Raw genomic sequence first — 144,179 nt, 5'->3', positions numbered from 1 at the left:
ACAAAGTATGTCAGCCGTCACAAAGACATTTTATGTTCTCAGGGAAATATGGTCTCCATCTGCACATTAAGCCTGCTCACTGAGGCTTTTTACTGTAATAAGAGCTTAATGGCTGCTTTACGAGGAATCTCCTGGGTCATTAAGCTTCTTTTTTTTTTTTTTTTTCTACATGGAAGACAAAGGTAACTGTAGGATTCCAGGGAGACTAATTAGCTTGTGTTTTACCTTTGCCAAGATCGCAGCAGACAGACTGAAACCCCCTTTATGGCCCAGGAGGCGATCGTAGCCGTTTTAGAGGAACGAGTGAGTGACTGCCCTGAAGAAATCCTGTCTGAGTTGGCAGAGCAGTTAGTCAGGTAACAGACACATCTCTTTCTGAAGTTCCCTTTTCTCAGAGCTGCCAACAATCCCTTCATTCACCTTCTGTTAATGTCCCTGCAGGCCTCTGACTAAAGCCTACCAGGAGGTGCTGCGGACAGTGTTCATGTCCTCCACCAGCTCTCCATCAGGGGCCAACAAGAAGAAGAGCATGAAGGATCTGCAGGAAGAGATCACCAACCTGTACAACAATATCCGACTATTTGAAAAAGGCACCAAGTTCTTCTCAGGTAAGTCATGTTCCATGTATTGGAAATCAGAAGCAGGACCATCTTCATCTCTCGCATCCTGACAGGAGACGAGAGAGGAGGCGGGGTTCACAAGGTCCAGATTTTACCCTTACTGTTTGGCAGATCACTGTATTTGTAATAGATCTGTTACACTGGATTAACTGATCATGTCAGGGTTCATGTTCTGATATTTGTTCTTTTGTATGAATCAAATGTTTACCCGTGAAAGACAAGTCATACTCGGGAAAGCTAGCATCCTTTGCTTTATTTTCGTATATATGTCGAGGGAAACGAGCATTAGGCTTCAGAGCGTACCCAATGCTCAGAGACAGTTTTTGTACTCCTGGCTCTGTGATGCCAAAGAAAGTGATGATGTGAAAGTCTCAGGAGCACAGCTCTGACTGTGAGCACAGAAGCTCCACCCACCTGGAGGGCAGTCATTCAGAAGAAGGAGCTCGTTGCTGCATCAACAGCTAAGCTGTCAAAAAGCTTTTAAGAGAAAAATTGTAATGGCTAAGTTACAACACAAACAATATCTTCTAGTTTCTCAAAGTCAGTTTATATAGTGTGTGGCTAAAAGCACCAGCCCTAAACCCACAACAGACCACAGATGGGCTAGTGGATGTTAAAGTTTAGAAGAGAGTGAAGTCAAAAGCGGCACCGAGGCCCAATGTAAGATACATAAGGATTATTTTGAAAAAAATATCTGGCATTGTAGTATTAAACCCTGTAACTAATACCAGATATTACCTCCTCTTTGAACATCACACATATTGGGTTGAATTTCCACTTTTGGATTAAACAGTGACAAATGAGCAAATGTTGTTTTTTAGTAAAGCTCTGATAAAAACCTCATAGTGAGACACAATATTGTGATATTAACAGATGAAAAACAAGAACAAACATCCAAAACTAAGTGGCAGCCACAACATCGGGGTAATTTAATTAGAATGTGAAAACGTGATGACACACTCATCTGTTACTTCAAAATAGAGCCAATACATTTAAGTATGTAAGGGAACTTCAATCCAAAACTGTCCAAATCTCCAGGATTTCTAGAGGAACATAAAAGAAATATAACAGGTTTTGTGTATTGACCTTGCTTTACACCCAGCAAGAGTAGTGAGTTATTTATTGAGAATTGTGCACTTAAATGCAAAGAAAATAGAAGCAGCTGAACAACTGCTAAAGTTGGAGCTCTCCGACATAATTCACTGGAGAGATTAGGCTATAAAACGTGTGTATCATGGTGAAAATGACTGTAAAAATGGTGAGGGCTGAGTAGAATCATCCAAAATTTCAAAGGCTTTACATGCAATATTTGTATGTTTGTTTTTTATGCATGCAGATGATACCCAGGCCCACATCGCTAAGCACATCCTGAAGACCGTGTGCACTGATGTCAGTAACATCCTGGTTAACTTCCTGGCTGCTGACCTGATGATGTCCGTGGAGAATCCCAGCACCATCACCAACGAGGTCTGTGTCTGTCGCTCCTCTCGGCAACCTGAAACTCAAACTGTGTTACGATTATCTGTGGAGCTGAATTCAACGGTTCACACTGAATATGCGATTTGGTACTGCAGGTCAGACTAAAGATTTTAGGCAAACTGTCAGAGGAGACCAAAGGGCCTCTTTTGAAGCTGCACAACTCCCTGAACGGCAAAGTAAGTAGTATGCCTGTCTAAAATAGTGTTGCACTGTGGGTGACTGCAAAATGACAGCTAATACCTTGAAATTTAAAAATCGCTAATCTGGGGAAAGGTTGAGGGATAACATTTTAAGTAAGGTGGATTTGTTTTCTGTGTTTACAGTCCATTGAAGACTTTGTGACTAACTTGGATACCTGTGCTGAGGTTTGTGGATTCATGCTAAAGAAAGGAGACAAGAAAAAAGAGAGGTAGTGGAAGCACATTCGAGCCACAAAACTCTTCACCCTGATCCACTTATGGAGTCTAGAAGTGTGTGAATGCGTGTCTTGCAGACAAGCCCTGTTCCTGCACCGCCAGGCCCTGACTGAGCAGCTGAAGGACACCGAGGATCCCGCTCTGGTCCTCCACCTGACCAGCGTGCTGCTGTTTCAGGCCAGCACGCACTATATGCTGCACGCCCCGGGCCGCTGTGTGCCTCAGATCATCAGCACACTCACGGGGAGAATATCTGCAGTATGTACAGCTGATTGAACGTGATTTGAATGGGAAGGAAAAGTGTTGCATCACAATCCATCAATTTTAAAAAATGATAAACTGGATCATCAGATATACCAGTCTGCTCACTCCTTCATCACGTCTGTGTAGGGTAGAGGTCGGCAACCTGCGGCTCTTTAGTCCTTATAGTGCGGCTCCGTGCGGTTTGAGAAAATAAATTAGAAGCATTTAGCTGAAGTGTATTTTATTTATGTTAGTTCTTTTTTAACTTGTAGTTCTAAATTGGAAGATTATTGTAATATTGAAATATAAAAATAAAATTATAGTCTATTTTTTTTCATTGATCAAAATAAGCGTCACACTCACAGAAGTCGGTGTACCCGCCGAAACGCTGTGCATTTATCGAGACTTTCAACCCCAGGTAGGCCAGTTATGGATCTTCGGATCCACATTATGTCAGCAGCTATTCTCAACCGTGAACTATGTTAAAAACAAACACCGCTCGCGCCTCACAGATGACAGCTTACAGTCCTGCGTAAAGATGAAAGTGACTTCGTACAGCCCCGAGTTGCAGACGCTGTGCGCAGAGGCTTAGGAGCAGAAGTCCCATTGTAAACATATCACGGCAGACCCAACGATGTTTCCATGAACATGCTTTTCAGCATCTCTTTATTGACCACTTTTCACACACGGTTGCTGTACGTATACAGCCGGCTGTAGCTTTTCAGCTCACAGCCCGACACATACCAACAACAGCATAGATGGCACAGACGTTAAGGCGGCAAGGCGTGATTGCGGGTGCCACTCAGGTGCGTCCGCCTCCCCTGCAGCGGCGCTGCAGACGACGCCCCGCCACACACATTAACCTGGTAAAATACATATTTAGGCAGAATTTTGTAAATATCTATTTTTCAGCAGCATAGTGCTTTTTTCCAATTATTTTTTTTAAAAGTCAGGTCAAGGCTCCAAAAGCCCAAAGGCGATATAAGAGTGGCGGCTCACAACAGTTTCTGTTTGCTACATGGATCACTTTAGTTCAGGTTGGTGTCTGTCCTTTTGTTATGTTTCTTTAAGAGTTCAAAATGTGTTAATTACATAAATAAAATGTAATTTTCTCTGTAGCACTTTATGGATTTCATAACCAACACACCTTAGTTGTTCACACAAAGCATCAAGGTAAAAAACAATATATACAGTGTTATCTTCATTTTAGATGTCAAAAAGTATTTGCGGCTCCCAGTGTTTTCTTTTGCGTGGAAACCAGGTCCAAATGGCTCTTTGGGTGTTAAAGGTTGCTGACCCCTGGTGTAGGGGAAACACAGTCCAGTTATATTATGTTACACAGCCATCCCTCCCGGAGTTGATATGATTCTCATTGGATATAGAAACAGGTGCATAATCCATTAACACTGTAAATGTTTAGCTTTACGATGCCCGTCGTGTGATTGTGCTGTCTGAAAGCTTCATCTCAGGATCGCTTGAAGTAGTGTTGAGGCGAAGCAGCTGTCGGTGGTCTCCATCTGCTGCAAGGAGAGTGAAGCAGCTGAAATGTGTGCATTTTGTTGCAGGAGCAGCAGCAGCTGCTGTCTACCTACCAGAGCCTGGTGGTGAAGCAGCTGGTGAGCCAGAGCAAGAAGCAGGAGGATGACGAGGAGCAGGACGAGGAGGCGAGGAGCGCACGTGCTCAGGTCCAGACCCTTACACCTCAGGTGAAGGACCTGGTGCTGTCTCAGAGGAAGACGTCTGTTAATGAGGACTGACTGAACAGTTGAATAAAGAGGAAGGAATGTCACAGGGTTAAAGACCTGTGCTGCTTCTAGATCAGCTGGTGGTCCTGTATTTTTCTATGATTTCTCTATGTGGGCATCATTTTAAATTATTGAAGGAATTGTCCTCAGTGAGGTTCTGATTAACCTGCGTATTAAATGCTCTCCTCCTCCTCAAGTGAGTTGCTTCTTCTGTGATCAGCACAAATGCAGAACATTCGGCTTCACACTTTATTACTGACCTTTTTTAACATCAGATAATACAGTGGTGTAAATGAACTAAATGCTTGTACTCGTGTACTGCAAATTCCTGGTTCTCATTCTTCATGCTTCATAAATGTAACATAACTGAGCTTTGAACTGCTTAAATTACATGTGGGCATAACTGGCCAATGAAGACAGTACCACGTCTGCATGATGAGTCTGAGAGTGATGCATTAGGTGTGTTTGTCTCTGTCTTGTGACCATTATGTGAACTTACACTAAAGTGCATGATACTGCGTTTCAACACTTGGGGGCACCAACAGCAAACAGTCGTTTGAGTGATATTGATGCAGTTATAAAAGAAAGGAAGAGCACTGCAGGAACCAAACTGAGTACACTACACACACAGATGTCACAGTCTCCATCCCAGTGGTTTCAAGCTTAACCCCAGGATTTTAAATCTGCTTGCTGGCATTTGCTTCTTATATTCTACTTCATCTCAGAGGTGTTAAGGTCAGAGCTCTCTGCAGGCCAAACACCTAAAGCAGTTTCCTGGAGCTCCCTTTGTACTTGAGGTTGAACAAATCTGCTCTTCTTTTTTTTTCAGTGTAAAAAAATCAGCATATACATGTTTTTTTTTTCCCTTCATCCCACCTTGAGGTGACAGGTGGTTTGATTTGGCACCATTGAAATAAAACTGAAGTGAAATTTATTAGAACCATTACTAATCCAGGCCATAAAAAAGCTGAACATATGTGTTCACACCACTCCACATCCTTCACCCAATTATCAAAAGAGCTTTCCTTAAATGTTAAGGCTATGTTGACTATAAGACTATAAGGAGTTATTCTCTTTTTGGTCACTATACAACAGAGCATGCTTCATAAATCTGCTTCTAAATCAGAGTCTGTACTGGATAGCATTGTATTACGCCAGGGCTGACTTCTGTCACTAATTTGTGAATTTTTATATCATTATTAGTGTAGCCAGGCAAGAGGTTTCTGATTCAGTGATCTTGTGATCATGCATGCATCTAGGGGTGACTTTTGAGTCACACTGCAGCAGTTTGCACCCAGTTGCAAAGCAGAAGGGATAAAAAAAATAGTGCCTCCAAGTCTAAGATTAAGGTGAGCTCTCCGCTCTCTTCTCTTTCCCCTCACCACCAACTAGTTGTGGTGAACAGCTACACCTCCCTAAGCCTGATTCTGCCTGATTTTCAGTCCAGCCAGAGATCCAAATCCCCTTCTGGATTACATCAAGAAAGGCATCTAGTGTCTGCCTGTTGTATATGATGAGCATTTCTTTTTCTTTCAATCTAGTTTATGTAAAAAAACGTTCCTCTCTATTTAAAGACAATATGGAGGTTGGGATGATGCTTATCCTCATAAAGGTGGAGCTGTTGACTTTCTCATGTTTGCAACACCACAGAAAAAGTGGAAGCCTGGCATGTGGCTGCACCATCTGTAGTTTGTGGAGGCAGACACACCGTTTTGCCAGAAGAAGAGTTTGCTGAGCAGGACATGGATGTGTGAGCTCATCATACACACAAGCACATGCTCCACATTGCCATGGAAACACATCTTCTGAGAAAGGAGGCCTCTGGGCTTGGCAAGGGAGAGATGTCAAGTGAGGAATTTTATTCTAAAATAAGAGAATCCCACGCTATCCAACCCCTTTCTAAGATGGCTTAATAGGTGGATGGATTGTGTATTCATGCTTAATTAGCCAATTAAATAGAAAAATAATCAGGTGTTTATGTTTCATTGGAGGGAAAGACATCTTTTCCATTTCATGCTTTCCTTACTATACTTTTAATGTAAACAAATGTTACTAAATGACCAAATAGACAATGAATGGATCCCATTAACAATTAGTGGCTGCATATAACTGTTAAAATTCAGTCACCACAGATACTAAGAAAAGGTGAGCTTTAATGAAGACTGATATGAGCCAAACAATTCAATTCAATATATAGCACAAAATCAAAGCAACATTTTATATTGGAAGGTAAAGACAAAATAATAACAGAGAGAAACCCCCAACCATCAGGCGAACACCTATGAGCAAAGAGTCAGTGACAATGGGAGGGAAAAACTCCCTTTAACAGTTAGAAACAAGTTAGTTAGTTAGAAACAAGACAAAATACAAACTGTGGAAGAGAGCCAGAGATTAATAGTAAGAGTTGTGTATAAACTCATTGGAAGTGAAAAGAGGTTAATTCAATTCAATTTTTTTTTTAGTTTTATCTATATAGCACCAAATCACATTAACAACTGCCTCAAGGCGCTTCATAGCGAAGCCAAGTCAAGCCACTCCTGCAACCCTAGTTGGATAATTGGTTGAGAATGTGAATGAATGAGTTGCTCACACTTCATACTTGGCATTATATTTAGCATATCTCCTGCCACATTCCTTACATATGAGCTGTATGACACTTTGGTGCTATATAAATAAAATTACATTGAACTGAAAAAGAACTGAATTTAAAAATGTGCTCCTCTCTGGAGCCTTGCCCCAGTAACCCCAATCTTGGCAAGATGGCATCAGTAGTTCTATGATACGGGTCTTCCCAGTTGCAGTTAATCTGGCCCATCAACTAGGACAACCTTGCTTTGGGAGATCCTGTCATGGGCAAAAACCTAAACAACAAAACTTCTCCACAATAAGACAGTGATTCATGGAGGTGATTCGTGTAAATGCAAAATTCAATATTTTTTAAAATAACATAATGCATCAATTTTAATCACATTTGGCCCCAGTGGGACTGCCTCAAATGACAGCAGTTAGTCCCACACAGTTTCATAGGGTAAATTGCTTGTAGTGTCCATGTAATCCATGTTTATCTTGTCAATAAAATCAATGTTGTTGTTTACATAAAGCCCTAAAAGCCTCTCTCAAATACACCTTTGTACATCGTGTGCTGATGATTATAACACTAGGCAGCTCTGACAGTGCATAGCAACAACTGTTTGCTAAAGCAATGCACAAGCAAATATCTAACCGACCAATCTCAGTGAACATATTGATTCATGAGCTGACAGATCACTGCTTAAGCAGTTCAGGCTTTTATTTTTATAAACTTTCAGCTCTGCCTTTGCAGGATGATTTGGATGCTGCATGACTGTCACCAAGGGCAACAAGAGAAGGACTTGAGCCTTCCAACGCTGAATTTTTAATTTAAGGTGTCAGTGTTTCAAAGAGGATATAGCATGCAAAGGATTCCCAGAAGATAATCTCAGGGCGTTTTCCCAATAGGATTCATAGGACACTAGTGGGTGTGAGCAACAGCCATTAGCAGCTTTACCTTATGTTAAAGTATTTACATTGGCTGTGAGAAAGGAGCTTGGGTCACTTTCAAATTCCCTTTCCAATTCAATCAATAGCCTTTATGTAAACACACAAAATGAAGAAATGCAACATTTCAACTATTAATAAACTTGTGATTGTTAAAAAAAAAAATCATAGACTGTATATAAAAAATTGAACATCAGTCATTCCAGCTGTTTTTGGACCACATTTTAATGCCTCATTATATGCACTTTGACCCCTGAAAAGATAATATCATAAGAGCTAACGCCTGCAAATTTGATTAGCAGGTTGCTGACACAGTTTTAGAAAAAAAGAAACAAAAGAAAGAATGAAATGTGTAAAAATAATAATAATAACTATTAATATACAACAACCTAGTAGCTGTGCCACCAGATAAATGCTGTAAAATAATAGAATACATCACATAAAAATACAGAATTTCTCCATAATTAAAATATAGTTTTGTAACTTTAATTCACCTGAGATTTCATACATTTTTACAGATTCTTTATGCTAAATGAAAAGTTAGGTAGCATAAGTACATGTGTAAAAACAACTTGATGTGATTTTTCTAATATTTAATATGATTAAATACCAGCCATTTAAGAAAGTCAAAATCTTGTTGTACAACTAGTAACAGACTTTATAATTACAACAAAATCCTAATTTTTGATTATAGTAATTGTAATATGGGTTTTACCATGTAATTTTAAAAAAATCTTGTATTGTACTGTTGAAGTGCACCATGGCATATAAACATTATCAAGAAAACATAACATAACAGTTTCAGAATGTTCTTGCATCCGCATTGCTTATCTTATAAATTGTCCATTTTCCTTCCCTAAATTTTTCTTATGGAGCTAGCTGCTTGATAAAAGTCTTTGGTGTTGAAAGTTCCACACTGCTCCCTTAATAGTATCTAGACTCCACAATGGCCTCTCCATCTACAGTCTGTTTTCTTCCTACATCCTTGCAGATTTGAAAGCTAGCCTAGCTGTGGTTGATGTTGCACTGCAAACACAGCAGATGTTTACTGATATCTACGGAATTACTGATAAGTTTCATTTTTTTTAATTGCAACAGTTTTTAAATATGCATTTGCTATGTAAAACTCGAATTTAATAGCATTGCATATTTGTCAAATTATATTCAAGTTGTGTCAATTTGAGCCATTTTCTCTAGAAAAAAACATTACAATTTTATCATTATTCGCAGCTTGTTTTCCTGATATATATGCATATCATGTATAGATACCATAGAGATGCTTTTTAATGCTGTTTCAATGAACCTGCGAGTCCCTGAGGACTTAATATGCCTCATGTGTATTTTAGAGGAACTGCAGCTTTATTCTTTACAGTCACAGTTCTTGAGGTTGCCAGATGGAAATAAGCAGAAGACTGCACTCTGGCATTCCCCTTTGTTTGGAAATAGGATTTTATTTAATGATTAACAAACAATTTATTCAATTTTATTTATAAAGTGCCAAATCACAATGACAGTTGCCTCAATGCAAAAAAACACACAACTTAACTGGAGTCTGTTTAGTTCGTCAACAGAGTGACACTCAGCTGAAATAATGCCAGAGCAGTACACACAGAAGGATATTCACAAGTGGCCCCTTGACTTCTCATCTGCTTAGGTGAACAGCCCCGTCTACATCCATCCGCTGTCACCATGCCTCCTCATGAGACATCTGCAGGTTCCTGTTGCTTAGTAATAGTCTTCAGTGCTATGATTAAAGTGAGCTTCAAAGCTCTGGACACACTCATTACTCACAGCAGCCTGCATAATGAATCCCTGGGAGGAAGATGATTAAGAACAGCATCCTTTGTAATCAAGAGTGTGGTGGGGATCAAATTTGTCTTAGTGTTCGGTCTATCTGTGCCTCATCCATCCTTAGCAGGTCAATGAGGTCACTAGAGAAATGGCCAGTCAGCAATCTAAGAAAAACAACCTGCTGACCTTTTTGTGGATGGTTGGTGTTCTCTGCATGATGCTACAAGCAGCCAGGATCTCATTTGCCTGGCTTTCATGTCTCACAGTCTGCACAGATACATTTGTCTTTGATATGTACTTTGGGCTGACATTAAAGGCGGACTGTTCTGAAAAAAAATTCAGATTACTAACATCCATATGTAGTTCATACTCACTGTGATATGGGACGTTATCAGACAGCAGGTGTCATTTATTTTTATTTTACAGTCACAGGATACACACACACACACACACACACACACACACACACACACACACACACACACACACACAACCAAAGGATGACTTTCCACAACATCATAACAACCTTTGAAAATCCTTCACTTTTAGCCCTCTTCACTGTATTGTATATGAACTCCCTTAGTTACAGTCATTCACCCTGCAGAGAACCCAAACAGCATGATGCTACCACCACTATGCTTCAGTCTCAGGATGAAAGCATCAGGCGTAGAGCAGTCAACCAACACATTCTCATCCTGGGGCTGTCTGTCAAGTCTTCTCTGTAGCCAGTCCCAGGCCTACAACTTCCACATCTGGAGTTTAGAGCGGTGGTGGCAATAGCTACAGGTTTAACAGCCAGGAGGCTGGCATGTGTCTCGTGCCGACTTACTCAGTGATTCTTTTGATGTTTCTTTCATATTTATTATTTCACTCACTGGTCCAGTTTTGGGGTTAGGGTTTTGCCCAAATTCAAGGTAGGGTTAAACTTCATGTTGATGATTCTCACAGAAAAAGATTGATATTACACATGTAGCGGTAGCAGGAAAAATAAAGTTAAAACACTTGACAGAAGTGATCACATTTGCCGTTTTAACCTTGTGATACTTGCTAATGAAGATGCTCTTCACAGTTATTAAAAGTAGATTGTGATGTCATTTTTGCAAAGGGCATATGGGGGTGGTAGTTACTCAGTTAGCTTTCTGAGTAATTATACAAGGTAAACAAGAATATATCGAAGAGTCAAACTCAATGAACTGAACAGTCACTAAAGCAGAGTTCCTGGTTCAGACGTGAACCTGGTGAAAAGGAGTAGACTATATCTCATCAATGCATGAATTATGCACAGAGCTGACACACACAGCAACAAGGACACCATTTCAGGAAAGAGATGTTGGTGTTGGTGAATTTGACCATGATGTAGGACTTGGTATATCAGAAAACGTTACTGAGAAAATGATGCATACTTTTATCTAAATGGGCCACATATGAGGAGTATATGAGGAGTACTGGATGAATAAGCACTCAGTGGAGATGATGACAGGAAGTGGAGTCCCTGGGTGGAAAGAGAAGACACAGATGACGCATCGGAAGGAGGGTAATGAAGGCAGAGTTTGCAAACAGGCATCGTCACATAAACACATGGTTCCCATATGTGATGCCTTAAACATACAGCGTTCGAAAGAGAAAGATGAATAAAAGAATTAATAATACAGCTGCATTTTCAGTATCAAACGGTATCAGCAGCCACACACTCATGTGTGTGTGTAAGCTTCACAGAGATGACGTGTAATTACATTTCTAGGGAGGTGCGCGTCAGGTCACAGAGTAGGCTATGTGATACATTACTCCACATAAAGTTATCCTGAAAGGTGAATTGGTTATAGAGACCAAAACCATATTCAGTTATTTTATGAGGCTGTAAACAAGGTGCTTTATATTGTAAGGTAGACCCTACAATAACACATACAGAGAAAAACCCAACAATCATGTGACCCCCTATGAGCACTTTGGCGACAGTGGGAAGGAAAAACTCCCTTTAAGCAGAAAGAAACCTGCAGCAGAACCAGGCTAATGGAGGGGCAGCCATCTGCGGCGACCGGTGGGGGTGAGAGGTGGAAGACATTTTAACGTGCAAGCTAGCCTCAAGTGGCAATTAGAGGGACTGCAGTCTTATATGTTGGGTCCCTGGTTTCTCACCTCTGTGGCAAAGAAGCTTGTTGGCTACATCCTGCCACTCTACCATCATGGGTCCAAAACGACGCTTTAAATTAAAACTCCACTTAAGACAGTTTACCAAGGTAAGAAATGTCTATTTCTTTATTACATTCAACAGTACAGTACACTGAAATTGCACATTTTCACCAGATATAGCAGCATTCTGACTGGCAAATGGACTAATTATTAGGCACAATCAAGACATTTAAATACAAATACACACGTTCAAATGTGTCATGGCCATTTTCTGACCACACACAGATTCCACTTAGCTGTTAATGTACATGCCTGGTAAAACAAATTCTATACAGCTAAACACACTGTCTTCTACCTGCAACTCCAGTGGCAACAAAACATGTAAGGTCAGGCCAAGCCCAGATTATCTTCTCAAAATAACACAAAAGAAACAACAACAAAAAATCTTTTCTCTTGCACAACATGTGCCAATCAGTGCATTTCAGGAGTTATAAAGCCTTTTCGTGTATTTTTATGGTTTCCTTCAGACAACTTCTTCACTTAAGATAATGTCTTTAAAAGAAAAATTAATTAATTTAAAAAAACCTGAATGACACTGTCTCACCTTTGGAGGAATGGGTGATTGTGGGCTCAGTAAATGCAGCAGTGATGGCTTTTGAGCAGGTTTATCTAATGCTGCGGTTTTGGATGAGCTGGTCTCTGAAGTACGGCGAGGTTTATATGATATTACTTCTTGATTTCAGGTGATATTTTTGCCAAATGTAGGCTGATTTTAAGCACAAAAAAAGACAAAAAAAAAAAAACAGAGAACTTTGGCACTAAAAAGTGAGGTGAAATCCCAGCTGTAAACTGCCTGAGCTGACCTAGAACTAGCTTAGACTCTGAAGCTGCTGCAGGTGGAGATCAGTGTCTTCACCTGTAATGTGCAGCCACTTGTCAAAAACAAATGTACCTTTTTTTGGTCTCTTATCTTATTATTTTTGACAAAACAAAACTTTTTGCATTTCACTTGTTATTTCCTGAATGGTCGAGACTCACAGCACAGGTGTCGGAACTCCAGGCCTTGAGGGCTGCTGTCCTGTTTGTTTTCCAACTAACCTGCCCTTGTGCCTTCTTGGATGATCTGATATCGTGTCGGTGTTGTTCCCACATCATCATAATAAATGTTGTTCCAGGTTCAACATTGCAAGTGAGCAATCACATTGTTGTGACGTCATACTTTTGCAAGCCAAGCCATTCATTCATTTATGAAATTCGAATGTTGCAAGGACAATATGTATAGTGCTTACCGTTTATTAAAGAACAGTATCCTGAAATGCAACAAATTCAAATTGCTAGATTGGCGGACAGAGGCGGTTTCTCGCAAGTTAAGTAGATTTTTTTAAGGCGTTTTTTTCCAAAGTTGCAAAAGTATGACATCACACCAATGTGATTGGTCACTTGCAATGTTGAACCTGGAACAACATTTATTATGATGATGTGGGAACAACACCAACACGAGGATATCAGATCGTGCGTAGCTTCTTATTGGCAAAGCACACCTGATCCAGGTAATCAGCAGCAGGTAGGGCAGGGATACCTCAAAAACAAGCAAGATACTGGCCCTCGAGGACTGAAGTTTGACACCCCTGCTCTACAGGCTCAAATGCCAAATGGACTTCCAGTGTGTTTCAAAAGATGTGCTCAAGATTCAAATTTGTCAGATACAGCAGATATAGATTTGAATATAAAGATATATATATTGTATATAAAGATGAACACAGAACCTAAAGATTCCCATTACCTGTTGTATAGGTCAAATTGTAGGGTTTGGTATGGTAGTCCAGTTGCCATCGACCTGTTGGAAGCCTCACAACTTTCTGAGAACCTTCATACACTCCCTGACCATTTAAAGTCAGACTGACATTAACACTGCATTGAACCACTGTGGGGGTTTGAGGCTGATACTGCAAACACATCCAGTTGATCCAACCCAACATTTGCCAACAATAGAACATCATATCCCAACACACTGGACAGACTGAGCAGGTAGACTGCACGCACACCGGTAGGTCATTCTTGACTATCAGCAACAGAATCGTGCTTATTTAAAATGTTTGTTCTGGGTTGTTGGGTACAGGGTCTCAGTCGAGCCTGTTATATTCCACCAACTACTACTACTGATACTTGAACTATCAAGTATCAGAAGCTGATATTGAATCTACTGAGTCTTGTAAAATTTTTAATCTTTGGACCACAAATTTGTCATCAAATATTTTGAGCGTATCCTAAAGTGCAAACAAATAAAACAATTTTACAGCGGCTACAGTTGTAGCCACAGCTGCCCTGGGGCAGACTGACAGAAGCGAGGCTGCCATATTGCGCCATCGGCCCCTCTGGCCAATACCAGTAGGTGGCAGGTGAAGTGTCTTGCCCAAGGACACAACGACCAGGACAGAGAGCCCGGGGATCGAACCGGTGACCTTCCGGTTACAGATGCACTTCCCAACCTCCTGTTCTACGGTCGCCATCATATAGACAGCACGTCAAATGACAGGTCCTGAGCTTAGATCACCCAATAATCCCTGAACTCTACCCAGTTTAGTTAAAAGCCCCCCAGGTATTTATTATTTGCTTTTAGATGAAATTTCTTTCTTTTCTAATGTAAAAGCAAACAGATGGAATGAATTGTGGGCTCACTGTTGGTCAATCTTTGATTTGATCCTTACATCAAGTCTCTTTTTCTTGTTTTTTGTTTTTAAGTGGTTTGAGTCTTAGGAATGACAAAGAAGCCCATTAAGTAGCATTGTGTTTAATACTAGACTACATTAACCAGAAAAACTACCACAACAATCCTTAAGTGTATGCATATGCACAAAGCAAGCTGCTGTGAAGCCAGCAATGATTCTAAAGGTATGTCTACTAACTGTTGCCACAAGAGGTCATCCTGAATGGCTATTTATGTTTACTTAAGCCACGGGCATCCAACTCCAGGCCTTGAGGGCAGGTGTCCTGCAGGTTTTAGATATCAGCCTGGGCCAACACACCCGAATCAAATGATTAGTTTATTACCAGCCAGGCCTCTGGATATCTTCAAGACATGCTGAGGAGGTAATTTAGCCATTTAAATCTACTGTGTTGGATCAAGGACACATCTAAAACCTGCAGGACACCAGCCGAGTTGGACACCCCTGACTTAAGCCATGGTGCACAAATGACCTTTTTGCCTTTCAAAAGGATCACCTCACTCTGAATTTCCTGCCCAACATGCGTAACTTCTAACCACTAAATGCAAATGCCATTCTGTCTGTTCATGACTGACTGTTGCTACTTCTTGTGGAAACTAAAGCTCAACCAAATCTTTGTTGATGAAGAATCCTCACATTCACATATGATGTTTTAAAAATAAAACTTATAAAGTACAGTTTCAGTACTGACAGTCAGGTCTTATATTGGAAATTTTGCGATTTCTCACCTGACAACCTTTAAATCTCTGGCATGTTGGACTCACCGTGTACCTCCCGGATTGGATCTTCAGTCTGGCTACTGTAGCAATAACCCATTCCACCTCAGCCCCCTTATATTTTTAATGCAGTGCTAACCTCAGTCTTATAGCCTGCTAAGAGAAGTAAACCATGAGAAAACCCTAGTGAGATAAGATGCATTTTAACAGTGTTTCAGAGAGGAGTTATGCCTTATACCACAGAGCGATGCTCTCCACATATATACACAGCGCTCGGCTGTATGCGCCTCTTTGTGTTGCCTGGCAGCTGAGGAAGAAACTTGAAATATTTGGGCATCAGATCGAGGCAGGCGTCGCGGAACTTCTTGATCCGCCAGTAGTAAATAAGAGGGTTGAGGGCTGACTTGAGGTAGCACAACCACAAGACCCATGTGCTGATTTGAAAAAAGCTGTCTTTGCGGTAGAACCTGTCACTGAAGGTAGTTACCAAGCTGAAGGCAGTGAAGGGTGCCCAGCAAGCTGTAAACACGGAGAAGAGGATGAGGATGGTGGTGAAGGCACGGGTCTTGAAGCTCATGTCTATGTTCATCTTGAAGGGCTTCTGAAGGCTGAGGAGGCCCAGTTTGCTGGCCTGGCTCAGACAGACGCTGTCTGTGTGGCTACGGATGCGAATGGCATTGTGGCGGATGGTGTTGAGGATGCCCATGAATGTGTATAGCATGACTGTGAAAGGCAAGAAGAAAAAAACTAGTGTTAATATCAACACATAGGCGTGGTAACCAGGATCACTGCTGTAGCCAAATATACACTGAGGAGCTCTGGGTGGGATCTGTAAGGGAGGTGAGCCAACAGCTAGAGGGAAAGTGAAAATGAACGAGAGTCCCCATGTGACCACTATGAGCAGCTTGGCTCTCTGTGGGCTCAGCTTATCTTGCTTCTGGACAATAATAAGAAAACGATCAATGCTTATTATAAGCAGTACAGCTGCTCCTTCCATAACAAAAAACCAAAAGAGCATGGCGGAAACGCGACAGAAAACATCTCCAAAAATCCAGTTGGTGGTCACCACAGTAACCAGAGCAAAGGGCATGTTCAAGATGGCCAGCATCATGTCCGCAAATGCCAGACTAGCCAGCAGAATGTTGATGGCTGAACGCATGGCAGATCTCTGGTACACCATCAGGCACACCACTATGTTTCCTGACAGCGCCACTAAAAGGATGGCTGCCATGACAAAGCAGAAGAAGATCTGCAGAGGTAGGCCAATGCCTTGCTGGATTTCCAGAGCATTTGCTGTTGGGGTGACCGGCTCCAAGGGAGACCCGGAGCCCAGGGAAATGTTTGCCACAGAGAGGTCTTCCATTGGTAGCCTCTCAGAAAGGTTCAGCAACCTCGTAACGACGCAGCAGAAACGGCTGTTAATGTCCCCTGTATCCAGGAGGGGAACAGTAGTGGAGAGAACCATGCTTCTCCAGGGTGAGCAGGCATCATTGCAGGAGAGTTCACATAAAATCTGATGGCAGACATGTGGATATCATCTCCCCAAGGCCACACAGCACCATCTTCATGGTAGCAAGACCCTAAGACAAAAATAAAAATATGTTAGAATTCCATTATGTATTATTGTAGGGTCTACCTTACAATCAGTTTGTGTAGAGCAGATTTCCGTGTTTAAGGATAACAATTTGAGTTGTCACTACCAGACTAAACACAACTTGACCGATGCAGAGGGTCAATGGTTTAGAGAACACCAATTTTCCTATTTGCATATTACACCATACAGCTACAGGATATAACTATTCTGTCTTAGCACGAGACGCCTATTCATTTTCTATTTAAAAACACACTTAACAACACTTCCGTCAATGTATGATGTGTCAGAAAGGACGCTGAAACAGAAACAAGGTTGCCATGTTTGGTACGATAATGATCCTTCACGACTGGAAAACTACAATCAACTGAGGCGTGGGGTGGACAAATGCATTGATTTCCAGCAACAAATAATTAAAAAGTTGAGCAGGACTCGTGGGTATAAGTGTGTATGAGTTACACACTTATACAAGTTTAAGGAAGTGGACAAAATTTGGCTGTAAAAAATTAATGGCAAGTGCTCCCACATAGTTTGAACAAGCTGAAAAATCCAAAAGTATTTTGAAATAATATGAAAAATTTGAACAAAGCTCCAAGAACACAGAGTCCCGAAAGATTTCATGATACTGTAAATTGGGGTAATAAAATAGGATGTTTCTGCCAAAAGATTGGTGCCTGAATAAAATATGACTCATTTCAGTTTTTTTAAGCAATCAAAAACACAGAGCCTTACTGTTTTAGAACAACAGACCAACACCATGACGGAAATCTTTACAAAACAGAGGATGAATTTCTCACAAAGACCTTTTTACAAAACTGAAACTAAAATGTCAAAGTTTACTAGACAAAAATAAAATTCAATGAGCAACTGTTTTCTTTTTCATCATTTTGTTAAGTGTCTCTGATTGTATCTTGCCCCCAACCATATACCTATTAAACTAATTACATCTTTGAAATAAATAGCATAAAGTTTATTTTTCAGTATACAGAATTAAGCCACATTTAAAAGTGGAATACAGAAAGACAAATCTGTCTCCAAACAGAAACACATTGTCTGGTGTGTTTGGCTAAGCTGTGATAAGAAATCCTATTCGAATTTTTTTTTTTACCCCTGAGAGTGACAGAAAGCTAGTGCTCAACCGGACACAAGGCAAATACTGCAATAAAAACCCTTATCACTAGTATAAACACTGGAGGCATTGCAGGCAGGCCAGCTGGTATTATTACAATAGGCAGCAAATTTCAGATATAATAAATGGGCAGCACCAGAGAGTCCATTTTTTAATAGGATAACTTTCCACACAAATTAAGCTTTTTAGTATTTTAGTCCTGTGTGGGTGTAAAAAAGTAAATAAATATCAAACCAGTGTAATTATGAGCAATTACTGTGACAACACTGCATTTAAGCCTGTTAGAGGGATCTGTACTTTAGCTGTGCTGCTGTGATACTAGGATATGCAGCCATTTGACAGATAGCGCCATCTCTTCAGCACACTGGAGGGGACAAAAACCTACAATGCAAAAATAAACGGCAGTGAAATCGGGCAGAGTTTGCTTTGTTCATATGCTGATGACAAGCTTATTGTCTACCACAATTTCCACAAGGAGAGCAAGGAGCAGCCGGTTTAGTCTTCTTGGCCCAGTTCCCACTTCATTAACTCTGCATTCAGTGAGGTAGCCTGCAGCATGTCGGCCTCAACAGGTAGGGTAGTGTTCGCTGCTTTTGGGTGCAATGACCTACAATGTTAAAAGAGCCACTCCAGTCTCCCAGCAGTCAAGTGATCCTGCATAGGAAATGAATGATCAGGTACTTGGTGTTCTGAACGACAGGGAAATGTTTAAATAACTGCAGAGGCCCTGCAATTATGTAATGAGAATATGCTTACAGCTTTTCACACATCTTGTAACCTTGAATCGCTCAGAGGGAAAAAGATTTGTTGGGAAGCTGCCCAGTGAGCTCACGATGGTGCTCGTGATGTTACTGGGAGGTGCCAGTTTTAACGCAATAATAGCTAGTTCAAATACCGTGTTTATTTCAAATATACTGTTAAACACTGGTGTGTCTGTGAGAGAAATACCAGTGTTTCCCCTCACATAGCATTATTTGGACAGGCTGCTGAGTTATACGATCACCCACCCGTGTATGTTTGAAGAGTTACTTAAAAATTCTAATCTAGAGATAATGCAACGTGTGCTGGATTAAGTAGAGGACAATCCCTTGCTATTATTTCAAAGTTCAGTTGCTGCTTGCCAGTTAGCTCCTGCCCTTCCCTGTGTCATGCTTCCCTCCTGCCTGTACTCTAACAGTTGGTAATCTCTGCAGTCTTATAAATGTTGCTCCGATGTCCTTGAAATGAAGCAGCTACAGAGAGGAGGGTAGACAGAAACCTGCGACCCAGGGCTCTCGTGTATAACCTTGTTTTTAGGTACCTTTGAACATTTCACACTGATTTTTTCCCAGTGATATCATGCCTTGATACAAATGACTCATGGCTTTAATTTCCCATACCATCTACCTTTGCTTATTTGTAACTAAGCATAGACTTTGCAGCAGATTGTACACAACGGTGTGAAACGGTTACAGGGAGCACTTTAAAGTAGTCGTATGAGATATTACTTTTAAAATAAAAACTACAGACTGTGGAGAGCAGGGACTCTAACTTAAAGAGCTCTTGCACAGTAGTGAAAGCACAAGTGGAAGGAATGTTACCACAGATCCATTTAGTACATTAGTTTTCCGAGGATCTAGCAGAGATGTTGTGATTCACAAGATATCAATGTTGTCAATAGTCAATACTTGAAATGTGCAATTCACTTGTATTTTTATTCCTATTTATTCTATTTATCCCCTTCGTATATTTTATTTATATATGTCTCTGTATTTATTTGTGTGTGTGTGTGTGTGTGTGTGTGTGTGTGTGTGTGTGTGTATATAATATTCTGTAACTCTAACTTCTGTCGGTGCTGTGCTTTTGGAAACCGAATTTCCCAGAGGAACCCACCTGAGGGATTAATAAAGTTTTATCTTATCTTATCTTATCCGAGTGTCCTTATTGTCTGCATTCAAATGTTCTGGAAGAATAAAGATTTGGTTGGTTTTGCTCGTGTTTATTTAGCATTAGTTAGCAATGCTAATACCGATTTCTGGCGATCTAAAAAATGGGATGTTCTGATATATCGGTGAAAAAACACATTTCCCTATGATTTACTATGTGTAGTTATTTTAATTACACATTTATGCACTGCCTGACTATACCTAGAGCAGCCGTTTATTGTTTCTGGTTTTCTTAAAAAAATGCATTTGGAACACCAGCAACAAGGCTGAATGGTGTTGAAGGTTGTTCCAATCTCTTCTTTACTTTTTAAAATGTTCATTTATCTGATATAAAAAAAGATGAGTTTCGTTCATCCATCCAGATTCAAGTCTAAGCAAAGATGCCCAGATTTACATCTACCCAGCTGCTTCTTCCATTCAGTTTATTCTGGGAGACTTTAACGCATTCCCAAGCCAGCCAAGAGATATAATCTCTCTAGTGTGTCTTGGATCTTCACCAGGTAGTCCTACTGGTGGGACATGAAACACCCTATATAGGTGGTGTCTGGGAGGTATCCTTGTCAAATGTTCAAACCACATCAACAGGCTCCTTTTGATGTAGATGAAGAGTAACAGCTCTACTTCAAGCTCTTTCCAAATAATCGCGCTCCTCACCTTATCTTTAAGGGTGAAGAAAGATTATCCACAACCTCAATCTTGTTGTCACTACACAGAGTTTGTGGGTCTATGATCTCAGATTTGGAGGTGCCAATTCGCTTTACACTCAGCAGCCCTACTGCAAGCTGGGGGTCAAGAAGTCAAATGAATCCTATGCCAATACAGTTTCAGTTAGACGTTAGCATCCACTTATTTTATTGAGCTGTTCTTTTCCCAGGGTGGAATCATTGTGCATACATCTTTAATGACTTATTAAAGAAAACAAAAAGAAAATTCACATTTGTTTTGGATTTTCTTTCATCCACACAGCGCTAAAAGTATAAATATACGATATAAGATTTGGTTGAATGTCCCTTTGGATGTTACAAATTGACTGGACACTTCTGGTAGCCATAAAGAAAAGTCTGACATAATTCTGGATGGATATTTGACCACTTTTCTTGGCAGAATATTAAGCGTTAAATTTAATTGATTGGCATGGGGTTTTTAAAACTATTCCACAGATTTTTAACAGGTCTGGGGTTGGATTGTTAGGAAAGCTATTCCAAAGGTTTTATCAATTCCAACACCAGTTTTGATGTGTACATGGGATGATGTTCCTATTAAGAATTATTAACTTGTATAAATTCACAATTCTCCTTAGAACTTCACTAAGTTTACTTGATTTTCCCATTATTCTGAGTGTGGGTCACTGCAATGAATGCTGTCACAGAGAAATTATGAAAGAGTAGTCAATCATGATCGCTAATCAACAACAGACCGTGTCAAGTTAAAACATACTGCACCATCTATTAAAAGATTATGTTTGACACTGTATGTATACTTTTTAACCTGTGAGGATTACATGAAATCCCCCCAAAAATACATGATGAGTGAATGTAAACTTCTGACCACAACTGAAGTCAGTAATATTCAATTCAATTCAATTCAATTTTATTTTATTTATACAGCGCCAAATCACAACAACAATAGCCTCAAGATGCAAGCACTTTGGCGACAGTGGGAAGGAAAAACTCCCTTTAAACAGGAAGAAACTTCCAGCAGAACCGGGGTGGCCATCTGCCATAACTGGAGACCATAATACTGGCCTAACAATAATAGGTTTTACCTGCCTCTTGTCAACTGATTGAGTTAATCCTTTCTCTTCCAGACATTTTGAAAAATAGCAGCCGCAGAAAACGTAGCAAAATATAGACATGGAAGAAATGAACACCACTGAACAGCCTATCACAACCGCTGCAGACCGCATCATCCATCATGTAGTTACATTTTGGGGGCAGTGCATGTTAGGCTACAGCATCAGTTACAGCAAAGGGGTTCAGAAGGGTTTGTGGCTACGCTGTACCTATAACCTAGTTTTAACAAAGTATAATTTCACTGTCAGACTGAGTGGAAGAAGTGCAACTGTAAATGACAGCAGTATACTGTTGCGTTATATTTGCCTCACAAGTCAGATGTTGCAGCAAGTTTAACAGTTTTACTGCTTTTTCGTGCATTACAGCCAGATTATCAAGTCAGGGTTGGTGAGGGTTGCTCCAACTTTACTAACTGGTTCAACCACTTTATGCTTAACCATACAACCCTCACACCAAGCTGAAATTACACTGAATATTAGAGGTGGGAATCACGATACATCCCACGATACGATATTATCACAATACTTAACGCACGATACGATATTATTGCGATTTTTTAAAAATATTTTGCGATATTCAGATTCTGTACATAAAGGTAAACTTTATCAATATTCATTTTATCTAATATCAAAGTCTTGCACTCAGTCTTTCTCTCATTTCAGTCAGTTTTATTGTTGACAAACTGAACGGTTTGTATTACAGTCTAGTCCAACTTAACTGAATGCAACCATCTGGTACAATTATAGCTATTCTGAACTATGCAATTTATGAAAACTATGCAGCTCATTCAGCAACTGAAGAATTTGAAAGTTAATTAAAACAAAATATAATTTTACATTAAATAAAAAAGTTTTAAACTTAATTAAAATAAAACATGTCTTAAATTAAAATACGTAAACTGTCATGTTTATTGCTACCAAAAAAAAAAGTTAAACACATTTGGACAGTGAAGGAATGTCAGGATTCTTGCTCAGAAAAAGGAGCTGATCAACATGCTCTGAAGTCAGAGTTCCAGTCCACAAAAACGTTTTTTGTAACAAAATATCGATTTCTGCTGTCCCTGTTATCGATACATTATTAGCAAACAAAATATCACGATACTACACAGTATCGATTTTTTCCACCACCCCTACTGAATACCTACTTTAATTTGTTTCACTGTTAGCCTTTTGTAAAATAAAATGTATTAATTAAAAAAAAAACTGTAAAATTAGATTGCTGTATGCATTTACTTGCTACATTTATTTTATAAACTCAGAAAAAGAATGTTTCAGTGAAGGCTGATGTTCCCTGGATGGCTTCCAGTCTCTTCCACGCACTGACTGGAGCTTATTGAACACTGGTACTGGATTGGTACTTGGCACCGGTAGATACCCCTCAAAGACAGATGAACAACGACCTTAATGGAATATTAGTGCCTAGTACAGACCAGGCCTTCCCTTCATCCACCCCAACTCACAGCTATTTACGCCAGGCCGAAGCAGCTCGCCGAACGCCGTTTCACAGAGCATGAAACCGCTTGTTTCGACAGGATTCGGTGATTTGGAGCCATCCACTCAAGCTCAGAGACCGAGAAAATAAACAGACACTTCACATTACTGTAAGCGACAAGAACAGTGGGTGTTCTGAACAAACGGCCTAATTCATGTTTTAACACAAAACATGAATGTCATTATTACACCGCCGCTGGTCGGGTTTAAAGTATACTCGCTAATATTATTACCTGCTTCATTCTCCCATGCTAGAGCTCAGGAGCAGCTCAAGTACAGAAGCTCAGTCCGGAAAATGGAGCATCTCACCTCCAAAAATCTTCATGGTCGTCGGTGTAGAGAAAGACACATAACTGCTGATGTGCCCGAGAAAAACCCTGTTTTAGCTTCTTTTTTTTTTTTTTTAAATATATATATATATATTGGCAACAGCGCGACGGCCGGTGATGCCACCACCTCCACAAATGAAGCCTCAGAAGAAAAAAAAAGTGAAATCTGTGTTTGGTCAGAACGGCTTTGTTTCCAGCAACAGCTGCTTATCCGCGGCGGGAAAACGGAAGGTTTCCTGCTCGAATCTTTGTTTTCCTTCGTCCATATGTGAGGTGTGAACGGCCCATCCTCCACTGACAAATGTACCAGTGTCACTGTATGTGAGCGTCTACTGTACGGAGCCCAGATTTTCCTCATACGGTTCTAAACTACTCTCACTGGCTGCTGCCTGCGGGAAGGCGCAGACACCCACTACTTCCTATATTGCCTTTCAAAATAAAGAACTAGTTGTGTTTTTTTAAATAGTGTTTTTGAGTGGATGTAAAGTTGATTTGGTTGTTTTCATGTGGTTTATGTTATAAACAGTACAAAAAGCTCTTAAATGCTGTTGCAGTTGTCCCACCTCAACCTTCCGCATGGTATAAACAGTTTGCTGCCTCGCCCTGAAAATCATCTGATGAGGATTTTTCAAAAACAAGTTTTTCTTGTAAAAGTCCCACTTTATTTGTAATTGCAAATTTTGTCACATATCTTTAAAAAAATTAAATGTTTATGAATAGGGTTTTTTTTAAAGATTGTGTTGAAAAATAAATAGCTAAGCTTTAACTCAAAAATAAATTTCATGGCGTATGGCTAAATTGTTGTTTCTGCATTTTTGATTTATAAATCAATTATCTGCATTATTTTGAAGATAAGGCTACACAGTTTCCGGTAAGGTTTGCGTTCCTTGATAACTGACATACACAGAATGTCATGGGCAAAAGTGGATATTCCTAAAAGATAGACTGTGCAAGTGGGGCGTGGCTTGTTTTAGCGGAAGTGCTTTTTGGGGCATGTGCGGATGCATGCAGTGGGTGGTAAAGATAACAAAGACAGTACATTAGCTCTAAAGTAATCACTGTGTTTTCAGGATATTGTGCAGTGTGGCTGGACGGTACAAGAAATTCAATTATTTGAAGATTTTTTTTTCCTTTTATTTGAAAAATTGTGCGTATATGCAGCAGATGGTATAAATGGCACGGGATTGTTTTCACTCATAAATATACTCCATGATGTGGCTCCATGAATTCTACATTAAAATGCATTAAAAACAGCCCCATCCATGGAACTTTGGACCCACGTGTTAGACAACACTCATCTCCTTTGTCAGCAAAACAACATTTCTGAGCATCACTGTCTTACCTGGAATGCTGAGTAATCCAGATCTGTGACAGTGGTGGATGGGGTGGATGGAGTCAAAAAAAAAGTCAACAGAACAAATGTCAGTGAGTTCATATGTAGTAATAAACAGCTACGTTTTAGACACGACACTGTCTGACATCTTTAAAAGAACATTTCAGCAAGTTAGAAACAGACTGCTGCTGTTTGTTGTCTTTTGTGTGTGGTTTGTACAGTGGAATTACTCTCATCATACAAGCCTGTATACAAGCACAGTATCAGCAAACAGGTCTTTAACTACTACAAGTGACAGTATTAGAGGAACTGCACTTTCATTCCAAGGTTATAGCTTTCATTATTGGATAATAACTCTGAAACAGGACAAACTAGAGCTACATTTGACTCCTTATGTGAACTCAAGTCAAAAGTTAAACAGTAGAATCTTAAAGTGGTCTAAAATAGAAATATGTATTTATTACCACAGATAGTGAATTGTATGCAGAGGTATAGAGGTGGAGTTAGCCATTAGCTTAAAACAATAATAACACTAAATTTGCACCGTTTTATCATGTGATCTGCATTGTTGAAAAATAAAACCTGACCTATGATCTTTTGTATTTTCATCTACTACTGACCTGCGTTTAGATATGCGATTTAGTTCAATGCCTCCACAGACTATATATAAAAGATGGAAGCTGAAGTCAAAAATAAATTCTGTATCTGATTAGCAAAATATGAGATAAAAGACTTTTTAGCTCCCTTGACCTATTTCCTCATAAATTATGGTTACTTTTTTACTAAGAACATCAGACTTTAGTTCATGTTTGACTCACATACAAATCCACCCCTCACTCAATATGTATTTGACAACATCAAGATGGTGTTTGCTAAAATATTCAAGGGTTCAAAACATGACTTTACTATCAACTGGCAACATCACAGTTGGCTACACCCAGTTTTGTTAACGAGGTCTGTTAAGGCTAACGTCTGTTTTCAATGACGCTCAGTATTGATGTTAAAAATGTCACAGAATTACTAATTTTCTATAAAAGTGACATGTGTTTTCTACCCAGGAGAGGAGTTCTATATACCTTAACAAGTTCAGCTGTGCACCAGAAGCAGGTAACTGTAAAACTGTAATCACATGAACTTCAATACTGACTGATGATGACACAAGGACAAAAAAAACAAAACATAAAACTGGATTAACAAAGAAAGCTGATAACCACACACAAAACAGCATTTATCCCTGAAGTTCTTGGTTTTGCCAAGGCTTTTGTCAGGCAAGCTTGGTTACGTCAAGCTGGGCTTTTGGTGCACCCCCCAGGTCACAGGAAGAGATGCTAATTAGAGAAGTTCCTCCTGCTAATTGTATCTTTGGATCAGGTTTCCTGACTGAGATGCCCAGGGGACTTATAGTTATGCAAGTTATGGGAATCCCAGCGCTAACTGTGCTAGCCTTTTCCATTTGCTTACTGTCTTTATGCTAAACTAGGCTAATCACATCCTGACTCTCATATAACTCAAATATGAGCCTGTCCATCTGAATGTCACTCTATGAAGAAAATCTAGTAAATATACTTTCCAAACTGAATGAGCTGAATGACTCCTTTTGATGTATCCACCTGCATAATGACATCACCCAGTTTTAGATTGTTTTATTTTCATCAGATAACTAACCAATAGGATTGCAAAGAAGATTAAATATCTACAATTATTCTCATGTTTATTGTAGGGGTGTTTTGTATCTCGCAGTATGTCCCATGAAATTTCCTATGATCTCATCTCCATGTCAGCAATATGTAATGTCCAAGCTTTCAATCAGCTCATTCTTGCAGTGACAAACACTGAAAAGCATAAATAAATTAAATACGCTGTCATTTTCCACAGAGATGTCAGAGACTCTAGTCCTACGAAGCCTTTATCTGCTTGGTCTTTTTAGTCTTGGGTGGTATGATCTCAACCTTGAAGGGGACAAAGAAATCTAAAAGAGCTTTTGTTTCTTTCAAGTCCAGAGAATACTCTTGTGCGATCTTTTCGGGACTCCACGTCTGAGGCTGATGCTGGTGGCTGCCCACAGCCTTCAGAGCTTCGGCAATGGTCAGTTTACCAATGGGAACATCTGTGAGCTCCACCAGGCCCAACGGAGATGCTGGGACACTGAACTTAAGAAGTCGTCGCTGTTCTCTCCCCGCCGTCACGTCCTTCGATACCTGAGGGAAGAACAAGCAGAAGAATAACTATTATGAATAACAAAAATCAACATTTAAAAACTTTTGGCCAGTGCACATGCAAATCCCACACAGGAAAGTCAGGTTTGAAGTTAGGAAATTAGCCAATCTGTCATTCACAAGTTCAAAAAGTCCCCTATCGCAACACAGCAAGGACGTCCACCTTACCTTTATGATAATTTGTGGCATAAAGGTAACCTAATTACATTTGCAAGCATAAATGTAACAAATAATGCTAACAGATTTTTTAAATTATTAATCTAACAGATACTGAGTCCATCATTTATACTCTTAGATGCATGCATTAGTTAGATTTTATTTTACAGAGTCAGGAAAGAATATGTACTCTCTGATGCTATCTTAAATATGAAAAAAATGACTTCCAGTCTCAGCGTCAGCAATATTAAGCTTATTATTTTAACACTCTTATTGGAACTTTAACATAACTGGACAAAACTGGATTAGTGCATGCCTAACATGAATCTACATATTCAGTTGTTCCCTTTGAAATGTCTTGTCCTCTGGACCACATATGGATGAGATATGAACAGCTATGAACAAATAAAAGGTCAAATTCAAGTAATGTGGATGCACATGAATATTTGACTATTCTGATTAAGAAATAGAAGCACAGTCACAGCTGTCCTCCTGCCATCATCCAGCTATGGACAGCCATGGTGGTATAAATTGGTCTGGCAGAGCTACAGAGGATTCAACTCTTCTTTTTCAAATTAAAAATTAAAAACTGAGAATAAAACTGATTCATTACAACACAGCCAAGCCTAGAATCATGGGAGCAGCAGGTGATTTATCACTGGTGGCTCACTACCATCAACATGGTTTGTTTGATGAGTGTTGATTAGGTTTTTAAATTTCTGTCACCTGATTACAAAGACTTTGATGGATAATTCTAAAACAATTTAAAAAAATTTTTTTTTTTTTACTTGTGAGCACAAAAGCTCGACCTATTGTTTACGAGGACCAGCCAATTAGAAGAAAACAGTCTTAAAGGGAGCAGCAGGAGATTAGGCAGCTTGTTTCCAGACAGCAGCTGAACAGAGCAAAGACTATTTTTGAACTGTGTTCATGCAAAGCAGAGTCCAAGCATGAAACATATGTAGCTGGCGATGATAATGATAGTTCCCTTTTAACAGCCAGTGTTAATCAATAATGTCTTTCTTTATTCTTCATAACATAGAATACATGAATGTCTCAACTTTGCAAAGATTCGACCTGTAAACGTCTGAATGACCCAAACTGAGAGCAAAAACACTGACAAACAATGAATGATTGAGCAGAGCTGATGTAACAGCATTCAAACACTCAGGCAGTGTCAGTCTGACCTCTGCTGCAGCCGGTGCTGGATCTCTGGACTCCACGTACACGGACCTGAGGTGGTCCAGCAGCGGCGCGTTATTCTGGTTCAACGAATCCACTTCTGAAAAACACAAACCGACGTGAGAATCGTCCCCGAGCTTTCTGAGGACACACGGATGAACGGTGAGCCTACCATGACCCCGGGTTAACTGTTACACAAGCCAGCTAGCACTCACTCACTTACCCTGCGGGCTGGAGGCTGTCGGTGGAAGCTTAACCGAGTGCCGGGGCGCCGCTCGCGGCTTGTCCTTGGAAAGTTCTCGGTGCACTCGGTTTTCCAAGTTGTAATTCCTGAACACACGCGTAACCCGTGCACCCATGTTTAACAAATTGTCAAAGCCCGCTATGAATAAAGTTGATTCAAACTGCCGACGGCGAGCGAGAAGGTTCTTTTTACAGGCGGAAATGTGAAAAGCGCAGAGGAAGCAGCAGCGACACCGTGTGGTTGGATGAGTTTATTGTTCCCCGTGTCTTTTTTTCAATTGCCAAACGTAAGGATGCTGGATACAGGTCTTAGTTAACTCAATAAATTAAGAAATAAATAATTAGTCTCATAATTTAATTGAGTGTTTTTAATAAAACATATCTTTTTGTTTTGTTGTAAAAACCTGACTGCCAGTTTTAACAAGAAGAATCGTGATCTGAATGCACTGTTGTGTCAAACACACTTGCTTTGCCACGTGATAAACTCTTTATAGGCTCCTTTTAAGAGTTATTGTATTATTTAAAAAAAGAATTGTTCACATTACCATTTGTGCTGTTTAACAGTCAGTGTAAAACAGAAGAAAGGAGAGTGACAGAGAGAAGAAAGAAGAGAGAAAGAAAAATAAATAGGAGAAAATCTAAATACAAAGGACACAGCGTAAGTGTATGTGTATGTTTGTTTGTTACAAAACATACTTAACAATTAGGGTGAGAAGCCAACTATGTCTCCAAGGAGCCCTACTGAAGATGCAAGGCCATATTCAATTCAATTCCATTTTATTTATATAGCGCCAAATCACAACATAAGTCGCCTCAAGGCGCTTCATAGATACAGAGAAAAACCCAACAATCATATGACCCCCTATGAGCAAGCACTTTGGCAACAGTGGGAAGGAAAAACTCCCTTTTAACAGGAAGAAACCTCCGGCAGAACCAGGCTCAGGGAGGAGCGGCCATCTGCTGCGACCAGTTGGGGTGTCCTAAACTTTGTTTTATCCAATAAGATAAACTTATCTCACTTTGTACTCATTAAAATTCAAAACAATAAACTCACTAGGACAGTGTTTATTGAGGTCGAGATCCAAGGGTGGTTTTCCATATGGCCATGAAAGAATCTTCTGTTTCCAGACACTTTTCTTTTCCACTATTTAATTCCCAAAACTATCCATCTTTATATACACAGCAGAGTAAACCCAAGAAAGGATCTAGGAGATTTAGTAAGAAAAAAGCTTCAGACAGCCTGAGCTTATGGTGTCATTGATCACTTTGTATAGATCAGTTATAACCCTAAAATGTCCAGCAGAGGGCAGCATTTAATACTCTATCACATTCTAAGTGGGGTTATATGGCTGGCCTCTTTTTGAGGTTCAAGCTCATCAGACATGTTTTTCAAACATGAACTGAACTGACCCGTCAGGCCTGGCACAGGGAGGCTTTATTTGTTATTGAAGTAAAGGAAATAAATAAGCATTTAAACAGGTCAACAGAAGCCGGTCTTCATGTAAGGCAAGATGCTGGGAACACATCTGGAGGTAATTATCTACTCAATCATAAAGAAACAGCTCACAGTATTTTTGTGAGGAGTGGAGGAATCAGCTCCCAAACTGGGAGCTGATGGAAGTCAATAAAAGGCCAGCCAGTGATATTTCAGTTACATCAGCTACTGTCTTGAGGTAGGTTTTATTCCAAAACAACAACAAAACAGTGCAGCTGGAATATGAGAGCTGCTGAAGACTGCTTATCATTGTTGTCCGTGTGGACTCAGCAGATAATGTGACAACTCCAAATATTTCCTCCTCCACCACTTTCTGCTACAGTGTTTAGAGACAAGCTGCGCTCATGATGTGTGCAATGGAATGGCATTGTGGAGACTACGAATGAGGCAGAACAGGCATATTTCAGGGGGTGCCGGGGTCATTCCACATGTGTTCATCTGGAGCTGAACAATAACGCAAACAAGGTGCCAAAAAACAGCAGTTCCTCTAATGTCCAAAAAAGAAAGTCAACCACCCATTTTTAAACACACAAACATTTCACAGCCTGATAGAAAACATCAGTTTTGGCCTTTGTGGTTAATTTCTCCTTTCATAGCAACTGTATATTTTCAGGAAAGGCTCAAGGTTAGGGGTGTGGCTGCTTTATTGACATGTTAGTCCACACCTCTACTAACTAGCATCCCTGAATTAGACCACACAGACTGTTTGTACTTTTAGTATCTTTTGGAAAATAAACTTTTAATAGGACTATCTGACAAATAATATTGTGCATTGTGTGCTAGAGATGGTCCAAGAAGTCTGTTACCTAACAATAATTATCAGATGAATGTGTCTGTGCATTACATCTGTATAGTTTATAAATACAGCTTTGCTAGCTAAGCTATGATGTGTTAGTTGAGAACTTAGCACTGTGTATGGTCACTTCACTGGGCCAAACTCTAATGTTACACCAAATTACAACCCTGTCAGCCAACAGTACATGAAAAAATAAGTGATGTAACACACTGAAGTGTTGATCAGCATTTGATTCCACAGCTGTAATGGCGCAGTGGCCATAGTACTGCTCATACTGTAACACGCTTACAGGACACAACACACAGCGAATTGAAACTTCTGCATGTTCTAACTTTATTTACAAATGGTAAAAAAAAAGAGAGACCAAAAAATATATTTTCGCTTTAACATAAAATATATACATTTACAAGTGTTGCTATCAATTCTGTAGAGCAAGACAAATCTCAAGTACAAATGTGGAGATGGCATTGTAGTTGAGAACACCTTCACACAGATCTCTAAAGCTCCACAGAAGCTTATTACATTAGAGGTGGTCTCCTCTTATCTTGGCAATTCAAACATTCCTACTTGGAATCACTGCTTTTCCTAAACAGACACTCATTACATCCCACAGAATTAAAGCCACTGTTAGAAACAGCCAGAGACTTCAAGAATACCCACATGGAAAAGACAAAACTCTTACAGTAAATGTTTATGTATACTGCATGTCTCATACTATGATTTTTCTGTGAGATGACAAAAAAAGACTACTGTTTTTTCCCATAAGTGTACACTCATTACCAGAATGCAGTCCTGATCTATAGATCAGTAATCAATAAGTAGCCCTGAGGTAAGTGTGTGATTTTGGGCAGTACAGAACTTTAAAATTTATATCACAATATTAAAGTCAACATTCCAAGATTGTTTTGTACACAAAAAAGTTCAAATAAAAATCTTCAAATGCTAAAAAGTTGTTTTTATTCAAATAAAACAAATTATTAGAAGTATATGTGGGTGGGGGCGGGGTTTAAAGTTTCTGCCAGTGTTTCACAAAGCTGACTCTCTGCCAATCCTGAGTCAGGGAATGTTTCTCAGACAAAAGCAACAAACATTAAATTAGCTCATGCAAATTAATTATCTAACATTACCATTTACTGTTTTTTATACATATAACAATTAGAAAATAAGAGTAAAATCTGGTATAAATTCTGTGCCTAATCAAAACATGGATCCATCCACTGCGGAAATAAGGGAGGAGCTGAAAGTACACCGTGGATACCTTTAGTGCCCTCCCACTGGCACATATATGCTGCTTCCTCTTTGTGCTTGAAATGAAAAATAAACACACCACAAACAAACTCTCTATTATTCTGATTCTGTATTTCAAGTTCATTATTTACCTGAGCAGTCTGACATCATTACAGCTTTCATCAGCCTAGCACTCTTTAACTTGGCGTTTACAGCTCCATGTGGGTATCGCAGTACGAGAAGATGTTATGGTCAATGTTTGTACCATGATTTCATTCTTGGCTTTGGAATTATTACACACCCGTGAGAATAAAAGCAAAAGTTGTGATATTACAACAATACAGGTGATAATAAGATGCGCTACAAATCATGAGATTAGGAGCAAAACTTGCCTGACTGATACCATCTGTAATGTTACAAGATGCTCATACTATGTGATGGAAGCTGGATTTGTGATTTAACTTTGTCTCACACCATCAACACTTTTCTTGTAAAATTAATCTTTGAACCTTCCACCTTTTTCCCATTTTTTTCTTGAAATCTCAGTTCTGTTTTATGGAACAGTGGCCTTACTATCCTGTCATAAGACCTGGCTCAGAGTGAGGTGTGAGGTCATTCAAACTGCACACGGATCAGCTGGCGTGCTCAGTACACTCGTGATGTCAGCACTGCGTGTGAGAGCAGGAGGAGTACAGGTACAGCAGGATGAAGCAGTCGATCAGAAGGATGCTGTAGAAACATCTCTGTGTGTACAGACTCCGACCCCTCTTAAAGCGAGTCAGCAGTACAGCCAGCAGTGAAAAGAAGGTGGCCATGTTCAGGAGGAGGAACAGGCGTATGTAGGAAGCCGTGCTGGGTAAACTGTCGCTTCCTGCTGTGGCGACCATGTGAACTTCCTTGAATTTGCGACCCTTGAAAAAGCCCCCCTTTCTGTTCTTGCGGCTGTCTGCGTAATCCACAAAGGCCCGCGTATCTGCATCGCCCTCTTCTGGACTGTCATCATATGTGCGCTTTGAAGTTCTCTGTCTCTCTTTCTTTTCGTTCACCTCAATCTGTGCAAAAATGTCAGGTAGAGTCTCTGAGAGCTTATCTCCGAGGTTCACTCTCTTCCCCCCCTTACCTTTGCTCTGTTTTCTGGACATAGCGAACATCTTCTCAATGGCTTCCTCCGTCTTCTTCTTGTCAGTGAACTGGAGGAGGCGCTCTGCTGTCTTTCGGAAGCTGACGGTGTTGAGGACCCGTCCAAGGATGTGCCTCTCCATCTGCTGGAAGACGGGCTTGACGTGTTGGAGGTTGTCCTCCATTAGGCTGACATATTCCTCCACTTCCTCCGGAAAGCTGCTAACCTCAGCTGCTTCCTTCTCAAATACGATCTTCTTGTTGTCCAATAGCACCATGGCAAAAAGTGCCTTGCTGGTGACCTCTGCAGTCAACAGGTAAATTGTGTAGATGTGTTTCTTGGTGGCCAGGTAGATATCGACCCTCTCATTATCCCCACGCAGGCTAAAGCTCTGCACATCCACACCTGGTCCAAAGAAAATGTAGGCCATCCTAGTGTGAGGGTACCTCAATGGCATTGTGACATTCACATAGTTGGAGCCATTATAAGGGTATCCTCGAGGGTAATTCCAGTAGCCTACCACCCCTTTGTTACTGTAGTTTGTGTCATCCATCCAGAACATCTTATATTTATCCTCCCCGTGTGATATAAACGCTCCATGAACACCATCTACCTTTGTACCTTGGAATGGCAGCTCTGTGTTGTGAAAGAAGGCACTCATGGCACGGACAGGGCTGTCAGGATCCAGATGGATGTGGTCGACAACAAGCAGGAGCTGTGGATGAAGAAGGAGCAGGTTCCTCTGGACATTCCTGATCTTCAGTTCTGGATTGTAAGCAGAACGTCCTTCTCCTCGGATAAAGATCATGCCCTTCCTCTCTATAGCAGCTTCCACTCTCCCCTGAGCATCAGCAGCTGGCCCCACCTTGTACTTTAACCACTTGGAATCACAGGCTTCTGTAACCTGTCCAGCCCATGGCTTAAAGCAACTCCCTGAGAAGGCTGAGCTAAACAAAACCGCATTGTTCAACAAGGTATACTTTGGTCCATAGAGTGCCTCAGTGACGAACGGGACACCGTTGGGCGCAAACGTGAAAGAGTTCTGATCAGGGTGTTCGTGGCCGGCATTAAAGTTCCTCCACCCTTTAATCCACTCTTTGTACTTGTTCTTATGAACAATGTCGAAGATGGCACGTCCCCCCAGCTTCCCTGACTTGAAGGACAGAAAAGAGCTGTTGGCTTTGACGGGTAAAGCGCTTCCATATGTTACCACGCCCCAGTCCTCAAAGTAGTGGAGCTTGGGTGTTCCAAAATCTGATGGGGGTTTGGGGACCAGGCCTGGGTCATACCTGCAGAACCAGAGGACAGATATTATTGACCCCAAATCCAAAACGTTGGGATGCTATCTAAAATGTAAATAAATGTACCAATTCAGGAAAAATATTTCCTGAAATCAGGAAAAATATTTGCAAATTTTCAAACCTTTCAAGGAAAAAGAAATTGTCTGAAAATTTGAGCAAGACAATGCGAAACCACATCCATTATGTATATGAGTGGATTTTCTAAAATCAATGACTATGTCTATATTTCATCTTAAATATGTTTAACTGAGTATCAGACTCATTACACCATTTAAAAGAACCATCATGGACTGGGCTGTTGCTGGTGTTATTATCCTAGAGCAGTCATTTTTATTTTAAAAAAATATTAAAATATTAATTAATAGTATTAAAATGTTAATCAAGGTTAATTGAGCACATGTAAATGCAGAGACTGGCACTGTTCTACTTAATGCTGACCGCCAGAGAAGACATTAAGTACCTGGATGACTCACGCCAACAAAGTCACAAGAGATTCAGACTACAACTCAGTCGCAGACCAAAGGGCCCTGCACAACTGCTGTCACCACAGGATGAGGGTTGACCACATTAACCCTGCAGAAGCAGGCAAAGGTACAGGAAGAAGCTCAAGAACTGTGGCACAGATGTCACTGAGGGAAACATCTCTCCACAGCTCCACTCCTGGTGGAAGGACATTTCACAGGTGGAACTTGGAGGCCCTGAAGTCTCTACACTTCTGAAATGGTATCAACAACCCAGTGTAAAAGCCTCTGTTTGTGCCTCTCATGATAGACCAAGACTGCATCTATCTTACAGAAGCCAGGAGTCATGTCAATGTCTTAGAGCCTGAACAGGGCAAAGTATGTCAAGTATGTGAGTGCGTTGATGTTTCCAAAGCAAACAGATCACTTGCCGCTAGGGATGGGTATCGAAAACTGGTTCTTGTTGAGAACCGGTTCCCACTGTTTCAATTCCTTGGAATTGTTTGCCATTTTTGTAAACGATTCCCTTATCGATTCCAGTCGCCCTGAAGGATGTCACCACATTGCGGAGCGTCATTTACACAGCGCGTAAGCGGCTCAAACGCTCAAAAGTTTGGTTATACTTTACGAGAACGGATGACAACAGGGCAACTTGCAATACTTGCAAAGTGGATATTTCATTTAAGGGAGGAAACACTACGAATATGCAAAAGCATTTGCTCACAAAACACACGATAACCTTAAATGAATGTCGTGTTTTTAATTCCGCTCCAGACTCGTGAATCTCAACCCAGCAGCAGCGGTAACGTTTGCACGTCCTCTCCCGTTAATGCCGCAGGTAAATAATCAACTAACAGTGCATATTATGTTAGCGCGATCTGCCTTATTACAAAACCTGCCATTACTGTGCATTTAGGTGACCATGATGAGAGAGACAGACAGAGTCTGGCTCAGATGCTGGCAGTTCTCACTGCAATCTACCGGTAGCGTCTCCTTTCAGGCCAGGATAGACGAATGTCACCGAGCAGTGACTGAGTTTGTGGTAAAAGGCTTGCACCCATTTGCCACAGCAGATGCCCCCAATTTTTGGTAAGTGAATGTGTTTAATTGTAGGCAGGGACATTACTGGATATTCTTGTGTAATTGCTACAGAATAATTTATGTTATACTTTGTTATTGCTACAGAAGAATATTTATTTTATTATTTTACATTTACAATTTTTTTTCCTGGGGACCCTGTGACACCCCATTGAAGAGCCGTAGGCTGGATCTCTTAAGATCTCACTGTTGGGTTTGTAAGGCCATGTTACTCCTAAATTTCTATCTTGTTCAAAGAGAAGATATAAAACAAAGTTCTAAGCTATTCGACCTTAGTGTTCTCCTTTTTTAAAAAGAATCGATAAAGAATCGATAAAGAATCGAATCGCTAAACAGAATCGAAAATGGAATCGGAATCGTGAAAATCTTATCAATACCCATCCCTTCTTGGGGCCATGCCTTTGCTAGATCTACCACTGGCTTCAGCCTCCTCTCATACACCAGGGGACTTTTAGTCAGAAATGATGTCTGACTCATTCTCACAAGGTGAGGAGAAGCTCATGTTAAGAGCTGCTGAGCCTCCAGGAACTGACCTGATCTGGTGCCCCATTGGTTATCATGATACATGTTATCTTGTGGTCTCACACAGCACTACAGCCTTAGAGGGAGGAATCTATAACCACCACTTCCCCGTGGAAGGGAAATGATCCAAAGGAATACCACGGGTCAAAAAAAGTCCAGTTCCTCCAGGTGTCCAGAGACTGAAGGCAATACTTCAACACTACCACTGGCCTGTTTTGGTCCTTCTGGGGGTCAAGGCCCAAGCTGTTGATACAAACCTGCAGGGGGCCCCAAGAAAGAAGCCCCAGTGGCTTCCACGACTTCTGTCAGTTTCCCCAGCAACTGAACAAACACAAGAAGAGTTTTTATGTCTAAGACAGTCTGCATCTGAGTAGGGCCGCATGTCAACTAATTATCCAAGTATAGAAAAATCTGCAAGCCTCTGCTTTCAAGGGAGAAAGCCTCAATACACTTGTTAGGTGTTGGTTAGCACCCAAAGGTCGGTGACCAAGGCCTTCCAGTAGCTGAAACGTTGCAGTGAGAAACAGCTGACAGCAAAACTTTGACAATCAGGATGTCAGGATCGAGTGCTGCCTTGCATTTCTCTCAGCTAATGCCATGCAGCCGCAGTTGGTGCAAGAATAATTAGTGGGTGCCTGTCTCATGCTCATTGCCAAGAGACTCTCATGGCCATCTGTCCTGTTAAATGGATGATCTTCCAGCCCAACATTGGCAAGTGTAAAAAAAGGCAACAATTTATCATATTATCCATTTAAATTTACATGAAAAATTGACCAAATGACCAAAAAGTGACCCCTGACAAGATGTGCAGAAGTGTATGTTAAAGTACTGTCACTAACAAAAAAACGATGAAATTAACCTGAGCAGCTTACCAAATGAACTCTGTATGGAGAGTACACCATCGCTGGCCTTTTCCAGCTTGCCCCGGCCCTTCCATTACCCTGTTTTGATGAATTAGATCTGCCAGCCAGTTTCCACTGCCATTACGCAACACATAGCGGTCCAAAAATACCAGCTGGCTCTCTGGCCCGTAGAACCAGTTATAGTTGGAATCTGCAATTGCTACAGTTCGCTGAAATCCTGGTGAGATGGTGAAAACACAAAGAAGATAAAAACACCATATTTCATTTGTAAAGGGTACACATGACAAATAAAATGTTGTACTGAGTGAGTTTGAGGTTTGTAGAGCCAAAAAATGTGCAAAAATAGCACTTTAAACACTATGAATTCTTTGCAAATTACAAAACTCAACCATGCAAAACTCATTATGAAAGGATCTGGCTTGTGATCACAAATGTGTAACAAAAGAGCATTCCCCATCTTAAACCTCTGTGGCCCAGCTCAGCTCCACACTAAGTGCAAATTGTTCACACAGTTTTGTTGTCTATAATTACATAAGGAAACTCTTGCTCTCTGTTGTTGAGAGGATTCTTAGAAACCCGTTATAGTAACTACAACATGTTATCACAGTAAATCATTTGTCAAACCCAAACACTCGGGAACTTATAGCACAAACACTGTCAAGGTAAGTCTCTTCAGACTTATAAAGCCCCTGCTTTCAGTGTAATCTACACTCAAACCAAAGTTAATGTCTTCATTTTATCCTTTGCACAGCAGTACTTAGATTAGTTTTACATTGGACCATGGGTAGAATTATATTTCTTGTATCTGTATAGAAATTAACCTTTCTTCATTTAACTTTAAGTAAACACTGCAAATGAACTGACAATAACATCTATGAGAACGTTGGTCATTTATATTTCAACTGACTGACTCTCTAATCCTGTCAACAGTTTTAGAACATACAAGCAACCATACAAAAGACAAAGATACACAACAATCCTCCATAGTCTTTCAGCAACACCCACTACAACTGACCTTCCACCTTTTTTCATTATTCACCCTCCAGCTTGTACTTCAGCCTAGCCTTCATTTTGCTTGGGTGGCATCTGTTTTTAGGTGCACTCACACTTTCCTGACACAGACAACTCATAATGTCATGTTTGTCAGGATGATAAGAAGGTCTATCCCAACTCAGGAGATAGCATGGGTCAATCCCTGGCAATGCCAAATGCATGCATTGGAGTAGGTGTGATGGACAGGGCTTAAAGGGGTGAAAGCGTGTGTACACTACAGTAAGCGTTTCGAGTGCTCAGGTAAACACAGAGGTTTTACACAAGTATCAATCCAGGTAACTGGAATATATGGCATGATGTCACAAAAATCATCTCCTTGGATAATGCCTGTCATAGATATATGGAAACTCAACAGCCCAAAAAGTTACTATTTAGAGCTTTTTTTAATAGCTCTCTGAGCTCAGCTGCTCTCATCCACCAGTAGACTCTGTGCTCTGGTGGCATTTTCATGCAACACATGATAAAAAAAAACCTGATTAAATAACATAAACACTGCATCTCCATACAACATGGTAATATACTACGCAAAACTACCCACACCAACCATCTCCAACCTGGATTTAAGTGTGATCACATAAATCTTATACGTCATATGAGTTAATGAGAGGAAAGACAAAAAAACACTACTCTGAAATTTTGGATTTAGTCATTTAAAAATCGCATGTCATTAAATTACATGTCAAAATGCTACTGACTTATTAGAAGGTTGTTATCTATTTCAAAATCTGTCTGGAAAAGTAGCAATGGTAAGTAAATCTGCCATTTATATAAAATAGCATATGGACATGCAATTTACATTACAGCACTTGGCATCTCTTCATTTGCATTCAAGACTCAGACTAATACTGGAACTTAAACTGACAGTTACTTCCTTTTTTCCAGCTGTCTTCTGACACTTTAGCTTCTTTAAACTGTGAAGCTTCAGCTTGAGCTATTGTTCCAATACACACCAACAACAGAACACAACATTAAAAACAGTGAACAATTAAGTAACATTAAACCTCTTATTATTTCATTAAGATCTCACAAGATCCCAAAAGAAAAACACAGACAGTTAGTGGACAGCGATCATTCAGGGTGCTCCGAGGCCAGTTTGGGATAATCTGGCCTTGTCTTCCTGTCTGGTAGGAGGAGAAAGCTGCTATTGTGGCTCTGAAGCTCAGGCTCTCCTGGTCAGTGCAATTAGAGGTGCTTTCTGGGTGCAGAATTGCTGCTCAGCTACAATATAGAAACTGTCAGCAATTGGCTGCAAAATGCCTGAGTTTGACCTGGGGGCCCCTCCTCCCACTGCTACCCTCGCCCTGACCTCCAGACAAACCCCCAGGACACCACAGATCCCCGCATGCTTCAGCACAGCTTTGTCAGACATCCAGAAAGGTAATAACTACACGCATGCATGCCCCATATCAGTTCAGAGGAGAGGGTGCTCTCCAGTGGGGCAGCCTGAGGTAATTTTCATGCCTAAGCTAACATAATGAGGCCTTTGGCTGGAAGCGTTCTAGTAGGCATAAGCCAGATGTCTAGGCCACTCATAGCTGAATAAACACTTCCTCACAGGTTACTGACTTTTTATGTGCTTGCCTAAATATAACCATTACAGTAAAAAATACAAAAAAATCACATAATTAATTTTGCTGGCAGTATGTGGTGTCACTTTTACCGGGCAGGATGGTCCTGTACAGAAAGGCAAAGTGTTTAAGTAGCCAAGAGTGGTCGAAGTGGCCGATGGCAAAGTGGCGTTGCACCAGGAACATGTACTGGAAGAGAGAGCGGGTGGTGTAAGTCCCATATGCTACTCCTTCATACAGGGAACCGTCGGTCACATCCTGCAGGAGAACCATGGACTTCTCCATGATGGACAGGACTTGCTTGGTCCACAGGTAGGCCTCCTGAAGGTAACCTGGAACACAGGAAGTTCAGATGGTGTCAAAAAAATCCAAAACTAAATCTAAATTTCAGTTCATGAAACAATTTCAGAGTTGACTCTGCCTGTTGATGGATCTGAGGGTGCCATCTAAAGAAAGCTTCCATATTTAGCTGTGGCTACATCACACAGCTATGCTACACTGTACTATATATACTCCTTTAGACATAAACACAGACCAGATCACACACACAGAATCTACTATGAGAACATGCAGCCACATAAACACTGTAGCCACAGTTCACTGAGGAATCACGGGCTGTCAGCAAACTCTGGTTGACACGCTCCCCACAACACCCCCTTCTCTGAGACATGGTCCACCCACTGGAGCCATCCCTGAATGGGTTTGGTTTGGTTGGCTTTTGTGCACAGAGCAGGTATTTACAAGTCATCAAACAGAGACACAAAGACTACATTTACACAAACAGGGCTTAAACAGTGCTTACAAAAGTCCAGGAGCCAACTTCAGAGCTGTCTGTCACTTTAATATAATTAATGTCCACATCCCGTCATTTCACACATTTAAAAGGAAACTGCGATATAGAAAAGAACATAGATACATTTTTGATTTGATTTTGCTGTGAAATGAAGAAAGAAAGAAAAAATATATAGCGTTAGTTCAGGCAAGCCATTAAGTCAGGCTCTACCACAATCCTGGCAGATCAGCTGATGTCTGTCCCATCCCACATCAGCTGATATCCTTCTACACATCCAGTTGGCAAATTTCATACAGGAAACAGAGTTTAAGCCGCTTAAATTTTCCAACAGTCACTGTACATCTGTATTCTGTTTTGCAACCTACTTCCACCCCAACTTCTCAGGGAAGAATCAGGCTTCTTTTTACTACAGTGAGGTACAGAGGTATTAATAATCACCATTCATGTATGATGTGACAGTTAAATGTTGTCCACAGAACATCCAGAAATCGAAAAGATGGCACACCACACAAGTCACTGTACTCGTACACCAACATTTACAAAAAGGGAAAAAAGGCTCTATGAGCATGTGAGCTCATACGCATGTACATAGAGTAGCTGTTATCACAGAGTCTAACGCTGTGGACAGCTGACCGACAGAGGGCATGACGCTCTAAGTGCTAGGAACCACAGCTGCCAGCTCAGCCTTCAGAGCACTTTCACTCTGCACTCCAGAGGAATGTGAAACAGCAACTTTCCACAATGCTCCTGGACTCGCCGAGCAATCCTTCAGTCTGTCTGGACAGCCGGTTAGTTTCAGGCAATACGGACCAAAATTAACATCTTGACACAAAAATGATCTTATCCCTGACAACAATATGTGAGATGTCACAAGGACATGTTCTTTTTGAACGGATGGATCAATAAATACTCGTCTAAAAGCAAGCGACAGAATGGTAGTCGCCTCGTAGCAACGCTTTTCTTTTTTTCAGCCTGGTGGCTTTTTTGAATCTGAAGAGGGAAGTGGAAGAAACACGAGAAAAATCCCCTTAAAGATCAAAAAGGCAGACATTAGCACTTACAGTAACACTATCAAATATTTGTGTGTAGGTGATTATCGCTCACAATCTTGAGTGCATCACTTCATGCATCAACGTTCAGAAGACAAAAAAATAAACATAACTCAGCCTTTAAGCTGCGACACTTGAATGAAAATAAAATTGATTTGGTTGCAGTTTTTTAACAGAGCTGTGTAGCTACTGAACAAATGAAGTAGTTCCAGTCCTTAAACAAAGTTTAAGCAAAGAAGAGATTATTGTTCCATGTTTTTCACATAAAAGCTCAAATGTCTATAAATAAACTCAGTATAACTCAAGCCACTCTTCTGTTGTTACATGTTTATTTTGAAAAAATGTCTATGTAAGCAGATCTGCCTCTTGTTATACTGATTAAAATTCTTTGACCCTGTGTGTCAAATAAATAATAAAATGACTTTTGGCCAGTTTTGACATCTGACCTGTAGGAATGGGCGTACACTGCTACAATGAAAACATCTTTAACTCATTCTCAAACTGGCAGCAGTGTGCAAAAAGCTTTTGTCAGATAACCTATGAAGAAAAAATATAGTACGTAGTTTTTGGCAGCGATAAATGGAAAGCTTTCAGTTATTCAGAGCCAGGACTGAATTTAATGCCATGCCTAAATTAAGCTTGAATTAAGCGCAGCGTTAGACATGACGCCTGAATGAAGCTGCTAAAAAAGAATCTTAAATAAAGCAGATTTTTGTTTTTTGGATCACTTAAAATCGATCATGTGTTGCCAAACTATTAGGAAGCAAAGTTCTTCACCCTAGTTAGTTTTTAAACTCACCTCTTTGCATGAGGTTGCTTGTAAATCACACTTGAGTGTGTGAATGTGTGTGTGAATGGGTGGATGATTGTGTATAGTGTAAAGCGCTTTGGGGTTCTTAGGACCAAGTAAAGCGCTATACAAATACAGACCATTTACCATTTAAGCAAAAATAAATATGTCATAAACAAAGCAACCAAGCTGAGGAAAACACAGTGTATTTCCTCAGTAATGCAGAGCAGGAGCAAAGTCATTTTTGGGGAGTAAAATGAAACCAAGCAAGACAAGGTCAGGTTGCAACTTTCCTGAGATGTCACAGAACTGTGTGCTTGTTGGTAACCTTTATGAAAAATGAGCAGAAATAAAACCACTGTGACCACAGTGGTTCTCGGCAATTGAGCTTAAATTTAGTTTACATCAGTACTAAATCTTAAACGCCAGAAAACAATTTGAGAACATCTTGATTTCCTTCCTCTTCTGCTTCACATACATATTTAGTCGATGGTGTTGAGATAGTGAACTGGAGTAATCATGGCAGATTCTGCAAAGGACATGCTCAAGATAGCGGGACCCATTTACTAACATGTGCAACACAAAAGAACTGCACAAAGAGTTTACGCAAAATCACCATCAGATGTATGACACAAACACACAGGACAAGTGTGTTCTTACTGTATGATTTGCGTATGATAGGGAACAGGACTCATTCCAAATCAACCACAGCCCATTTCTCTAAAAAGGATAGCTATAAAAGGAAATACACTGAACAAAAATATAAACGCAACACTTTTGTTTTTGCTCCCATTCCCCATGGGATGGACGTAGAGACCTAAAATTCATTCCAGATACACAATATAACCATCCCTCCCAAACAGTGGTCACAAATCAGTCCAAATGTGTGGTAGTGGGCACATCTGCTATATTGAGATAATCCATCCCACCTCACAGGTGTGCCACATCAGGATGCTGATCTGACATCATGAGTAGTGCACAGGTGTACCTCAGACTGCCCACAACAAAAGGCCACCCTGGAATGTGCAGTTTTGTCTCACAGCAAAATGCCACAGATGCCACAAGCAATGAGGGAGCGTGCATTGGCATGCTGACAGCAGGAATGTCAACCAGATCTGTCGCCCGTGCATTGAATGTTCATTTCTCAACCATAAGCCGTCTCCACAGGCGTTTCAGAGAATATGGCAGCACATCCAACCGGCCTCACAACCGCAGACCTCTTGTAACCACACCAGCCCAGGACCTCCACATCCAGCAGGTTCACCTCCAAGATCGTCTGAGACCAGCCACCCAGACAGCTGCTGGAACAATTGGTTTGCACAACCAAACAATTTCTGCACAAACTGTCAGAAACCGTCTCAGGGACGCTCAACTGCATGCCCGTCGTCCTCATCGGGGTCTTGACCTGACTCCAGCTCGTCGCCGTAACAGACTTGTGTGGGCAAATGCTCACATTCGATGGCGTCTGGCACGTTGGAGAGGTGTGCGCTTCACGGATGAATCATGGTTCACATTGTTCAGGGCAGATGGCAGCTGAAAATGTCCCAGTTCTTGCATGGCCAGCATACTCACCGGACATGTCACCCATTGAGCATGTTCGGGATGTGCTTGACCGGCGTATACGACAGCGTGTATCAGTTCCCACGACTATCCAACAACCTCGCACAGCCATTGAAGTGGAGTGGACCAACATTCCACAGGCCACAATTGACAATCTGATAGACTCCATGCGACGATGTGTTGCACTGCATGAGGCAAATGGTGGTCACACCAGATACTGACCGGTTCTGGGTCCCCAGACCCCCAATAGCGCAAAAAAATGCACATTCCAGGGTGGCCTTTTGTTGTGGGCAGTCTGAGGTACACCTGTGCACTACTCATGATGTCAGATCAGCATCCTGATGTGGCACACCTGTGAGGTGGGATGGATTATCTCAATATAGCAGATGTGCCCACTACCACACATTTGGACTGATTTGTGACCACTGTTTGGGAGGGATGGTTATATTGTGTATCTGGAATGAATTTTAGGTCTCTACGTCCATCCCATGGGGAATGGGAGCAGTAACAAAAGTGTTGCGTTTATATTTTTGTTCAGTGTACATTTGCACTGAAGAAAATAAAAAGAACCCTAGGTTTCTCTGCAGCACTGTAGCCAGGCCGATAAAAAAATAGTTGGGCCAAGTATCCCTTTAACCTGAACTAATGAACTAATGAACCGTGAATCTCTTCAAAGCTAAAATTTAAACCACTAGATAAGAAGTTACTCATAACCATCTCACATACGTAACATTATCTACAGCTACTTTCAGTAGCATTGATCGGTTGGAGACTCTTTCTCTTCAATTGATCTTTCTGAGTTGACTTCAGTAGTTCTTCCTCCAAACCATCAACATGTCTTTTAGACCCTATTCCTACAAGACTGCTCTGAGAAGTTCTACCATTAATTAATGCTTCAATGTATCGGCTATGTACCACAGGCCTTCAAGCTGGCAGTTAAATTAGTAGTTACATTCTTACATGAAAAGCCATCACTTGACCCAGCTTTCTTAGTTAATTATAAGCTATAATATTTTATTAGAGCGATTACAGCATGCCGTAGGTGTTAAAGGTACTGCAGTGCGGTGGTTTGAATCATACCTATCTAACAGAATCCAGTTTGTTGTTGTAAATGTAAACTTAGGTTAAATATGGAATTCCACAGGATTCTGTGCGAGGAACAATTCCTTTTACATTACAACACATAGTGAGGTTTCACTCACTATGTGTTTATGCACCTCTCTGCATATAATCATTAGTAATTATTAATCTCTTAATCACTGGGTCTCTTCCACAGTGTGTCTTTATCCTATCTTCCGCTTATTGAGCCTGGTTCTGCCAGAAGTTTCTTCTTGTTGAAAGTGAGCTTTGCCTTCCCACTCTCACCAAGCACTTGCTCATGCGGGGTTTAAGTGGAGAAAGTGGCGACAATGTCGTAAGAGAGAATCCTGTACTGCTAGGACAGAAAGAAAGGAAAAAGCAAAACTGGAGAAACTTAAAAACACGGTGTCCAAAGTCTGAGGAGGAAACCAGAAAAGGGGCAGCTGTCTAACATATAAAGTGTAAAACCAAAACTAAAACTACAGATTCTGACACTGTTTTAGCAAAAACAATAATTTTACTTGAGGGCAATCCCCTCACTCATATTTTGAACAGTCAGCAGGAGCTAACTAGCTAGTATGCTGCTTTCAGTCTTGTGTTCTCCCTACCACCCAGTCAGGTTAGGGTTGTGCATGTCATTCAGTTGCTTACCCAAAGGTGATTTTGTCCAGCTGCTGGATAGATTCCACATTGACTCTGACTATATGGCAGTCCTTCTACTCTAACAGGAACCTGCAGCAGGTCTAGTACTGCTTTATGTGCTACTACAAAGTTGTGCAGAACAAGAATTCAATGCATACATTTTCCATCTGCCTTCCAAGACGGTGGAAGTGAAGTTTACCTACATGATCAGAGGCTCAGACTGAGAGAAAAACATCATGGAAGCAGATTAAGTTGAAGACATGACAGCATGAAATGTCTCAATATCTCACAGTCGTGTAAAAAAACAAAACAATTGATCATGTGTTAGTGTAACCCATCCCCCTAAAGAATTCAATTCAATCAGACTTTGGACCATGTTTAACTAAATCCCTTCAACGAAATCCAGACAAATGATAATCGTCTAGTCAGGCTGCATTTTGCTTTGTTTCCAGGATTTCTCTCCAACTTCCAAACTATTTGTGGAAAAATATTTCTTCATAAAAACATTTGAGGCACACAAACAGAAAACAAAACAGAATTTTTTGTGGCTTTTTCCACAATTCAAAATGATCACCAGTGTGAGCAATAAAGTACAAATGGACAGCATCATTGGTGTTCAGTAAATAGATTCTACCTAAATCTGTTAATTAGTGCGAACTTTCTGTGGTGAATGTGTGCAGAAAACACCAGCGATTAGAGAAAAGGCTGCAAAAGCACACAAAGCACCAACGGAAATACAAAAATCATACAAAACACAACAGAAATATTTTGGGGAGAAACTAATGTGATGGAACAACTGTGGAAGTAACAGAAACCAAAACACACCAAGGATTGCACTGAAACACGCTTCAGAGGCATCGTCTGTGTTACGAAGGAGAAAAGGAATCAAGATAATGTGTGTTTTAATCACACAATTCGGCAGAAGACTGTAGATAAATGTTTGCTATAGACCATTTATTGTTAGTGTGTTTCTTCAGGAGCTGTTTCTCCCTGTTTGTCTCCACCTTTTACACCATGGACAGAAAAACTTGCATGTGAACATGGCAAAAAAACCCATTCATGGGGTCTGTGTGGACACAGTGGAGGATTATAAATACCTTGGTCTGAAGACTGACAATAAACTGGACAAAACACAGAAGGCCTAAAAAACCCCAAACGATTTATTTTTCCTGAGAAGTTCTTTAATATCTCAATGTTTTATGATTCTGTGGTGTGCTGGCACAGCAGACTGAGAATAACATACAGCAACAAACTCAAGAAACGGATCTGCGAAGCCAGAAACGTAACCATCACACACTTACCCTGCATCATGTAAACCAGACTTCCTGTGAGCAGAGCCACACAGTTGGTAGGCTGATGGTTGTGTAGGTACTGAAACCCCCACCCTCGGACGTAGGACTTCTCATACATCAGGCGTGATGCGTTGCCGATCACCTGCAGGAAACGTTCCTGCTGGCCCTTGTTCAAGTACTCATACAGGAAGTCGTAGGCAGTGGCAAATCCAACTAAAGAGTGTGCAAGAGGAACTTCATCCCAGGGAGCGTCTTTAACAAGCCTGCAATACATAGATCAGACAAACAGAAGGGAAAGCATCAGCAAGTGGAAAGAAATTGCAAGTATGAAATTTTCACTCTTTTCAAAGAAATCCTGGCAAATGGCTTCTAATGAACGAGAAAGCCTTCCTTTGCAAAGGCTTTTAATTAACATAGCAGCTGTAAAAGGGCTGGTCTCTTTGAAAGCAAAATAAAGACGCTAAATAGGATTTATCAGCAAAATTACAAGTGTACCAACAAAACGAGACATTAGAAATGCAGCGTGGGTAGATTCTCTCCAGGTTGGATCTAAGACTGCTGACGTGTGAACTGCAGTGTTACTTTTGAGAAAAAAAGTGAAAGCAACCATTCTGTTCAGGTTAATTAAAGGGAACTGAACTACAGATGTGTGGACTGCATTTTAACAGCCAATAATTGACATCATGGATTGTGCTGAGATCTACACAAAGGCTGTCTTAAGATCTAAACCGGACTAGAGTCCTGTTATCACCTCCAGTCTAGCTGCAAGGATAAATCACTAAACACTAAAGCAACAACAACAACAAATAATAGAAATCTGTTCATCTCAACTGAAAAAACCTCCTGTGTAAATTTGAATTGTGGTAACTAAGAATCAGTTTGCACCTCTGTTGTAGAGAGTGGGTCAAAAGAGGACAGTAGGCAGCATTCCACTTCAGTGCGACACAAAGTAAGCACAGGGTGTAGCATCCTAAATACTGTCATTTTGGGTAATTTGACTAACCATCAAGCCTAGTTTGTTGACTTTCACTGTAGTTGTACTACCTTTCACAGAAATTTATAATGCTGCTATAATTTCATTTTTCAAGCTTTGGCATCTGCAGTCTACAAAAACATCCAGTACTAGTTGGAGCAACGTCAGCAACCAGGCTACAAAGAGTCTAATCTGCTGCAAGTGCACGCCATGAAAGCATACTTTTCTTTGCATTGACTGAAAATGGCACATGAGTAGTGGGGTATCCCCTGTCCTGCAGCCCGTTGTGCATTAGACAATTTCACTACTATCGTAACACACTATATTGCTATACTGAATTGAGGTTTTCCAATCACTTCCATGGACAAAAGTGTATAAAATCACTGGGAATTCCAGTGTGGTACAGTGATAAAATGCCACCTGTGCAACAAGTCCAGTTGTGAAATCTCCTCACTATTAAATATTCCACAGTCAACTGTTGGTGGCGTCATAACAAAGTGAAAGCGACTGATTTTATGTGGTAGGCCACATAAAATCAGTCAGCAGCTGCTGAGGTGCATAGTGCTCTTAATGCTTCAGCATAAGAGTACCAACTTTGGGGAAACAGTTTGGGGATGGCCACTTCCTGTTCCAACATCACTGTGCACCAAAGTAAAGTCCATACATACATGAATGCGTGAGTTTGGTGTGGAAAACTTGACTGGCCTGCACAGAGTCCTCACCTCAACCCTGACAGAACACCACTGGGATCAACTAGAGCAGAGACTTCGATCCAGGCCTTCACATTACCGGTAGTCTCTAACCTCAGAAATGCACTTGTGCAAAAATGATCAAAAATTCCCATTAAAACTTCTAAACTTTGTGGTTATGTATGTATAGGTAGCTCTGCTTTGTGGTCTATGGACACACACTATTGAGCCTTCGCAGAAACCCCCAGCTGCCCCAATTACACACTTGATAAAATGCATTAATGGTATTCTTCCTTCAGCTGGATCCTTAAATTTATATTCATTCATTTGAAAATCAGAGCTTTTTTTATTTTTGAAATCTGGCCAAAGGACAAAAAAGAAAAGAGAATAAAAGTTACTGCAAACTTAGAGTTGGACTTGATATTAAATTATGCCAAAACACACTAGTTTTGATTTTATATATTTCTCTTGTTTGCTTTTTATTCCACTATTTTTATTTTATTCCGGCACACATGTACAATGACAATAAAAAAAAAAAACACACACACACGCACCAGAGAGGCAGGCACCATTCTGCCACAAAGTAGAAGCTCTTCATTGGAACATGGTTGTTGCAGGCGTAATTGAAGGTCATGAATACCACAGCTGACTGATTCCTGGAGCCACTCTGCAGAGGCCCCGAGAGGTTCAGTGACCACAATAAAAGTGCGGCCAAGTAGAAAACTCACAGTGTGCTCTTAAGACGTGAAAACACATGCTCAGTGGCTTTTCTTTTCTGCACTGTGGCACACATCCTAATGTTGTGAAAAATGCCCTGTAAATTGCACTAATGCCAATCTGGAAAATCCCCCTGGCCCTGTTCAGTGGTTGGAGGGAACATGGCAACCGTGCAGTGGAATGAGAAGGATTAAACTGTCCCTTTAAAGAAGAATTCACCTGAGATTCTCTTTCTGTTCTTGTAAAACTGAGCACCTATGAAACAACAGGAATGCTTTATAACACACAAACTGACAAGTTTAGATAAGGGAGAAACATAATTCTGCTGTGAGTGACACAACAGATAATGATGTTCCACCACTGGGAACATGTACTGCCAAGAATCTTGAGCAGCGTTTGTATAGTAGCGCGATGAAGACAGTTAATTATCACATTTATCAATTTTGACATCTTTAATATTGAATGCTGATTTCAATAAATGAAAAAGAAAGACAAATTAGGCTTAGAAATATGGACTTATTCTCCACATCTGAAGTCCTTTGGGGAGGAAATGATGCAGGGAAGAAAATCATGGGTGGTGCACAAAACCTGCTTTGAAATTTCTAAGAAACTGGAGCAGTCAAAAAACACTCGTCGGTCACTAGGACTTGCAATATTGCTATAGCTTGTTTTGTATTTGTATAATATTAATTTGGAAAACTTTTTATTGCAAATGTATTGTTTGTGAAGTGAACCAGGTGTAAAACATCTATGGTGTCTGTTTCCATCCTAATGATGATCCAGAGAGGGCATTTTAACTGGCACGGTGACACAGTACGATAACATAAAAATCACCAGTAGAGGAGACTTTGATTTAACTGTGCTCTTTTGCTAACTTTTGCATGTCTAAGTCCTGCTAAACCTTTTTGGCTAATTAGAATACATTAGAATAAATTAAAAACCCTAGAAAAAAAAGTACATGGTTCTATTCCATTCACCCTATATTTACTGAGGACTATCTCACAAGTATCGACAAAGTGATCTGCAGCAACATTACAAACAATTTAATTGGCTCTGAAAAACGAGTCTAAGTCTTCTTTTTCCCCAGCTTCTTTGGTTTACCGAAATACATAACTTGACATGCCCCCAACCACTGGTAAAAAAAAAGGAAACTCAAACTATACACAAGAATTTCCCAACATTCCTGCAGGACCTGCTGATTTAAATCTTGCTTATTAACACTGTTTACACCATTAATAGTCAAAAACTGCAGAGGTTGAGCAAACTGTTTGAAAATGTAAGAGAAGCAAGCACTGAGATGGTGATGATTAACAAATATTATACAGGTAGAGAGCCTGACTCCTGCAAGATTGTGAAGCCACTATTTCCATATATGAAAGTATTTAAGCACCACTTCTGATTGGTTTTAGTCTTTCAAACAGAATGTGTGTAGAATTGGAAGCGGTGAATGACTTTAATCCACTTTTCAGCCTTTTTGCATTTGCCAGCCAGAACTGATGGCCATTGAACTCAATCGAATTGTTAGGGAAATAAGGAAGCACGGCTACTGGCATGAAGTTCAGTCATGGCTGACTGTGAAAAGCCTGAGGATTGTCCAGGCATTGGCTGAATGGATGAATTCAGCTGACTTGCTAATGTTTTTCTCACAGTAGGAAATGTGGCGAGGTGGAAAATAAAAACATAGACATGCATGTGTTTATATCATTTCGATTTTAGACTGACACATTTCCGAGTGGCTAGTCTAAATTTACCCCTGAGAATTTTGGTTGCCAATAAGTCTTGACTGTTATAATTAAACTTGAAAGAGGTTTTGGAGCTAAAGAAATATAGCTTTGTACAACGACTTTGGGACTAAGCAGAACATTAGTTTAGATCACTTTGTTTTCACATTTTAAATTAAGTTCAATTTAGTTAAAATTTGTTTATATAGCGCTAAATCACAACAGCAACCACCTCGAGCTTGAGCCGGATAATACTGTAAATTAGAAAGCAGACACAGAAGAAACTCCAACAATCATGCGACCCTCTCTGAGCAAGTACTTGGTGACAGTGAGAAGGAAGGAAGCCTCTGACAGATCAAGGCTCAGGTAGAGGCAGCCATCTGCCACAACAGGTTTAGGGTGAGTGACAGGACATTTTTAAAAAAAACCCACACACTTTCTGTTGAATCATAATACGAATGAATAAAAAATAAATGCTATGACCCAGTCACATAGTTTATCAGTAGCAGGAAGGCAGTGGAGTGTCCAAAGAAGATGCTGACTGCAGTAAACAGTTAAGTTTGCTAAGAAAACCATTTAAAGCCTAAATTCAGATGACTGGATTTTAGAGGTTTTGAGTACTTTTTCCATTTAGCTGTGTTATCATTCTTAAAAACTGTTTGTGACCAAATAGTTTCTGTTTGTTTTCTTCCTGAATTAAATTAACACAGATACACTGCTGTGGAAAAGTATTTCCCCTCTCCTAGTTTCTCATTTTTTGCAATTTGCCACACTCGTTTAGTTGTCTTTGTTGATGATCTTAGAGTAAATATGAAATGTCGTTTTTTATTTATTAAGGGAAAAATGCTATTCAACTCTACCTGGATACCTCTACCTGAAAAACTGACAGTAATATGTATATTTAATTATTAGTTTGGGGAAGTATGGATGAATTTGGCTTTGTTCACCCTCAAACAAAATGCTCCTGCAACAAACAGAATGTAACTCTGTGAAAAGCACTGAATTGATACTTAGAGAAACTTCAAAGCCTGAAGAACGTAGCAACCTATCGTCACCTAAGATAATATATGCTGTGTTCAGAGTTGATATAAACAGCTCATTGCTGTGGTTTCCTTTGCACATCCAAAATAGTCATCATCATACATTCTTACCTAATTTGACATCAAAGTGCTGATATGCAGCAAAGCTAAAATCCCTCTGCCATGTTCAAACCAACGATAATAATGAGCCCTATGGCACTGATTGTGTATACTCTGCAGCTCTGTTCAGCCACTCAAACACTGAGGTTGCATATGTCATAACCACACAATCATAAGTTCCATACAAAGGTGGCAAATGTCGTGTCAAAACTCCCTGAGAATTACTTAGCCTTGTGTAAACTGAAGCAAACATATGATGGAAACATATTCTCTAGGATGAAGTGTACATCATACTAAAGCAAGAGCTCCCACAGCTGGATTACCAAGTTGAAAACATGGGAAATACAAGAAAGATTGGTTAGGGAAATGACTGTAGCTTAGCCTGATGATATGCAATACAGAGGAGAACTAACCACAACTAGAGGCAGTCCCTGTCAGGTCACCTGGACCCTGAGCTTCAGTCACAACCCAGGCCTGAACTATTCAGCCCACATCTGAATATTTCATTTCCTCTCACTTGGGGTGAGGGTGGGGGTTGTTTGGGCAAACAGCTGCTAAACATATTTCCTGGACTACAGACTTATCGGCCCACAATGCATCTTTACCACGAGTCTTCCCACAGAGAAGGACCGGAACACTCCAGAGAGGGGACTGACTAAAAAGCCACTGACAGCAGTGGTTTAGCATTAAAGCTGCATTGATGAAGATGTAGGGGTGGGGCAGAGATATCGAGTAACATCTGTAAACTGTAAACAAAAAGTTTCAGTCACAGTCACAGTCACAAGTAAAAAACAACAGAAAATATACCAACTAGGCTGGGCTGCCATCCTCTCCATGTAGTCCTTGACCAGATCGAGGGCCCCGGCCCTGTGTGGGTACAGCAGGCAGAACATGGACAGGACGCCCAGGTTGTTTCCATAAACCTCATTCCAGCGGGCGCTGAACTCGGCCGGGCTCCAGGGGGGCAGGTACTCCTCGGGGTGCTCTAGCATGGTCTCCCCGGCCTCACGGATTCGTCTCGCCATCTCTTGGTGAGTCCCTGCAGCTGCGTACTGCAGCTGTTCCACATCCCCACGGCTGAAGTACAGCATGGGATGACCATTGTAGTTGCCCCCCATGAAGGGGATTCCTCCGCTGGGGTCCACCTCGGCTACAGCTGCCAGAGAGAGCAGGGGCCACAGAAGACTTATGAAGAAGACAGTGGGCGCCCCGCGGGTGTAGGTTCTCATCCTCTCATCGGAGACTGGGCTGTGGCATTGCCGAAGGAGCTCAGCTGAGAAGGGGAAGGGGGAGAAAGATTTGAGAAAGCCGGCCCATATTCTGCAGAGTTTTTTTTCTCGCAAAAGCCCTGCATTCCTTGAATAATTAGATACAGCTGTAGGCCTGATGATCCGGCCTTTCCATACTGATGGAGAGGCAGCAGTGTTTAGAAACGATCAGCACTGTCTGATAGAGTAGGACTTTATCGTTTCCAAGAATTTAAGAATAGCCTAAAATTTCCATGAAACACCGCCTTACCTTCTCTTAAACCCACAGGATTTAAGTCGGCGTTGCTATTGTCAGACAAGTCTTGCCATGCACACCCAGGCCAGGCCAGAGGAGCAGGCCCTAGAGGTCATAAATGGCCCATTACTGCAGTAACATTAGTCTGGTTCACTGAAACACGCTTTAAACCAAAATGGTGTGCTTTACAGTGAGACTGTGCTCCAAACATGAGCGTAAATTCCATGACCTTAGAGGAGCTTTTGGCAAAGCCCCAGTGGAAAAGCATTTGGTAGTGATTTAAAAGACGTCTAGACTGGAGTCCGTTCTAACAGGCTGAAAGTGGACGTGCATCTTATAAAGAAAGAAAATTCAAGCCGGAATGTAAAACTGAGTCTCCTCCTGGAATTAATTCTGACATTTGACCTCAGGAGGCGTCACATTCCTCTGTGGTGAACACGAAGGTGGAAGATTTATACCAAGGACCAAGCAGAACAGAAAACTTTTTTTTTTTTTAAGCTCTCTATCTTATGGTTTTCATTAAATTCAGGCTCAGTCAGGACAGCTGTAGTCAACAGAAGATTGTTATAAAATTAGAGCTACCAGAATAAAAAATGATAATAATATTATTTATATTGTTATTTGGCAGATTCTTTTATATGTTTGTTTACAATTGGCATATTATACAAAAAAAAATATTACATAGTTATGATAATGCTTTTATGTTGATATTTAAGGTTTAAACACTGCTATTTCTGTCTATTTCTTTTTGGCAGCAGCAAAGCACAGAGCACAGCTGGCATCAGTGACAACAGTTCTCATATAAATTAGGTCAAAAAAAGGATGAAAAGAGGAGGGCAGAGGTGGGTTGCAAAGCGGCTTGCTCAGCTGATGTGTACAGTCTAGAGCAGGTTAACTAGCGTGCCCCGTATGATATTTGCCAATTGAATGTGTAGAAAAGTATGAGCCGAGCCATCGACTAGTACGGGATGACCTTAGAATGAAACGAGCTGATTGGCTGGGACTGCAGCTGAGCTCTGACTTCTATGTTTTATCACTGCTTTACAACATGACTTTTTTTTTATTTTGTAAAAGGATAAAAAGCATGTGATAGTTAAGATATCCTACTGTAACTGAATGTAAAAACATAATCTGCAAAATGTGTATTGAACACAGTGATTAAGATATTTTATTTCCTCTGTTTTAACGGATAATCATTCCTTGGTGAGGGGTGTGTATGTCATGGTTGCAGCTTTTCAGAGATGATTGCCTTCCCTCTCCATTTAACATCACTGTAGATTAGTGATGGGATTTCCAGCTCTTTTTAGAGAACCGGCTCTTTCGGCTCCGAACCGGCTCTTCAGGTTGTTTTGTTGCTTTAATTAATTTATTATTAACAACAATATAAAACTAGAAAAATTTGCATTTCCTGCGAAAATGCAGTGTGGATGCTTTAAAGCTGAAGCTGTATGCAAAAACTAGCTGAAAAGTTGCAGAAATTGTAAAAACTTTGCAGAAGCAAAGGAACTTTGCTAAAATGGAATAACTTAGCAGAACTGCAACATCTTAGAGGAAACATAATACTTGGCAGAAATACAATAGCATAGCAGAACTTAGCAGAAATATTGTAACTTACCAGAAACATGATAACTTCTCAAAAATACAAGAATTTAGGATAAATAGTATAAGATAACAGAAAGAATATATTTAGCCAAAAATACTTAAACATTACGGAAACACTATGATTTAGAAAAATAGTACAACATAGCAGAAATACTGTGATTTACCAGAGACACTGTGATGAACTATGAATATTGTCATTTTAAATTAATACTATGGTTTAGCACAAATACTATCATTTGACAGAAATACTATCATTTGGCAGAAATACTGTGTTTCAGCACAAATACTCTGGTTTAGCACAAAGGAGATTAAGGAGATATGACAATTCGAAAATGCCTCTCATTACAGAAATCAAGCGGTGATTTTGAACAAACTCTCCATTGACTTTCTATGGAGAGTTTTCCGACTTTCTGTTGGTCTGAGGAGATTTGCCAAAATTCTATAAATTCCACAACAATGATAGTGACATTTTCAGAAAGCCAGCAAAAATACCTACGTTTTGATGTATAATTTGTGGAAGTTGAGTGAAAATTGAGCAAGTAGCAAGAAGTTGTTCGGACATGAAGAGAAGACTGCGAAACCTTCAGTGGCAACAATAACAACGCATGTATTTTGTGAGAAATCACAATTTTGCAACTCAAAACTTTAAGAAGCATAAAAGTAAAACGGTAAAAGATTTGAAAAAGCTGATTTATACCTGAATAGCCCAATAATTTGAGAACATTTTAAAGTTTGAATGGTTGTTCTACGTGAAAATATGAGGAAGTAGTTAAGTTTCAAAAACAAGCTAATTTTAGCAGAATTGCAAAGTTTCCCATTCATTTCAAATTAAAGGAAAAAAGCTTAATATTTTAAAAAGTATAATAGTGAAAAATACCAAAAGACATAGCCGTTATTAGCAGAAATAGCAGAATAGTTTAAAATTTGAACGGTGAAAATCGGCTGAAAATTGTGGAAGTAGATCCACGGCGAAAAGTGTACGGAAACACCAAGAAGGAACTCAATAGTGTGGATGCTTAAAGCATCCACACAATTATGCACAAAAGGAATTACTAATGTAAAAAGTGTGTTTTTATTTATATATGTTTATATATAAATATATGCAGTGGCCCCTAGAGACAAAGCACTACAAACTCCAAAACACATTTCTAGCGTTAACTGAACTTCCAAAACAGAGCTACCTAGATCACTTAAATTACACAATTGAAAGCATATGTGTATTGTTTGTGTATTTATACACAAGCACTCATATATATTCAAATAATTTTTTAAAAATTGTTCATTTACCTGTTACTATCACACACCAAATCCGGTCGTTGGTACTTGCTTGGAGTTTGTACATGTTTGTACATGCTTTGTTTCTAGGTCCACCGTAAATATACTTTTATTTATTCACTCCACATAAAATGTAATAAATAAATCATATAATACAAAAACAAACTATTCACATTTCAACTTTTAACTATTTAATTTTTCAGCTTTTTCCTTTTAAACAAATTTAAAGTGAAACAACACAAAACACTGCAAACCACAACACAATTAAATATAAATTAAAATATGAAAACAAAAAGAACATGCATATTCTCTGTCATATAGGCCTGCATGAATAAACTTTCTGTATCCTTTAATCATCCACAACTACTTTCTGTTGCGGATGACTACTATACCTTTCTAATGTGACGTTGTTGTCCCTGGCTCTCTTTCTCTGTCTCTCCCTCCTGCTCTGTTCCTGTACTACTGAGTGTAACTACCGGCCCTCCCCACTCTTCCCAGCGCAAGCACACGGCCCCAGTGCGGAGTGAAGTGAAAAAAAGATAAGGAGTCGGTGTTGTGCCAAAAAGTGATTTCCGGTATTTGCCAAAAACTGATTGCTCGTATTTAAACTGCTATAAGTAACTTGTTGGGCTATACTATGTGAAACATATGTCAAATGCATCCCTTATGGATGACAAAGTCATCTTAAGCCACAAACAACATTCGTGTAACAAGGTAGAAGCCGCAATCAGTTTTTGGCAGTGACTTTTATATAACCTTTATTTATGCAGTTAAAAAAAATCTCATTAACATTAAAATGTCTTTTGTAAGAGTAAGTTGGCCAAGAGGACAGCAGAAATGGCAGCAAATATTACAATAGTTCTGTAAAAATATTTTAAGTGGGGATAAAGGACCGGATTGGTTATAATGTAAGTACAATAACACAGAGTTGTAAAGATACTTGAAAAACGGATAATTTTTTAATTCTCTATATAACCCCTTTGTAAACCCTGTTCACCGAAGTCTATTTACGAACATACCTAAAGATATTACACATAAAAAATACACAGAAACACTGGGACTCAGTTTTTGGCAGACAATCACTTTTTGGCACAACACAGGCTCGAAAGAGCCATTTCGTTGGCGACCGACACATCACTACTGTAGATTTACTTAATTAAGAAAAACATTTCTCCATTAAGAAAACAATGGATAAATCAGGTGATAATACCTGAATATATGAAACGAATCTGAGCTCTGAACTGAAGGCTTCACTGCTTTAAAGCCATCTGAATTGGCTAGGTTCATCTAACAGAAGAGCACCAGGGCTGAGTAAAGCCAAAAGGAAGTGCCACCTGTGGTGTCTCCAACCGAAATAAATATAATTTTAGATTTTTTATTGACTTATTTAAAGGTTAAGTTATATAACTAAGTTATATAGCTGAATTTGCACTGATCATATTAAAAACCTAGCCTGGTAACAGTGATCTATTTTAAGAAAAGTAAGAAGGTTTTTTAAATTATACCAGACCTTTCATCTTAACAGATATTTTCCAGTGTTATTAACAATTTCCCCAATTTACAGGAAAACTAGGCATGGCCTGAGTGTTGGGCTTGTACTTCTCATGTAATTGCTCACATTTGTATTTTGGCAGCATTTTACTCCGCTCAGTAATTTTCCACCGGCTGATACCTTTGGCATTTTCTCATATTTATTAAGTTGGTTTTTTTTCGGGTTTGTTTTTATGTTACCTTAGCACATCTTTACAGCCGTAATAAGACAAAGTCCTGGACGTTAGCTCGTTATCAACACTAGCTAATTCCAGTGTGAAGTACGCCAAGAATGACGTGCTGTTTAATAAATTATTAGAAAACAGTCATAACTTTTATTCCGTATTTTTCCACGGTCACGCTCAGGTATGAAGCTGAGCTGCCTCCTCTGGTTCATGTTTGTAAGGTAATAAGGTACGGTAAAAGTAACGTTAAAATTTTTAAGCTAACTTCTCGCTCAAAGAGTTTCTGCGTTTCATTAAACCCCAAAACCAGCCGACACAAGCAGCTGTGCTTTCAGGAAACACCCCCCATCAACACAATAGCACCGACACTCGCGGAAATATTCGTTTTCGGTGGTACTGATAATCCAGAGCCACGCACAAAGTCGCCTTGTTCGTGCGTAGCCCACCAAAAAGATTTAAGGACCTCTCAAATGTGTGTGGGGGGGAGAGTCGTTACCTGTCAGAAGCGGCGCTCACAATCCGTATGTCACTTCTTCCAGCTGTCATCTCACAGCAGCAGGTTTCAAAAAGATGATTGATACGGCTGAAAGGCAGAATTTAATAATCCCTTTTTTTTCAAGAGGAAACACAGAGAGAGGAGGGAGGTATGTGTGAGTGCGGAGCCAGCGTCATGCTGGCGAATGAGGAGGGGCCGCAGGAAGAGAAGCTTTAAGAGGACCTAATGAACTGTGGCTGAACGAAAAGCCCCAAACCAGAGCTGCTGTAAACTGCAAGAAAAACGTGGATATATATTCAAATAGTAAGTTTAATCAGAACATTCTTTTTTTTCCCCCAAATTGATTGGCTGTTGAATCTCCTGACAAAAAAAAGACTAAATATGTGAGTTTAAATTTGTAAAATATTTGCAATATCTGGGGGAAAAAAATCACACTGATGATGTAGGAGACTCAAAAGTCATGTATCAAATATGAGACACGAGGCGTTTAGTAATAAAGACTAACCAGCCACGTTTAATAGCTACAGACAGAGTTATACATTTGAAAGGAATGATCAAAAAAACACATTCTGTAAATTTAAAGTCAAGGTTTTAGTTAACGCCCAACTTTACAGCATTAAAAATTAAGATTACAGCCTAGACTCTATGAATATGACTTTAGGCAGTAGTAGCCAACTGCTGTCTGATGTTCCACACAGATGGGAGTTGGAGTCACTCAGCTGCTCTTATCATGTTTGTGCTAATGTGTTTTTTTGAATTTTAATGGAATCTGTGCAGCAAAAGTCGTCAGTTTGCAAAGAAATCTCAAACAACTTGTAAGAAAATCAAAGAACATTTTATTTCTTTGACAATACTTCCAACACTTGAACACTTAAGTGAACTTTCCCTGTGGTTTTAAGAACTTAAGAGCACAAATGAATCCAACATAAGGCAAATGCGCATGTCAAATCTTCCAGGTCTATGAGAAACAAAGAGTACAATCACTACAGCTGTATGCATAAAACACTTGCACACACAGCACAAGTAATAATTCACTTTGGATGACCAATCTCACTTACATGCTGCCAGCTGGATGCTGTTCATTATCAAAATATACCATCTTCACTTGTGAGATGATGGCCACTGTAAAGGAACACTTTGCCATTTGGGAAATCCTATTGTTTGACTTTATCAAAGCCAGATAAGAAGATTTAGACCAGTATCATCTTTGTGAGGTTAGCATAGAGACAGGTCGGGGTCCAGGTTAGCACAAACTAGCATCTACTTTTTGGCACAAAACCTAAGGAATTGAAATTCACATAGTAGGCCTACCTCATGAATTCCATGCCATTCTGCTGCCTTCCCTATAGCAATGATAGCTACCCTAATTGTGCAAATGATTAATCCAAACAGAGTGAACTGTACTGAAGAGATGATGCTAAATCATCTGATAGAAGACATGGAAGAATTCTCGATTTGGCACGATAGATAGAAAAGTCATGTGCAAAGGTACCACGTGCAATCTAAGTGTTCACAAACTGTAGCCGATTCACATTTGGCTTTTATCCCCTTCAATGGAGACCCTTTAACATGCACCAGAACAGAAACAAATAACTGGCATGAATCGAAGGCTAACAAAAGAAAAAAGAAAGTACACAGATCATATCCAAAGAAAAGCATGGGTTGTCTATGTTTTATCTTGTTTTTCGCATTGTTACATTTGGAAGAGTGCTTTGGGCTATGGGTCAGCATTACAGAAGAGGTGAGAAGTACTTCTGCTGGAGTATTGTGAGACACTCAAGATCATTCTGGTCTGGCTATTTTCATGTATCAGTGATCTGAACCCAGCATAAATTCTATTAAACAGAGTTTAGCCCTGGCAAAATTAGGTCTTGCTTACTGCGATCCCTGCAAACAACTAAAGGTCTTCACTGTGCACCAGGGATACTTGGTACTAAGTTATGCTAAACACTTCCTGGATGCACAAAGATAAACCTGATGCCAATCTTCTGTGACTTTGCGGAGTCTTCCCAAACCGAGTGTTCCTTAAATATTATGGCACAACCTGTCTATGCACACCGACAAAATAACCATTCAGAAGTCGGTTAAAGCATACCTCAATCTGAATACAAATGAAGCACAAGTAGAAGTCCACGTTTTTACACTCAAAGAGCACATTTCACTGTTGCAACAAAAGTAATACAAAGAACATCTAGCATAGTCATCATCAGTCATATTATTATTGTTTCCCCAAGTTGTGATTTTTTCTTTTTTGTTTTTTTGTTGTTGAAACAACCATCACAAAGGACAGTATTGTGCTAGTTCTTTAGCAACAATGACCTGAAGAGTAACATCTTCCACTAAACTGACACAGTAGGAACAACAGACCTTAAATCTCGTGTTAAGGTTACTAAAATGCATACAGTGAAACCATATCCAGAAGAGAGGACTACACAATAATACTGTTTTACAGAAATACTCACACAATATTTCCAACAGATCTTTAGGGATAGGTACTCCTGTTTTGCTTACAGTCAATCACATTTTTGAGGTAATAACTTCAGGAAAAAGAGGGCAAAACATTTGATTTTTCTTCAGATTTTGAAACAATTTACCAAGGAAAATAAGAGAAGGCCTCACACACATAAAACAATAAGAACACCGTATCATTACTGAATGTAGATACACACACGCTCACACACTTAGTTTGTCGTATTTCCACGTACACTAAACCACAAAACAATGTTCAAATGTATGCATTATTACAGAGAGATACTGTGGCTTACATTCACATGGTTTCACTGAAAGGATGAAAAGTGGACGTTTTCTGTGCTCCATAGATGATGGTGGGGTCAGGTGGGGAACTACGGGCATAAATGGAGGAACATTCCTCTCCTGAGAAGGGGTAAGGGAGGATTTTATTTTTCCGTTTCTTTTCTTTTATGACATACTCTCACACCTTTTCAGCAAAGAATCCGGGGGTCTAGGGTAATAGCCGGTGGTGCAGGGCTTATCAGGGGAAAACCTGGGAAACTTGTAATCCAGAGGCAGATCTAGAAAAAGGAAAAATCAAATAGGAAAGTCAGCTGCAAGTGATCACAATTGGTTGGTTTCACAATGGGTTCACCCGAAACCTTGGCTGATTGTGACCCACACCCGTTTTCACTCCTTGGCTCTTGTGATTAGGTAGAGGATCAGTAGGGGGTCCATGACCCTCTTAGGCCATGTCCACACTAATACGTTTTCATTTGAAAACGCATTTTTTTCTCTCCGTTTTGGCATTCCGTCCACACTGAGACAGCGTTTTCGTTCAAGGAAAACGCAGCGTTTTGAAAACGCTCTCCAAAGCGGATACATTAGAAAACGCCGTTTTCGCGTCGCAGCGTGGACAGTGAACCCGGAGCCTTTTCGAAAACAATGACACATTTTAGTCATGTGATGCAGTCATGTGACCACGTTTCATGCATGCGCAGTACTGGAACGTAAGCGTTTTCGGCCGTTTCAATGCAGACGCACAACTCTGTGAAAACGACTGAAAACAATAGTGTGGACGCGGAGCGTTTTCAGACGAAAAAGCCGTTTTCAAATTTATCCAGGCTAGTGTGGACATAGCCTTAGGTACACTCCCATAGGGATTATAGCGCCTAAAATCTGGGACACAGCACCAGTTGTTCTTAGAACTGAAGAAGCTTCTCGGATGAAATATCTTCAAGAAATGTAAAGAAGTCCAGATACTTTTCTTTCCAAGCTCCTTAGACTACAATGACCTAGATGATTGAGAATTTTCACAAACATACCTGTACATACATGAACTGGCAGTATCTTAACACTGGGCTCAGGTTTTGTCTAACCCTAACTCTGTTACTTTTAGAGACAGACAAAAAATAGCTTTTAAGGCTTGGAATAATTTTTTGCTCTCCAAGATCAAGGAGCATATTGCTGAGGCTTAGGGTTAGGATACTAACTCGTGAAGACACCATAATGTCTCCTATAGACCAGCCCTGAACCATACCTGCTTTATAATCCTCTTTGACTACAGTGGGTTTCATAATTTGCAAAATACAAAATATGGCGCGATATGGCAGCCTCACTTCTGTCAGTCTGCCCCAGGGCAGCTGTGGCTACAACCGTAGCTTGCCTCCACCAGTGTGTGAATGCGAGAGTGAATGAATAGTGGTATTGTAAAGCGCTTTGGGTGCCTTGAAAAGCGCTATATAAATCCAATCCATTATTATTATTATTATTATTAGCCTTCCTTTTCTTCCCTTTGTTACTCATGCACATGTGACATTTTGTCGTGTCTGCCTGTAGAACAAGTCTGAAAATGCGTGCCATCATAACCACGTCCCCAACTGCATAAGAGCCTACTTTTCACCATTGACAATGAGAATAAACACTGGATTTCCCATGTGGTGGACAAACATTTCTTAAGAACTAGTTCACAGAGACCATAACCCAGGCCTGACATGATATTTAGTCAAACAGTGTTGTGGTTTTTGTGCAGTCACAATACAAACTGTTCCAAGTAGATTACACAGGAAGGTCACACACACACACACACACACACACACACACACACACACGCCAGGATAACATCAATGCAACACATCAAAAAAGACATTTCTTGGCAACCTTTGTGGACACCTGCACTTTGATGAGGGAACCGCAGATCACATTTTCCCAGGATCTGCTCTGCAGCACACTGCTGCTTGGTAAGAGTTATTTTAACTTTGGCTGCACATCTGTGTCTGCTTCTGTCCTTGTTTGGGTTCATGTGAATGTTTCTCTGATGAAGTAGAATAATGGAGATGTCTGATACGAGGACTTTTTTGTATACCTAAAGGATGTAGTTTTTTTTTTACAATTTTAACACAATAAGTTTGATTCTCAGTTTGTTTACCATATGTGTATATAAACTAGAACAGAGTTACCTGTACCTGTTTTTTTTTTTTTTATAAATAATTAAAACCCAGTGTTTACCAAGACCTTTTTTGATAAGGCTTCAGTGACTGGTAGCTTAATCAACTTCAAGGCTAGGATTCAACTAAAGAAGTGGCATTTTTATGTTTGAGTGATTCATGGGTCAATGTTAAGTGGCTTAACAAACAAACAAAAACATCCCTCTAAAATTGATCAGGTAAAACTATTTGGAAATGAAAGAAATAGAACATGGCAATCAATCACCCTCGGTGTAAAAATCTGTGCAAGGAGTAACATAAGAAAGATGGAGGGGCTCTTTAATGATATAAATGAAGTTGGGACCGCAGTCCCCAAGAACACCACTCTACATTATAATGAACTGAAATCATGCAGCACCTGCAAGGTCCCTCTGCTAAAGATGGCGTGTGTACAGGCACATCTTAAGTTTGCCAGTGAACAGCTAAATGATTCCGAAAAGGCTTGGGAGACAGTGCTGAGGTCAGAAGAAACTAAAATCAAGCTCTCTGGTACTAACTCGATCCATTGCGTTTAGAATAAAAGAACAGTTGAGTATGACCCAAAGAACACCATCCCCACTTTCAAGCATGGAATTGGAAGCATTATACTTTGGCCAATCGACGGGACCAAGTACCTTAAAATCTTGGACAAGAAGCTCCTCCCCTCAGCCAGAACACGATAACAATGATCCAATACAACAAACCTCGTGTTAGGTCAAACCTGGTGACCACTTACAAAACATGTCTTACTGCTTTGCATGCCAACAAGGGTTTCTCTTTAGACATGTTTTGCTCGGGGAATCAAACACTTATTTCACTCTGTGAGATGAAAATGAATTTATAATATTTATGTATATTTATTTAGTATTTTTGGTTGATATTCTATTTCTCTACTATACAAATCAGAAACTGTCTTTGTAAGTAACCAAACTTACAAATTCAGCAGTGGGTCAAATGATCATTTCCCCCACTGTGTAAAGAAAAGAAAGGTAGCTCACTTTTGCACAGGAGTGTGAAAGGAACCCATTGTCATAGAAAAATACAGTGGGGCAAAAAATAATTTAGTCAGCCACCGATTGTGCAAGTTCCCCCACCTAAAATGTTGACAGAGGTCAGTAATTTGCACCAGAGGTACACTTCAACTGTGAGAGACAGAATGTGAAAAAAAAATCCATGAATCCACATGGTAGGATTTGTAAAGAATTTATTCGTAAATCAGGGTGGAAAATAAGTATTTGGTCACCTCAAACAAGGAAAATCTCTGGCTCTCACAGACCTGTAACGTCTTCTGTAAGAAGCTTTTCTGTCCCCCACTCGTTACCTGTATGAATGGCACCTGTTTGAACTCATCATCTGTATAAAAGACACCTGTCCACAGCCTCAAACAGTCAGACTCCAAACTCCGCCATGGCCAAGACCAACGAGCTTTCGAAGGACACCAGGAAAAGTATTGTAGACCTACACCAGACTCGGAAGAGTGAATCTACAATAGGCAAGCAGCTTGGTGTGAAAAAATCAACTGTGGGAGCAATCATCAGAAAATGGAAGACATACAAGACCACTGATAATCTCCCTCGATCTGGGGCTCCACGCAAGATCTCATCCCGTGGGGTCAAAATGATCATGAGAACGGTGAGCAAAGATCCCAGAACCACACGGGGGGACCTGGTGAATGACCTGCAGAGAGCTGGGACCAAAGTAACAAAGGTCACCATCAGTAACACACTACAACGGCAGGGAATCAAATCCCGCAGTGCCAGACGTGTTCCGCTGCTGAAGCCAGTGCATGTCCAGGCCCGTCTGAAGTTTGCCAGAGAGCACATGGATGATCCAGCAGAGGATTGGGAGAATGTCATGTGGTCAGATGAAACCAAAGTAGAACTTTTTGGTATAAACTCAACTCGTCGTGTTTGGAGGAAGAAGAATACTGAGTTGCATCCCAAGAACACCATACCTACTGTGAAGCATGGGGGTGGAAACATCATGCTATGGGGCTGTTTTTCTGCCAAGGGGACAGGACGACTGATCCGTGTTAAGGACAGAATGAATGGGGCCATGTATCGTGAGATTTTGAGCCAAAACCTCCTTCCATCAGTGAGAACTTTGAAGATGAAACGAGGCTGGGTCTTCCAACATGACAATGATCCAAAACACACCGCCCGGGCAACAAAGGAGTGGCTCCGTAAGAAGCATTTGAAAGTCCTGGAGTGGCCTAGCCAGTCTCCAGACCTCAACCCCATAGAAAATCTGTGGCGGGAGTTGAAAGTCCGTGTTGCTTGGCGACAGCCCCAAAACATCACTGCTCTTGAGAAGATCTGCATGGAGGAATGGGCCAAAATACCAGCTACTGTGTGTGCAAACCTGGTAAAGACCTATAGTAAACGTTTGACCTCTGTTATTGCCAACAAAGGTTATGTTACAAAGTATTGAGTTGTATTTTTGTTATTGACCAAATACTTATTTTCCACCCTGATTTACGAATAAATTCTTTACAAATCCTACCATGTGGATTCATGGATTTTTTTTTTCACATTCTGTCTCTCACAGTTGAAGTGTACCTCTGGTGCAAATTACTGACCTCTGTCATCATTTTAGGTGGGGGAACTTGCACAATCGGTGGCTGACTAAATACTTTTTTGCCCCACTGTACTTGTTCCTGTCAGCCTTTCGGGTTATTGTAGAGGGTAACAAATACATGAGCTCTAAATAAAGGGCTGTTCCCTGTTCCCTAACCCTGTGTTTATATTAATTTGCTCTGTATTTCACATCACTTTCAAATGTATTTCCATCGTTTGTCTCCTTTCACATACCTGCTATGTGCTCAACACTAGGGATGGCCATGGTGCTGTATTTGTGAATGCAGTGGCAGCACCAGGTCAGCTTCTGGCTCTCCTCATCCCCTCCTCCACTTTTATGCACATCAACAAAGTAAGAACCCCACTGGTTGGACACAGCAGAGGGTGACTTCATGCCCTGCTCCTGTTGAGACAGTTGATAGAAAAGCCAAACTATGCAACACTGTGTTCATTTTCAGACAGGTACAGACTTGTTTACATGTAGGAATTACCACCCTGAGCACACAGAGGATGATGAATCTCTAAACTGGTTTCAATCCAGCCAGCTATGATGAGGTTTCTTTTCTTTAGTACTGAAATGAATCACTATTACTGAGAAATGTATTGCTGTGTTAGTCATAATCACTTGTACATTTTGCAAGCAGATTCTGCTAATGAGCAGCAACATTAGGATGTGGTGTTTAAAATAAGTTTGATAACACACTGATCTTATGAGCCTTAAAGATATCAGGAAATGTTGCATAACAGAGATTTACCAGGTGATAAAATAGAAAAAAGGAAAAAGCCCAAGCTGCTTATGATGTTAAGACGTGTTCCAATTACTTTAAAAAGAATATTTTATTTATAATATTAATGTATATATTGGTATATTGGAGCCTCCCTCCATTTCTCTATGGAAGTCGCTCATCATTGAAGTTATGACTCTGATCAGGCTGGGACACTATATTGATGGGAGCTCCCGGATTTTTGTGGACAAATGGAAGAAACCACTGGAAGCACTGGGAGTAACCGGTAAACTGGATCCTAATGGACAACAATTATCGACATAATGTTGTAATATTCTAGTGCTGTGTAGTGTTATTATTTTGGATGTGAACCAGCCTTGTATTTGTTGGGGGGAAAAAGTTAAATAAAAGTACAAAAAAAAAAAATAATAATAATAATATTTTAAAACAAAAAAAGGCAAACTGCGCAAAAGATTTATGAAGATGGGGAAAACATGAAATGCACTAAAGACTAATGATGGTTGACCGTGAAACAAGATGAAAAATACCAAGCAGGCTTCACACTACTTAGTTTTGATCTTTGATAATGCTCAAAATAAAGACTGCAAACCACAGGAAAAGGAAGTTTCTTATCACAAATGATGTTCTATCTGTGTCAGTAACACTTGTTTTATCAGCACTACCAATATCTCTGACACTTAAGTTCTTGTTTAATTCATTTATTCAATGGAAACGATTACATGAGCTCTGTTACAGTCTCCTTCATGTTAAAGTTGCCAACGTAACATGATAAATTAACTAACAGCCTAGTACAAAATGGTCTCTACATTTAACTATTGCTAACTGCTCTAGTTACTCAGCACTAGCATTTGTTCTAGCTTAGCTGAAAACCTCCTAATGGCTAGAATACCAAACTCAGGGCTATAAAATGGTCAACCAAAAACTATAATGGATATAATGATACAAGAAAGATAAAGATAAAAGATAAGTAGGGCAAAGAATGGTTTCATCCCAAGAAAGTTCCAAAAAAGCTGGATTCCTTGACATGACTAGCTAGCTAGCTTAGAGGTACCTACTGTAGTAACTGAGCATAACAATTAGAATATTATGAATATATTACATTATGTAATATATAACTGAGTGAAAGTCAGTCTTAATAGTATATCAGAATGTATGCTAATGTTACCAGCTCTATCCTAACCCTTACAGAATTTGGATTGTAGTTAAAGGGAGGTAACAAGGCACTCTGTAGTTAGTTAGGGCCCAACAGTGAATTTGTGCCCTGATGCCTCATATATGATTAACACTGCAGTGTTCCTACTAACTAGTTTGGTTTCTTATTAGTAATAACAGGACAAAATATATTTTAAAACTGAATTATTCAGAGGTCAAAGACTCCATAGTAAGTCTCCCTATACAGTCTATTTTACTAATTTCTTTAAAGTGTGCACTGTACATCTGTGGGCTTTTTCTGTATGTTGGAAAAAATAAGTTCTTGGTTTTAATACATGAGCAGTAAGTTAGATCAGGGTGTTTCGGGTAAATGTGACCGCTTTATTCCATCGCATCTAATTTTGCTCTTCCTTCCTTTACTGCAGTAAAGTACAGTGCAGAGTGCCCTTTGAAACGAAAATGAGGAAATGTTCTTATCCTGGTGTTTCTTGCCAGAAGATGTGCTGACGCCTTATTTTTTTGTCTGAGGGGATGTTAACATCCTGCTGCTTAATATCCTCATTGAACTGTGACCAAGAGGGCTGATATGTATTTATTCATTTCTTTACAATTTCCTTTCTACACGACAGAAGTTAAACACCTGATATGATCCATAATTTGCCTTTAAAAACCTTTTATTTCATGACTGTGTCTCAGCAAGCCTGCCTCACAAGTTCATGAATGGATGTTTTAAGGTCAAACACAGTTGGGCAGTATTCTCAACTTTTTGGACTATTAAAGCAAAATTAAAATAAAGTCACTTACATTTTTCTATCCTACAGCAGTTTTAGAGCAGCTGATCTCAGTGCCAGACTGCTTCTGCAGATCCATCAGCTGAAGTCATATTCTTTAGTTCCATTTGGAAAGTCGTATGTAGCACAAACTATTTACTTGTTGCACATCTGCAAGCTGCTTTGGAACCTATTTCAAACTATAACGCCTCCTTTTGAGTATTGTGCTTTGTTAGATTCAAAGTCATCCAAGATTTTTAGTACATAGACCTATGGTATCAATTTGAAACAACTATGTTGCTTTATTCCTGAGTTACTGCATTTAAATCTTGAGTTTCCACGTTGCCTGCCCACCTGCCTGGTAGGCTGATGACAATACCCCGTCAGCCTTTTACAGCTGAGGGGTAAGAACTATACTTAAAGAAACCAGAAAGAGTCAGACACAAGTTCAATTGACAGAAGATTTGAGCCTGCATATACAAACACAAAGTCCACAAGGTGTCAGAAGGCTAGAGCTGGGGGTAGGGAATGACTGCTATATAACTTACCTCAAACTTTCCCTTCTTCTCTAGAGGCTCCACTTGCGCCTCATTGGACAATGCCGCTTCACTCTTTGGGACGCCCTCCCCCTCCATTTCTTCCACTATCATCACCGTCTCCCACTTCCCAAAGCTGCTGGCAGGGAACATGTCTGATCTCATGCTGTCACCGAAATAAACTACCTGCAGGGTGAAAAATAACAGCCTGGTTACTCTCAGTGAAACAGAATTCTTGCGTAGGCTTAGTGAAAGTCAGTTAAACTGGTTTTTATCTTCTTTTAACATTCACAATGATGACGGTAGCATGTATGAATTCTGACCTATTTCCCACACACACAAAAAAGGGTTTCACTGGTGATTGATGTTAAGAGGTTAAAGCCCTCCAAACTGGAGTGGGGAACTCAGAATGCAGGAGTTTAAAATGAAATGACACAGACCTACTGACACACAGAAGATGGGAAAAGGGCATTAGAGTAACAAGTAGTATAAAATGGAGAAGACTAGAGGTCAGTTCACAGGAATACTACACAGATACATACAGTTTACAGTTGCTGGAATTTTCTATATCTCTTTTATCCTTTTCACACAAGCCCTCAAAATAGTATATGTAAAAACAACTGAATAATCAAATAAAACAATAATAGACTTGGAGGGACTTTATACCATTTCACATTCAAAAAACTCTAAGGTTCTAAAATGTTGATGGGTTCCCTCTAATTCCACAGCATTTCTGTTGGATTAAGGCCAAAGTTTTGACTTGGCTTTATCATTTTACACTCTTTGGTAATATTTTAATATTTAATAATATTTTGCATTGTGTCATGTCTTATTGCACAATTCACTATCCTTTTTGATTTATTTGATGATTAGAGGCCCTGACTTTTTCCTTTAGAAAACATTCACTCCATCAGTGATGACAAGCTGTCAGACCCAGATGTAGCCAAACAGGTCCAAACCATGACATTACCACCACCGCGTTTCACAGATAGGCTAAGATTTTTAACCACTTTCTTTTAGTTAACATAATTTTTGTAATGAAAACTGAAAGTACATCTCATTTGTCTTTAAAACACAGTTTCAACAGATCTGCAGATGGCAGAACCGCTCTGTCTGGAAAGCAGTGTTTTATCCCTGTCATGCAAACCAGTCTAGCTCAGTTTATACCTAATGGTGGTGTATTTAATGGTCATATATAGCTAAGCTGATTAGTGTAGCAATTCTGAGTCTAGTACGTATTACCGTTTCTACCCAAACCCAATATACAATGATGTAAACCCATACTAGCCGAAACAAATAGTGATCACACACACATATCTCTGCAAATATATGCGTGTTAGATACAACTAAATCAAACCAGAAGGCCATAAAGAGTATGTAAGGCATTCCAGTAGCTGGGGGTTGTCTCTCTCCTCACAGCTCTGTGCTGTGACTCAAGAGCTCCCTTTCACATGTAAACAAACAGACCGGCTAATCTGGGGGGCTGCAGCCCAGAGCCTGTGGTGCAAGGACTGCAGGAGTTATATTTCCACTAACTTTCCCAGAACTGGCCACAGCTGATCCTCGAACCCCAGAAACATCCTGCACCTCTCATTGCTAAGCAGTACTGCTGCCAGAGTTGTGGGATCACTATGATAAATATTTAGAGAGGCCATGGATTCCAGCACAGAGAAAATATATTACAGATAGACTCATTGTTGATGAATACAGTTACACCGACCTCAACTACACTAAGCTCTGCATTAGGGGAAGACCTATAAAGAGAATCAGACTCCAGGCTATGGTTAAATCAGCCAGGCAGACACCTCTTGGTTTGTAAGCATAACGATCACACTGTTCATTGGTTATAAATGCACCCTTTAGTTTTTGTATTTTATTCTTAATTCTCAGCTGTCAAACTTGCTGTGCCGCAGCACAGCTGGTGTTCTAGGAACGGTTTCTTGACTTGATTTCTCTCCAATATTACGATTGGCTAACACAAATACATTGCACTTTTTGCATATAGAACATTTGTGAAAAATATATGGTGGTGTTGGTAGGAATTTCAAACAACATGAGCAGCATCGTGGAAATCCTAAAGGCCTGTGGTACATAGCTCACTAATAGAGATTCAGATTAAAAACCTTTCATCTAATTAGAAATCCCAGTCTTCAATTAATTCAATACAAAATATTACATAGAGTGCACTATACAGGTCATCGGATGTTCAAGATGGGCTTTATGTCTACCAACAACTGCTCAAACTGCCAAACCAATTCACCGGACAATTATATCCACGCTCTTTGGTTCTGTCCACCAGTTCAGAAGTTTTGGCACGAGATATGTGAAGACTTATCGAAGTGTCTGAAATGTAACATTCCAACTTCCCCCTTAGTGTGTTTGTTGGGCAGCTTAGATAATGTCACTTCAGAAAAGAATATCGCCCATATGGTTTTCACTGCCCTATGCATAGCCAAGAAAACAGTCCTCATGAACTGGAAAAATAAAAATAATCTTAATTCTAACCAATATAGAAATTATCTATTAGATTACATTAGTCTTGATACAGCCTCTGCCACCACATCAGATCAATTGCTCTGGGCTCCTTTGATCAGCTCCATCACCTAGTGGGGGTGGGGGGTCATAGTTTGGTCCCGCCTTCACTGTTGTGATTGGTGTGGGGGTAGGGACAGGCTTAGGGCGTCGGGGGGTTCCCCGGAGGCATCTTCCTTGGGGGGCTCAACCCGGGGTAGCGGTCATGTCCGGTTAGGGGCTCTGTTGGCTCTCCGGTGACTGTTTCCTCGCGGCTGCGTGCAGCGGGGCTAGGGGAGGGTCTGTGCTGACGGACGTGGGTTACTGACCTGGTAGCCTGGCTGCCCCTGGGTGGGTCCGGGATGGGCGTGAGGTTCTGGGGGCGCTCCGTCTCTGGGCTGGGACCCGGACCGGGCCTCGGGGGCTTGGGTCCTGGTTGGTGTGTTGCCGGGGTTGTGGGCGGGTGGGTGCATGGGGGCCCAGCCCTGGAGCAGGGTGCCGCCGGTGCGTCGAGCCACCTGGGGGGCTCTTCAACTGGTGGGGGAGATTGTCACATCTTGCAGGAGCTTTCCTCTCCTCAGGAGCTCCCTCTGCAGGAGGGGGAGATACAGGAGAGGTGGAGGAAGATCTCAGCCTGGGTGTTTATTGTCTTATGTAGTCTGGAAGATGAGTGGATGGTGGGGTGGGTGCAGTTTTCTCTGTGGTGGGGTTGGGTGGACTGTCCCGGGCTCTGTGGGGCCGGGCGGCGCTGCTGCACTGGGCCCGGTCTGGATGGGCCTGGGCCCCCTTTCCCTGGCGGGTCGCGGAGTATGGGGGTGCCTACTGGGGTCAGCGGGGGAGCTGGCCCCAGGGAGGGGTCACTTGCCCCTCCCTTCCTTCCCTCCCCATCTCCAGCTGCCTCCCTCTTCCCGCTCCACCACAACCACCCACACATGCAGGGCCTTGGAGTAGGGGTATGTCACCAGGGTGCAGAGGAGGCTACCCCCCCCTCTGTCCCCTTCTGGCTGCCTCTGCCTCAATTTTATCCCACAACTTAGACATTCACATTACTCACACTCTCATTACACATACATATAGGATCTTGGGGGTGGGCACGATACACGGAGTCCAAAGTACCATCAGGGTGTACACCCCACCCCTGGCATCGTTGCCCACCTCTCAATTTTAAATACACGTAGACATTGAGGGCTAGCAGGAGGGACCATGCGCTTACCTGCTGCTCTCTGGCAGGTAGCCCCAAGCCCTCCTGGGTTTTAAATGCACCTTAGAACACACATGCATCAACATTACAATGAGCGGGTGGAGGGAGGTTCGGAGTCTTCTCTCACCCCCGTTCTCTGCGACCTGCTGGAGCAGGGGGGCTAGGACTAGGAGGAGGAGTTGGCCGTCCGACTGCGGTCTGGAGTGTGGAGCCTTCCTGCTGCTGCGGAGTCGGGGCGGTCTGCCTCCCCCCACCGCAGGGAAAAGGGAAACACCACCTGGGTCTGGGTGCAGTTCCCCCTCCAGGGGCGGGGGCACCTAGACCCGGTTTGTAGAGTACGCTTGGGGAGTGTGATCGTGTGTACAACGTCTCTTTATGTCTGTCTCCACGTTGGTTGAGTGTGGAGTAAGTGCATATGAGAGCATGAGGGTGGGAATGGATGTTTGTATCTGTGTGTGCCTGTATGTCTGTGTCTATATGTCAGGTTGGGTGTCAGGCGCCACCTCTCTGGGGACATCTCAAGCCCTCCAAGGTTTGGAGGCCTATCTCCCCCTACCACCACTTCCCCTGCCAGTGGCGGACCCCCTCAGACATCGGTGCGTTGGTGGTTCTTTGTGTCCGGGGATGGGCGTCCAGGTACACACCGGCTCACTCCTTGGCGGCCGCTTATCGGGGCCTGGAGCCTGGGGCTCGCTCGGGCCACTTCGGAGGTGGGGTGCCCCCGGCCTCTCGGCCTGGGGCTCGGTCACTCAGGCGCAGCTGGCTGCCGGCGGAGCTCACGGGCGCGTCACTGCAACTCCCCCTGGCTTCTGCTCCGCGGCTGCTGAGTGAGCCCTCATCTGGGACTCTCCTCAGCTCTTTCCGGGACAGTGGCGCAGCTGCCCCTCTGTTGGTCTTCCTTGGTCTCTTGTGTTCTGGGGGCCTCTGGATGTCTGGAGTTTTGATCTCCTCCACACCTGCTTCACGCCCTGGAGGACGGGGCTGTGGCCCCCCCACACCCTCTAGCAGATTATTACATGAAGGAACCTTTTAAAAAAACAAAAAACAAGCGCGTCCATACTCACAGGTGTACACACGGGTGATCACACCCACAAACTACACCCTTTTTGGCTCCTACCTCAAAGCACACTGTGTTCTGTTGATCTTATGTGCTGCACAATAATGTTTAACATTTAGTATTTACTGTCATATTCCCATATATCATTGTGATGTTGTTTATTCTATTACTCTTGTTCTCTTCTGCTTGCTTTCTTTTTTCTTTCTCAGCAGGTGATCCAGGTAATTGATATATGCATTTTTTTTTCTCTGCCCGTTCTGTTGGTTTTTGTCTTTTGCCCTTCTCCCCCGTCCCTCTTCTCAGCTGTTTCTCTTTCCCTCTTTCTTTCTCCCCTTCTTTCCCCCAGTCAAGTCTGTCCCGTATTCAGTAAGTAAAAATAAAATAAACAATAAAAGGTGAATCAAATGGACCATTACGGCAAGGCTGGGATGGTCAGTTTGGTAAAGTAAATCCGTTGGGCATCTTTCTTTGCCTTTAGACAACAATTCTGATGGCAAAAGAGCCAAACGGGACAGGCCAAAAAAAAAAAAAAAGAGTTAAAAACTGTCTAAATTAAATTTAACATCCTGGCATCCATGAAAACTTAAAATTATGATGTACAGCTCTGCTACCACTTCCAACATAAATGAAGACAGAAAACTAAACAGCAGTGACGTTTCTTGGGTTACTGAAGTTGGACTAGCTGGTATATATAATTATGTGCTATGTGATCGCTAGCGACACAGCTATGTTAGCATAACATAAGTGAAGCTGGAGGATGCATGCTAACTTTTTTCGATTCAAGAAAAGTTAACGTAAGGGTTCCCGATGGTTAAGGACAAATGCAATAGCATGGCAGGATGCTGTAAACAGACCAAACTTCAGCCAGGAGAACAACTGAGATAATCCATCCACAATATGAGGTTAGTCATTCATATACTGCAACAACATGGGAATAGAGCAGTTGCAAGAGAATTCAACACTAATCAATCAATGGTACGGAAGTGGAGGAAGCAAGAAGAATGAGTTGAGTAAAATTTGACTTATCTGACTGTTTTGTTTCACATAATGCGCCTTATAATCTGGTCCACCTTATGTATGAAAACAGACCCGTTCATCGACAGTGCGCCTTATATGTGTGCCTTAAGGTACGAAAAATACGGTACATAGACTAAGTTATAGGATCTAGATCGGGAAAAAAAAGAGAAAAAAAAAAAAAAAAAAAAAAAGAGATTCAGTGACCAGTAAGACGCCCTAGCTTTAGGGAAGTCACCAGTGTGTGAATGTGAGAGTGAATGAATAGTGGCATTGTAAAGCGCTTTGGGTGCCTTGAAAAGCGCTATATAAATCCAATCCATTATTATTATTATTATTATTATAAGACTTATTAGAGCAACAAACTCTTTTTCCAGACTAAATGAAGACCTCCTAAATTAGTGAGATGCAGTTCCTCTCCAGTGTACAGGTTATCTGGTGCAAATTAATTAAAATGCTATACAAGTAGAATTGAATTCAAAGTTACTTGACGTGCCATCTTATAATACCAAAGTTTTTCAGGATGAATTCTGCAGAACATGTAAGCATGGAACTTTATCTGGTCATGCCTCATTATGTAAGTTGAAAGCCAACCAGAAAATCTAGTATTAATATAAAGTTTGCAGGTGAAAGACTAGGAATCCAATGGGATTCCTTCATGGCAAAAAGCTGCACATGAAAGTTTCCCCTTGGTCAAGTTATGAGAATCAGCCATGTGGGTCTGTAGTTCTTTTATCAGGCAATCAGGCAATGCAAACATATAGAATGACCTTAATGAGGCCATTGTGCTACAGGCAGCATGGAGCCTGGAGCATAAGGGGGGTGGGGGCAACAGACATTTTGTCAGTTACACTCTCAGAAACCAGACATTTCTCTTAACTTGTGAAATACTGTCAGCAGAATCAGTACACATGTTGTTTTTTTTCCTTTTTAACCTGTGCCGCTTTTCCCAAAACAACACAGGGAACACAGAATGAACTACCCATACCCAAAGAACCTGTCTGATCATGTCCGATCAGTCCAGTCACAACCCCAGTAGTTTCAGCAGTGTCCTGTAAGTCAATTGTAATCTTCCTTGAATGCCTCTATTCAAGCCACCTGCCTTAAGTCCTGTCAGGTGAAAGTGGAGAGAACTGAAAATACAGAGTGCCTCAGGTCAACCCAGAGGAGTCTTTAAAGCAGCTATAAGTGCAGGTTGACACTAAATTCCACAAGAGCTTTCTCCACGTGGCTGAGGAACAGGGGGAGCATTGAGCACAGGAGTGGGAGGAGGGGGAAGAGGAACTTTCGATGTGGATGGTGATGAGTATTACTACCTGGACTTGGGTTTGCCCAGTGCAGTGCTGGCTGTGCCTGATCTATTACAGATCATTTCTCCTGCCCTAAATTATTTTGTCAGTTTAGATAGAAAAAGTTTATCTGATTATTTTTAAAAGAAAAGTTACATGCTCTTATGGTTCTTAAGGCATTGTTGGCAGCTAAACTACAGATTTCCTTATTCCTCTTATTTCCAAAAGCGAGAAAGCTTCATAGGAAATCATAAAGTGCTAAAAATTTATACATCACCATACCACAACAACCGTAGTAGAAGATTTATATTTCACACACATTGATTTATATTTCAATGTGTACAATTATGTGAGTGAAAATCACATTTCACATTTCTGAATAAATGTCCAAAAACAGTTATACTCGTGTTAAATTTTTTAAGTGTTTACTTGGATCAATTGTGAGCTTTCTGAAAAATCAGTATAAATTGTGGTTGCCTGTCAGTGGTGTTAAACCCCATTTGCCCAGCCACTAACAAAGCCACTGTCAAAGTTCTTGTCTTAACATCACAATGTCACAGTGTGTGTCCCAGGGTTCTGATGTTCTGGCGGCTGGCTTTTGCCCTCTGATAGGGTCTCCTATGGCAAATTGGTCCTGCGTGAGAGACCAGACAAAGAGCAATTTAGAAGACCCTTATAAGCGTAAGATCAAGGGAACAGGTTGGGGAACAGATCCTAACTGTCATCTGCGCTTATCTGCCAAACGACAGTTCAGAGTACCTGCCTTTTTGGAGTTCCTGGGTGGGTTGCTTGAGTGTGCTCCACCTGGGGATTCTGTTTTCTTACTGGGAGACTTTAATGCTCATGTGGGCAACAACACCGAGACCTGGAGGGGCTTGATTGGAAAGAATGGTCTGCCTGATCAAACCACAGTTTGTCCTTAATGAACACCATGTTCGAACACAAAAGTGTCCATAAGTGCACATGGCACCAGGGTCCCTGAGGTAGATGAGGTTCACCCTGAGTTCCTTTGTCACCGATTCTGTTCATAATTTTATTGACAGAATAGCCAGACGTAGCCAAGTGATGGAAGGCTTCCACTTGGGTGCTCTCGGAATCGCATCTCTGCTTTTTGCAGATGATGTTATTCTTTCGGATTCATCAGGGCATGTCCCACTGGTAGAAAGCCCCAGGACATGCTGGAGAGATTACATCTCTTGGCTGGCCTGGGAATACCTTGGTGTTCCCTCGGACAAACTAGAGTAGGTGGCTACGGAGACGGAGGTGTGGGCTCCGTCTCGGAAAAGGAGATGGAGCCCATCTATTTTCTTCTCCTTGTCCCGGACAAGGAGAAGAAAATAGATGGATAACATACATTATTAATTGCTTGTAGAACATTCAAGTGTAATCATTGAGCATACATATTTATATTTCATTGTATTATGTGAAAATCTATCAAATTTAAAGGGACATGATTGTTCCAAATTAGGTCCTTTTAGACACAATTATACATCCCTGTGAGCATACACAGACACACTGGATTATTTAACAGCTTTTTCCTTTAGATGCATTCCAGTATGGGACAGCTCTTCTCTCTACAAAAAGCCACAAGCCAAAAAGCTTTCATTGTAACGTCTAATGGGAGTTTTGTGGCTGGCTTGTAGTTAGACTGTTGAGAGCAGAGATGAGTCAGCATTTTTTCTGGTCTATTTTGTCTGGCATTTTTCCTTTTATGTAGTTGTGTCCTGTGCCCTGTTTTTGACTAAACTGTTGCTTTGATGCCACTTTATTGCTTGTTTTTCTGATACAATTTCATAATTTCACACAGATGGAAGCTTATTTGTCTGGAAGACAGCTGCATTACTTACCAGACACCAAATATAAGCTATTGTCTTATAAATACCTACTTTATTTGATAGTTTTCATCCATCCATCCATTCGCTTCTGCTTATCCTTTTCAGGGTTGCGGGGGGCGCTGGAGCCTATCCCAGCTGTCATAGGGCGAAAGGCGGGGTACACCCTGGACAGGTCGCCAGTCTGTCGCAGGGCTAACACATAGAGACAGACAACCATTCACACTCACATTCACTCGGACATTCACACCTAGTGGCAATTTGGATTATCCAATCAACCTATCCCCACAAGCTGCATGTCTTTGGACGGTGGGAGGAAGCCGGAGTACCCGGAGAGTAACATGCAAACTCCACACAGAAAGACCCCGGCCTGATGGTGGAATTGAACTCAGGACCTTCTTGCTGTGCGGCAACAGTGCTAACCATCGTGCCACCGTGCTGCCAAAATATTCACGTTTACATCCAACCATTGTCATTTCTGATCTTGTTCCCTCCCAACTAAAATCTTGTCTGTAGATCCTTATTATCTGGCCCTAGCAGATCTTAAGCTAGGGGACTCCGAGTGACAATTCCAAACTTGGTTAATTGGGTCAGGTGACGGTATCTGGTGTAAAATCTTTTGACATACGTAGTATTTAATGAAGTATATGAAGTATTTAATTGAAATTTTAAAAAGTTATTTTCATAGAGAAAGAAATCTAGAAAGTTGTATATTTGGCTAATCCCTAAAGCTTCTTAGATTGTTTATTAGGTTTTATTTAATATATCCTTTAAGTGATCACATAAAGGTTTAATTAAGGTTGAAAATCTCATTTTCAAGACTGTCAACTACCAAAGAGAGCAGCAAATACTATTTTATCCATAAAAACAAACAATACAAATAAATGTTTGTCTTATTCTACAAATGAGTCAACACAAAGCTTTTTGAGTAGTCAGCAAGATTTTAATCCGAAATACAATTAATGTGGGGGAAATAAACAGTTGTAAAGTAGCACTACTTGTCAGTCAATTATCCAATTATTTTTGATCCTTTCTGTCTATCCTTTCTATTCGGTTTTGTTTTAGTTCTACAGCATTTGGTATGACCACCTTTATTCTTTAACACAGCCTCATCTTACTTGGGCAAGCTTTCTTGTAAATATCTTGTAGGAGTCTTCAGGAATAGTTCTTCAAGTTTCTTCAAGGATGCCCCAAAACTTCTGGATACTCCTTTTTTATTCTATCTTTCTTTTCTCAATCGAGGTGATCCCACATTCAGTAGACTTTCTAAAAAATCAACAGTGTGCCTTATGTGTGAATTCTGGTTGTGCTTATTGATGTTGAACCGATTTTATGTGGTACACGGCGCTCAAAAGTCTGTCAAAAAATGTTTTAGTACAACTTTGGTAAGCTACGAAGCTGCACCGCTTGATGGATTGTTGGAGCATTACGGCTACCGTAGTCAGGAGCCTTGCGGAGTAATCCGGGTCCAAACTCCACTTAAGGTCCCGAAGTCAAACGAACACGGTGGCATCACTGAGAGTGGAAAAACTGTCTAAATTATTTCGTTTTTAATAAAATGATCAGCATTGCCACTTTACCAGGTATAACAATTAAATTTAACATCCACGCATCCATGACAACAAAATTTATTACATTTAACGGAGTTAGAAGTTAGCAAGAAGTTAGCTTGCTAGTTTCCACCTAAACATCATATAGCATGTTCTGACTGAGAGATTTGTGAAAAATTAAAACGTACAGCTCTGCTATCACTTCCAACATAACTGAAGACAGAAAACTAAACAGCAGTGACTTTTGTAGGGTTACTGAAGTTAGACTAGCTGGAATATAATGATGTGCTACATGATCGCTACACAGCTATGTTAGCATAACATAAACACAGTGAAGCTGGAGCATGAACGCTAACTTTTATCCACTCGATAAAAGTTAACGTGAGGGTTCCCAATGGTGTGGGACAAATGCAATCACAAGGCAGGATGCTGTAAACAGACCAAACTTCAGTCAGGAGAACAACTGAGATAATCCATCCACAATATGAGGTTAGTCATTAATATACTGCAACAACATGGGAATAGAGCAGCTGCGAGAGAATTCAACATTAATGAATCAATGGTACGGAAGTGGAGGAACAAGAAGAATGAGTTGAGTGAAGTTTGACATATCTGACTGTTTTGTTTTGCTTAGTGCATCTTATAATCCGGTGCACCTTATGTATGAAAACAGACCCGTTCATTGACAGTGTGCCTTATAATCCGATGAGCCTTATGGTCCGAAAAATACGGTAGTGCAAAAATATTGTTTTACACCTGTCAAACAGTTCTATTGTTGGCACTTTACATACAATCGACTAAATAAATGGGAACAAATTATATGTTTCGCAACAGTACTTTTTATATGCTCGAATGATTCATAAGTGAGTATAAAATGGCTTTTAAAACAATAAAAAAAAAGAGAATTCCTCTTAAAATGATGAAGCACAAGAACTGGAATGAAAATGCGTGAAAAACCAGCCAAAGTCCAAAGACTTTAAAAGACCTTCAAAAAGCCTGGAGAACTAATACTCTAGACCAGGGGTGTTCAACTCCAGGGCTCAAGGGCCGGTGTCCTGCAGGTTTTCGGCTACGTTCACACTGCAGGTCTTAATGCTCAATTCCGATTTTTTGATCAAATCCGATTTTTTTGTCTGCTCATTCACACTACAAATAAAATGCGACAGCAAACGCTCTCAAGTGTGAACGCTCAAAGCGGCCGCATGCGCAAAAGAAGATGTCACACACAACGCGCTCTGTTTAGACCCAGAGCAAACAATATTGTTTGACTGATGGCCCTTAATATAAAGACTTCGGACTTCACGTTTCCCAATTTTTGCTTTAAGTTATTTTGTTATTTACATAATAATGTAGATAACCTAATAATGATCCTTATTGCTGTTTTAGAGAGGAGCGGTGCTTCAAAGGATAGTTGCAGATTTCTGTCAGAATCTGCAGATTATGCAGTATAAATAAAATGTTAACATTTCTCCAACGTTGTCTTCCCAACAGTTTCACCGGATGGCCAGGAAGCGTTCGCGATGTCTTATCGGGCGCTTGATAATTGGCGTCTGTCTTGTGTCAGTGATGTAAAAGACAGATTTAATGCGACTTGACCGTTCACACAGCAGTCGCTTTCTGAAACATCGGGTATGTATCAGATTCAGTACAACATACGAAAGTGACCCAGATCGGATTTGAAAATATTGGATTTGTGCCGTTCACACTGTCATACCATGATCGGATATGGGTCGCATAGGGTCAAAAAAATCGGATTTGATGCGCTTTCGCCTGCAGTGTGAACGTAGCCTTAGATATCACCCTGGGTCACCACACCTGAATCAAATGATTAGTTCATTACCTCTGGAGAACTACAAGACAAGTTGAGGAGGTAATTTAGCCATTTAAATCAGCTGTGTTGGATCAAGGACACATCTAAAACCTGCAGGACAACGGCTCTTGAGGCCTGGAGTTGGACACCGCTGCTCTAGACCACTTTAAAAATGTAAAAAAAACCGTGGCTCCTTGGAAGAAAAAGTCTGAAGCCAAGCATTTAGAAAAGTCTGAAGCCAGAGGTACTTGGCTGGAGTTGACCACAGTATTTAGTTAGTTTAGCTAATTTTTTCCATGTTTAATTTGAGAAGTCATAAATATATCTGTATGTACATGACAAAAAATAAGGTTTCCCTTAGTCTTGTCAATTAAACAAACCACTGTCGTGTGGGACTGAATGTTGGTTAACTGTTGTTTTCTTGAGGGAAAGAAGTGTCTCTAAGAATGGCTTATACTGGCTCTATCAGTGAATTCTCAGCATGCTGTCACACCCCTGCCTTGTCAACAGTCATGCCAGGGGCCATGTTCCTCCTCTTCATCACTCTAGTGTGAATCTCCCTGAGCGTATTTATCATGAAGCCTTCATCTCTTTCAGTGCCTGCCAAAAGCTGAAGTTGGAGCTAACCTCAAAGTGAGCCAGAGCTCTGGCTGCCTGCTGTAGTGTATGAGGTGGTTTGTGTACCTTGGGCTCTGGTTTCCCCGTCATTTTCTTGAGCAACTCGTGGAGGTGTGGCCAGTTGCCCTGGGAGTACCAGCCGGGTTTGTCCAGCGATGGCAGACCTTCGCTCTCCTCCACATCGTTCACTGCACAAGCAAAAATGGGTAATATACCATAAAACAGTCGCAGCAGTTTGACCAACACGCCAGCTGCTGCAGGAGCAGACACACCAGCAAAACCTCCAGTAATCCAGGACAAAACCACACAACTCAGTGGCAGAGGTACAGCGTCATTTGTGCAGGGAAACAAAGAGTAAATCTCAGTGTTTGTGAAAAAACAGAACAGGGAAGTACAAATAGCATCTTATCCTCAGCTCTAATTTGTCTTTTAAATTACTTTATGATTCTTTACTAGGTCTTCAGAATCATTCAACCTTTTAACCCTCTGAGTTGATCATAGGTTGTAAATCTAACCCCAACACGACCCTCACCCTCTATTTCAAAGTCCAAAATGGACTTTTTTGAAAAAAGTTGGAATAATTATTTTCTTATTTCCTCAATTGCCAAAATTTGGAAGAGCATTTTAATGAAAATCATGCAACCACGAAAAATGACATATTCTGATAGCCCAGGCTAAGAATTTGAATTTGGGTTGCGACTGATGAGGATGTCGACCTCAGAGGATTAAATTACAGTGCTATTAATCGGGCTAGATTTGCATCTCTTCAAATGTATAAGGCAGGATATGGAAAGATGGAATACATATCCGTTAGGATTTAGTGACAGGATAAATGTGATAAAGATGAATATCTTACCATGATTGCTATATTTATTCCTCTCTCTTCCGATAAGCATACCTGAAACCCAATTCTCAGAATGGGATAAGTATATATCTAGATTTGTCTGGGAAGGCAAGCGGCCAAGGGTACGATACACTACTTTACAGCTTACTAAGGAGAAAGGAGGAATGTCGCTTCCTAATTTAAAAGAATATTTTCGTGCTGCACAGATACGCCAGATAACATATTGGTGTAGTGATGATTATGGGGCTCGCTGGAAGGATGTGGAGCTCTCCACACTCAATGTCCCAATTCAAACAAACATGGGTATAAAAAAGATCCCTGAATACGTAACTAAAGACCAAGATAGGAACCCAATAATATCCTTTACATTAAATGTATTGTGTGATACAGTAAAGGAGTTCAGAATTGGTAAAGAGCTTGGTTTGCTAAAATGGATAGCCTTCGATGAAGAATTTGGACCAGGAAAATTGGATCTTGGTTTTAAAAATTGGAATGAAAAGGGAATCACAGCAATTTGTTTATTAATCAAAAAAGGAGAAATTAAAAGTTTTGAAGAATTAAAACGGGAATACAACTTAAAAAACAAGGATTTTTTCAGATACTTACAGGTGAGAGATTACGTTAATAAAAACATAAAAATAAAGGAAGACAAAATCCATCCTATTATAAAAATAATTATACTGGCATATAAAAGTGTTATTCCAAAATCAGTGTCTACCCTATACAAATGTTTGATGGACTCAAGACAGGAATCAACTGTATATGTTAAAGTAAAATGGGAAAGAGAGCTGAGTGAAGAAATCACTGAGAGGGTGTGGTATGAAACATGGAAAGAACATAAGAATACAACTCACTCATTGAGGTGGAGAGAATTCATCTGGAAAAATCAAATTCGCTATTTTATTACACCTAAGATTAAAAATAAACAAACCAATACACAAAAACAATGTTGGAGGCTGTGTGGATGGGATGAACCAGACCATAAGCACATTTTCTGGAAATGCAGAAAAATTCACACTTTCTGGGTTAAAATTCACTCGGCTCTCTGTGATATATTAGGTTATATTATTCCTAGAACCTGCCTTGTTTTGTATCTAGGGTACTTGGAAGGTACTGTAGATGTAAAGGATCGTTACCTGGCTAAGATTAAGATAAGATAAGATAAGATAAGATAGAACTTTATTAATCCCTCGGGTGGGTTCCTCTGGGAAATTCGACTTCCAAAAAGCACAGCAACGACCGAAGTTACAGTTACAGAATTGTTATTTATATATATATATATATATATATATATATATATATATATATATATATATATATATATATATACACACACACACACACACACACACACACATATAAATACAGAGACAAATATAAATAAAATATACAAAGGGGATAAATAGAATAAATAGGAATAAGAAATAAAAATACAAGTGAATTGCACATTTCAAGTATTGAGTCTATTGCACTGTTGACTATTTACAAAAAGTATTGCACAAGGTATTGTACAGTGAGGTGAAGAGGCACTACAGCTTAGTTGTTCCCCTCTCCTTTGTCCTCCTGTTTCCCCTCCCTCTCCCCTCCAGAGAGGAGTTAAACAGTTTGATGGCGTGTGGGACAAAGAAGTTTTTAAGTCTGTTAGTTCTTGTCTTGGGGAGAAGCAACCTGTCACTGAACAGACTCTTCTGATTGTTTATGGCCGTGTGTAGAGGATGCCCAGCATTGTTCATAATGTCCAGCAGTTTCTTTAATGTCCTTTTCTCTGCCACTGTCACCAGAGTGTCCAGCTTCATGCCGACCACAGAGCTAGCCTTCCTGATCAGTTTCTCCAGCCTGGATGAGTCCCTCTTTGCTGTGCTGCTCCCCCAGCACACCACAGCATAGAAAAGTACTCCAGCAACCACCGACTGGTAAAACATCCTCAGGAGCTTCCTGCAGATGTTAAAAGACCTCAGCCTCCTGAGGAAGTACAGTCGGCTTTGTGCTTTTTTATACAGGTGCTCTGTGTTGCATGACCAGTCCAGTTTATTGTCCACCCACAGCCCGAGGTACTTGTACTTGTTGACCACCTCCACCTCCTCCCCCTCTATCTGAACCGGCAGTGGACCTTCTCTGGACCTCCCGAAGTCCACAACCAGTTCCTTAGTCTTTGAGGTGTTGAGTTGCAGGTGGTTTGTGTGACTCCATGCGACAAAGATTCTCCTTTTGGCAGCAAAGAAGGCCATCACCAAAAACTGGCTTAAGACAGAAACACCAGGAAAGCAGCAGTGGGTAGCAATTGTGGAGGACATTATGAAGATGGAGAACTTTACACATAAACTAAAATTAAAGGAAGAACGCTTTTTGAAGAACTGGGGAAAATGGTTGACGTACAGCAGAAGAAAAAAAAACAAAGACTGAACTGAATGAAGATGGGCATACAAAAAAAAAGAAAAAAAGAAAAGAATGTGAAATGAACGATGGAAATGTTTGACACCACAGGCATGTTTCCTATTTTTCTTTTTTCTTTTGTTTTACTTTATCTTATTTTTCTAATTATTATTATATATGTATTTATATTTTTATACATATATTTGTTTGTTCCTTTTTCTTTCTAATTTCACTGTCTTGAGTTTGTGACCCTCTTTGTATTCTGTTATTCTGAAGAAACTGTATGCGTAATGGACAAGTGAGTTGTTCAAATAAATAAAATAAAAAGTAAAAAAAAAAAAAAAGACAATCGAAATGGTAGAAAACCTCTGAAGTTTCTGTTTGGTTTAGTTTGGTAACTTGATTCCAAGTATTCCATGACTCTACAAAGACGTGAGCTGCTGTTGATAGAAACTGCATTTCGGCAGCCCTTATCTCAGCTCAGCACTGAAGGGGAAAATCAGACTACGAATGAAAGCAGCACAGTGAAGACTGCCATATTCAGATCCAGCCATGCCCCTCTTGTTTCAATCCAACCTTAACAAACACCACTTGTCAGCCAAGGTATTAACAAATCTCATCTTTTCTCTCCGAAAAGTCAGAGCCATGGTTCTGTGGAGGTAAAACACCCGTGTCATTTTCAGAATACAGAGCTTGTGAATAACAACGCGAATAAGAGTTTTCCACTGGTTGGCTACAGGTTTGATGTTAGCAAAGAAGTTCCTTCTAGAGAAGCTGTTTGTTAGTGCAGATAATAAGCAAAAGTGGAACTGGGATACAGACATGTAATCCCCAATGTTTCAGTAATGATTAACTGCACGATGATCACAACATCACATTTAACAATGCTGGGCAGCTTCCTATAGATCATTTTCAATAACTGACTGTTTGAGTTTAAATTGTAAGAAATAAATGTGTAAAATTACAGAAAATATCCTGTAATTTTACACATTTATACTGTAAATATTTCATATAGTTATAAAAAACTAATTCACAGCTTTAAGTATGTATTTTCTTACAGTTTTTTTTGCTAAAATAAACTTTGTGAAAATGCAAATGTGCAAAAAGAAAACTTTCTGAAGCTGCTATATACTATATGACTGTTTGACTTTCTGCAGTAAGCCTCCTTAGTCAACCTAAACAATGGCAAACGCTTGCTCCCTGTCTGAATTTACACTCTCCTCTCTGTGAAGCAGGATAGAGGGCTCACTGCATCTAAAACCCAGCAGCAGCATAATGATAAAAGGAGTCCTTCACCCTCTGCGATAAAAAAGACAGTGTTCCACAGAGCGAGTTCAAACTCAGGTTAAATATGCTAGAAACATTTTGACAGGAGAGAAAAAACAGTAAGACGAGGGATGAGCACCTGAACATCTGCGAATACTCATGCACACGTGTATACTCAGCTGCAAGGACACTGGGGTATGAGAGTGATGGGGTCATGTGGTTTGGATTCAGAGCAGTGCAAATGGTGCAGCTGAGATAAGCAGCAGCTCTTAAGAAGTCCTGTTTCTGTAACACCAGTTTTTTCTTCTACTGGTGACGACTTTCAGGCTTCAGAAACTGACGAATTTGAACAGATAAAACTATCCTGTCCCAGAATGACAGGCACTTTACACTAAATTCAGTCATTCACCCATTCACACACAGGTGATGGCAAGCTACATTGTAGCCACAGCTGCCCTGGGGTGCACCGACAGAGGCGAGGCTGCTGGACACTGGCGCCACCGGGCCCTCTGACCACCACCAGTAGGGCCATCTACAAGTACACCATCCAGGTACTTGTAGAGTACTTTTATGTAGTGTTACCTAATCTGCAGATGATGAGGAAGTAAATGCAATTTGTGAATCTGAATGTCTTCAGAATATAGAAGGAAAGTGGACGTTGTTCTTAAACCAATCATTTACGAGCTGATGATCAGCTCTGCGCGCTCACCTTCATGACAATGAATTGAGCATGCTTGGCGGGTCTTCAAACATCAGCTCTAGTGTAATAAATTTGAAGTGTTCTAAATAAACTTTATTGGCCAATAAAAATGAGAATATGTCAAGAGTGCAGAACAAGAAGCAACGATTTCAGTTTAAAAAAAAAGAAAGAATAGAGGCCAGATGCCGATGCTACTTCTGCCAGCGTGGCAAAGCTAAGGGCGAGGCAGAGAATATTTCAGTGAGTGGATCATCCCGTCTTCACACATAATGCATCCCCAGTCTTCTTGCTGGCAGCCAGATAATCCAGACATGGGGAGCATACCAGGAAACAACCCCTGTCCCAGGACACGCCTTCACCACCAGCATCTAGGAGCAGATGTCTGGGGTTGGGGCAGGTAGGAGAAGCTACATGGAAGCTGCAGATAGTGCTGTCAATAACAGAACGCACAGCTGTTTATAATATTCAGGTTAAATGTAAAATCTGTGGTGGTTATAGCTGGAGTAAGCTCTCATTCCCATCAATAGACTAATAAAGTAATAAAAGCCTGTTGTAAATGGAGCAGCACAGGTGTGGGGTTAGAACAGTTGACGTCAGAAAGAACTCCACCATCTGGTTATCTCCGGGTACTATGGCTTCCTCCCACAGTCCAAACATAAGCAATTATTGGGGTTAGCTTAATTAATATTTCTACATTGTCCATAGGTGTGACTGTGAGTGCGAATGCTTGTCTGTCTCTGTGTGATAGACTGCCGACCTGTCCAGGGTGTACGCCGCCTCTCGCCTTAGGAATGTGTTTACTGAGGTCACAAGTGAGCCAAGGAGGTCAAGGCTCCCTTGCCCTTTAGTTTTGGTGACTAGCCAAGCTTGATATTCTTGGCTGATAAACTTGCATTCCACCCTCTTTTTTTCAAATAAGGTCACTTTCATAATGTAGAATCCAAAACCAGTGGGTTTGTCCATCCTTTAAACACTCTCAATTGCAAACTAAACATGAGCCAGTGTAGTTTGACCTGTTTTAGTCAAATCATCCACAGGGAATGGTCTGGAGGAGCTTTTTACATCTGTAATTAAGCTTTGGCTTAAACTGAAAATGTCCAGAAACCACACCCAATAAGTCGGTGTTAATAACCACTAACGTACACTCTTATATGTCCTGAAACATTCATATTACAGAGGTCAGCTACAGTAAACTTACACAACACCATTCCTTAAAAAGTATTACCAGATCATTGGACTCAAAATGATGCCACTTTGCTGTTTAATGTGGCAAAGCCAATATATTCAATTCCAGACATGCAGCAGTAATTACACAATATGACAAACACGTACAAGATAATTGAAAAAAGATGTTTTGTTTTTGTTTAATTAAAAGTACGTTTTATGTGATGGTACTCTTTAAAGTGACAGATTATTATTTTTATATATTTGAAATCATAATAATATTTTAATGTAACATTTAACAACATTTTGAAACCTCCAGTCGGTGCAAAAGTTATATATTTGAGCCTTTTCTACAGATGTTTTCAAGGCTTAAATAACTGAGAAATGGGTGCGGTGATCTTTTACTTACCAAGGGTTCTAAAGGGCCTCTGCTGGGGCACCAAGGAGAAGAATCCTGGCTTAAGGGCATTTGTGATAATGATGTCAAATAGTTCCTCAAAGTCCTTCCTGTAACAGCCAGAGAAAACTCTTTAGACTCGACAACTCGTGGAAAGCATCCAAGTACACAAGTGCACACAGTGAGGCTGAATGAGCCTAAACAATCAGATGATACAGATGATAGAAAACACAGAGCAATAAACAGTGAAGAAATGCAGACTAAAGTAAACACCGACCTACAGTCATGAGGACTTTAGTATACATGTTTATGAGGAAGAATCTTCCTTATAAGGAGAGAAGCCAACAAGTGGCTCATGAAGCAAGACATAAATATTAGTATGTGCCAAGCTTTAATTGCTTCATGACAAAAGTGCTCATTATAGTACAGTACAGTATATAACCGTGGCAAAAATGGGTTTCTGCACATTTTAACAATCATAATTCAGAACTCAAAAGTCTATTTGTACTGAAAAATATATTAATATAATTGTGATCCACACTTTGCAACTATAACTGCTTTAGCTCTTCTGGGAAGGCTTTCCATGAGGTTTAGGAGTGTGTTTATGGGAAAGTCAGACAGTGATGTGTGACTTTGGAAAAGGAAGGGCCATCCCCAAACTGCCTACACTGGGTCAGGGACAAGGAGTTTAACCCTTTCATGCATAGTGGTCACTACAGTGGACAGCTATTCAAAGGCGGTTTTCTTGTATTTGTGTCTGTGTTGATAGTATACTTGCATATAAACCACTACATTGGACACTGCTGTGTCACTCCATACCCTGCCACTCACTGGGTGACAGGGTTATATTTGTTATATTTATATTTATATATATATATTATATTTATATTTATATATACCTATGTGGTATGTGACTTTTGTTGCTATGATGCCAGGTCTCTCTTGGAAATGAGATTTTTAATCTCAATGAGATTTTTTACCTGGATAAATAAAGGATTAATAAATATTTGTTACATATATTGTTATAAAATATATTTAAAATATATATAAAAAATATTTTTGTTATGTTATAGTTCTTTCACATTTTATTTTAGTAGTTTGTCAAATTCATAAGTCAAAACGTATGTTGTCCACCTAAGTGGACATGTAAAAACCTCTTTGAAAAGTGCATGTTTAAAAAAATTAAGTTCAATTTTTTTTAAATTCAGTTTTGGCTGCCCATATGACCCACTCCCACATTAGCCGAAGAAAATGGATAAACATCTCAACTTTCAGTACTTTATATAAACCAGAAAACATGCTTAGTCAGTGGAATAAACACTCACAGAATCATGAAATGATGCTATTCTTCTTATAAAAAAAGTCTTCATCCAATTGTACCAAATAGTAATGCCCACTTCACTGGACAGGTTGGTCAGTATTAGCTTGTACTCTCCTGTTGGACAGAGCTGGCTTTCCTGTGCTATTTCTGACAGCCTCGTGTCATTGGTGTTCAGCCACTATTTGCCACACAGCAACTACTGTGGGCCAGTGACGATTTTCTCTTGAAAAGGACGGTGGCATGATGACAAAGGAGAAGCCCCGTTTCTCAATAAAGTGCTTTCTTAACATATCACACATCATGTGCTGACATGACCCACCAACACATTTCCCTGGAAGAATACACAAACTTTGGCTGTAAGACAACCAAGTAGGATGTTGAAGCCAACTACCTCAATCAGCACAAACACTCCTCCCTAAACCACTTCAGCCTAATTTCTAAGTCTTACAACAGAAATCTGCTGACCTTGTAAAGGTCTGAGTGTGTGCCAAACACACACACTCAGACAGGCCTCTGCTTTCTGTGGAAGACGACAGGAAATGGTGTGAGAGGAGGACATCCAGAGCAAAACGGCTTTAACCTGAAAACTTCACATGGAGCAACAGCTTCAAGCAATGGAGACTGAAAAAAAACCAAACTATCGACAAGGCCAGAGAAGAGGATAAGAGCCGACAAAGAACAAGAAGGGCTTATCTAAGTCCAAACACAGCAGCAACGTGGACACTGTGTTGTTTCAAGGCCCTGTACTGCTGCTTGATCGAGTGTGAAATGGGGCTTAGGCTACAAAAACAAGGCTCTAACCACACTTTGTATAGTGAAGACAGAGGGAAGCTGGTAATGCACAAAGCCAGTGATTTGAACAGTAGCCCCACCGCTACAATTTAAAAACACAGACCTCATCAGCATCCTGCTGGGCAGGTTTAGAAAGGTCAAGGATGAGTGAGTTGAATGAAAAAAGAATAGGTTAAAAGCCCTATTTGGACTGTTATGGTAAACAAAGCAGATGAGGTTCCAGCTTTGTTAATGGAGGTGCCACTGTGAAGTATTGGTGTGGGCAGTCTTACCCCAGGATGTGTTCACAGATGAGCCTGCAGTAGTCGCTATGGGAACTGGTGATGAGGAGCAGAACCTGGCCAGCATTTTTCATGCTGCGCAGCCAGGTCTTGACAGAGTCGGAACAACGCTGCAGGTACTGGCCCGGATCCCTCTTCACACTTGGGAAGTATGTCCCTGCATCATCTGTGGGGAAACACAACAGTAGTAAGACACGTGCACGCTATGTAAACAAAAGTGACGCTGCTACTATTTCACATTCAGATTTCCACAATCTGACACACCTCGACAGAGACTCCAGTAACAAAGCTACAACAGTTATTTACTATGGTAATAGTTGATTACTGTAGCTGTGAAGCACTACTACCATGCCGCTTGGGGCTTCGTATTACACACTGAGTGTTTCTTTTTCACTCTCCCTATGTTTATACACCTCTCTGTATTTAATCATTAGTTAGTGTTACTGTGGCTTTTGTCTTGTGTCACTCTCTTCATCTTTTCATCTCCAACTAGTCATGGCTTTGCCTCCCTGAACCTGCTCAGTTGAAGATTTCTTTCTTTTAAAAGGGCGTTTTTCCTTCCCGCTGTCACCAACTGCTTGCTCAAAGTCGGCCATTTAATTTTGGGGGTTTTCTCTATATTATTGTAGAGTCTTACAAGACAAGACAAAGCCCATTGAGGCCATTATTGTTGTAATTTTGCACTATACAAATCAAAGTCAACTGAATTAAATTGAACTGAACTCATTTGTTATTTACAGTCCAATGCTAGAACACCCTCAGCTGCTGAACATAACAGCATTTCCTTACTACCCACTGACCATCTCATTAAAATTGATCCCCACTGTAACATACGTGTAAGTTACAGTTGTGTCATAGAGCTAAACTGACAGCATGTTTCTGAGTGGCTAACACAGGTCTGTTTTTGCTCTGCTGTACCATCATACAGTGCAAATGTAACACTATATGGAAAGTACCAGCTGTTCACAACCGCTAACGTAGTGTCCATTTTTAAACAGGTAAAATTTTTATTGTCTAATCTGATTTTTTTAAGTAATCTGTGGTCATCTTTATCTTTTTACCTGATATAACACTTTAATAACAAAGGACAGCATGCTGACCTCCAGTTATGGTCACTTATTCTAGGATAAAATTCTTTCAGCTGCGTTAAAACTTTGATACAAGTAACTACCTGTAATGCAACGATGCAGAGAAACAACAAAACAAAGAAAAAGAAAACTGAAATCTGCTACCATAAATATGCCAGAGGAGTCTTTGGGTTACTGAAAGAAACCAGCACAGATGGTAATCAATTAGCTTCTTCGCATATTGTTGCAAAACCCCAAAAAAGCTACAATTCTTTCAAAGACAAACATCAAAGGACACATGCTTCCATTTTTCCTCGTGAGAGACTAAATGTTTACAGATTGAGCAAAGAAGGCTGAAGTGCTTGAACTTTTCCACAATTTATTTTCTGCTGAGCAAGCTTCAAAAAACAAACAAAACTAAACACACAAAAACATGAACTATATTTAAAGATGCCATACAGAAAAAAACATAAAGTTCTCTTTGGAATCTGTGTTCACAAAAGTGGGACCTAAGGGTCATGGCCCTGCTTCTCCATCACTTCACTTCCTGTTAGTATTACCAATTCTGGCTCATTAAAACATGTAACTCAGTTATGTGTCTCATCACTATAAAAACCTATGAATAAAGCATGATATATCAAGAATACAGATACTGCCTGACAACACATAATACACATGAATACATATAATATTGCCATTCTGCATTGTAAAATGTGGAAACATTATCAAATGGTACCTGGAAGTCTTGTAACTGCAAAAATTGTGACTATTTGTAGACCCAATGAATCCTACAGACAAAAGACCTCACAGTTCTGCGATGGAATTGACATAAAGGCAACCATATACAAACAGAAATATGAAGCAGATGGTATTTGCTGACAAACTTTAATAGAAGCTGTGTTTTTTCTTTTGCAAGCAGAAGAAAAAAGAGCTACATTCTACTTATAGTACACTACTTATCTCTATAAGTTAATACCATTTTTAATATCCTGACATCAGCACCCTCAGCAGACTACCTGACACAGTATTTATAGCAGCAGTTTCAAATTCTTTTCTGTTTAGGTCTATTTTTTTTAATCTGACTAAATAAATAGGTATGTAACAACTACTGCCTGTCATGGGAATGATATGGTTGAGCGGTTTCTCAGTCCTGCACCAAGTCTAAAATGTTTGGGCATGCTGGCCTCCAGTGGCCAAATACAGGACTAACATGGAAGAGGAAAAATGCTCTGGTTTTTTCCAAAAAAGGCAGTACAGAGGTCTAAACAGAAGATGGTGACAAACACAAACAAGCAAAAATGGCTCATTTATCTGGTTTATCCGGTCAGTGAGAACCTCTTAATCCGCATTTTGAAAGTGTTCCAGATGCAAACATTTAAAAAAAATCTCGTCTGAAGTTTTAATTGCATCCACAGATCATTACACCTTCAGCTAAACAGCAAAAAGGGGTCTCAACAACCACGGCCGCTCCTCAGGAAGCACAAAGCCTGTCTTGCCTCATTACCCACAATCAGGGAGGTCATCTGTGGGGGATTAGGTGAACTTTCCTAGCAGCAAGATTCCATGAAGTAGTTTCATGTGTTTACCAAACATCGACCCCACATGCCAGCACCAGATTTCAATAACACGCCGCAAAGATTCAGAGATGAAGATGGCTAAAAAGATGATATTGGATTCCTTATCCAATACCAGCCACAATAAAACATCATAAAAGCACGTGGTAGTTCTGCTGTAGGTGGTAAATAGTGTCCTGTTGCTAGATCAAGGGAAATTCTAAATCCATAGTGTCCAATTTAGTCAATATTAACAGATAGTGCAAAAATTTGTTTGCAGATATACATGCTGACCACAGACGCTGGTCATATATCGCCTGTTTTGCTGATATGTCAGTGTCAGTCAATACTGGCTGACAGCAGCAGACAGTTGATATATCAGCACATCCCTATAGAGATCAACACTTCCACCCATTCTGCAATTCATATGAACAAAGATGCTAAAAAAAAAAACGCTCGAGTGTGATCCCAGAACAGGATGATAGCCTCAACTGAGTGCTGTTTTGTTTTGTTTTATTTCTTTCTGTCTCAGTGACACCTCCCAAAAACAACTCGGTTTTTTCATTTCACAGACGCTCTATATTTTGTTCTATATCTCTTCAGCCCTCTGTCTGCTTCCAGGCAAATGATTTAAAGCAGAGAAGCAAGCGAAGAAGCAAACCAGAAGTCCCGCAGAGAAGCGCATAATTAAAATGCTGCTCTGGCACCACTGTGAGGCTACTACAGTGTGTGTGTCTAGCTGTGAATATAGGACTGAAGTGCCCTGAGGCCCAGCAGGCCTGTGCCTGGGCACTGCACTGTGCAGGCAGGCGCCAGGCCTGCATAACTGAATAGCTGCTCAGTGAAAGAAAACCACGACCTGCAGCAGGTCAATCTCTTTGATACATCAAAGCATCCTGACAGGATACACAAATCAACAGTAGCAGTGGAAATTAGGGCAGAGAACATGAGCATTTTGCAACCAGCCACACCAAAAGTGATGAGGGGCACAATCTACACGTTCATTTATTTTCTTTATCCCCCCAGCAGGAAAGATAAAGGCTAAGAAAACAAATGTGAGAAAAGATCCATTTACTCTTTTTGTCATTATACATAATAAACATCAATCTCTGTATATACACTGTATAAAGCACATGTACTAAATCTCTAAAGGGAAGCTATAATCTACAGTGTTTTGTCTTAAAAAGGCATCCAGACAAACAGCATTTTCCAGCACCTGTTGGAACCACGTGGAAAAACTGGTCGGGCCATTCTGTCTGTGGACTTTCCATTTTTAGCAGAACGACCACAAATTGCTGCATCATGTCCTTTGCACACTTTTTTTCCCCTTTCAGTCGGTGACAGTGGAGCTTCACTATCGAAATAACACTCGTGATAACAAAAAGGCAATATACTCTAAAAACAAAGCTGTCAAAAGGAGGTTCCAACTTCGTCCACAACAAGTTTCACGTCAGGTCAAAAAGCCTTTGACATTTCTTGCTTTTTTTTGACATTGTAAGTCAATTAAACTGTTCATCCTCTCTACATAAAGGTAAATCACTCAAACAAATGACACAAAAGTTGTCACTTTGAAGTAACTTTCATGACTGAAATAAATAAGAACAACAGCTCAGTTACATAAAGTGCAACTACACCTTCAAATCTGAGTTTGCAAATTAGGTGCCAAAGATTGGACCCTCACTGAGAAGAGAACTGTGGAACCCGTTTCCTGTCTAAGGTTTGCTTTTCATTATTGTACCCAGATCTAAAGAAATCTGAGAGACCTTTAGAAAAAGTTTGGACGGGGATTCAATGACAACAAAAGTAGTAATAAATAGATTGGTACTTGTACAGCACTCTCTTAGGCTACGTCCACACGTACACGGGTATTTTTGAAAACGGAGATTTTCCGTTTTCGTTTTAAAAAATAATCCCATCCACACGTAAACACAGAAATGAAGAAAAACGCTGCTAGGAACATGCCAAAGCAACAGGTGGCGATATAGTCCTAACCGTGTAGAAATGTTGGCCAATCAGAAGTCTAGAAGCCTCGGTGGGAAAAAGTAAACAAAGCTGGGGCATAGAAGCAGAACCCAGTCCTATGTGTGGAGGGACAGTAACTGTGTGTGTATACGTAAGCATTTAAACAAACTCAGTCAGAGTACAATTAACAGTAACAGTATTGGTGAAATTCATTTCACCGAAACAATAACATGGCGCACAGTGTGACGTCACAAAAGGCGCACACCTTTGACGCTGCGTTTTCTCCGTTTTCTCCGTTTTTCTCGTCCACACGTAAATGCAAAAACTGAGTTTTCGAAAATATCCACCCTGGCAGGCGTTTTTAGAAATCTCCGTTTTCAGTGACCGAAAACGCCGTTTACGTGTGGACGAAAGGTGCAAACGCATAGAAAAATCTGCGTTTTCAAAAATACCCGGGTACGTGTGGACGTAGCCTTAGTAACAGCCTTATTCACCCATTCACACAAACACTATCATACAAATGTTTTCACTTTAAACATAATGTATTCACACTCCGTTGGATACATCAGGGCAACTTGGGGTGAGTTCCACCAATGCATCTACTGGAACAATAAAGTTTTGTTGATGGTGGTGGAAAACCTAACATTATGGTACAAAGGTGTTACATTACGCTGGGATATATTGACTAGTGTAAGACTGCAGAGTTCAATGTAATGTGAAACATACCTCAACAAATATCACACACTCACAAGTTGTTTTCATTGTAAAACTCAACCTAGTTTAGTCAAGTTGTGGTTACGAAGTGCCTCATTAATATTAATATAAGATAACTTTGTCCTTAAGACAGATTAGGAAGATGTTTCCTAGGAAAAATAAATCAAATAAATTTCATAAACTGGAAGAAATTTTAAAGATTGAATTAGTAAAGTATTTTATTTTGTAGTCCTATTAAATCATACAATGAATGTAGGGAATGCATGAGTTGTGGAAATTCCTCCATCCATCGTTCCATCTCCCAAAAGTATTTTCCCCAAATGGTCCTTTTTATCTCTAAAAAATATAGGGCTAGATTTCAGGTAACTTTTTGTGAAAGATGATGAATTACACCTCCAAGGATTTATCTGCCTGCTGTCCCAGTTTGATCTAAGTAGATTAATTAGACTATCATACATTAGAATAGCTTTCCCAAAGCGGTCTTTCGTTGAGGTGTTGTGCTTTAAAGGGTGTTTTATCTTAATGATCAAGGAACATAAAAAAGAGAACAGGGAAACTTTTGAGTTGTTCACTAGGCAGGCAGATAGACTCCTGTCCCTTAGTTTTTCTACTTTCTGAAGAAGTGCTACTGAAGTGGAGATAAAAAGCGACACAAAGAACAATGGCAGCTGTGAAAAAAAAGGGACGGTGGTTTTTGGACACCCTTATACACATCGCTGTGGGGGACAGTGACGCCAGTTGCGCAGTCACTTTCGCCTCAGAGCAAACGTGAGGGACACTGCAATCTGTCATTACACCAAACCAGAGCTATATTTAGCCAGTGCTATCTTAAGAAAACTGCAGGCATTCATACTTTAAGGTCTGATCTCAGGAAGATCACATCTTAAATTCCCTATACAGGGTGACACCGTGCACAGTCTCAGTAGGTGCAGCGCAACCGAAATACACAGGGAAGAAAACGCTGATTCAAAAATCCCATTGCCTATTGTAAACAAGAGTTAAATGCACAAGTGAAATTGCCCTTCAAATTAAACATATTTATGTATATTTATCTTAACTACATTTTGCTGACTCTCAGAAGAACACCGACAAAAGAAAAGCACAAAAGGCAAAATGTGTAAAACCCTGAACAAGTCCAGTCTGGTTTGTTATAATCACAGGGAGTTTATGGCACTCACAATGATGAATTATCCTCCAAGGTGCAATCTCCATAAACAATAGCTACCTGCTTGGCTACCATCTTTATACATGAGTCTTAGAAAACACATGGGAAGCGTGCACGATCGCTACTCCTCATCAGTTCACACAGGATGAAAAAAATGGCAAAAATACTGACTTATGTTGCAACAACATCTTTTATATTGCTGACGTAAACAGAAGAAATACTATTTCTATATCCAAGCTGTGGACTGGAACTCTGATAGGGCCCAGGATGCCTGAGAGAAAAGCAAAATGATCACCTTGCAGTAAAGCTGAGTAAGAATGATCACCAAGTTTAATGGAACTATCAGTAGATTATGATATTATGACTTAATTATAGCACTGAAAAATAGAACCCAGACTTTAGAGACAAAGGTATTAAAATGATGAAGCAGTGATCACTAGGAGAATAAAATATGTGAACACAAATGCCAATGGGCTTTCGTCATATGCAATTGTATGCTCCAAGGGGAGGCTGTAAAATGTTGTGAAAGGAGTCTAATACAATCCAGTGAGTAAGTGAAGCACACGTTTGTTTGATGACAGGGATATTGAGGTGGGTTGATGAGGATATCCTTAACTTTTCTGTCAGGAAACGCTGCTGTTTTTGTTGCTGTTAGCTGCACTTGGCGAGTAAACTTTCTATGAGAATGGGAAAGTGTCATTTTTAGTACTGCGCATACGTGAAACACAAGCCGATTCGACCTGCCTCATTTCTGTCTGCCGTTTATTTACTTAACGGCTCTTTGAAACGCCGCGGCAAAATGTTGAGGAAAAGCACAACGTTTTTTAAATGGACTAGCAATAAGGTGGAGTTGTTGCTGCGAGTAACACAAAAGTACAAAGTTGCAAAAGCAAGTGAGAAATGAAGAATTTGAAGAAAAGCTGTCTGGAGCATTTACAAACTGATATTAATCTTTAATAGGGCTGTCAAAATTGAGAGCAAACAAAACAACTGCTGTGTAATGCCTTCCGCTATCTTAGTTTAATTGGTCACATGACTGCATCACATGACTAAAATGTGTCATCGTTTTCGAAAAGGCTCCGGGTTCGCTGTCCACACTGCGACAAGAAAACGCTTTGGAGAGCGTTTTCAAAACGCTCCATATTCCTTGACCGAAAACACCGTCTCAGTGTGGACGGAAGGCCAAAACAGAGAGAAAAAGATGCGTTTTCAAAGGAAAATGTATTAGTGTGGACATGGCCTCCCTCTCTCTCCACACTGTTGCCTCCAGTGAAAGTCCTGACACCCCTCCCCCAACTATCACTTTCACTCACAACCAGGTTCAGAGGCAAATAAGGCCCACTTTGCACCAGAAAGAGGAAACCAGCGGCTGAACAACAGCAGCACGTTTAAGCTTGATAAGCTGTTGTTAGAATGTATTTAATATTACTTTCTACTCGAGGATCTTTTTCTACGTAGCTGACGGCTGGTAACTGAGCAGGGGTGGATCTAGCAAAGTTTAGCCAGGGGGGCCGATAGGGCATTAACAGGGAAAAGGGGGCACAAAGACATACTTTTCTTTCTTATTCTCATTTAAAATGTCTAATAAATAAAAGCTTTTAATAAATAATTATCTGACACCCAAAGTTTTAATTTGATGTAAAATGAATAGAAGTCAATTACTGTATATAGTGACTATTAAGTCTAATATATATACCCTAGTAAGCTATAGCACTTTTTCCTTTGGGAAGGTACCATCTGTGCAGTCTGCAATTTTGTTGAAGAAAGATGTTGAATCTATTTAATATTTCTTGAAAAAAAATTGATTTCTGTGCATTTTTTTTTCACACTGCATCAAATTAAGGTTGATTACGTCGATTAAGCATCATGAGGTGGAGCGTGAGGGGTGGTTCCCTATTTTTTATTTATTTATTTTTGTTGCTGGGAGTTGGAACCCTATTAGTTAGGTTGCTTAATATTTACGCTAAGTACTCTTTAAAATACCAGAATAGGGAGGATGGTGTAGGTTTAAGTTTATTAGATTGATCAGTATTGCTGAACTATGAAACATTTTTTTTGCATACAGGTATAACAGAATAGCTTTAGTGTAGTTGTTGTTTTAAACTTGAGTATGAACTTATACAAAATGCAGCAAGATATTTAAAAAACAGTTTTGTTGATTAAAAAACACTATATCGGATTCATATCGGTATCGGCAGATATCCAAATTTATGATATCGGTATCGGTATCGGACATAAAAAAGTGGTATCGTGCCATCTCTACATTCAACACCATCAGGCCAACCCTCCTGGGTGATAAACTAAGAGAGATGCAGGTGGATGCTTCTCTGGTGTCCTGGATTGTTGATTACCTGACAGGAAGACAACAATATGTACGTCTTCCACAGTGTGTGTCTGACAAGATAATCAGCAACATAGGGGTACCACAAGGGACCGTCCTCCCCCCCTTCCCTCTTCCCCCTCTACACCACAGACTTCAACCACTGCACAGAGACCTGCCATTTTCAGAAGTTTGCTATTGACTCTGGGGTGGTTGGACGCATGAGCAAGGGTGATGAGTCAGAGTACCGAGCTGTGGTTGACTCCTTTGTCACGTGGTGCAAGCAGAATCATCTGCAGCTCAACGTGGCAAAGACCATGGAATTGATTGTGGATTTTAGGAAGACCAGGAAAACCTTGACCCCTGTTTCAATCCAGAGGATCAATGTGGACATTGTGGAGAACTATAAATACCTCGGAGTACACAAAAAAACCACCAAAAACACCACTGCACTTTACAGGAAAGGCCAGAGCCGTCTCTATTTTCTGAAGCAGCTGAGGTCCATCAACATCTGTTGGACAATGTTCAGGATTTTCTATGAGTCTGTTGTGGCCAGTGCATGCTGGGGCAGCAGGTTGAGGGTCGCAGATGCCAACAGACTAAATAAACTGATCCGTAAGGCCAGTAATGTTGTGGGGATGGAGCTGGACTCCCTTAGGGTGGTGTCGGAGAGGAGGATGTTGTCCAAGATAAAGACAATGTTGGATAATACCTCCCACCCACTCCATGACTTGCTGGCAAGCCACAGGAGTACATTCAGTGAGAGACTGAGATTACCAAAAAGCAACACTGAAGGACACACAGGATAAATAAGCATGTTTACAAATGTTTTTGTGTGTTCGAGATCTCACTTCAGTCCAGGAGAAGAGGCTTGAGGTGAGGAGTGGACACAAGAGCAGGGAGAGAGCAGTTTTGGAGGAGGAGAACGACATGATGAAAATGTACAAATGTTAAATGGTCATATATGAAAGAGCTATTTGTGATTTTTTAATTTAAAGATGTTTACTATGTACAGTGGCTTGCAAAAGTATTCGGCCCCCTTGAACTTTTCCACATTTTGTCACATTACAGCCACAAACATAAATCAATTTTATTGGAATTCCACGTGAAAGACCAACACAAAGTGGTGTACACGTGAGAAGTGGAATGAAAATCATACATGATTCCAAATATTTTTTACAAATAAATAACTAAAAAGTGGGGTGTGCGTAATTATTCAGCCCCTGAGTCAATACTTTGTAGAACCACCTTTTGCTGCAATTACAGCTGCCAGTCTTTTAGGGTCTGTTTCTACCAGCTTTGCACATCTAGCGACTGAAATTCTTGCAAAACAGCTCCAGCTCAGTCAGATTAGATGGACAGCGTTTGTGAACAGCAGTTGTCAGATCTCAAATCTAATTTTTCATGATTTGTTGAATTAACCCTCTGAGGTCTGAAATACAACTGCCCATTTTTGACTCCTTTTTACATTTGTATTTTCCCCTGAAATTGTTTCATTTTATTTTTTTCCCCTTGCCTTGTTTAGTATCATTCTTTTCAGCTCAACTGAATTTAGTTGTTTTTTGCTCATGACAGTGCAGATTTCTGACATTTTGTGTAATTTAAGCATGTAACAATGTGATTGTTTTCTAACAAAAAACAGTGTGAAACTTCAGTTAGACTTGTGTTTGTAAAGCAACCACCCCATGTTGTGTAGCTTTCTGGATTTTATACTTATTGGGCTACATATTTATTATACAGGCTATACAGTACATAAAATCAAAACGCATTGGCTACAGACAATAATTAAGTTATAGACTATAAGATAAGATAAGATAAGATAAGATAAGATAAGATAGAACTTTATTAATCCCTCGGGTGGGTTCCTCTGGGAAATTCGATTTCCAAAAAAGCACAGCAACGACCGAAGTTACAGAGTTACAGAATATTATATATATATATATATACACACACACACACACACACACATATATATAAATACAGAGACAATATAAATAAAATATACGAAGGGGATAAATAGAATAAATAGGAATAAAAAATAAAAATACAAGTGAATTGCACATTTCAAGTATTGAGGTCTATTGCACTGTTGACTATTTACAAAAAGTATTGCACAAAAGGTATTGCACAGTGAGGTGAAGAGGCACTACAGCTTAGTTGTTCCCCCCTCCTTTGTCCTCCTGTTTCCCCTCCCTCTCCCCTCCAGAGAGGAGTTAAACAGTTTGATGGCATGTGGGACAAAGGAGTTTTTAAGTCTGTTAGTTCTTGTCTTTGGGAGAAGCAACCTGTCACTGAACAGACTCTTCTGGTTGTTAATGGCCGTGTGCAGAGGATGCCTGGCATTGTCCATAATGTCCATCAGTTTCTTTAATGTCCTTTTCTCTGCCACTGTCACCAGAGTGTCCAGCTTCATGCCGACCACAGAGCTAGCCCTCCTGATCAGTTTCTCCAGCCTGGATGAGTCCCTCTTTGCTGTGCTGCTCCCCCAGCACACCACAGCATAGAAAAGTACTCCAGCAACCACCGACTGGTAAAACATCCTCAGGAGCTTCCTGCAGATGTTAAAAGACCTCAGCCTCCTGAGGAAGTACAGTCGGCTTTGTGCTTTTTTATACAGGTGCTCTGTGTTGCATGACCAGTCCAGTTTATTGTCCACCCACAGCCCGAGGTACTTGTACTTGTTGACCACCTCCACCTCCTCCCCCTCTATCTGAACCGGCAGTGGACCTGCTCTAGACCTCCCGAAGTCCACAACCAGTTCCTTAGTCTTTGAGGTGTTGAGTTGCAGGTGGTTTGTGTGACTCCATGCGACAAAGTTCCTCACCAGACTTCTGTACTCCTCTTCCTGATCATCCCAGATACACCCCATGATGGCTGTGTCGTCTGCAAACTTCTGAATGTGGCATAATTCAGAGTTGTAGCAGAAGTCAGAGGTGTACAGGGTGAAGAGAAGAGGGGACAGCACAGTTCCCTGTGGTGCTCCTGTGCTGCTGACCACTGTGTCAGACGTGATGTCCTTCAGCCTGACGTACTGTGGTCTGTCGGTGAGGTAGTCGGAGATCCAAGCGACCAGGCAGGGGTCCACCTCCATCCTGTTCAGTTTTTCCTGAAGCATACAGGGCCGGATGGTATTAAAGGCACTGGAAAAGTCAAGAAACAGGATCCTGACCGTGCCTTTTCCCCCATCCAGGTGTGAGTGGGCTTTGTGTAGGAGGTACAGGATGGCATCCTCCACTCCGACACCCGCCTTGTATGCAAACTGTAGTGGGTCCTGGGCATGTTGTACCTGTGGTCGGAGGAGGTTGAGGAAGAGCCGCTCTAGAGTCTTCATAAGATGTGACGTCAGTGCCACCGGTCGGAAGTCATTCAGCTCATTGGGCCGGTTCTTTTTGGGGACCGGGACGATGCAGGATGTCTTCCATAGGGCGGGCACTCTCCCCAGTCGCAGACTGAGGTTGAAGACTCGTTGTAGCGGCTCCCCAAGTTCAGCAGCACACGCCTTTAGCATCCTAGGACACACCTTGTCTGGGCCTGCTGCCTTTCTGGGGCGAAGCTTCCTCAGTTGTCTCCTGACCTGATCCACTGTGACACTGGGAGATGTTTGGGAGGAGGGGAGGGGGGGGGATGTCTTGCTGCTGAGAGAGGGATTGGAGGAGGGGGGTGTCATGGTGTCAGGAAGGGGGGGAAGCGAGGGAGGTAGGAGAGTGGGGATTGGACTCTGTAGTGAAGGTGAGGGTGAGGGTGGGGGGGTTGTGGGCTGGTCAAACCTGTTGAAGAAGTTGTTGAGTTCGTTTGCCTTCTCCACAGTCCCCCCCACTGTGCTTTTCTTGGTGTTGTGGCCTGTGATGGTTTTCACACCATTCCAGACCTCCCTCATATTGTTCCTCTCCAACTTCTGTTCCACCTTCCTCCTGTAGGTGTCCTTTGCTTCCCTCAGGCAGCGTTTCACCTCCCGCTGTGCTGCTTTCATCTCCTCCTTCACTTTGCTCCTGAAAGCCTTCTTCTTCATGTTGAGGACAGCTTTGACTTCCTGTGTTACCCACGGTTTGTTATTAGGATAACACCGTACCGTCTTAGCAGGGGCGACCATGTCCACACAAAAGTTGAGGTAGTCTGTAAGACAGTGTGTCGCCCCCTCTATGTCCTCACCATGTATATTTATATGAAAAACGTGTACTTACTGCAATTGACTCATTTTAACCATATTTAACCACCTGCATATGTGTTTGAAAAAAAAGGCTTTGATTTTGCCCCCCCATTTGATTTCTTTGCCACCCTCATGCCACCCTAAGAAAATTTCTCTAGATCCGCCCCTGAGTGGGTGGGAGGTATTATCCAACATTGTCTTTATCTTGGACAACATCCTCCTCTTTTGCAAGCCACTGTGTGTGGTGGTAATGTCCTTCTTGGCCACTGTGTTCAAGATGGTGAGGCAACATGACGAATTCTGGTGCACGCTCCTTATTTTCAAAATAATAATTCAAACTTTTGGAGAATGGATCAATTTGGTGGAAGATGTGATTAAACACTAACGAATATATTCATGAGGACAGTTTTCCTTTTTTCCTATTAAACAACTTCAAAAAAATTACTTGCCGCACTTTTAAATGAATCACACAAGTGTAATTTACTAAGATTAAAAGCAGGCAATTTACTCCTTTTCTCAGTATTGTTTAAAAGTTCATGATAATCACTGTAGATAATACTCACAAATGTCAGTCCTGTAGGCCTATAGGTAGCTATTGGTTCTTCACCCTGAATGCTTAGAGCTGAGCCTCACATTTTAGTTATTCAGTACATATTTAAACTATTTTTATATACATATACAATGCAATCCAAACTCATATTTATTGCATTTTTCACAGCCTTAACAGCAGCAAGGCGGGCTATTAAAGACATATTGAGCTGAGTGCAACTATTGTCTTCTCACAATATGAGAACAGTTAATGAAGTCTTTGGTGGAACCCACTTTAATCACACTCCAAGCTGCTGCTCAGTTAAGTTTTTACGACTCTCAGAGCAGAAGAAACAAGAGGCTCCTTTTGCTGATGTCAGATGGAACTGATGTTAAAAGTAAGTCAGAGCTCATTCTCTGTATTCCAAAAAAAGGTGCGATTATCGTTCCTTTCAGACCAGCGAATATACGCTTATTTTAAATTCTTAAGACTGAAATCTACTGATCACACTCTAACATCCAACCACATGAGCAATTACCATTATTTTATCCTTGTTTAAGATATGGCAGCATCATTCATCCTCCAAAGAAAACCTGATGGAAACTAAACTAGCAGTTCATTAGGAGTCTGCTGTTTATTTGACGCAGCGCAGAACATGCCTCGTCTGTTATGTTGTACGCAAAACACATATTTAGCTTATCTGTGAGCAAACATGGGGCTGATCAAAGAAAGGCGCCACCACAACATCATTTGGCAAGTCAGACATAACACTGTGCATCCCCACCCTGATGTGGGGAACGTCACGCAGTGGAACATATGTATACATTTGTTTAAAAGACAATGACAAAGGGACTCCAGTGCCAAACAGATCATTTTAAAACATGAAAATAGCCTCACACTAACAGACGAGACCCAGGACTTAGAAGTCAGCTGTGGATTTTGTGGTGTTTCTCTAGCTCTGTCACTGGAGACACAGATGGGAGGGGTTAATGTAAATATTGCGTGTCCTGAATACACATATGGGAGCAGCAAACTGTAAACACACATACATGTAACGCCATCATTTTTAACTGTTCAACAAACAATAAACAACAGATCATGTGCAGTGCTGGATCTGATGATGTCTAAAAAGTAACTGGACAAGTTAAATAACCGAAAATAAAATGTTAATTTATAGTACATGGTTGAAAACCCTTTGCTGCCAATGACAGCCTTGAACTCAAAGAAGTCTTGAACTCAAGGACATCACCAGATCCTGCGTTTCCTCCTTTTTAATGCACTGCCAGGCCTTTACTGCAGAAGCTTTCAGTTGCTGTTTGTTTGTGGGCCTTTGAGTTCGAAGTTTAGTGAACAACTGAAATCCACTCTCAGTTGGGTTACAATCAGCTGACTGACTTGGTCATTCAAGAATATTCCACTTTTTTGCTTTAATAAACTCCTAGCATGCTTTGGCTGTATGCTTTTGGTCATTGTCCAGCTGCATTATGAAATGCCGCCCAATCAGTTTGACTGCATTTGGCTGTATTTGACCAGACAGTGTGTTTCTGAACACCTCAGAATTCGTTCTGTAAAGCCATCACAGTGCCTTTACAGATTATGTGGTATGCTTTGGATCATGAGCTGTTCCACGCCTTCTCCATACTTTTTTGTTGCCATCATCCTGGTGTTGATCCCTGTTTCATTTGTCCAAAAAATGTTTTTCCTCAACTCTGCTGGCTTTCTTAGATCCTTAGATGTTTCCTTCTTCTTTTTTTTTTTTTTAGCAAGTTCAATCTAGCCTTTCTATTCTCAAGTTTTATGAGTGGCTTGCACATTGCAGTGAACCCTGTGTCAATCCTTACTTTAATGCAGTTCTCTTTATGGTACACTTGGATATCAATATGCCTACCTCCTGGAAAGTGTTGTTCACTTGGTTGGCTGCTGTTAAGGGGTTTCGCTTCACCATGGAAATGATTCTGCGATCATCCACAAGTGTTGTCTTCCATGAACATAAGTTCAGTAGTGCTTTCTTTCTTTCTCAGAGAATGTAACAAACTGTAGCAATTTCTGAGATGTATTTTTTCTTGTTTTCACAGCTTAAGTATGCCTTTTTTCACCTGCATGGAGAGCTCCTTTGACTGCATGTGGTCTGTTTACAGCAAAATCTTCAAACACCACACCTCACATAAAACTCCAGGCCTTGCTTAATTGATAATGGCTATACAAAGCAATTGCCCATACCGGCCCATGAAATGCCATTAAATTGTGTCCAATTACTTTTGGTCATGTTAAGGAGCTGAAACACCTAAATCCTTCATCCAATGTCAGTGATGTAAGCTGAAAGTCTACACATTATGTCCATCTACATTATATAAATGCATTGTGCAATAAATGCACAGTGTCAATGTCCAAATATATACAGTGGGGCAAAAAAGTATTTAGTCAGCCACCGATTGTGCAAGTTTCCCCACTTAAAATGATGACAGAGGTCAGTAATTTGCACCAGAGGTACACTTCAACTGTGAGAGACAGAATGTGAAAAAAAAATCCATGAATCCACATGGTAGGATTTGTAAAGAATTTATTCGTAAATCAGGGTGGAAAATAAGTATTTGGTCAATAACAAAAATACAACTCAATACTTTGTAACATAACCTTTGTTGGCAATAACAGAGGTCAAACGTTTACTATAGGTCTTTACCAGGTTTGCACACACAGTAGCTGGTATTTTGGCCCATTCCTCCATGCAGATCTTCTCGAGAGCAGTGATGTTTTGGGGCTGTCGCCGAGCAACACGGACTTTCAACTCCCGCCACAGATTTTCTATGGGGTTGAGGTCTGGAGACTGGCTAGGCCACTCCAGGACTTTCAAATGCTTCTTACGGAGCCACTCCTTTGTTGCCCGGGCGGTGTGTTTTGGATCATTGTCATGTTGGAAGACCCAGCCTCGTTTCATCTTCAAAGTTCTCACTGATGGAAGGAGGTTTTGGCTCAAAATCTCACGATACATGGCCCCATTCATTCTGTCCTTAACACGGATCAGTCGTCCTGTCCCCTTGGCAGAAAAACAGCCCCATAGCATGATGTTTCCACCCCCATGCTTCACAGTAGGTATGGTGTTCTTGGGATGCAACTCAGTATTCTTCTTCCTCCAAACACGACGAGTTGAGTTTATACCAAAAAGTTCTACTTTGGTTTCATCTGACCACATGACATTCTCCCAATCCTCTGCTGGATCATCCATGTGCTCTCTGGAAAACTTCAGACGGGCCTGGACATGCACTGGCTTCAGCAGCAGAACACGTCTGGCACTGCGGGATTTGATTCCCTGCCGTTGTAGTGTGTTACTGATGGTGACCTTTGTTACTTTGGTCCCAGCTCTCTGCAGGTCATTCACCAGGTCCCCCCGTGTGGTTCTGGGATCTTTGCTCACCGTTCTCATGATCATTTTGACCCCACGGGATGAGATCTTGCGTGGAGCCCCAGATCGAGGGAGATTATCAGTGGTCTTGTATGTCTTCCATTTTCTGATGATTGCTCCCACAGTTGATTTTTTCACACCAAGCTGCTTGCCTATTGTAGATTCACTCTTCCCAGTCTGGTGCAGGTCTACAATACTTTTCCTGGTGTCCTTCGAAAGCTCTTTGGTCTTGGCCATGGTGGAGTTTGGAGTCTGACTGTTTGAGGCTGTGGACAGGTGTCTTTTATACAGATGATGAGTTTAAACAGGTGCCATTCATACAGGTAACGAGTGGGGGACAGAAAAGCTTCTTACAGAAGACGTTACAGGTCTGTGAGAGCCTGAGATTTTCCTTGTTTGAGGTGACCAAATACTTATTTTCCACCCTAATTTACGAATAAATTCTTTACAAATCCTACCATGTGAATTCATGGATTTTTTTTTCACATTCTGTCTCTCACAGTTGAAGTGTACCTCTGGTGCAAATTACTGACCTCTGTCATCATTTTAAGTGGGTGAACGTGCACAATCGGTGGCTGACTAAATACTTTTTTGCCCCACTGTATGGGCCTAGCTGTATGTACTGCTTGTGTTTTTCTATCACTGGAGAGAGACAGCAAAGTAAAACCTGATCTTGCTGAACTCCATTACAGAAAATGGCAGAAAATAAATCAGGCACAGAGTGCCTAAAGTGACTAAGGGAACAAAAACACAGTGATCATGGTAAGGTATATAATTAAAGTACAACACATCACACACTCTTTCTGTCTCGTACTGCTGTGGTACTCTTAGTAGTCAAAATCTGAAACTGAATCAAAAAACTTCAATGTGCACTCTGCAGCATTTAAGAAATACTTTAATAAAATAATTTAATCCCCAATGTATTAATGTCTTGGAGTATAAAACATACAAAATATTTCTCATTTTTGAAGAACCATTTGAATTTCCTCTCTAATCCAAAATGGTTGATGAGTTACAGTAATGGGAAGCACATATGGTAAAATCTACACCGCATTCCAAATGATTATGCAAATTGTGTTTAAGTGTCATAAAGATTAAATAAGTTGTTTTTCAATTAAACCCATGGATGGAATTGTGTCTCAGGGCTCTTTGGATGACTGAAATCAATGCCGGACACCTATGATCATTAGTTTGCCAGGTGAGCCCATCCATCCATCCATCCATTCGCTTCCGCTTATCCTTTTCAGGGTCGCGGGGGGTGCTGGAGCCTATCCCAGCTGTCATAGGGCGAAAGGCGGGGTACACCCTGGACAGGTCGCCAGTCTGTCGCAGGGCTAACACATAGGGACAGACAACCATTCACACTCAGATTCACTCGCACATTCACACCTAGTGGCAATTTGGATTATCCAATTAACCTATCCCCACAGGTGAGCCCAATTACAGGAAAAACTACTAAAGAAGGATATTCCACATTATTAAGCAGACCATCATTTTCAAGCAATATAGGAAGGAAATAGGATCTCTCTGCTGCTGAAAAGCATGAAATAGTTGAATGCCTTGGACATGTAATGAAAAACTTAGCTATTTCATGAAAACTTAAGCGTGATCACCATAATGTTAAGAGATTTGTGGCTGAGTCAGAGCACACACAGGTTTGTGCAGATAAAGGCACAATGATGAAGGTTTCTGCCAGAGAAATACATCAGACAGCAGCTGCTAAAAGGCCATTACAAAGCAGCAAACAGATATTTGAAGCTGATGGTACCTCTGGAGCCCTGCGAACATGAAGGTGTAGGATCCTCCAGAGACTTGCAGTTGTGCATAAACCTTCTATTTGGCCATCCCTAACCAAGGCTACGTCCACACGTACCCGGGTATTTTTGAAAACGCAGATTTTTCTATGCGTTTGCACCTTTCGTCCACACATAAACAGCGTTTTTGGTCACTGAAAACGGAGATTTTTTAAAACTCCGGCCAGGGTGGATATTTTTGAAAACTCCATTTTTGCATTTACGTGTGGACAAGAAAAACTGAGAAAACGCAGCGTCAAAGGTGTGCGCATTTTTTGACGTCACAGTGTGCGCCACGTTATTGTTTCGGTGAAATGAATTTCTACAATACTGTTACTGTTAATTGTACTCTCTGCAGTGTTTAAATGCTTACATATACACACACAGTTACTGTCCCTCCACACATAGGACTGGGTTCTGCTTCTATGCCCCAGCTTTGTTTACTTTTTCCCACCGAGGCTTCTAGCTGGTCGGCCCTTTTAGGGTCCCCGAAGGTGTGAAAATGACCTCTGCAAAGTATGTGTAGTTTCTGACTGACCACTTTCTTCCATGGTAGAAAGAGAAGAACTGTGCCTTCTGCAACACAACCATCTTCATGCAAGACAATGCACCATGTCATGCTACAAGGAATACCTGTGCATCATTGGCTGCTATCGGCATAAAAGAAGAGAAAATCATGGTGTGGTGCCCATTTTTCCCTGACTTCAATCCTATTGAGAACCTTTGGAGCATCCTCAAGCAAAAAAATATGAGAGTGGGAGGCAGTTCACATCCAAACAGCAACTCTGGGAGGCTATTCTGACATCCTGCAAAGACATTCAAGCAGAAACTTTCAAGTTCCATGGATATGAGAATTGTAAAACTGCTATCAAATAAGGGGTCCTATGTTAATATGTAACTTGACCTGTTAAGATGTTTTTGATTGAAATAGCTTTTGATTTCAGTAAAATTGATCTACTAATGCTGCAAATTCTACAAATAACCATTTTGAGTTCTTTACAACCTAAAAAACTTTTGAAACTCTGTTTGTGTAATATTTTGGAGCAGTGCATTTTAAGTTTTTTATTTTTGAAAGAGATACTGTTTTCATTGGTAGTTTTGTTCAGTAACATTTGAATTATAATCTATTGGTTGATGAATCAAAAATTATACCGACTGTCATTTGAATCGACTGCTTAGGAAAATCAGAGGAAAATATCATTTGCATAATAATTTGCAACACAGTGTAGGTAGAGCTGATTTTTCTGTCTGTGCTCAGACAGCAGTACCTTGTGAATGCTTTACTGTGATACACTGAATATCCCTATAAAGCATATTTCTCTGCTTTCTAAATCTGTTTGAAATCTGTTTCTTGCACAAACTGTAATGAAGTTATGATGGGGCTTTTTTGTATGTCCCATCCGGCACTGTAGCAATCAGAGTTATTGTCTGAAGGCCAAGAAAAATGCCCAACAGATTTATACGGCGTTTGCTATACTGGTCCACTTGATTGTCATATTTTATTTGACATTAATTATTATTATTATCATTATTGTTATTATTGTCTGTGAAGGTTCTCAGTCATCCAGGTCATCGTAGTCAAAGGAGCTTGCAAAGAAAAGCGTCTGGACTTCTTTAAGTTGCTTGAAGACGGTTCACCTCTCATCCGAGAAGCTTCTTCAGTTCTAAGGTCAAATGGTGGACTCTCCATGTTTGCAACAGTAAGCAGATGAGAATGGGTAAGTGTGCATGTTTTCAGGTTCCTTCCTTCCTTCTTCTCGTTCCAACTTTTTCAAGGTTTGGTGTTGGCACAATAAAGACACAAACAAAGATGTCATATTCAATCCACTTGCTACTTTGCAAACTAATTTAGCCTTGTGGTATGGATGACTTCATCATCCAACTTAAATCTTTATAAAGCTGTAAAAACATGGATACAGTTGCTGTGTCAACATACAAGTGGCACATGTACGCACTCACTTCATGACAGCCCTGAGCGATGGATGCATAGAAAAACACTGTGACAAGCTAGATAGTAATATAGTTACTGATTACAATAAAAGTCTATCAGGATTATATAAGAGTGCAGACAGCTGAATGGTGTTTTGTCTCTAGAAAAAGCTGTAGTCTAAAAGACCAGGGTTTAGGAAAATGTTGCAAAAGTGTAATAGGATTCTGCTTTGAAGGGTTACAATCACACCATAAACCATGGGATTTTGGTTAGGAGCCTTCCGATGCAGAAAGCAGCCACGCTATCAGACATAGGATGCTCCAAACAATTCTTCTGAGCTAAACAAATTCAGTAGTGAATTTAGCAGTGGATGCTGAGGTGAATGAGTGGTCAGAGACGTGGTGAATTTGATGAGAGCATTTTGGTATTTTTGCAGCTTAATACTATGTTTGAAATGAAACTGCAGACTTTAAAGCAATCTTATTTTGGATTTGCTGGATTACCATAAAAACCAGAGCACATGCCACTTCACCATTTTACTGAGAAAATTAGGCATTTCTTTATTTCACTTGCTCCACCTCTCCTGGGTGATACTTGCTGACTTCAGACTAGCAGCTGAATTACACATGTGTATATTGCTAATAAAATTCGAGCAAAACCAAAGCAGTGGTTTCAAAATATTGTCAATGAAAACTAGTCCTATTTACTACTTCTCCCTATCGCTAACAGCTGCAGTTAGCCTCTTCCTTCTGCTGTGAATTACATTAAATGTGTTTTGTCCACATACTCGAAACCAATGGCCTGAGAGTTGTAAGAAGGTCCAAGTAATTATAGGGTTGGACAAGGAGGGTTGGACAAGTTCACCTAACCAGTGGTCATTACAGTCCAAAGCCCCCTGTTTGATGCATGGGAGCGCAGCAAACCCTTCATGACTGACCAGCTATTATAAACCTACAATAGAAAGAAGCCAAATAATCCATCAAATCATCTGAACCAAGTTTCAAAGACTCACATGCTGGGAAAAGGTGTGACAGTACATAAAGTTTTTGGTTTAGCAAAGGAAGCTAAAAGCAAAACTGAAACCCTCTTTTGTTTTGCTATTTTTTAGAAAATGAAAATATGCTAAAGTAGCTACAGCAACAGGTTATAACTCTTCTTGTATCAGTTGGTGTATTCAGTTCAGTATCAGGCACTTAAATGCCTAATGCTGTGAATAAGAAAAGTGCCTGAGCTGGTTAACAGACACAGACTCATGTGCTGGGTCAGACACCATAATATACTTGCAAGTTTTGGCCATGTCCACACTAATACAATTTTGTTTGAAAACACATCTTTTCCCCTCTGTTTTGGCCTTCCGTCCACACTGAGATGGCGCTTTCGGTCAAGGAAAACACAGCGTTTTGAAAACGCTCTCCAAAGCGGATACAGTCGCAGTGTGGACCGTGAACACGGAGCCTTTTCAAAAACAATAGTGTATTTTAGTCATGTGTTGCAGTCATGTGACCAGTTAAACTAAGATTATGGAGGGCATTATACAGCAATTGTTTTGTTTGCTCTCAATTTTGACAGCCCTATTAAAGATTAATATCAGTTTGTACATGCTGTAGACAGCTTTTCCTCAAAATCTTTAATTCTCACTCGCTTTTGCAACTTTGTACTTTTATGTTACTTGCAGCAACAACTCCACCTCATTGTTAGTCCATTTAATGTCCGCAATGTTTCAAAGAGCCGTTAAGTAAATAAACGGCAGACAGTTTCACCCACGCACAATACAGAAATGCAGCGTTTTCGATTGTTTCAGTGTGGATGAACAACTTTTTGGAAACGCTTGGAAAGGATAGTGTGGACGCGGAGCGTTTTTAAGCGAAAACGCCTATTTCAAATTTATCTGGATTAGTGTAGATGGAGCCTTTGTCTTAGCACGGCTGGCAAAAAAATGCCTTCCTTTAGTCCTGATCCCCCCAATCTTGCCCGTTTAAGATTTGTTCTGTTCCTTTTTTTTTAAAAAATTATTATAATTATGTATTTATTTTATTTTCATGTTTTAAAACGAATTGTTCTGTTCCTACATATATCCACAAAAGTTTTTGACCTTGAACTATTCACAGCACTCTGTAAATCACACCATTCAGTGTTAGTGTCAACACACCCACGGCTACAAAGCTGTAAATGCAGTCGCTTTTGGGAACACAAAGCCCCCGTTTTGGTAAGAGCAGCAATCTTCAGACTGTGTTTACACGTCTCAGCACAGTTTAAAGAGTGCAGTCCAAGAGCTTTGTTTCATTCCTCCACAGCCTCGCTGTGTTCTTTCTTAAGCACCCCTGTAAACAACACATACTTCATTTTGTGAATGGTTTAGCTGACTGCAGCCAAAAGCTACAGAGGAAACATGGACCTATTATTTATTATTACATTTCACAGTGCTGATAAAAAAAGATGCAAATCTGACACTGTACAATTAAATGTAGATGTTGCCTTTTCTGTGATGATGGACCATAAATAAAAGAAAAACCCTACTCAGCTAATTTTACATTCTGTATATTTTCTCTGAGGCTACAAGTTAAAACTTATTTAAGCTACTTTAATGGATATAATGGCTTTTACGTTTTCAAATTTATACCCACTTCCACTATCTGTGGTGAAAATCAAACCAAAGATATTTACTGTTCGTGAGATAAATGCTATTCGTGACTCGCTGCTTATTCATTTCTGCTGAGGGACGCTCGGTTTCTTTGGATTGGAGGAGGAAAAAAGCTTCTAAACTTCCTTACACATTCTTCCCACCGGCTAAGAATGGTTCTCCCAGCCCAACACCTAAAATAAAACCTAAACCGACAAAAACAACAACAGACCTGAGCGGAGAGCAGCCCAGCGAGGGAAATCCACACAGATCCCAGTATATTTAGGACACAGGCCACCAGCACTGATAAGCATGGGTAATGGTTTAAAATACCATAAAGACATCTTAAAGCACATACTTTATGCCAAGAACCGAGCTTACTGGTTATATTTAAAAAAGCATAGAGAAGGTGAAGGGTTTGTATTTTTATATTTACAGAGCATTCTATTTTGCTTGGCTTTTATTCAAACATAATTCATGGTTTCTGTTTGATTTACACGCAACATGCCTGCCAGTACTTTTCTATTAAATGCTGAGGACTGTGCATTTCTTTTTCAATCAGACTGACTTAATAACTGTTTAAAACACAGGCCCTATTATGGCTAATAGCTAAGGACTTGTTTGCATGGATACAGGCGCTGCGGCACAGAAAAACTCTTTCAAAGTTTGACGTAATTTCCCCCGAAGCAGCTGCCAGGTAACTGCTCCCAAACCTAAAACCCTGCTGAACTAAGCCTATGTGGTCTAGATTTGCACATCAAGGCGTGGATGTCAACCTAATCGCGACCATGTCACTGGTGACTGGTGTATGCATGACTGTCTGTCTTCTGATCATAAAGCTCTCTCAGTGGCATAAACATTTTTGAGCTCTGAGCGCCATTTAATTCCAGAAAAAGGCTGTAAAGAATGTCACCTCAGATGTAATCAACAAGAAGAGCATGTTATGAAGGAGTTTGCCAGTAAACAACAAAACTTTCAAATGACTCCACCTTTCAACAAGACACTGAATCCAATATTTTTTCTCTTCCACAGCGACTCATAATCAGTGAAATACAGCATTTGACTCGGATGTTTGCAGGAGCAGACAGTTGCTATTGCTCTGTCCATTTTTGTGCTTGTGCTTTGTAATTGTGTGTTTGCTAAACACTAGCACTTCTTCCAAAAAAAGAAAAAAAAACATGCATAATAGTGAAGGAGCTGTTTAAGACACTGGGTTTGGCCTCTAACACCTTTTCTCACCGCTGTCACCATCTCCACAGTGAGTTAGCAGCAGGACCAAGTCTGCAGTGCTTCCCAGAGACACTGGACAACCAGTACAATGACTGTAAACAGGAAAGAGCTGTGCTGTCTACCTCTTATGCACCAGGCAAAAATAGTGAGAGAGTCCAAGTAGCATAGCTTTCTGTTTAGAAGAAACCACTATGTATTAATAGACCTCTCTGCATTGAATCATATCTGTTATTAACCTCTGTCTCTCTTCCACAGCATGTCTTTTATCCTGTCTTCCTTCTCTCACCTCAACCAGTCATGGCAGATGGCCGCCCCTCCCTGAGCCTGGTTCTGCCGGAGGTTTCTTCCTGTTAAAAGGGAGTTTTTCCTTTCCACTGTCGCCAATGTGCTTGCCAAAGGGGGTCATATGATTATTGGGTTTTTCTCTTTGTGTATTATTGTAGGGTCTACCTTAAAGCGCCTTGAGGCAACTGTTGTTGTGATTTGGCGCTGTATAAATAAAACTGAATTGAATTGAATTGAGAAGAAGAAGGTAAACGCTGTATGGAAGGACTGAGGACTTGAAACGGGCAAACAGCCTCTTGTTTTGCAGCACCTTTCACTGTAAAACCCCAAAACCATGATAGAAGTGATTTGGCCACCAACACAAATACAAAGACAAATGTGCCATGGAGCTTTGAAATGATCTGCTGTAGAACCTAACTTATTTAACTCCAAAATAATAACTATTAATTCTTATTGAAGCAGTAAGGGTTAGTTAGTTTCTTACACATTGCCTTTGCTCTTGGCTTCAGTTAAATAAAGACTGACACTGTGTATTGTCATGTTGCATAGTGAGGTTGTATTTGCCTAATAGATTGTTTTTTATGTTCTGATGCAAGGAATCTTAGAATTTAGACAATTTCAGAGTGTACTTTCACCCTGGCTGTACACATTAAAGCTACTTTTGGCTGCTACTTTGCCAAAACGAGTCACCACAGCGGGAAGCTCCTCATGTTTGATCTCATATATTATTCTTTCACCTCCAAACTGAGCAATGACAATGAGCTTTATGATTTAGATGATTTAGTTTGGTCCTGTTACACAGGGTGTCACAGCCTGCAAAATACAATACACAGTTCAAAGATGGGTGTGGTCTGATCCACGCCAGTGTGTATATGTGAATATGGGTTTCACTAGGTTTACATTCATAGTTTAGTTTATTCATAAAATTCATGTAATCACATTCAGTACACAGGGTTTTTTTTGGGGGGTGAACTACTGCTTTTGTTGATTTTAGTTTCCAACCTACACAAGACAAAACATGATATAATGTATCAAAGACCAAGACGTGCGAGTGAGTAAAGTATTAAGGTTCTTCTTCAGTCGCAGGGATAGGCAGATTGCAACAGCAGCATGAAAACCTGCTTATTATGAGCTGGAGTTAGAGGTAAGGCTTTGGTACAAATAAAAAGGGCTGGTCATTAAAGCACTCACTCAGCCTTGATTAAGATAATTAGATTTAAAGTAACCCATTACCTGCTCCTGAAATAAATCCTAAAATGAGAGCAAAATCTGATTTGGTAACCATGGACTTCTGTGTTTCTGACTTTAATTTTTCTTTCTCATGAGACCAACCTCTCCATAATTTCATAATGACTCGGGCAAGATTTTGTCAGGATGAAAAAAAAAGGCAAAGAAAATCCAGAAGGATGCAGTGAGGGCTTTAGTTGCTATTCTGAATTACAGTTAGCCTCAGGTTGGTCAAGCCTGCAACCATGATTTTTGTCTTTGGATCCCTGTAATTGCAGCCAAGACTCAGCCAGGAGGTCCAGCTTTAGTCTTTCCAATCATAAAGCTCTAAGTGCCTCTTAGTGGCCTATTTGGTTTATTAAAACGTTAAATCTTAGCCACCGTCACTTCCCATCTCAAACACTCTATCTTTAGCTCTTGCTTTCCACTCTTCCTTGTTTCCTTAGGCACATCAACCTGCAATTATTTTCCTCTTTCTGTCAGGCTGCAGGGCTCAGGACAATATGGAGACAAAAAAAAAACCCAAAAACAAAACCAAACAAACAATGTGTAAAGGAAAAGATAGGAAGATGAGAAAATCTGCATTATATATCACAAATGACAAGAGAATGACTTGGGTCTTAGATGAGGAGGCTACTAAAACGCTGATATAAATATCAGTGACATTTCTTTTTAGATGTTCTCATGTGGCTGGGGTGCACCTAGTCGGTAGCTGTGTATTATTTTGTGGCATTTGCTGAGAGTGGTCTGAAAGGGAATAAATTAGGAAGAGACTGCTGGGGTGAGTCTAATTTTAAAATGATCTAAAGATAACTTCTTGACACCAGACACCAGAGGACACTTTCAGAGGTCTTACAGAGTCCATGCCTCTGTGAGTATTTGGCTACAAATGGAGCCCAAACATTGGTTTGGGGTCAACAGATTAACAAAGAGCTAGCCTGACTAACTTACTAACATCACATGGGTGTGGATGGCAGCTAAGAAAAAAGTCCACTGCATAAATTTAATTAATTTAAAAAATTTATTTAATTTGGGGTCATCTCTAAAAATCCCTGCGTATGTGCACACAGGATCAGGGAGTTTTCTGGATCCTGGTTGTAGTCCTCTTGCAGTCTGAGTTTTACTAAGAGCAAAAGATTAAAGACATTTGCAATCGAATGCAATCTTGAAACTGTCATTTCATATGATTTAAGTGATGGTTTTTGATGGTCTTTTCATTTCATTCATAAAGTTTTCTGGCACAGAAAATCTTCAGAATCATATTACTTTAATAATCCCTAAGGAAATTATGTAAGTCTTGTAGGTCTTGTCTTGTTGCCCCCAGAAGACGGATGAAATGCTTGTAGGAAGCTCTGGAAAAACCTCAGTAACGCTTTGTTTTCTTTTTTGACTTCTTCTGACTGCAGCAGGTCAAGGCTGGCTGTGTGATGATGTCACAGTTTGCATGCACCAATAACAACAGCATCCAGTCAGCAGGTGATAGGTTCCCAGATTGGAACACATTATCACACAGAGGTTGATAGTGCCTCATGTTTAATTTCTAGGTAATCAAACATAACTAAGGGCAACCAGATTTTTCCCAAACACAAAGAGGTTGCGACCCTACTTTCACTCTAGTGCAGCGGTCCCCAACCCCCGGGCCTCGGACCGGTACTGGTCCGTGAGTCGTTTGGTACTGGGCCGCGAGAGTTGAGGCTCAGGTATGAAATGTATGGTTTTCAGAGTTTTTATCGGTTTTCAGCGTTATTTTGTTATCATTTTTATCGTTAACTCGGTTTTCCTGGGTCTTTTCACGTGTATTATGAATAAATCTTCTTTTTTTTGGTACTGGTACTAGTTTTATTTTGTTGTATTTATCCGCGACACCTTAAAGGCCGGTCCGTGAAAATATTGTTGGGCATAAACTGGTCCGTGGCGCAAAAAAGGTTGGGGACCGTGTGACTGAGCCATTATGGCATTATGGGTATTTTAAATTACCTGGACGCAGTTACTAAAAAATTCAAATATTTTTACCCCTGCCTATTGGCCAGAGACAATGACACTGAGCTATCAGATTTTGTTGGCACCAAAATTCATACATTTTGGTTGTTTTTGTTCTTAACGTTGTATCCCATGTACATTTACTTGTTTTGTGTAGTTTTGCCGAGTGCATTTATGTGTGCGTTACTAGTTTATGCAAATACCACTGACTGTCCTTTTTTTTTTTTTTTTTTTTACATCCAACAGTTACAGACACACCGAGACACACCACACTGGACTTTCTGTCCAAAGATACAAATTACAATTCAGTAGTCATTTAACAACACATCCAATTTTTGAATTGGATTTGGATTTTAATTTGCCGGTTTGATACTGTCCAATATACTGTTTATTCCTGGGCTAAATCTGGGGGAAAATGCATTCAACTATAGAAAAACACACAATGGGATTTTAAAAAAGACAACACAAACTGGAAAAAGGACAACAAAAGGTGTGAGCGTTCCTCTGCCAGCTGAGGTGCAGAGTACATTTTTTCAGAATCACAGAAAACACAAATGTGACTTAATCATAAACATGTTTCAAGTTAATGTGGAAAACAGAGGCTGAGTATAGTGGGGGGACAAACTCTGTTAGAGTTAATTAAAGCCATTGAAGAAGAATTAAGTCATGTCTGGAATGAAGCGGCAGTGTGTTAATGTTTGGAGGGGCAAAACAACGTTTACAGCAGACCCTTCCCACAAGTGCAACCCAGCCTGCCATCACAAGGTGTCTGAAAACACTGAAGACTAATTCTTATCGAGCTCATCTCCCCTCCTAATTACATGTTTTTGCTTTATGACTGCTTTTTACCATACACAGCACAAACTCGCCCAAATACAGGCTGTGAATCTAAGTAGCCGTTTACAATAAACCTCACAGCGGCCAGATTTAGATAGGGAGGCATTAATTCTGACACACCAAAATGGAAAAAAGTAATCCAATTGAAATAAAAAAGGAGCCATGCCTCACTGCGGTCACTGCCACTTTCATGGTGAGATGCAATGGCGTATCTGCAGCTTAGAAACTTGTTAAATGTCGACTCCACCTCCCACGCTACTCTGTCATTTCATTCAAAGAGTTTACCGAAGATGCCCATGGCTCGCTGAATGCTCATCTGTGGCTGGCAGGGTAAATGATACGGTGAAAGCGGAGGAAAGGCTTTTCTAAAACCACAGATATATTACACAGTCCCAGGCCAGTCACGATTCTTATGTACAGCAGATGTAAGCTGATGAAGATCAGGAAGTTAACACAGTTTAAGCTGCAGAAAGCATTACTTGGATAAGTCATGAGTCAGAGTTGTACTGGTTGTCAACCTCAACCATGTCAGGCTATCATCAGGATTACTTCACAACCACTTTTAGATACAATTCATGATGTTTATTGATAATACAATTATTTATTCTTATTTCATTAATTTGATTTTGTTAATTTCATTGATTTCTTTTTTTTTTTGCTTACTGAATTTTGCATTTATTCTACTTGACATGTGTAAAAAAATGTCATGTGAGGCAGAAAGAGAAACAGAAAAACCAATTTAAAAAAAACTACTCACTGAATGTATAAATATCACATGGGCTGCGAGTGGAGCCTAATGAAACTCAATCTTACCAGGAAGGGTGGAGCCAGAGTTAACCATGGCCACGGTCTTGACCTTTGGTTAAGCTACAAAACCAGTGGTGACACCCATTAGAGCATCTCCCACAGTTAAAGATGGAATTAGTCCGAATAGTTCTCTGTGAACATCAAATAGTATTTTTGCTTTAAATGCCCATCCCCAATCTCAGTATGGCAACTCCTAGATAAATTACAACTGCTTGCTTGGCTTCAAGCTATTAACTTGTAGCCAAACCAAAGCTTGTTCTAGCCAACTGATGTCATATGAGAACCTACTGGCCACAGCTACAAGTGTGATAAAAGATAGATGGTCCACTCAGTCATCTAAATGGTAAATGGACTGATTCTTATATAGCGCTTTTCTACTCTCCCAGAGTACTCAAAGAGCTCTATACAACACGCCACATTCACCCAGTCACACCCATTCTCACAAGCACTACCTCTATACTGAGTACTTTCTAACTACACTCACACACATTCATACTCCGATGGATGCATCGGAGAGCAACTTGGGGTTAGTATCTTGCCCAAGGATACTTGGCATGCAGACTGGAGGAGCCTGGGATTGAACCTCCAACCTTCCGATCAGTAGGTGACCTGCTCTACCTCCTGAGCTACAGCCACCCATCTAACAAGTATTGTTTGAAAGTTCTGTACTTTTTCAAACAAATTCCAGGAGCACAGTCGCAGATGATTCTTCACATTTAAGTAACAAAAGAGCATGAAACAGAGGGATAAATGTGACTGAAAGTAAATGATCTGCATGTCAGTGAGGATCATAGGACAATTACAAAAAACAAGCAGTCCACATGCATGGGTCACGAATGGAAACGCCTGTAACACTGTAACATTAAAGTATTACAGTGATGGCCTTTAGTACATTTAATGGGACAGGAGTCAGAAAATGATAACTCCTTCCACCTGGGAAGTTCGTCCAGTGGCTGCAGCATCAATTCCGTCTGGTTGGACTTTTTGTAAAGAATGTTAAACCTTCCTCCTTCCTTAAGAATTTAATACCAAATGCTCCATTTCACTACACCTTTACTTGCCTGGTCACACCAAAGTACAAATGAGAGAAAAAAAGAAGTTAGTCAGAAAAAAAAACAGTGTTTGCTAAGCTCTTGGTCATCTTTTAGTTAAATTGCCATTCTACAACAACCATGTTACTGGAGCAGGAATTTTTGAGTTTCTTGACCCAATCATTGGCAATTTAACAGACAGCGGACTGACTCTGACTTCTGGCCATTTTATCACCATTTAGATGCACGAAACTTGCTGACTTGATGACTGCAAGTGAACACCAATCTGGTCCCCATTGTTGAAGGAACCAAAAGCATTGAAATCACAAGTTCACTGCACATGGTTGCAATAATTTTGTTTGCACCACAACCTCTGGTCACTGTTTTGCCTACTATGACTGTAGCATAAGCATTGTGGAAGTGAAGAGTCCAATTGCTACAACTGCTACAGTCTTGAATGGCACATGTTTTCTTATTCAAGCTTCCATTTCATAACACTTTCAGAGGGTAGCAGGTCTAGACTGCTGGCAGGGGAGTTTGGCATTGTCCTGCTATTTTAACTTGGTGCTGATAATAAGCGGGTTTGATTATTAGCACACACCACTTCTTGTCAATCCATCTTAAATAAACTTGGCTCTAATTCATTGTTCAGTGGTTTCTGGAGTGGTCCTGTGCCCGTGTTGTGATTTCCAGAATGATGTAGTGCTGTCTAAAGACCCAAAGATCACAACTCCCTACAACCTACTCTAACCCTGAAGCAATGTATAAACATCCCCCACTTTAAAAAGCGCAAAAAATATGTTTTTTCAAGGTACAGTACAGGAAGGAAAAAGGGCCTTGACCACGTTTTCTTCAAACATGTTGACAATAAAGACTTATATAATCATCACCATCATGCAGTATTGGTTTTCAGCCCTATCTGTTGCATAAAGGGATTGTTTTCTATTATGTATTGTAAATGCTAAAATCCCAGAATTCTCTTAAAATCTACTACTCTATGAAACTATTTGCCCAAAAAGTGTTTCATTCTCATCTTTACTTCTGAGGGATTCAGTTTCTCTGGGATGCTCTTTTTTTTTCTCCTAATTACTGTTTATTTTTTTGCTTGATATTAGATAACTGTCCTAGTCTATTACTGTGTGGTTTCTTCCCATATTACTAACATGCCAATTTGTTTGTTGTGATTTATTATCAGCCAGACTCATATTTGCTTTAAATGACAAATTTATTTAAGACGGAGTGATTTATCTAAGTCTGGGATGGTACGTGTTAATGGCCGCTCATAGATCCTACCTGCCGGATCTTCTTTTCATTGATATCGCTGTTATGACTGATGAAGCGGAGCTGGTGAGTTTCTGTGTTAACCAAGTAACGTGTTAAAGCTATAAATATGACTATTACTAAACTGTACTGTCATTAATAGTGTTGCTTTGTTAATGTTGTATGGTTGTTTTATTTTGTGTCTTTCAGTTGATTACCTGGCATCTGTAAAGGCACGGTTACTGTACTGGTGTTAGTTTATGGTTGTGGAATAAACTTATAAAAGGCAGCAATCAGATGTCCGAGCCTGAGTACGACACAGTTTCATCAGTTAAAACACACCCTTACGGTGGGAGTTTGCTAAATTAAAGGTAGTTAACTTAGTAAAAACCGTACAATTATTGCTGCCTCTTTCACAACTTTTTAAAAATGTGTTGCAGACAGCAAAGTGATCATTTATTTTGAAAGGTTTTAATATGTTTTTATTATTTTTGTCTAAACATTGATCTTAAATGATTAGTAAATGACTGTTGTTAAACATTAAAACTAAAGCAGAATGCCTTTTTCAGATATGTAGCTTTAGATCATTGTCCAATTACACAATTTAGTTTTTTTTTCTCTGTAACACAGACTGCCATTAAAAAAAAAACAAAAACAAAAAATCCCACACTAACAATAACTTCACTCCAGCTATCCTCCAGCTGCACTGGTAGAGCAGCACCCAGCTCCCTGAGCCTGAAGCGCAAACAGGAGGCTTCTCACAGGACGAAGCAGGTGAGCGTCTTAGAAAAAAAACCTCACTTCTGCCTCCTGGTGTTTCAAAGCTGCACTGTGGATCTCAGCCTCAAAAACCACAGACTGGTTTGCAAAAATTACACAGACAATATACAGACATAAACATGCCAGCATCATGACATGTTTTTACTCTGAGAAATATAAACCTGAACACAAATGAAAGGTCAGACTGCTGAGTTTGGAAATGCGTTTAGAAGAATACACACAGTCTGCTGAAAATTACACATGAGAAAGGGAAAGTTTCCAACACCCATTAAAAGATGGGTGCAAATTCACATTTAACCCAATGTGACTGAAAATAGCTGTCTGCTCCATATAGCACACCACAGCCTGACCAGTACAGAGCCTTCCGACTGGAGGAAAATATTGTCAGACTTGCAGTCTTTACTTTTCCAGAAAAAACATCCCGTCCCCACCCACTTAGTCAATAACTTGATGTTTTTAGACTTTAAGAAAACACCTATGTTTGTGCAATTAAAAATGCTAAACAGGGACACTAACGCAGACATCTGTCACAAGAGTGCCAGTCAAAAGAGCTGTTAAAGGTGTTATGTTCACAGATCACCCTCACTGGGACATGTCACCCATAGAAAGTCTGCTAGGAATCCCCTGACTGCTGCTGCTCCGCACAGACAGAGAGAACCAGAAGGAGTGAGGAGAGAGAGAGAGAGAAAATCACCCTAGAGTGACAAGTGACATGGCACCATCATTAAAGATGACATCAGAATAAGGGAGGAACTTCCAGCAGGCAGATCCTCCACGCTGCTAAAGACCAGTATAAATACCTTGAGCCCAGTGCCCTGGGAAGCAGCAGCAGCCGCTCAGTCAAGAGAGACTCCACAACTAAGGATATACGAGCACCACGCCGGGACAGCAGCCTCCCAAGTTCCCCACTGTTTCTCCAGAGGCCTAAACCTTCCCGGTAAGGTGGCTTTTGCCTGATTTCAGGGGAATGTATCAGGGGATTCCCAGCTGGAGCCTGGCTCTGACTGAGAGGTGGGTCAGAGTGCTGACTGTAATGAGCCATGTGCTGCAGCTGGGTTTACACCAGGAGAGAGATTGCACCTGAGAGTGCCGATCCAACAAAATGTTCCTCTAGCAGTGAATCAATAGATGTATGATTTTTATTTTTTTTTAAAAGGACAAGCCAGTTTAATTTTTGGCCATCTCCTCCACTTGCACTGATTGTATGTGAAGATGCTTTTTCTCATAAAAGTGATTTTCTTTTTTGTCTTTGCAGGTTTAGCGTCACAAGATGGACCTGAGGGTAACAAGCCTCCTCCTCGTCCTCCTAGCATTAGCTGAGGCAACGCCTGAGAGGTATTATCATGTCCCAAAAGTGAGCAAGACTCCCTACCCTGTCAAGAGTCATGGTGAGTTTTATTGTGTGTGTTTTATTTTCATAAAAATCCCAATAACAAATCGAGGAGGAGCCAGAATAGAAAACATGCCTTAAAAAAACATGCAAAAAGTGCATCTATTTCTTTTAGTATGTTAACTCCAGACAAGCCCAGTGTTCAAATGACTGCAGGCTGGAACGCACACCTCTTTTAGACTCCATCAGTTTCATAATCCATCACATTTTTGTTGAGCAGTTAAAACCAAATGAAAGTGCTAAAAAGGAATAGATGACACTTGTCATATTTTGTAACCTGCTCTATTGCTGGAAAAATGAGGGAAACAGTACAAATGATGAATAAGATGAATTAAGCCATATCATTCCAATACTACCATCTTTAATGCCCACCAGGTTACTGAAGACCAGGGTCATGGTCATGGTCGGGTTTCATTTTAGCCACATACTGTCAGAAACTACAAGATCCTGCATTGGGCATACATTTATTTTAAGCGTACAGTTCACCAAACTCTACAAAGGTCAGCACTGACCTGGTGGACATTAAGTTACAAAAGGTATAAAGGTTTAAAAACTTGACCAAAATAAAATAGTAGTAATTTTTAATAAAACTTATAATATTCACTGGGTTGCTTGCAAACCATGTAGGGTTCTAGCCACATACTAAATAAGCATAGCTTTAAAAACTTGAAGATTTTGCCTTTTACAGACATTTTTGCCTCATACTGTTACAAGATTCCAGTTTGGGTATGCTAGCCTGAATATTCCATATAAAGGGAGGAGATGTGAACCTAAGCCTAACTCCGTCCCTAACTCCGTCCCTTAAACTGGTTGCCAGCAACCTGGTGGACATTAAGAGGTTTAAAAAGGAAACTCAAAGCAAGGTTTTCAAGTCACCACCTCACGACAAAAATTGCCGTTTGAGCTGTCACCGCTGATCTGATAACCTGCATGAACCCTGCAAACACAGCAGCCTTTTACATAGGTTGAAGACAATCTTTCAACAAGCTACACGTCATTATCCTCATCATAATTATCATCGCTACGAATGTCACATATCCTGGCAAACTCCTGACTCATATACATATGGAAAGTGCCACCCTCCTTAATTAAGTGCTATCAAGCAGGCCAAGTAAACTGCTGTGTACCGCTGTATATAACTGAAAGGTGGGGTAGGGCTGTAAGCAAGCACTTGTGCTCTGGATAAATTAAGTTTAAAGAGGAAAGCTGTGTATACTGCATGTGTCATAAAAAACAAAGCAGTAGTTATGACACAGCAACCAAGATGATGCCTAAAACTAAATTTTATACCCCAACAAAACAAAGAGTCAAACTTTCAGAAGGACTTATTTCTGCTGCTTTGCTCTGATGTGGTTTGACTTGTGTGCCTTTACGTAAATCTAGATTTCAAAGTCAACAATGCAAGCTCAAATTTGACAAATCTCCAAAACAGATGCTGCGACCACGTTGCAGGCACGCCCTCGCAAAGTGCCTTGTGGTATTAAAATCACACCATACAATTACAAGGGGAAAAAAACCTATACAGGCTGCGGAGAAATGCTCTCATAAGTTCAAACAGTAAATCTCCCAAACAAACCACAGCAAATTTAATGGACCTTCACTCAGCTGAAAGAATGGAAACAGTCTTTCTAATATAAAAGACAGAATCAAGAGTCAGACTGAGGGGGTATTTACTGAAGCAGCCAAACTGAGCGTGGATAATGACACTACATGGAATGTGAGCCTAACCATGCACAGTGTTTACAGGCAACACGCAGTTCAGATCAGGGGTTAGCTACCGAGGCCAGTATCATCACCTTCATTTTGTGGTTTTCTTGGCTGCCAAAAATTCCCACTTCTGGACAAACATCTCCTGTGAGGTTTCAAGCACAGCCTTTATGTGACAGGAAAATGATAGCCCTCTCAGAGAACTTTTTTTTCTCAAAACACCATCTCAAAAGAGAGGCCAGCACCATTTGATTTGTTTCTCTGACAGGGCTTCATTTGACAAGGATGCATCCAGAGTTATGATGAAAAGCTACAGCATTTATATAAATGATTTGTCTTGTTAATATTAAAGCTCAGAGTGCTCAGGTTTTCATTTTTACAGTAGAAATGAAAATGATAATTATATTATTTATAAAGATACTTAAAGGTAGACAGCTCTGGAAACTGTGTCCTTTACTTTACTTTCACTAAAAGTATTAAATTAACTTTAAGATAGTACCAAACTGAAAAATAATACATGTAAGTTTAAGTCATCAGTAAAAATTCCAATGCATGAACAACAAATGTAATCTCTTAATCTCAGCCATGTCATCTGCAAAAGACTTGAGGTTAGGGTTGATTTTCACCAAACGGGCATATTTTCAGAAACTAAAAAATGTTGCCTTTCAAATCAAATCTCTTACATGCATTTTGATCCTGCAGTTAACCCCCCATTTTTTAACGATTTCTATTTGCATATTTCAAAAAAGACAAAAACTCCTGATACATGGTATATGTGAACCTAATCCTAATCCAAACCAGTCTGCTAGCAACCTGTTTGATGTTAAGAGGTCAAGAGACAACACAACTAGACTGTCTGGAAGTTATGTGTGTTACCTTAGGTTTGAAGAACAAACTGCCAACTTTGTCCATGATGCTCCCTATCTACTGTTAAATTGGAGTAAAGCTATAAATAGTTTGTATTGTTGGAGAAAAGGAACTATGCTTAACTACACCTATATTATAGCTGTAAATTTAGTGAACACTAACTTCCACTACAAACTGGCATTATGCACCAGTTTAGCACACATATTCATCCCACTTTAGCCATTACTTGTACTTGTATTGTACTTTATATGGCACGAAATGCATTAAGATGATGTTGATTTGATGCCACCAACTACACATTTACTAGCATGGGCAGTACAGGAAAAGGATGGGTGCAGTATTGGGTGGACATATACAGCTGCTGTTCATAGGAGAGGGTACAACTGGGTCTTATACCAGCAAGCATAAACTGTGTGGGAGCAACACCACAGATTACTGTGCTGTGAAGATCATGCTGTGAAAAACCCACTCCACAATTTACAGGGATCAGTGTTTCAAGTCAGATTGTGATCTTATGGAGAAGATATCAGATGTCAGGGTTATTCAAGGGTCATAAAAGGCTGTACAATAAATGGACACAAGATGCTCTATTATGAAGCCACTATCTCAACATATAAATTCAATTTCAGTTCATCAATACATTTACTAAATTCAAAGATAAAGATAGAGCTGACCAAAAGCTAAAACCAGAAAAAACGGAGGCATAATAACATTTTGACATATACATTCTATCAACTGATTAATTACTTTTTTTGTGGGTTTTTGTAATCCCTAGCTGTTGAAGGCCAGCCAGGCCCTCAAGGTCCTCCAGGTGAGCCAGGACCAATGGGACCTCCTGGACCTCCTGGAAAGAGTGGTGTTGGACACACTGGACCACAAGGCCCACCTGGACCACCCGGACCACCTGGTTTCACTCAAGCAGGTAAACCTGGTGTCTCAGGTAGCCCTGGAAAACCAGGCGCCCCTGGAAAGCCTGGAGAAAGAGGTCAGCCTGGCGCAACTGGACCAATGGGTCACAGAGGTGCACCTGGTACCCCTGGATCTCCTGGACCTGCTGGACTTTCTTCTGTTGGAAAACCTGGACCAGCTGGGATCTCTGGAGCAATGGGTCCAAGAGGAGAGCCTGGTTTAAAGGGACATCCTGGAATTCCTGGTCTTCATGGACCCAAAGGAGAGAGAGGCATTGGAGTTCCTGGCGTTCAAGGACCAGCAGGGCCTGTTGGGCCAATGGGCCCATCTGGAATGCCTGGAAAACCTGGAATTGGTAAACCTGGTGCCACCGGTTATCCTGGAGAACCTGGCAAGCCTGGTGAGCCTGGAAGAGATGGTTCACCTGGACCAATGGGTGTGCAAGGGCCAAAGGGTCATACTGGGCAACCAGGCACAGGAGCACCAGGAAAACCCGGTCAGAATGGCACCCCAGGTATGCCTGGACCAATGGGAGTAAAAGGTCCACAGGGTCCTGCTGGTCAACCAGGCTCACCTGGCATGCCAGGTGTTGGCAAAACAGGTGAACCTGGAATTCCAGGTAGCAGAGGAGCCCCCGGTAGTCCAGGAACTACTGGTCAAAAAGGAGAGCCAGGCCCAACTGGATTTACCGGTCAGCCAGGTGCTACTGGTCCCATGGGTCCAGCTGGCCCACAGGGTGCAAGAGGATTTCAGGGTGAGACAGGCCCAGTTGGGCCCAAAGGTGACATTGGCATGGTAGGTGCACCGGGCCCAAGAGGAACCAAAGGAGAACAGGGAGCTCCAGGTTTCACTGGAAAACCAGGTACCCCTGGAGCAGTAGGTCCATCGGGAATCCCAGGTCATAATGGTGCTCAAGGTCCAAAGGGTTCACAAGGCCATCAAGGTGCCCCAGGACTCCCAGGTATTAATGGTGCCCAAGGGCCAAAGGGACACACTGGCGCCCCAGGAGCACCAGGTAAAAGCGGTGAGTCTGGACTGCCTGGACCAATGGGACCCGTTGGACCTCCTGGTCCTTCAGGTCCCACTGGATTCAAGGGTCATCCAGGTCTTCCAGGTCCACCTGGCCCAGCTGGCTTGACAGCTAAGGGAATTCCTGGTCCCCATGGTCCTCCTGGAATTCCTGGTTCCAGAGGTCATGATGGTCTCCCAGGTCCTGCTGGTCCTCCTGGACCACCTGGTCCACCAGGAGAAATGGTCTACCACCATGAGAAGAGCATGCCAATCAAATCTCATGAGGTTGTGATGCCTCAGATGATTAAGGCTCCTATGTCCGCTTTTAGTGCTGTGCTAACCACGGCCTACCCCCCAGCGGTAACCCCTATTCAGTTTAACCAGATTCTGTACAATGGCGAGAACCATTATGACCCTCACAGTGGCGTGTTCACCTGCCAGGTCCCAGGCCTCTACTATTTCAGCTATCACTTTCATGTCAATGGTGCCAATGCTTTGGTGGCCCTCTACAGAAATGAGGAGCCAGTTCTTTTCACCTATGATGAGTACAACAAGGGCTTCCTGGATGAGATGGCAGGCAGTGCTGTTCTCCAGCTGTATACAGGTGACAGAGTCTATATTCAGGTCCCTGATGAGGAGAGTAATGGCATATTTGCTGCCGATAATGTTCACTGCGGTTTCTCTGGGTTCTTGATTGCCTCAACGTGATTTCACAAATCCAAATAAACCTCAAAACCTTATAAAACATTTAAATACTCAGAGAAAAATATCACTTTACAAAGTTCAGAATTTGGATTGCAGATTAAAGAAAAATGTGGTTACAAGTTTTAAAGGTTTAACCGCCTCATTAAATGTCTTCAATTTGCTAAGAAGTTGTTCAGAAATTTATTGCAGATTAAAAATGATCACTTTCCCCAGTTTACTTTGTGTGTGCCTTTGGAATTTTAAAATCCATGAAACATAACAACATAAGATACATGATACTTTAAGTGGTGCTCTACAACTGCCTGTAACATTTACAGCATGTCTTTTACTTGTGTTTGTTTTATTAATGTCTGTTGTTTAAGAATTTTCCTGTAATATACATATAAAAAGACATACAAGAAGGCAAACGTGTACTATATGTCATTAGAGATCAGCACATTCTCACAAGCACTGTGATCAGGAAAGGAACGTAAGATAAAAAAAATTCAAACCATTTTTTCTAAACAACTATGTCTCCTTGGATGTGTTAAGTTATGTACCACTCACTGACCAAACATGGAATAAAAGTTCTTATTTGAAAACGAAAGATTACCTATGTGTGTTAATTTGTGTTCTTCTCATAAGAAATCTAAAATGTATGCAGGTTTGTAATAAAATTCTTACCTCTGAACGCAGATGTGTTGTAATTGTGGTCAATGGCAGCCACCATGTCTTTCCAAAAGTCAGAATTCACCTCATTTCCTCGCTGTTTGAGAAACAAACATAAATTAAGTTTCAGTATGTGTTCTCTTCATGAAAATGCCAACCAATATTACAAATCTCACAGTAAAAAAACAAAAATGACCTTGTGCAACATGTCAACGACTCGTCCACAGAGAAGGGCACCAGGCAGATCAAAGTAGTTATCATAGAAGTAGTATTTTGCTGCAAAGACCAAAAGAAAATATTAGCAAATGAATGAAATGTAAAAAAAAAACTGTGAAAAAATATAAAGAAAATATACATTAGCTTCTCAACTGCTTAAGCTCCAACAAGTCACTGACAAACCATTTAGCCACAAATTAAAAAAGCACAGTTTCAAAAACATTACAGTGAAAGATATTACCTTTCAAATCAAGTTTTTCACATGCAATCTGCTGTAAGCTTATTATTCAGTTTAAGATTATTATTCAGTAAGGTATCCCAAATAGGTGAAATTTCCATATAAAGGAGAAGACATCACCAACCCACAGGTCTCTAGTGATATGGGAGATATTAAGAGGTCAGGAGCTAACAGCTTACAGTTACTGATTGATACAGATGGATGTAAACATCATACAAGATCTCGTGAAGGAGGTACTGAGGCTATTAAAGTGATTCCACTCTCTTTTGGGGCCATAATGTTTGATGATTTCTTCTGTGCTGAGATCACTGGTTCCATGTGTCGCTCTATTCAAACAGAAGAAAAACCGTGATAAAGTTATCATCTCACTTTGAAGTTCTGTGAACGCTGAAACTGTCATGATGCAGACTCATACCTTAAGACAGTTCCATCTTCCGCTAGCTTTACAAGGTTTCCATCCTCCAGATCCACCACTAGCCCTTTAAAACTGAACACAAAAGTCTCTGTTAGAAAAACTATCTGCAGTTACTTGATTTACAAGTACAAAATCAGTGGTCAAGCAATTGTTTGCCATCTGTTGAGCCTACCAATTGTTGGTTTCACCGTGTGTTCAGTGGAAAATGCTTATACGCCACAGCCAGATGGATAAAGAATGTGTATGCACAAAAACTTGCATAAATGGGAAATGTGCTGTAGAACTATAGCAACACCAGGCGTACGTCTGACCATACCTACAACTCTTTTTTTTAAGCAAGGCAAGACCTTTGGACTTGAGCAAAATAATAAGGTGAAGCCATATTTAACATTTAACAGCAACATTTTCACATTTCAAATTGTACCCTAATAAATGGGTGCTATAAATAGCTGATGTTTTCTTTCTGCGAACTGATGTACTTTTTTCCTTTTTACATCTGCCAGGTCCTTTTGTTCTAAATGTAGAGTTGATAGCCTCCATTACTCTTTCTCCTTTGAGTAGTTTTTCTTTTGCTGTCTGATATCAGATCTAAGATTGCTAAACACACATTTCTATTGTGAATTTACATCCATCCATGGCTAATAAAGGGAGAGGGAATGAGCCACAGGTGTAAAAGCACAAGACGACTAACATTTATTAAACAAGACTGTGTCCATGCACAACTTTGTAAATCTGATAAAAAAAAAAAAAAATGTGTGGGTAAATTACAATAAAGTTTCTTGCATTTTATTGTAACTTAAAGACTGTTATCAGGGTGTAGATGCCATAAAAGTGCAAAAACAACTCCAAATTGATTCATTATTAATTATCTTTTCAACCTGAAAACACCAACATGAATTTTGTAACACTATCACTACCTTATCCAGCTAGCATTAGCCAATTAGCTGAAGAATTAGCTTGTCTTTTGTGTCCTGACATCCCTTTTGAAGAGGAAATTTTGACCCATTCAGATGTAAAACTTTTGCATACCTTTTATACAGAATATATAAGGGACATTCTTTTTCATGCTTTTGTCCTGGTGAAAGTACTCAAGATATACTTAACCCTTGTATGGTGTTCGGGTCTGTGAGACCCGTTTTCAGTTTTTTTTCAAAAGAAAAATTAAACAATTAATTATTTTTTCAACCTGAAATTCATTGGCTTTGGCTTATTTTCTGTGAAGAACATGAATCTGAACAAATTTTCAATGACCTCATACTGTACCTCCCCCCACGCATTTACATTACATACAAGGTGTTCGGGTCCACTGGACCCAGGTCTAATAAAAGTGTTGAAAGTGTAGGTCCTGTGTTCCCACACTCTGTCTTCCTCCTTTCTGGTGCTGCTGATAGTGTTTTCTTCCCCTTCTGCTCCGCACAAAGTTGCAACATTGTTGAAAATTCAACTATCAACACTGTCTGCTCTTACATTCCCGCACATTTTACCCTCTTTCTTTAGGGATCCAAATTTTATTTTCTCATACCCTGTCCCACCTGCAAATTAGGGGCATAATACTATAAATAAGACTTTGCCAGTGTGGTTCTTTATCACAACTGATCAAGATGGCAAAAGATTATCTGCTGCGAGGGCCATCCAATTGATTTTGGAAGAGAGAGGGGCTTCTGATGATGATGTTGACAAAGAGGTTTCAGAATATTTCACATTTCTGAGTCTGACAGTGACTTTGAAGAAGAGGATGAGGTTGAGCACCATTTAGTAACAAAACGAAGACGAGTACCCCATCTGCAGCCAGCTCCAGGACCAGAACAAGCCCACCAGACAGCAAGTGAAGAAATATGGATGTCAATAACTGGTGAAATTGAATGGTCTTCTTGCCCAAGAAATGAGCCACCCTGCAGAGCTGCTACTGTGATAAGCCAGGGCCAACACGGCTGACAGGACATCAAGTCTTCATTTGAGCTTTTCATCCCAGATTCCATCCAGAAAATTATTCTGGATTGCAGTAATCTAGAAGGAAGGTGTGTTTTTGGAGAGAGGTGGAAGGAGATGGACCAAATCCATCTAAGAACCCCAAAGGCCTACTTTGGGGTTCTTATCCTTGCTGGAGTTTTCAGGTCCAAAGGGGAATCCACAGAATCCCTGTGGGATGAAGAAACCGGCAAGAACCTTTCCATGCATCAATGTTTCTGGAAAACTTCAACAAAATTTCCAGGATTATCCGTTTTGATAACCGAGACGACAGACCAGCTCGACGGCAGAGAGACAAGCTAGCTGCCATCAGGACAGTGTGGGATAAGTGTGTGCACCACCTCCCCTGTTTTACAAACCTGGGCATAATGTCACCATTGATGAGCAGCTGATCCCATTTAGTTGTGAAACATATTGCTTCACGTGTAAATGTGTTGTGTCTTTCCACTCACTCCACTTGATTATAACAGATTTTTTTATAACATTTTATATAAAAGAAAAACGAGAAGCACATTAATTCATAAATGTGATCTAACAAAGGTAAAGGGAAAAAATTAACCATGTTTGCTGTTCATATGGCTTGTAATTGGGATGAAGTAAACATCTGTTGAGTAATTTGACATAAAATTGTTTGATAGTGTTAATTTGGAAAGCCAAAACTCTAGCGGGTCCACCAGACCCATGAACACTGGCTGAGTAACAAAAATACGAACACCACACAAGGGTTAAAAGAAAACCACCAAAGTGGAGCTCCTGCAATGACTTTGATTGATTAAAAGTGATTAAAATACAACTTTCAGTATGTCCACACTTCTTTGGTTTTGTACATATGAGAGGCAGAATATTTGTGGTTTGAAACAAATTGATATGTCTGCACTATGGTTTGATGAAATGTTCAGTAAGGTTGAATGGTACTCTGCCCTTCAGGGCTTCACACAAATGAAAACTGTGAATAGGAATGCTTGCACTTCGGTGGGTGCTGATAGTGACATCTGAATGCGAATATTGATTTTACTTGGATATGGGTTAGTACTGGCCTACTAACAGTCAACACAGCAGAGGGAAAGATACATTCATCAATGATGAAGTGCAGGTTAACATTCTGTTCTTCAAAGATGTTACTTCTTTTTTAGCCATTAATATCAGATGAATGTAGTACCTGAGGGATCGTCAGATATTCATTACACGTGTTTCTGTCCCATTTTGCTTTAGGCCGACAAAACTGATGCTGCTGCTGACTCACCAGAAATCCCAGGTAGCAGGAGTTAGATTCAGCAGGTCTTTGTCATATCCTTTATGCTCCACCAGATATCTGGCAAAGCTCTCGTAGATAAGCTGTAAACACAAAGAGCACATACCATCACACACCGAAGTGTACAGAGAGTGCTACAGAATGCCAAAAATATACAGGTTTATATTCCAAATTAAGGCTATACTAAAGACTTTCCTCATTCTTCTCTGGTGAAGGTTATTAGCATTTTTTCAACATGTTTTATACTGGGGGTTTATTTATACTGGGGGTTTATTTATTCATATCTAAACCATGCTTTTCTTTTCTTAACAAGTTAACACAGACTCATTGCCAAAAAAAGACCTATTATGACCCTGATATAATGAAGAACAACTAGTTATTGCTCATAACCGCTCAGGTTTTTTGTTTTTTTTTTTATTTACAGAAATACTTATTATAGAATATGACCTCCATGAGTCAGCATAAGCATAGAAACAGCTGCACAAAGTATGGGTCCACAAAGGGAACCAATGGATTATAGTGCTCACAGACTCTAAAGACCCGAAGGTAACTATAAACTGGAGAGTTCACGTACTAAGCTTGTCAGTATTTAAACCTTTCATGTTACACATATCTGTACGATGCTTTGTGAATATCAAAGGAAAAATCCACATCACGGCATTAAGTTAGTTTTCACTCACAGATAATAAACACTAGTCTATTAAAACTGGACGACATCTTTATCACTGACATATCCATTGTGTGATATGTGTAAAGAATTGAACTGTGCGTATCTGACATTGATGGAAAACAAATGAACTCCGGGCCTTGGTAAGTTGCAGGAAACAAGGATTCAGCAGTTATTTATTTGTCATACGATGTCACGGGATCCAGCAACACCCCGCGAGTCCGCAGTGTTGTTATTATTTACTCTAACGACATCAGATGAAGAAGGGTATGAAAATGTGCTGGCTATCAGCAGGCCTCTGAGGGGACTTAAACACTTAAAGACATGTATGTGTGAGCATCACCGCCGACGTTCACCCCGTGAGTCACGCAGAGTGACTGCAGCAGCGGCATCATCACATCACATCAAACCTCCCACAGCACACACCAGCGTTTTCACCAGCGAGCCTTGATGCCAGTGAAAAATGCCACAGATGCCCGCTGAGCCCGCTGGCCAGCCACGGGTTGTTTCTATTCCAGATGTGTTGCGAGCCAGCGCCTCGCGGCCACCGTACGGTTGTGTGCGTGTGAAGCTAGCCGCGCGCGCTGCACACTCACCCTGGAGGTCTCTTTCAGATGGTAGCGGCAGAGCGTGTGGTCCAGGTCGAAGCCGATAACGTCGCAGTCCGAAAGGCTGAAGTATTCGCTCATTGTTGCTGAGGCTGGGGGACGCTCCGAAGCACCAACTTGGGCACAGCAGCACAAACACTCCGAGTGTGTCAATGTCACCGTGTGACGGCGAGGATGGCTCTGCGCTCTGCCTGCGCGAAAATAATCCCACCAGCGCGGCTTTTCCTCAACGCAAATGGCTGATCACAGAACGGTTAATGTCAATAAGTTGTCCACATGGAGGCAGAAGTTTAACTCCTGTGTGCCAGAAGAAGACAAGACAGCACGCAGTGCTTCCGGGTGTGAAACCGTAATACACAGTGTATAGGTATCGGGTAAATTAGGTAAAAGTCGTCCATCTAGGGCACGCAAAGGCTAATGCCTGCAGTAGTGATTGCAGCATCCCACCACGTACATATACCCGCACTTGTACAGATATAATTAGTCTCTCCAGTTGGAGGCTCTGGGAGATCACAACAATGCACGGTTTGTCACACAGAATAGACTAAATTAATCATGTATACACTGTACACAAACAGAAAACAGCAAATGCTTACAGACAACTGAACCTGATAGCCAGCGTTAAAGACAAATACAAAAAAAAACTGGATCAAAAAATAGACAATGTAGAAAATCAAGACATAAATACACAGAACACAAAGAAACTAAAACCGCGAATAGATGAAAAAACAAAGAATTAATAAATCTGGAAAACAACGTAATACAAACAACATTCATAAAAACATAAAGCTGTTTTTTCTAGTTGCCAGAAAAAAAGCTTTAAAGATGATGAAGAATCTGCTGAAGAATCAGCATATATGCAAAAACATACTTCTAGTTGTGCTGCTTCAGAAATAAACACACAAACAAAAAGAAGGACAATTCAAGTCTATGAACATGAACAAATGCAGCACAGTTGGCAGATATCTTGAATAGCCAAATCATGAATCTAAATCATGTGGTCTAAAATCATGTGTTTATCCATTTATTCTTCCTCTTTGTGAACATTTCCTTGTTTGTCATAAGAACGACCTGAAACCGGAGGGTACTTCACCTTTCACCCTGTGACAGATGGGACAGATTCTAATAGCAAAACTGAACTGAAGAAGTTAAGAAGATGGACAATGGCAATGCCAAGGAGCTGTCAGACCACACATGTTAAATAAATGTATACACAATATAGACTTTAAAAATAGTTTTAAGTTAAAAGTACATTACAAATTTAAGAGAATGTGAAAAAAAAAACATACATGAGAGCAGGCTGTAGTTGACTTATTTTACTCAGTGCTGATACAACCACCGCTCCCAAACCCAACCTTAATTTTAAGGTCAATTTGTCTTACACAGCTACCACCATCCAAACATCACCTGAAGTCGCCTTTGTTGTAGTTTGCACTACTGTAGGACCACATTAGGCCATGACATAACCTTACAGTAACCTGTCTCAATCTTTAGCTTTTTATTTTGTTCTCAAGAGAAATCCTTTCATTTTTCAACAGCACACTTTTATATTTTCTTCCCCATGTGTCGTGGATTTTACAGGACATATAACATGTCCAATAAGATTAATTTTAAATGTATTGGAGAAACATATTTGGTTTTGATTTATGTTTTCCTATTTTGTATATGTTTTATATTTGACCTTTTTCAAACAGAGTCCCAAAGCATTTTTATTTCAACAGCCCTTATTGCCCTTAATAACAGTTTTAACTATGTTTACCTCTTTCACCATTTCTACAGTTAAAAGAGGAAACAAAGGTCAGCAGTTAGAATCAAATTGTGGTGGCCAGTTATTTTGATATGTGTCTGAACTCCATCAGGAAGTCTGGCAGTAGCACCTCTATAGAGATGCAGTGAGTGTGGTATAGATAACAGACAGAAAGTACTACATATTATTCCCACATCATGGAGAAATGCAATAACAACATTATGGAAATAAAAATATGAAATATGCAAATTATTTAAGCATTGCAAAATTAACCAAAACTATTAATGGAATGTGAAGAAACAGCAATGACTTAATGAACAAAACATCTATGAAGTATGTTGTAGAGATCTAATCTGAAGGTGAACAGTGGCCAGGCTGGTGTAATATCAGTATGTACCCTAAGGTGGTGTGGAAAGATAATGTCCCTGCTGTCATGGGATGAAAGGCAAGGAGACAGACAAACATTCACTCTTACAACTCCAGTCTTTCCTAACATGCATCCTTTGGAATGCAGGTGGAAATCTGCACACGCAAAGGGACCAATCCAAAAGGGTAGTTTCAGAAAGAGAAAATTTTTTAATCAAAGCTTGGTTATATAATGCAAAATGAGCTCCTAAGTGAACATGATTCATAATAGTTGCTTTCTGGTAAGGAAGTCAGTGAGAAGAATGCTTGCTATGTTTGAAGCAAGGAGAACCAGTTGGTTGAGAGTGACGCATAGTAGCACTGTCCTGAAAAAGGTATCTTCCAGTCAAGTGGAGTTAGGTTTGACACATATACTGCCCATTTCAAAATATGTTCATTTGTCATCATTTAAGTGTAATTTTAAATTCTCTTTGAATGTGTTACTGCATGTCAGTGTGTTCATGTCTGGAAATAATTTTGTTCACAGAGGTTTTTATTCTTTTTGTAAACATTGCATCCTTGTCATTGTGCTAATAGTCAGTGTTAGTCATAGGTCACATTATGGTAATCTTCCAAGCTAGAATGCTTTCCTGGAAGATAAAAAAGTCATATCTAACCCGGGTTTGCTAAAAGTTGCTTTCGGATTAGATACTCATTTTCAACAGTATTAACACCAAAAGTTCCACCTTTGCCTCCTTCAGTTAAAAACTTCACACCCACTCAGCATAAAACATGGATGTAGCTTCCTGGGTTGAAAACAAAAGCCAATTTGGACATGCCTTAAACTTGCCTTCTATCTCAAGGACACCAGAAAGTGGTAATAACAGGTTGAAAAAAGTCTACAAGAATGTGGTTTTGTGCCTTGCCCTCTGTAAACACTTTCCAGATGAGTTTATGGACTCAGCCACTCACCTTTAGTCAGATAATAACTAGTCGAGTCTTTTTTGGAAGTCTTGCTCATACTATTTTTTAAAAATACTGGCAGCTGCCAGTGCCACCAGACTCCTAGTATAGACACCTATCTTATCAATCATAGTTGACATCTTTCTCGTGTTATCGTGTTGACAAGATTTTCAGAAAAAGTATCATCTGAAACCTAAGAGACCTCAAGGTGAATGAGGTCTGAAGTAAGATTTTTCAAATCAAATTCAAATTTTTCAAATCTTACTTCAACTTATTCTTGAGTTATCTTGTTCATAAAGTTGGGTGTCTGAGCCGCACACCCACTTGCCCCACAGGTAGACAATACCTCATTCAGCTGAGGGGTAAAAACAGTGCATGCTCACTGGCTAACAGCTTATTATGATTAGCTAATAAGCCTTAGAAATTGCAAGCTAACAGCACTTCAGATTACAGCCCAGATAAATGCCACACAGAGTTCCAGTAGCAGACACATCTCTACATCAACTGTTTAGAGGAGACTGCGCGAATCGGGCCTTTATTGTCAAAGAATAGGTAAAAAACACCAAGGAGAAGAGATTTGTTTGGGAAAAGAAAGACTGAATGGACATTAGATCAGTAGAAATCTGCGCTTTGGGCTGATGAGTCCAAATTTGAGATCTTTGGTTCCACCTTACAATAGGAGATAGGATAAATGGTCACTTGAAGCTGGTTATTCACTAGCCATCCTGGTCTAGGTTTGAGCATGCTCACATGAAAGGGGTGCCATTGGCAACATCTGGTCATTTACACTGATGGCTTACATTCTATGGTCAGTAAAACTGGAAAAGAGCTACTACAGTGGTGTGAGGAAGTGTTTGCCTGCCTCCTGATTTCCCATTTTTTTGTATGTTGGTCACACTTAAATGTTACAGATCAAACAAATTTAAATATAAGATAAAGATAACACAAGTAAACACAAAATACAGGTTATAAATGAAGGTGTTCATTATGGGGGGGGTCCAAACCTACAGGTCTGTAAAACAGGTTTGTTTTACAAACCTGATAACCTTTAGCAGCAACAATTGCAATCAAGCATATGCAATAACTGGCAATGAGTCTTTTACAGCTCTGTGGAGGAATTTTGGCCAACTCATCTTTCCAGAATTGTTGTAATTTAGCCACATTAGAGGGTTTTCAAACATGAACCACCTTTTTCAGGTCATGCCACAGCATCTCAATTGGGTTCAGGTCAGGACTTTGACTAGGCCACTTCAAAGACTTCATTTTGTTTTTTTGCACTTTTTTTTGCACTTCAGCTACAGGTCATGAACAGATGGGCAGACATTCTCCTTCAGGATGTCTTGGTAGACAGCAGAATTCAAAGTTCCATTTGCCACAGCAAGTCCTTCAGGTCATGAGGTACCAAAACAACCCCAGTAGGGGGGATTACTCCGGGCATTACTCCAGACAGGCTGATGGCCTCTGTGCACGTCTGGGTGAGCCATGCAGGAAGGTAAGGTAGGTACTATTATGAGTTTTTGGGTCTTCTGAGTTTTCGCTAGCTCGTTGTTTTATGCCTCTGTATTCTGTCTTATTATTTAGCCTATTGGTTACTGTTGCCTGCGACAGACTGGTGACCTGTCCAGGGTGTACACCGCCTCTCGCCCTATGACAGCTGGGATAGGCTCCAGTGCCCCCTGCGACCCTGAAAAGGACAAGCGGAAGCATAGTACACAGGAACATCTGTGCCCAGTATAACCTGGAAGTCCCAAGGTCAAAATGGGAGCCGCCCCCAAGGGTGGTGGAGAATGACCGAGCTAAGATCCTGTGGGACTTCCAGATACAGATGGACAAAATGGTGGTGGCTAACCAACCGGACATAGTGGTGGTAGACAAACAGAAGAAGACGGCCGTAGTGATACATGTAGCGGTTTCCAATGACAGCAACATCAGAAAGAAGGAACACGAGAAGCTCGAGAAATACCAAGGGCTCAGAGAAGAGCTTGAGAAAATGTGGAGGGTGAAGGTAACATTGGTCCCAGTGGTAATCAAAACACTAGGTGCGGTGACTCCCAAACTAGCCGTGTGGCTCCAGCAGATCCCAGGAACAACATCGGAGATTTCTGTCCAGCAGAGCGCAGTCCTAGGAACAGCTCCCAGGCCTCTGGTAGAGGACCCGAGCTTGAAGGATAAACTGCCCGCAGGGGCAAGAGGGGATTTTTTTTTTTGTATGTATGTTGTCTGAGTTCTCCCTTGCCCTTTTAAATGATCTGTTCCCGACCAGAACCGTGTTTTGTTTTGTAAGTGCAAAGTAATAAAGCTGCTTTTGAGTTTTTATGTCCCATCTTCTGACTCATCCTCCCGCCTGCCACACAGCATCCTTGAAAAAAATAACATCAAAAATCAACATGCTTTCTCAACATCTGAGAGCCTGTTTTAGTGCCAGTGTTGAGAAAGCACTGCACATCTCTCCTAGGCACAATAGACCCTAAATACTTCCTGAGAGAATCTCAGCTCATGAAGAAGCTTTGGCACCCCAGGCTGGTCCAGTTGTCTGCAGCAGGGAGAACCCGTCTACATCATCACAGAACTCATGACAAATGGTAGCCTTCTGGAATATCTTCAAAGTAAGACAGCAACACTATTTATTTTCCACATTTGACCCTGTCATAAAGCAGAAGCAGCTCAAAATCACTTGAACATTGCTGCTGCTGTTCTTTGAAAACAGTCTCACCACCTGTGACAGGCCGAGGTACAGAGACCCTCATCAAAGCAAAGAAACTCATTTAATTCTAAACATCATCTGCAACAACACATTAGTATAAATTATACTTTTATCTGGTTTCTGTTAAGAGGGTGAGTTTAAATCAGACATTTTTGACCTCTGAGATCAAATGTGGGAAGAAAAAAACTGAGGTGAAAAAGATGTAAGATTTTGTTCTGTAAGGAGTAGTTGCTTGATATATTTTAGTCTGTTAATTTGATGACATTCTGTAGAAATCTAATGAACTTTAAAGTCAATATTTGGTATGATCCTAGAATTATTATTTTTTTTTTTGTAATTTCTTTAATTAGTCTTCTGAAATATTTCTCCATCTAGAATAGTTATCCATCATATATACACCGTTTTATCCTGTTTTTATCCATTATATCATTGTGAAATGCACTATACACAGGTACACACACACACAGGTCTTTATCACTATAAAAAGGGAAGGAAACCATTATCAGTCCAAATCGCCATCAGCTGTTCTCACCGGCATCTCCAGCACCGCCCCGTTGAGCCCACTGCACCACTCCTCCCCTGCAGACGCGCCCGGGACCACACCTCCGCCACAATCATATGGATACAAACTGCAGTCACATCTGCTCTTTCATTATTTTCACATGATACTTCATTCAGCAGCTATACTTATGTTTCTGCATTAATGCTCTCCACAGGCGCCATATAATTAGTGGGGATGTATCCTTGTTTGGAGGCCGAAACCCCAGTGAGGGCTTTAGCGAACCACCAATCACCGGCACTTTAAAATATCTCTAAAATATCCCTAATGTTGAAGCTAAGGTCTAAACATACACAGCAACATAATTTTTGGAATCATTTTCACACTGACAAATTAAGCTGATGGCAATTAGCTGATACTGTTTCATTGTTCAAAGTCTGACAGTACTTGTCCGTGTTCATAATTCAACAAATTCTGATAAGATGTTCAACACCACAGGCTGAAAGTAGTTCTAAAGACAATCACTCCCACCTCTCTCCTCATTTCTATACACACTGATAGCACTTTGAATGAAAAAGATCCTCATTTGGATTCTTCATGGTGTAAGACCTGGCTAGTCATCACTTGTATCTGGTCAGGAATGGCAAATATAACATAG

At 40.5% G+C, this 144,179-nt stretch overlaps 6 protein-coding genes across 9 annotated transcripts in view; 2 read left to right on the top strand and 4 right to left on the bottom strand.

The window, feature by feature from the left end:
- ufl1 (UFM1-specific ligase 1) overlaps nucleotides 1–4,699 on the top strand; it is a 16,855-nt gene extending 12,156 nt beyond the window's left edge. The window contains exons 12-19 of the mRNA XM_082505310.1: nucleotides 1–5; nucleotides 236–356; nucleotides 442–608; nucleotides 1,957–2,087; nucleotides 2,195–2,275; nucleotides 2,423–2,508; nucleotides 2,593–2,773; nucleotides 4,324–4,699. The exon at nucleotides 1–5 is cut by the window's left edge and continues 118 nt beyond it. Coding sequence (XP_082361436.1) covers nucleotides 1–5; nucleotides 236–356; nucleotides 442–608; nucleotides 1,957–2,087; nucleotides 2,195–2,275; nucleotides 2,423–2,508; nucleotides 2,593–2,773; nucleotides 4,324–4,515 — 964 coding nt within the window. The 3' untranslated portion in view covers nucleotides 4,516–4,699. The remainder of the gene's footprint in view (nucleotides 6–235; nucleotides 357–441; nucleotides 609–1,956; nucleotides 2,088–2,194; nucleotides 2,276–2,422; nucleotides 2,509–2,592; nucleotides 2,774–4,323) is intronic.
- A 7,339-nt stretch (nucleotides 4,700–12,038) lies between these two features.
- On the bottom strand, nucleotides 12,039–24,085 carry gpr63 (G protein-coupled receptor 63). Of its 2 annotated transcripts, XM_082505195.1 has the most exons (3): nucleotides 23,620–24,085; nucleotides 16,774–16,962; nucleotides 12,039–16,105 (listed from the first exon to the last, which is right to left on the bottom strand). In XM_082505195.1, exons 1-3 carry the CDS (start codon nucleotides 23,633–23,635, stop codon nucleotides 15,615–15,617), a joined length of 696 nt encoding a protein of 231 aa, XP_082361321.1. In that variant the 5' UTR covers nucleotides 23,636–24,085; the 3' UTR covers nucleotides 12,039–15,614. The 2 variants fall into 2 exon arrangements, with proteins under 2 accessions (XP_082361321.1, XP_082361320.1); XM_082505194.1 differs by having other exon boundaries at nucleotides 12,039–16,962; nucleotides 23,544–24,073.
- Nucleotides 24,086–26,600: 2,515 nt separating this feature from the next.
- On the bottom strand, nucleotides 26,601–28,992 carry ndufaf4 (NADH:ubiquinone oxidoreductase complex assembly factor 4). Its single transcript, XM_082506686.1, has 3 exons — nucleotides 28,750–28,992; nucleotides 28,532–28,626; nucleotides 26,601–27,170 (listed from the first exon to the last, which is right to left on the bottom strand). The coding sequence occupies exons 1-3, from the start codon at nucleotides 28,883–28,885 to the stop codon at nucleotides 26,868–26,870; spliced, it is 534 nt and encodes a 177-aa protein (XP_082362812.1). The 5' UTR covers nucleotides 28,886–28,992; the 3' UTR covers nucleotides 26,601–26,867.
- A 2,377-nt stretch (nucleotides 28,993–31,369) lies between these two features.
- dse (dermatan sulfate epimerase) lies at nucleotides 31,370–59,521 on the bottom strand. 3 transcript variants are annotated; one of them, XM_082505289.1, is made up of 6 exons: nucleotides 59,310–59,521; nucleotides 53,526–53,991; nucleotides 47,489–47,742; nucleotides 40,366–40,605; nucleotides 37,662–37,869; nucleotides 31,370–34,696 (listed from the first exon to the last, which is right to left on the bottom strand). In XM_082505289.1, the coding sequence occupies exons 2-6, from the start codon at nucleotides 53,945–53,947 to the stop codon at nucleotides 32,950–32,952; spliced, it is 2,871 nt and encodes a 956-aa protein (XP_082361415.1). In that variant the 5' UTR covers nucleotides 53,948–53,991; nucleotides 59,310–59,521; the 3' UTR covers nucleotides 31,370–32,949. The 3 variants fall into 3 exon arrangements, with proteins under 3 accessions (XP_082361415.1, XP_082361416.1, XP_082361417.1); XM_082505290.1 differs by lacking the exon at nucleotides 53,526–53,991; XM_082505291.1 differs by lacking the exon at nucleotides 59,310–59,521 and having other exon boundaries at nucleotides 53,530–53,642.
- A 601-nt stretch (nucleotides 59,522–60,122) lies between these two features.
- nt5dc1 (5'-nucleotidase domain containing 1) lies at nucleotides 60,123–137,675 on the bottom strand. The gene is made up of 12 exons (XM_082505355.1): nucleotides 137,252–137,675; nucleotides 135,980–136,071; nucleotides 132,769–132,840; nucleotides 132,570–132,679; nucleotides 132,096–132,175; nucleotides 131,915–131,996; nucleotides 92,017–92,191; nucleotides 89,644–89,741; nucleotides 82,954–83,075; nucleotides 70,018–70,191; nucleotides 67,036–67,204; nucleotides 60,123–62,341 (listed from the first exon to the last, which is right to left on the bottom strand). Exons 1-12 carry the CDS (start codon nucleotides 137,342–137,344, stop codon nucleotides 62,229–62,231), a joined length of 1,380 nt encoding a protein of 459 aa, XP_082361481.1. The 5' UTR covers nucleotides 137,345–137,675; the 3' UTR covers nucleotides 60,123–62,228.
- On the top strand, nucleotides 125,466–131,837 carry col10a1b (collagen, type X, alpha 1b). The gene is made up of 3 exons (XM_082505319.1): nucleotides 125,466–125,599; nucleotides 125,918–126,050; nucleotides 129,402–131,837. Exons 2-3 carry the CDS (start codon nucleotides 125,933–125,935, stop codon nucleotides 131,252–131,254), a joined length of 1,971 nt encoding a protein of 656 aa, XP_082361445.1. The 5' UTR covers nucleotides 125,466–125,599; nucleotides 125,918–125,932; the 3' UTR covers nucleotides 131,255–131,837.
- Nucleotides 137,676–144,179: the final 6,504 nt, after the last annotated feature.

The sequence above is a fragment of the Aulonocara stuartgranti genome, assembly GCF_965226115.1.
Source record: "Aulonocara stuartgranti genome assembly, chromosome: 15".
NCBI classification, from domain to species: Eukaryota; Metazoa; Chordata; class Actinopteri; order Cichliformes; family Cichlidae; genus Aulonocara; species Aulonocara stuartgranti.
This window is presented reverse-complemented; position numbering and strand designations above follow the sequence as displayed.

Coding starts and splice junctions, on each gene's coding strand:
- col10a1b (XM_082505319.1), top strand. CDS start 125,933: ATGGACCTGAGGGTAACAAGCCTCCTCCTCGTCCTCCTAGCATTAGCT. Junction 126,051..129,401: donor CTACCCTGTCAAGAGTCATG/GTGAGTTTTATT, acceptor TGTAATCCCTAG/CTGTTGAAGGCCAGCCAGGC.
- nt5dc1 (XM_082505355.1), bottom strand. CDS start 137,344: ATGAGCGAATACTTCAGCCTTTCGGACTGCGACGTTATCGGCTTCGAC. Junction 132,841..135,979: donor CCTGCTACCTGGGATTTCTG/GTGAGTCAGCAG, acceptor TTTTGTGTTCAG/TTTTAAAGGGCTAGTGGTGG. Junction 132,176..132,569: donor TACCTCCTTCACGAGATCTT/GTATGATGTTTA, acceptor TGGTCTTTGCAG/CAAAATACTACTTCTATGAT.
- gpr63 (XM_082505194.1), bottom strand. CDS start 16,847: ATGGTTCTCTCCACTACTGTTCCCCTCCTGGATACAGGGGACATTAAC.
- dse (XM_082505289.1), bottom strand. CDS start 53,947: ATGAGAACCTACACCCGCGGGGCGCCCACTGTCTTCTTCATAAGTCTT. Junction 40,606..47,488: donor TCTGGTTTACATGATGCAGG/GTAAGTGTGTGA, acceptor CCTGTGTTCCAG/GTTACCTTCAGGAGGCCTAC. Junction 37,870..40,365: donor GTACAGGACCATCCTGCCCG/GTAAAAGTGACA, acceptor CCATCTCACCAG/GATTTCAGCGAACTGTAGCA.
- ndufaf4 (XM_082506686.1), bottom strand. CDS start 28,885: ATGGGTGCACGGGTTACGCGTGTGTTCAGGAATTACAACTTGGAAAAC. Junction 28,627..28,749: donor GACAGCCTCCAGCCCGCAGG/GTAAGTGAGTGA, acceptor TGTGTTTTTCAG/AAGTGGATTCGTTGAACCAG. Junction 27,171..28,531: donor CAGCACCGGCTGCAGCAGAG/GTCAGACTGACA, acceptor TTCTTCCCTCAG/GTATCGAAGGACGTGACGGC.